Raw genomic sequence first — 139,062 nt, 5'->3', positions numbered from 1 at the left:
AGAAACTGAAAGCCTGTTAAATTAGTAAACCAAGTTAACACTGAGAAGTTCAGCAGCACAGAGAATTTAATCTAAAAGATACTTTTTTGTACTTTGCATGATTTACATTTTCCCATCTGTTTGTCTGTCTGCTCTGTTGCCGTCCTGTAGTTGTTTAAAGGTCAGATTGCATTTGCTCGACTGGTCAAAACCACTCTGCTCTCCTAAAAAAGGTTGACTTAGTTCCACTGAGGAGAGTGGAAAGCAGAATGGATTTTTTTTCTTCCAGGGTTATTTGAGAACAAATTGTTTTCCCTTATTCTGAATGTGTGAAGGGTTCTTGAATGTTGGGTGGTTTGTCTGGGCGTTAGTCCAAACTGCATCATTTCAGTCACACTCATGTCCAAGCCTGTCTTTTAGCAGGCGGATGTTTCTGCCTCCTTGTACTTTAGACTTTCTGCACTCGTTCTTTTTTTCATCGTCTAAGCACATTTCCCTTTCGGGGTCACGGGGCCGCTGGAGCCTATCCCTGCCACTCGTGGACAAAGGCAGGGGACATCCTGGACTGGTCACCAGTCTGTTATCGGGCCATAAATCACTCACCCACATTCACACCTAGGAACAATATAGAGTAACCAATTATAATCTATGAAGCATGTTTTTGGATGGTGGGAGGAAGCCGGAAAAAACACGCATACACGGGAAGGCCTTCTCGCTGTGAGGCAAGAGCGCTAACCACTGTGCAGCTGACTTTCTGTACTTCGAAAAAAATTTATTCTGAAGACAGAATTCATTTTTTTTCATTGCATCCAGATGAACTGATTATAGGCCAAAAAGTGCATGATTACACTGAGAAAGCTTTATTTACACCTTAAAGGACCTTCATACTAAAACATAGGAATTGCAGGGGAAAAAAACAATGCGTAGGTGGAGAAGTTGAACAAATGGCATTGAAGGTGGAGGTTTTAAAGGAAGGAGTGGGGATTTAGCCCTAACGTTGATGTCAGAGGTGTATGTGGTCACATGAATCCAAGCCGTTCATTTCCTCAGGCCTCTCTTGGTCCGCTTGGTTCTGGATATAAAAAAAAAAAAAAAATAGGTCAAAAACTCTTGCATATCTTGTTTGTTCACAAAAGTCATTGAGAAAGCAAAGCCTTCTACCACCAGTTTAAACCACAGCAGATCCACCAGGGTAGGAACACTGTTTTTTCCAGCCCACACCCCTGCTGCGAGCTTTCCCAACCACATGCATGACGGCCTTCAGGCTGCATTTTCAGAGCAGATTTTGCAGATTGGATTTATAGTTCAGAGGTCATTCTCACGTTTTCTGATGGTCGCTCACTCGATTCCTCAGCACGTTTATCTGTAAAAAAGAAAACAGATGTTAGTGAAGAACTTGGGTGACGTGTTTTGAACTATTGCGTGAGCTCACCTCATATTTCTGTCTGGCAAACTGGTACTGCAGTTCGAACTTCTCAGCTTCCAGCTGGTGCATCCACTCCCAAAGCTCCACGGCTTTCTCCCTGTAAAATAAAGACACACCACACTGTCAGGAAGATCTGGACATTGACTAGAACAATAAACACTAAAAACCCCATTCTGTTGTTGCCACTCTGTCGTGGAATGAGTGATGTCGGCCAAAATCAACCCTTGCGGAACTCTTCTGCTGATGCTCAAGAAGTCTGATTTCACACCTTCAACAGACACACATTACGTTATCTCTGAGAGATAGTCCCTTAACCTATCAAAGGCAGAATCCCCACACAAATGTTACTTAGTCTGTGTAGTTGTAACCAACGATCATCCTTGCTATCTTTATCCAGTTGTCTTACTTAATGTAGTTCTGGTTTTAGCTGCTGAGATGGTGGGATCACATTGGCCATCAGAATTCTCTGGTCTACAGAGAAGCTTTATTGGTCAATTTCATGACTAAATTTGCTCTTTAAAAAAAAAACAAAAAAAAAAAACAACGAGCCCAAATTACCAATCTTCCACCACCATGCAAACCAGCAACTTCAACTTTGTTACGTTGTTATTGCTTTTAGTTGTAGTTTTTTTAAAACGCTTTATCAATTAAAGCTTTTTAATGACAGACGCAAATGAAGATAATTGTTGGAAAATCCATTCTGTTTTCCTAAGTCTACTTAAACCTTTTGGAATTTATTTTTTTTAAATTTAGTTAAATGATATGAATTCTCTAATTTTATTGATGAGGTAGACCAAGCTGTGTGCACTCAAGCACATTCACAGATCCCTCTGTAAAGTTCTAAAACATTTATGTCATAAAATAGATCATCTTCCGGTGCAAAAAGTATTTTTGATCATTTGAAACTTACAGAGACAGTTTTACAGTGTTTGATCTTCTGAAGTCTGCCTGCAGTCTGTAACCAACACTTCAATGCAAGAACACTTGGGTTTTCTATCTAATTCCTCATACTTTCATTTGAATAACTTAATATTCTTGTATTTCTCATATATACAGAATGTTTACACAGGTTATACATTGGGCCTTGGTTTTTATCAACTGATATTGTATGTATTGTGTTTTGTATGTTGGGGCTTGTTTTGTTTTTGAGATCTAAAAGGACTACATTTTATTTCCTTTTTATTTTTATAATCCTTTTTTTAGTCTAAAAGAAATTTAATTTTCTGTCGTTGAGTATATTTTCATGATATTGTTTAACTCAAAGGACAGATGACAGTTTTTTGTGAAGGTTTTCTATATTTCTCCACTTACTTAAGTCTATCTTGACTCATTTTCTCGATGTCCAAAGACTTGCGTCTTTCATTTAGGATCTTCTTCTTCTTCTCTCTTTCCGTCTGCTTCTTCCCGCTCCTCTTCTCTGTCTGTTGAAGAAAAAGAAAATCTATGGCTTTGTTGTCATTGTTTTAAATTAGAATTAAAACATATATTGAAAATCAAATAAAGGACTCACCAACTTTTGCATATAGCCTCCAAAGTGAAGACTGGTCAAGGTTTTCTTCTTCTTTGCGTCATCCTCTGCTCTCTTCTTGGCCTCCTCCTCTTCCTTACGAGCTCTTTCGTCCTGGAGAAACGTAATGGCAGAGTTCAAAAGGACAAAAGAAGAACTGATGATTTGAGTTGCTGGAAGTTGACTTTACCTCAAGACGTTTTTGGCGCTCTTTATCTCGCTCACTGCGAATCCTTTGCTGCTCTGCCCTCTCAGAGCGACGCTTCTCCTAAATGACAGACCAGTCCACCAAACTGTTAGAAATCTGTGTTTCTGCTAAAAATGTGTTTTCTCAAAACTTACAATTCTATCTTTCAGATTGATGAGCTCTTCCTCCTCTTTCTTTCTGCTCTCAAAGTGAACTTCAATCAAAGTCTGAAGCTCCATCAGGTCTTTCTCCATTCTCTTACGATGGATGTCCTTCAAAAAATAATCACACAGGCAAATCACTATTTAGGCTTTATCCCAAATCTGGGTTAAAATAAATCATTTCCTATTAGCATCTGGCAATTTTAAGAGTTAAAGCACAAAAATGGGCCATCACTATTGCAACTCACATCAAAATCCACCCTTTCTCCATCTGGGATTTTGGGAGGGATCAGGTTTGGCATGACAAAGGGCCTAGAAATAAATGAATAGAAGTAAGAATTAATAGGTATAGTTATTTAAAAGCTATACCTATTGCATCTTCACGTGTGGTTTTAAATTTGAACGGATGTCATTGAAACATCTTTAAATTACAGCCTTAACCTTCAAAGTTTCCAACAAGGCATTGGTTGGATTTCTATATTTACTTTGAAATACAGTGAAGTAAAAATTAAATGAGCAATTTAATTTAAGTTTAAAAAATCAGTATACCACTTTATTTAAATGAAATACATATGTATATACATATATTATGATTGCATCTACTTCCTGATAGTTTATATTTTACAAACCTGTTTAAAGATGAAAAAATCCTCTAAAACCCAAAGTTTTATTGTCTTTTATTGTCATTGACATGTGGCATTTTTCTTCAAAGATTGCACTTAAGTGAGAAATCTGTGCGCTTAATGTATGTTCTTGTAAAGGTTTTTACTTACTTGAACTTTGGTTTGGCTCCATCCCCTGTTTAAGAGGGAAAAAAATATATAAAGATGAGTTAGAGTGGAGCAAATCCAACCAAACTCAAAAACAGACACTTCTGCACTAAACTACTCTAGACTGTAAATAGCCAAGCTAATGGAAGCATTCAGATTTTCTGTTTTGATAGTGCACAATGCTTAAATTGTGCATCTGCTGCCAAAAATGATGTACTGAGTACATCCCAGGTACAGGACCAGTAACGGAAACTGTCGTACCTTCCCCCTCCTCCGCCTCTCCCTCTTCATCTGAAACAAAGCAAAAAGCCAGTGAGAGTTAGTAACACACATTTCATTACGCAGCAGGATTATAGCAGAGAGTGGAAAGATCAGGACCCCCTGTCATGTTTTTGTCAGAGATGCATTCCTCCTTCATGCATCACTCGCCACAAATAGACTTAGAAAAAGTGTGGAGAGTTGGCCAGGAAGAGTTGATAAGAGGCACTCTGCCGCTGAGTCTTCTGTCTGGCGTACTCACCAGCATTGTGTCGTTTCTCCCCTAACTTGTTTGCAAGTTTGTCAATTATTTGATGGAAGCACAGCCCCAAATAGTTCTGTAACTGAAGCTTCGTAGCCTAAAAGACTCAGTCTTATCTGGTGGTTGAAAGTTAATGACTGATCTTCCCAACAATGTGTTTCAAACAGTTAAGGAGTTTTTTTTCTTTCTGAAAATGACCCCGGTCACTTTTACTTGAGCTGGAAACACGGCATTTCTGGGTGGCTGTGACATTTTAACCCTTGTGCTATCTTAGATGACCCCACCCTTGCATTGATCTGTTATTCCTACCATGACAAAGGTGGATAAAGGTGGAAAGATTTCATGTAATCCATGGACACCAGTGAAGATCACAAATCATTGAAGAAAAAAGGTTCAGAGCACTGTCTAGTGGGTCTAGATGACCCAACTCCCAATGTTAAAGTGCCTAGGATAGTACAAGGGTTATGGTTGTTGTTTTCTTTGTTATTGTGGTGGAGAGAGTAACTGCATTTCATTATAAAATATAATCAAAAAAATTCTGCAAGCATTAGTAAAGCTGCTCTGGACCTTTTTGTGTTTTCCCCTTCATTTTATGCTCAACCTACAACAGAAGAATGGATTCACCACTGTTCCAGCTGACCTGCAGAACCAGCTGGTTAAATCATTCTTATCAAAACTTTGCACGAGTAATGTTGCTGTTTCTAGACACTGACACTTACTAATGTCTGCTATGTATTAAGTGTCTGGAAACAGATGAATTCTGGGAACTTTGCTGGTTCAGCAGAGTTAAGGAGTGTGAAAGATGAGAGAAATGTTCTCAATGCGATAGAGTCACATGAGGACACGCCTCAACAGGGATTCTGACTAATTCATTTAATTGCTATATTTATTGTGACTACGGTAAGTAAACATGTCCGTGTGAACTCTTGGGATGTGCAGGCCCGTCGCATGCCGAGGTGAAAAGTTTGCTGTAGCCAGCAGATCATCCTCACATCTGTGTGTCACTATTCATTAAGGGTGGAATACATGAGTCACCACCATTTAGTTGTCAGCTGCAAGCCGACCTGCAGGGACAACACAAACAGGATCCCTGACATGTGCTCAGGCAATACAGCTTTGAAAAAAAAAGAATCACTCACCTGCTTCTTCTTCATTGGGCTCCTCAGCCTCTGTGGCAGCAGGCGTGTCTTCCTCCTGTGTAGTTTCTGCTGAAAGCAAGACATTTTCAACTGTGGGTCAAATGTGTTCATCTTTACAGTGATAATAGGCAACACTAAAAAGAAGAACAGCTTCCAAAAGATGTGGTCCTTTCTGCCATAATTCTTGGACATGATACCAGCTGGAACAGACATTTGGATGGAGATCAGATCAATACCAACAGCTTGTTTTAGAGTGAACCCTCCTCTGGTATTTCTAGCTGATAGCTCTCAAGAGGGGGGCTGGGTGCTTGTGATTATATGTAATCTGTGCGTGTTTCAGATGACAGCCTGAGTGGAGATGTTTAAACCATCCAGTAAAGCACGCACATTTGATTTTTTTTTTTAAATGCAGCTTTATTAAAGCATTTTAAGATTTTGGATCAGATCATTGGAAAGGCTCCAAAATTTCTGTGATATTTTATCACCAACAACCAAAAGATTCAGCCAGGTGTTTCCCAAACTACAACTGTTAAACTCTGTCATTTCCATAACTGAAAATAAAAAATACCTTCTCATAAATAAAAATTCAAACTTAAGAGCGGAGGCTCTGCTCTGTTGATTTACTATTGTAGTTAGCAAATGTACTTAGAATCAACAGCTTTCTGTAGGCTTTAAGCATGCATTCATTTACTTCCTCGAGGTCTTTTGGCCTCCTGACGTTTTAGAAGGAATATTTGGGGTATGAGGGTGGATACACAGAGTCCCAAAGCAGCTGGTCTGATAAGCATTCCTATTACATTACAGTTTTAACAAAACGCTAGCTGTCAGGTAGATTGCTTCCCACAAGGGCGTTTTGGTTTTGTGAAATGAGTTGGCCCATGACTCATTGTCTGGAAGATGCTCGGTTTTCCAAAAACCTGTGCCTCTTTGTCTCTCCTCACCTGTCTGGCAGCTGTTGTGAGATGGTTTAGCTGTTATGCTGTCTTTATTTAGATGTTTCAAGATTGATTTGTCCAGATTTTCTAGAAATTGTTTATTGTTCCAACTGATGAAATGCTGGAATGTAGAACCATTCCATTTCTTTAATACACCAACACATTTTATAAAGTTCATTAACATGCAGCTCTGGAGCCACATGTGCCTCTTTTACCCCTCCATTGTTGATCCATTAGTGTTTTTTTTATTTTGAAAACTAACTGTAAATTAAAAAGTAAAATAAACTAACTTAAACTCTTAAACTTTATTCAACTCATTCGCAGACAGTTGATTGACAGTGCGTACCACAAGCCAAACTAAAACACTTTGACAGTTTTTGAGCGCTGTGTACCACAAAAAATCCATTGGAGGTCTGTAAGCACAACCAGATAAAAGGTGCATCTGATTATGAAACAGATTTTCTATTTTTGAACCAATTCAAGGAATTGAAGTGCACCTTGTGGTTAAAAAGTTCAATGAAAACCTGAGCAGTACCTTCCTCTGGCTCTTGCTCCTCTTCTACCCCATGTTCTTCTGCAAGAAGAAGCACACTGGTGGTTTGTTCGGCCAAACGGAAACATTACCAAAAGTAATTTTTCAACAATAATGAACATTTTTTTTTTATCGATAATATCTTTAAAAAGTGTTTTGTACCTCCATCCACCTCTTCTTCCTCTTCTAAAACACACAAATAAGGGATTGACTAATGTAATCATGTAAGGAGTGATACAAGCTGTGGTTTCTCGACTAAATGGGTTACAACTGCGCTTGGAAGGATGCCACTGATTTTAATCACAAATCAAAGGACAAAAAGAAGAAGCGTACACGTTAAATTGGGAAATACACTCAGACTCAACATAAGATTAACCGCAATAGCAGCACATTGATGTCAGTGTGTTGTTTGCAATGAATGTACAATAAAATTTAACAGCCACATGCTGAGTAGACAACCAGATTAAACATACATTTCATTTTTTCATTCACACAGATGCAGCCTTTTCACATTCTTAATGATGTGTGTCAGGCTGCCATATTAAGCTCACTGGATCTTGCAAAGAAAACATCTGTCAATACAGCAGGGCCTTAGTTTAAACAGCAGATCGTTCACTGTGTGTGGAGACAATGGTGTGCACGGTGACTCATGAGCTCCTACCTTCCACCACCCTGTGAAAGACAAACACATTTGTAAATGACTGCTGTCACTCAAGACATGAATGCACAGCAACCTATCTTCTCTTTTATAGTAATGTACAGCTCATGCTATGGTAAAAAGTGAGCAAAACACTGTATTTATGTACAGTTTAGCTATGTGGACGTTGGCTGGAGACCTTTCTGTATTCTTAAGTAGAAATGGCAAACAAAAAAACTCACTCCTCGTATTCCTCCACCACTTCCTCGGCGTCCGACATGGCACGGCAGCGGTCAATCTGGACGTCAAAACAGACTGTGATTCCCGCCACTGGTCTTGTGAAGCATGAGCGCACAAGCTTTTATGGTCTTACCTGAAACCCTGATGGAGACGGGAAGAAGTGGACTAACTCTGAGTGCAGGAGCGTGAGGTGAGTGTCAGTGCGGGGAAAGGAAGCCGGTGCTTTGTGGGGGAGATTTGAGGACCTCCTTGTTTTATTAATAACCTTTTTAGATAGCAAGTACTCTCCATTATCAGCATTCCCAAAAAAGGCAGCCATGTTCAGTACTGTGGGGTTGTAGTGTCAAGAAGATCCAGATATAACCACGGTCGATCTTTAGACCATGACTCACACACACCTTTTGTCACTCTTGTTTGGCCCTGTGGCACTAACAAAAAGACCTCTCTTCTCTGAAATGATTACAAGGTCAAAGGTTTTTGTTTGGGTTTGGAGACGGAGCAGACAACAGTTTAGTAGCAAAACACTTTTATTCTTCAGAAAAGCAGATTTTGTACAAAAGTACAGATGAGAGAGTTTGCATTTCGGCAGATTAGAAAATGAGAACGTGCGATAATATCCTGAGACCTTTTACCAGCTGAAATTGTCTGGAAAGTAAAAGTCAAACCATTTTTCTCTAGTGTTTGGTAACCACTTTCATTTTCACTCGTTTAATAACCTGTTAGATAGCTTTCTGTTACACATTCAGCACGTAAAACAATTCAAACTGGAAAAAGATGAGCAAAAGTATACAATGAAGGCCCTCTAACTGTGAAAGATGCTTCCGTTAAAGCTGCACTCCACATATTTCCCTTTTGTGCTTTGGCAGAAAAAAACTAAGAAGGTCAGTCGTGTCATCCGTTAGGTGTCCATATCTCCACCTTTTCTGTAAATTTAGGAACACAAAGTGAAAAATTCTGCATTTAAGAAAAAAAATTGCAACTTTAAAGACTATGTGAGTGACTTACTTGTTGAGCATTGAAAACCTTCATTTGTAGGTTTTTCCGGGGCTGGTCTTTGGGACACCGTCCTCTCCTCTGTTCTCAAACAGGCTTCTCTTACTGCTGATGTCCACATGTCTCAAGTCCTACAGACAGAAGACGAAGACGATCTTTGAGGCTCTGCTCTGCAGTAAAAGTCTACTGATGTTTGTGTAGGTTTTACAAAAGAGTTTGAGTTGTAGAACGAAGACAACAAAATCTCTTCCCAGAAACTACTTCTGCTATCATATGAAAGGCTCTAGTAAAAGATAAGCATCTTTAATGCTGCAGTTTTTAGAAAATATTTCAGGGAAAGATTTACAAACCAAGGAACAAACCATGTTTTCAATGTAGACACACAGCTGAAAGTGTGCTGCTGCCCTCTACTGTCAGAATGTAAAGCTTACAGAAACTTTAAATACTTACAGGACTGAGTGAGGACCCAGATTGGTTGGTCTTAACAAAGCGATTAATCCGTTCTGACATTCCTGACGTGAAACTTTGAAACTCCTGTTAAAAAAAAAAGAAGAAACGTGAGGCATCAATGCTGTTGATATGGACTCAAGAGACAGTTGGATTTACTTTTCTGGAAGCTCCAGGACTGGTGACGCTCTGTGCCGGCTCGTCTTTTTCAAACAGGGTTCTCTTCCTTGAGACTTCTTCTAGCAGGAACAGAGTCCTCTGGGTCACATCTGGAGAGCGAGTCATCTCTGATTTCTGTTCAGATGCAGGAAGAAGTTGGGGAGAATCACACAAAATATTGTGGCTGTAGACCAAAGCAGCTTTTAAAACAAAATGAAAAGTACAGGAACTCTGAGTAAAAGACGGCCAAAAGGATCGGGACCTGAAATAGGCTAAAAGTCCCCTTTTTCTTTTTTTTTTTAAAATAAAGCCATCCTAAAGAAAAAAAAATCTATAGGATTTCTAATAACTGAATATATTAATATAAGAAAATCATAAATAAAAATCTAATGCTGAGTGAAAACGAAGGAGAGACTTAGATAATTCAAAGAAAAACACCCAAAACAAACTTGTGATTTTAACACAAGATCCAAGTGTGTCTATGTTTTTGTGAAATGGTTGATCTTTATCTTTAAACTAACCCGATGGCTACCATGCTTGGACTGACGCTCCTACCTGTGCAGCCTGAGCCAGCCGCTCCATCTTCTCCTTGATAGATCTGGAGGAAATCCTCTGCCTTGAACTGAAAGAACGAAGTACATGTAAACTATTCTGCAGCAGTAACTTTTACAAACCTTTCCTTTACCAAAACATTTTGGGGTCAAATTAAAAAGTTGTGAACAATAAATGACTCACTTTCTCTGAAAAGACGCTTTGTCCTCATTGTCGTTTTGCTCCTTGCAAGCAAAATGAAAGTTATAGATTTTGTAATTTGTATCTAAAAACAAACTTTCATTGAGTACAAAAGTTCAAATATGTAAAATTAAAAGCTCGTTGTGTTTTATTTATAGCAGTACATCAGCATATGCATAAAATAATAACCTTGAAATCTGCCTTGCTGGACTCAAACTTCTTGGAGACAATTCTGACGCTTGAGCTACAACAACAAAAGTACAAAAGTAAAAAAACAAGGTCAAAAGAACGGGGTCAACATTGCTCTTTTAAAAGATTCATCCTTACCTCCGCTGCAGAGGCGATTTCTCCTCTTCTTTTTTCCTCATCATCTGTAAAAAAAAAACAAAAAAAAAAGTTCACGTGAGACACTGCTGCTCTGCACACCCAGCTCTCCTCCTAGGATGAGTTTGAGCAAACAAAGCCGGCAGACATCAGTAAAAGCAGGTAAATAGCATTTCAGGTGTTGATGTAAGCTCCAAGCCTGATTGGCACATGCAAATTATCCCCAGCTGATAGCCTGACAGCTGATAAAAGATTAAATTCTGTTTTAACAGTCAAATAGCATTTAGCAGAGAGAGTGTGTGCATGCACACTGAGAAGTGCATGTGTGTGTGTGTGTGTTTACCCTAAAAGATAAAGTCCTGGAGCTCTGTCTGACGAAAGGAGGTTTAGCTGTCTGTTCTGAGTTTCCTTTGGAGGAAGGGTCATGTGGGCTGGTCTGAGATAGAATAAAGATCATTCTTTCGCTAAACTGGACCAGAATCTATTTGGATTTTTAACAATCTTTAATAAAAAAATGTTCAACTTTAGGAGAATGATGAAAATGCACTTCTGTTTTTTTTTTTTGCAAGCACAAAAAGCTGGACCATTTAGCCTTTCAACAGCAGAGGGCGCTGTTAAACTTTCTCGGTTTCTGAGCTGCAATATCAGCACTTAGCAAGCAAAACAAGAAGATGACATTTGAGTCAAACAACCTCCAGCGTGTGGCCATTCTGAACGGGGCTTTGGCTTTCTCGCAGTGAGGGACTCCAGTGATCCTGAAGCGACGATCGGCCTACTGGGGAGGAGGGATTTGTGGGAGTTGTCTGCCCGCTGGCAGAAGGAGATGAGTTGTCTAGTGAGATGGATACAGAACTGCAACAGGAGAAACACAAGTAAACTGTTAAGAATAAGACTGTCTGCATCAATGTAAAAAGAATCAAAACTGTTTTGGGCCCTGCTACCCTAAAAGTTCAGTTACAAACAGCTTTTTATGTCTTTGTCACACGCTGATAATAGAAGATTGTACTGAAATTGCAGAAGTCACGTCTAATTGTGTCCTTGTTGACTCTTTAAAGTATAAATAAGGTAAAACATCATGTCAAAGTCAAAGGTCATAGTCCCAAAACAATAAATTGATGCTGCAAATAAATTCAAAGAGAAAACCTGAGGTACTGTAGAAACGGTTTTAAAAATGCTTTTATTGCATTTAGTTAAAATGACCTTAAATGCAATGAGAATGTTGAATAACGTCATTATTTCCCCACTTTATATATTTTTTGCTTTACAGTTTATTCCTTTTTTGGAAATAAATATCCCATCACACTTCATTCTCCATTCATTGATGAATGAATAATAAATAAAAAACCCAAATGAGAAAAGTATTCATGTGAACCTGACAAACTTTCGAGATGAGCTTGATGCTGGTATGACATCAGGATCGGGGGGCCGGTGTGACACTCTGTTTTCATGCTAAAAAGATAAAACAGTGGATGAGTAGTGACATAACCACACAAAATGTAATCTTTTGTACTGAGACACACCTAGTATTACGAAACACGCTGAGGCTGTGTTCAGATATGGCTAACTAAAGCTTCCTTCATGTGTAATAACAGATAAAAGCTCAAATTATGACCCTGAGCACACATCTTATCGGAGGATTTGCATGCCCAGTCAATTTGCAGGAATATTTCTAGTCCAGTTATAAAGCAGAGGATTAAAAGGGTTTTTTGTTCCCTTAAAACTGTTTCTCAACACATGAGCTAGGATTTCCAAACAGTAGGAACAAATAATTAGGTCTAACTGCAAAACCGTTGACGTTGGTTTACAAATCAGTTCTAAATATTTGGTGAAACCGAGCAAAATCCAAATACAGAACTAGTGAAAGACAGTGGCTTGGTCTCAGCAGAAGCAGATCCTCAGACAGAAGCTGCTGTCAGAGCACAAACACGAAACACGATCTGAGCTGGCCGCTGCAGAATCCAGACAATGATTAACCAGACTCTCTCTGCGTGGGGGAACAGTTAACTGTGATTAACCACACAGCAGAGCGGCACTGTCGCCGTCACAAGGATTGGACAGAGTAAAAGGACTTGGATGCGGATGAAAGTTCGTCTCTATGAGCGGTGACGGCCTTTTCTGTCAGGAGGGAAAATAATTAAATGATTTAAGTTTTGTTTTATACACAGAAAAATATAATTTCTGTGGTTTCTTTGTCTGTACTTTTGATATAATTAGAAAAAAGGACTGTCCAGGTTAGAGGCTGCTCCATTAGCTCCGCCCATCTCTGAGCCAGAGAGATAACAGCCGGATCATTAAACGGGCTTTGTTAACAGTGCATGAGATTTTGCATAGGAATGTCCCCCAACAGCCATTATGTTTTCATTTTAAATGGGCTAAGATTTTGAGGAATGAATTGGTCCTACCATCTTTTTGGGGCGTTTTTTTTTCTTTCCTCTAAATGACAGCTCTATTTCCAGTTTACCTGTCTGCTTTCCACAGTGGTTTGAGCTTTGCTACTGGCAGTTTTCAAAGGTGGTTGTGGCTTGAACACACTGTCCTCCTCGTTCAGCTCCCCAAGAAGAGCCAGCCTGACATCCCCCTCGTCTCCTCCTCTTCCTCCTCTCCCGCTTCCCTCAGCATCGTCCTCCTCTTTCTGCTGTCGCAGTATCTCCACGTGACGCATCCTCCGCTTTTCATCGCGCACTCGCAACATCTCCACAAAGTCCAGCTGCATCTGTTGCACACTATAACAATCAACACAACATGAATGTAATCTCATGACACATACAAACGGACCATTTTCCATGCCTAAGAGAAAAGATTCAGTTTCCTAACTAGAACTTTTCTTTTTCCAGAGAAACAACACTGCCAAAACAGATTCTATGAAATCCATTCTGTTTGAAACTATTTGTCTCCCACAACTCAGTAAGGAATCCAAAAAGAGGAACAAAAATCTGCAGGAAGTTTCAGATTGACTGAAGTTTTATCTTTTCATCTGCGATGTGTGAAAGAACAACCTGCTGATGTCCTGCGACCCATTAGAGGAGTCCGTCCCAGACACACCGTCACTGGCAGAGGACTGGTTTCTGGGTTCAGGGCTGGAGTCAACATCTGGCTCAGCAGTGCTGCTGCTCTTCCCCCTCCGCCTCCTCTCCCGCTCTGCCTCCTCCTCATCCTCCATCGTCCACTGGCGTGCCAGGCTAAGAACAAAAATGTATACATATATATATAAATATATATTTATGAATCCTAAAAATCCACTAATATACTCATTATTTTGCTTTTCAGATCTGCAGTGAGATATTTTTTCTAAATTCTTATCTTGATGATTCTAATCAAACCAAAAGAGAAAATACACTTAAATAAAAAAACAAAACAAAAACAAAATAGTAAGTGTGAAAATAGGAACACAAAACGCGTCAGAAAATGATCACTTTTGTACAATTTCCACATTACTAGTAAATATTTATTTCCTTGGAAGACATCTTCAGCAGCAAAAACGAGCTTTCTAGTCTACACCTCTTGCTGAGAGCATTTCCATTTTTAGTCTTTTCCGTGGATCTCATCTTACCTGGATAAAGCCGACCAGTTCTTCCGGCTGATGGACATATTGGAAATCAAACGAGTTCGTCACCAATTCCTTCAAAGAAGCAGGTGAATTGAATGGCGGCGCACAGATGACAGACACAACGAGACTAAGCAGTCCACCTTTACCCTGCGCGACTCGCGGCGGCGTCACGTGACCTCCAAGGTGAGCTCCCCCACCTGACAGTGGAGGAGGGGGGGCGGAGCGCGCGGGGAGCCTTTCCTTATATGGTGGAAGCGCTGCTAATCCTCCAAGACAAATAAACGTTATTTATGGCTTATGAATGCTTTTCCTTTGCTCATTCCACTGCATGAAATAAAGATCTTTGTGTTTCTTACTTGAAAAATGCAAAGTTAATCGTTTAAAAACATATATTAATATCTTCAACTGAAGGAGTGCTTTTTAAACTGTTCAATCTTGTGATTTTCGCAGCAAGTCTTTGCTGAGTGAGTCAGTGTTTGCTCCATAAGACCACACCTTTCTCTGTAATTTACCGGACTCTGACCCAGGCAGGCACACAAACGCACCAGCACTGAACTTCATATAAAACACATGTAATATAGTTGGAGGAACTGATAACCGAGGTGTCACTGCTTCAAGTCTTCTCTGCACATGTGCAGACACCATCGGTGCTGTCCTCACAGTCAGAGCAGACTGCAGGTGCTGTTATCTTATATGCTATCTCCTAGAACTGCTTTGCATGTCGTTCTGTGGACAAAACCTAGACACACTGCTGCCGTATCACTCAGAAGTGCAGTGTTTAAATGTGTCCTTGTCACTCAGCTCATAATATTGTCATAGATTTTTTTAATGAGTACCAACAGAAATAATTATCTGCTACTGAGAAGAGCCACTTGTATCTTTCTACAGAAGCCTGTGAGTGTTTTGCAGACCCATAGCAGCTAAAGATCCTTGTGTGTTGTGCATGGGGTGAAATGTTCTCACAGACCCCTGATATAAATCCATTTTAACAGCAATGACTTGACAAGCAGCAAACTCTTGGCTCTTGAGTGAATCTGAAAGTATCAGAATGTGCAGATAGCAGATATGATATTTAAGCTCAAGCATTATCAAAGTGTTAGTGATAGCAGCTGGATGGCACTGTTGGCTGCGCGCAGGAGGCACATAGGAAACCAGGGTTCGTTTCTCAGGGGGGGTGATGAGCTTCATTCAGTGTGGATGTTTAGGCGAGACCCTTCACGCTACTGCCTATACCTCTGTGGCCACAAGGGGGCTCGCGTCTGGGTCCCCCTGTGCCGATCCCCAGCCTGGATAAAATACAAGGTTATGTCGGGAAGGGCATCCGGCGTAAAACTCTCTGCCAAACTAAATGCGACACCTGAAGGGATATGCTGAGAAGGTGAACAATAACATTATCAAAGTAGTAACTAGTGTAAACTTTTATTGTTTACTTTGTCATTTTTGTTTATAAAAAAAGGATAACCTTTTGTAGGATTCTGCATAAGTTTCAGTTCTTTAAAAGTGTCCCAGATTTCTCCACTACAGCTGAAGGGAGTTAAATCACAGAACACAAGGTGCACTTAGCCTGGAGAAGACACACCAGTTTCTCACAAAGACTTCAGAAATAAATGGGGCAAAAAAAAAAAACATTCAATGTTGTGGTCAATGAGCTCAACTTTCTACATTTCTGTTTTTGCTTAATTTCCTGGTAATTAGATGCTAATTGTAATTTATGACCCGAGTACGCACAAAGTGTGCGAAGGACCACCTTGAAATGCATTGAAGGAAAAACACCAAAAAAGGTACAGAAAGCCCTGAAAGCGAATGAAAAAGACACGAAGACACGAACTGAGCACAGGACCAAAATACACACACATAACAGCACACCATCTGTGGCTTGAAAATGGCCTATGTTGTTTTTGCATGTAAAGACTATTCTTTTATTTTCTTCCATTCTTCCTCCTTTGACCCGAGTGACCCCTTGAACATGCATGAAAACTCACCATAATTTCTAGACACATCTGGTGTGGTGAAAGGTGATTTATTTTAAAGTTTTTGACTCCACCCCTCCCCAACCAATGACATAATGCCGGCACCAAACACGTGCTTCTCATAATGTTCAAATAAAAAAAATGATTATGGGAGGCCTTACACCTTTTTTTTGGGATATGAAATATGAAACCCTGAAACCCTGTCAGACACACATGCAAACAGAAATTAAAGATTATTACGGCAATGCCCTTTGACAGGTTGCCTGCCATTTGGTGGGAAAATGCGAAAAAACTAAATTTTTGACAACAAAATGAAGAACCTAAATGTTGGGGGGTGGGTTGATAGATCTGGGGAGGGCACCTCTTTAAGAGCCATTCAACACAGCTAGCAGCTTTAATTTGGTATTAATTCCTCTGGTCCATATTTAAATTTTTGAATTTTTTCTTGTCATCTTGTTATAGTGTGATTATTTCAGTTTTCCTTCATCTTACTTGTTCCACTCTAGCCTTACATCTAAGTTTATTCTTTTCTTTTAGAAGCTTTGGGAGTCCTAGTTGTAATGTATGAGCTGTTTTATTCTCTGTGACCCTTGTGCTATCTTTAACATTGGGAGTTGGGTCATCTAGACCCACTAGACAGTGCGCTGAACCTTTTTTCTTCAATGATTTGTGATCTTCACTGGTGTCCATGGATTACATGAAATCTTTCCACCTTTATCCACCTTTGTCATGGTAGGAAGAACATGTCAATGTAAGGGTGGGGTCATCTAAGATAGCACAAGGGTTAAAAGAGAGGCATGATGTGCACTGCGTACCCCACAGACACACCAAGAGCACACAGAGAAGCTGCAACCCTCCTTTTTCCTGGGACACGACCCAGCTCATGACCATCTAAATATACTATAAGATTCTCAAACGCAATGTTTTTTTCCTGAAGACAAAAAAGGAACGTGATAAAAATTGCATATGTACAGACTATGGCATTTGCCTGTGTACAGCATTGATATGCAAAAGGTTTTGCATGGAGACCGATGAATTTCAGCTTCACTTGTAGCTATATTAAAACGGAAATTTAAGTTTATTTCTGTTTATTGAACTGAAATAACATTTTTTAGATACAGTTAAAAAGAAACACTCAAAATTGTAATTACTGGTATATATTCAATACACATTTTGATGGTTACATGTTAAACGTGTCTTTATCAGTTTTTGGCATTTCCTCATTGAATAATTATTGTTTATACTCAGAAAAACTAAGGTAAAGCTACAGGCAGGCTGTATTTTTCTCAAAGGGGTGAAGTACACCTTTCATATCCTTCCAGGAGCTGCAAACAGAAATTTGCTGGTGTTGCAGCGTTTTCATCTTCTAGCTTCACTGAGCTGAACCTTTAGCCGCATCAAACATCTTCTTCCTTCCCTCCATCCCTGACATGGCCTCCACATTCTTCCTCCAATCGCTGTCTTCCACAGGCCTCTTCTGCGGGGGAAGAAAGTGCACAATAGGTGTAGATGATTGAATTCAAGACAACCGTTACTGTTGAGCCTCTGAGGAAGTGCGGGCTCAGAACTGTCATTGTTTGGCCAAGCTTTTGAATCCACAGCTATCCAACTGGAATCCCCTGAGGGAACACTGTACTGCTGAGCTGGTTCAACTGGTTTCCTTGTAAGAAACTCGCACACGTCCACGCCAGAACTAGAGAAATCTGCACACGTGAACACACACACATATTGACCAGTAAAAAAAACAAAAAATCCAATCACAAAAGATGCTTCCTGTGTACAATCAGGACTTTGTACCACACCTCTAACACATTCAGCTTGACACTTAACTGGTGTAACCCTTAATAACCCAAACACACCTTTCACAGACAAACAGTGTCAGGTGTCCTAAGCTTTACTTGACACTGACATCATGAAGGCATTTGAACCTTTGCGCACACTGTTGCTTTGAGGAATATTTGTGTCATTCCCTGGCTGGAGAGACTAGTCCTCCCCTCCACTCACCTTCTCTGTGTCCTCTTTCTTTACAGATTTGAGGTTGGCCCGAAGGTCCATGGAGACTTTGTGTTTGGAGCCCAGCAACGATCGAAGGATGGCGTCAGCAGATACACGAACGCGTCGGAGATTTGGCCTCTTGAATTTACCCCTCAGGTCCAGAACCTTGATATTTAAGTCCTTAATCTGATCCAGAGATGGAAAAAGAGATTGGTACCAGCAGAGAAGCTGGATTATTGAAAGTAGTTCCAAAGTAGTCAAGATTACTATACAGGAAAATGCCAAATTTGGAAAAAAGGAGAGGAACTCACCTCGCGTGTATTGAGCATGACTTTCGCTTCAATGTCATATCTCTCCTCATCAACTACATCTATCTTTGCATGAAGTTCTCTACAGAGAGCCTGCAGAGATGCAACCGAATGAATAAACAATAGTTTCTCAATGTTTGATTGGAATCAGCTTCTGTAAAAATGGACACCAGAAAACCAGGTTCTCATTCTGTTTTGCCCACTTTTTTTGTTAAATTTGTTTCAAACATGTTAATAATTAGATGACACAAATGTATAGATAATAATAGCGATAACAACAACAAAAATAATAAAAGCAATGCAAAAGCTGTTTGAAAAGGAGCAGGCAGCCAACTGAAGCCTGCCCCTTAAAAAGCTACAATTTTACTCTCAGAAAATAACAATTATAGCTATAATTCACAAAAAGCTTTATCAACAATCCCGTCAATCAATTTACAATCATCAATATACAAAAATATTCACGAATGACTACTCATGCTTACTATTATAATCTATTTTAATATCCACATATTTTCTTTATACATTCTTGTATTGTGTCTGTACCATATGCTTGTAGCTATTTTTAAACTTTAGAATATTTTTACATTTTGTTTGCTCCAAACCCAAATTATTCGAAATTTTTCTTGCACACACATGCACACGCACACACACACACAAACAGAATTCCCTTCGTACCATTTGTCATTTTAATGTTCCTGTTCCTACCAGAGTATGTAAACTTTCTCCTACTATAAAAAATTTCTTGATTTTTTTTGTCAATATGTTTTTATTTGCTTTATATGATATTATTACAGTTTGCTATTTTACAAAATCCTCTGGCTTTAATATTTTTGACAGTTAATTAGCATGGTCTAACCTACTTTGTGATCATTTGAAAATACCGGGAGAGAATAAAACAAAAATGATAAGTCTGCACGGACAGTTACCTGCAGCTGAGCAAGGCTCAAGCCATTCATGTTCAGAGGAGGAGCTCTCTCTGCGAGGTACTTCTGTTTCTCCTCTTCTTTAACAATCATCTCCTGTTCCAACTCCTCTTTGGCTTTTGCAACCATCAAGCTCTGCTCAAACAAATCATTCCATCAGGTCGGAGCACATCAAGAACACATGCTTATGTGAGATAAAAGATGAAACGTTCAGCTGTTGGTGTTGAACCAGATGTTTTTGAAGCATCGTTATTTTTGTGTCTACTGCCTCCCTATGGCTAAGTACTTATACTGCATGGCGAAAAAAAAAGAAGAAAAATCGAATCTGAATGTGTTTGTTGTGGGCTCTTTAAATCAAAATATGGATTAAAATGTAGGTAAAATGAAAACACTGCACAGAAACAATCCCAAAGTCTGTTCATGTCATTAAGTGTTTCTGTAGAGTTAACTAAATTAACTACATTATACTACATGCATTATACTATTCATTTTCATATAAAGTAAAGAAAGCTCAAGCAAAATATGACGACTCAGGGTGCCCCCCCCTTTTTTTTTACCTTCAACATCAGCTTCCTTGACGCTGAGATCTTTGGCTTTCTCTGCAAACACAACACTGTCAGTGCAAACAGTTTGACAGCAAAGTGTACGTCATCAGACATGTGTTTGCAACAGAAGAAGGAAGTGACAAGACATACCTCTTGCCTGAAGTAAAACAGACGAGAGCAGCAGAAAAAGAAAAGAAAAAGAAAAAGGTCAAACTTGGTATGTTTTGAGTGAAAAGTGTGGGAAATGAGGGGGGAGATTGATTGATCTATATGAGGAAGGGGAAGCCAAATTACTCACACATGCTCAGGCATCCTGCTCATTAGATCTAGCTGGAAAAGAGACAGAAGAGATTAGAGCCACAGACAGTTTAACTGTTAACAATCTTTATCTGTAGAACAGATGGGTTGAACCGTCTGTCCACATTTTCATGGCTACAATAAAGACTAGTGGCTTTTTATTAATAGTAAGCATTTAACATGACTTGAAATAATTATTTTTCATAATTACTAAGGCTACAGCCTTTTTTTGTGTAATAGTGACTTAAAAATAAGTAGTTGTAGAGGTGCTGGTGAGTCTGCTGAGTAGATGAAAAGTGGAAAAAACATTTGAACATTTATAGAAATTTCAAAGGAAAACCAGAGACAATGAAAGAATATCTATACACCCAAAAACTTGCTTCATAGGTTAATTGGTTTCTGTAAATTGTTCATAGGTGTGAATCTGAGTGTGTGAGTGTGGCCCTGTGAAAGACCTGTCCAGGGTGTCCTCTGCCTTCACCCACCAGTGGGGGGGATAGGCTCCAGCATCCCGTGACCCCGAAAGGGACAAAATAGTTTAGAAAATAAATGAATGAATCTATACACCCAAATGTAGATGATCATCCCTTGTGCAATCCTAGGCACTTTAACATTGGGAGTTGGGTCAACTAGACCCACTAGACAGTGCTCTGAACCTTTTTACTTCAATCTTACGATCATGGGTCGTAAGATTGAAGTAAAAAGGTTCAGAGCACTGCAGGTTCGATTCCCGCCTTGCACGCCCATGTGTCGAAGTGTCCTTGGGCAAGACACTGAACCCCACCTTGCCTCTGGTGGGAGGCTGGCGCCAGTGTTCAGCAGCGGAGCCACCGCCAGTGTGTGAATGTGTGTGTGCATGGGTGAATGGGACTGTGACTGTAAAGCGCTTTGGGCCTTCGTAAGAAGGTAGAAAGCGCTATATAAGTATACGCCATTTACCATTTACATGAAATCTATCCACCTTTGTCATGGTAGGTATAACAGGTCAAAGTAAGGGTGGGGTCATCTAAGATAGCACAAGGGTTATACCTGTGCTCTCCTCGTTGACCTGGAGTCCATATTTGAGTCTAAACTCATTGATGGAACTATGTGTAGCTTTTTATATAACACCATGGGGAACCAAATTTTGTTTGTTTTACATAAAAAAGTACCAAGCTCCATAGGTTAAAGTCTTTTAATGTGTTTCTGATGATTCCTACAATCCCATGACCCCCATGAGATTTAGCAGGTTAAAAATTGGATGGATGGATGGATGGATGGAAGGAATGGATGATTCCTACCAAACATAAAATATCAGGAAAGCAGTTATCCATTAAAAAGTTCAATATAAGAAAAGCACGCCTAATTTCTTTTTCTCAGTTTGTCCTCTGTTAACCTTTCTCTCCCCGGTTTTATGGGAGTGAACTGCAGCAGCGACTCTACCTTGTCTCCAATTTTCCCTTTTTGCATTTTCCTATTTGCTTCAAAATTGTGGACAGGCTACTTTCAATGGATGAAGTTCAAAGTTGTAACACGTTGCTGCTGATAATTTGGAAAATTCCTGAAGGAAATCCATCCTTCATCTACCTCGTATCCCTTGTCTTTCTCATCAGGATTAACTCAGAGAGAGGAATTTAGAGTGGCCTGTCTCCCTAAATAGATATCTGATAGACAGCTGTGGAGGGTGATTGTACTCTGGGGTTTGTGGTCTAGATCAAGGATTTAGTACCAGTAATCCTTGGATGTCTGTGAGTCTCTGTGGTTTAGTAGAAAAAAACAGCTGTGTTTTGGAAATATAATTTTACTCTTAGACTTATGGAAGCTTATTTTGATTAAAACCTTGAACCCAATTGTTAATTTCTATAGGTCAAACAAGAGAAGTGTTTGATCTAAGAATTGCATTAAATCAGTCCAGACATAAGACAGAACTCAAATTCTAGATAGACTAAAGTAAAATATTATTTTGTCATATTTTCTTTCAATCAATGAACCTTGTTGCTTAATCCAGGTGCCCAAATTTAGAAATAAGATACAACTTGCCAGTGTCTATGTTATTCTAAACTGAATACTTTGATGTAAACCACAAGCATACCTATGCTGTATTGCAGATATGCAAATATAGATGTTGGAACAGTTCCCTTTTTTTGTTGCTTTTTTCTAAGTATGTAAAAGAGGCAGAAAAATATGTTTTCTTTGTTCTATTCTCTTTTATATCCCAGATATAAGAACCGTAAAATCTTTTATCATTGTTGTTTTATGGAAATGAAAATAAATAAACAAATAAATAAATAAATGCACTGTATATTTATGCACGACTCAGGGTTAAATATAAAGGTGTGCAATCGACAACCCCGTCTACAGTGAAGTGCACAACTCTAGGTCTTACTACACACACAAAACACACAAAGAGACAAAAATGTTTGGTTTGACTATTTTTATATAGATAGATAAGATAAAGAATATTTTTTTTATCCCAGCTTGGGAAATTGGTTTGTTGCAGCGACTGAATACAGGCTCATCTTAGGCTTCTCTTATTCTGTATTATCTTATATTATCTTATCTCATATATAACTGCGAATTCTCTGTTAACTTGACCAAAAAAACAAAAACAAATAAAAACTGATAAATGAATTAAAGAAACAAAAAAGTAAAAAAAAAAAAAATTCAATACTTCTAGATCTGCCACAGGCACAATAAAGTCACATCTGCTAAATGTTTATTTTTTTTTCTACAAGTAATTAAAGACACACTTATAACAAATGATAAAATCTAATAGTAGATCATTTTAGGACATCATAACCAAGACTGTAAAGTGCCCTTACCAGAGTCTGAATCCGGGGAAAGCCTTGATACCACTGCACCCAAAGGATGGGCTGATCAGAGATTAGAATGATTTGTTTCCCCTTATTTGAAAGCACCACCCATTGTCTGTCTCTCTCTGTCTTTTTTGGTTAATGTAAGCTAATATTAGTCAAGCCTATCTTCTATGCTCTGTAAACTCGCTGTCTCCATTTGTCTCTCACATGTGGCTGAGGCAGAGATCAAGCATTTGACCCAGAGCTTTAGGCTGGCACCATAACCTCGCTTGTTAGTGCTGATGGGAAACGTCGAAAAGTTCTTCACTTTTTCTTTTTAAAGGATGGTAAAACACAGCGTTAAATGTTTTTCAACTGAAAAAGCAGGAAAGATGCATAACAAGACATCAGATGTTTCAGTTTGATACAAACAATTTTTTTGATTGTTTCAGAAAAAAAGCTGTTGTGTGGGAAACCTCCAGTATGGCTCCACTTGCACCTTCAGGCAAGTGGAGCCATATTGAGTGACAAATCCTGTGGGTGCTGCCATTGTCCTTCCTGCTGTCAATCATAAATACAGGTTGATGAGCTGACCCCGGACAGGTGTGTTTCAGCTGGAAAGTTTCAACCGCAGTTCAGGAAATGGAAGACTTTTGTTTTGCTTGTCGTCCAGGAAAACAACAGTTTAGTCAAGTCAATCTGGCACCACGCACCTAAGATGTTTCAAGTCCCAGGATATGCTCCTCAAGTTCCAGACTTAGCTCCCCAAGTCCTGGAGACCTAGACCTAGCTTTTCACGTCCTAGACTTCGATCCTTAAGTTCTAGACTTGCTTTCTATACTGTCACCTTTTTGACTAAAGGTTTTCAAAGTTTTTAAAATTGAAAGAGTCACCTAAAAGATGTCCAGAACCATGGTTGCTGTGTTAGCTCTTCATTTTTTCTCAATTTAATGGATACTAGGCTAATTTTAAAAACCATTGAAGTACTGTAAGTACAAAACAACTTACTCTAACAGGAATCTTTATTTTAAATCAATTTGTAAGCAGAATAGATAGTGACCTGGTTTTGGAAATAATTATTTATGTGTGTATAATGTGCCTGGATTATTTAAAATGCATAATGTGAAAACTATGAAAGCTTGTTTGTGTTAAACCAAAATAAACATTTGACATTTTTCTTTTCAAGAATAGAAAGGAAGTCCTCTAGTGGTTACTAGCTGACATTGCATCTTGGTCTGGCAAAACATGTGTCTCGTTCATCAGCCTATTACAAATGTAAGTTTATTGTGACGTTTAACAGCAACGTCATCAGTGTTAGGATGCAAATACTGAATCCATCCTTTCACAGGAATTTAAACACACTCACACATATATATTTTTTTAAGTTTATCTATAGGTGGATTGTGTGTTTTTTTCTTTGCCTCCACCAATTCAGCAAACCGTCAATTAGTGTTCGTTCCTCCTCTCTTTACATTGTTTCGGTCTTGACTCATGCTGTGAGGCTCACAGTGGGTTTTCCACAGAAAGAAGCCCAGTTACAACACAACCAAGCCTTTATTCCTGGAGGGCACACATGTATCTTTTACACAGACCATAAAAAAAAAGCCTAAGTGGACAGAGCTCGCTCTCTCTTTCCTAATAGGAGTGGGCTGATGCCTGGGCTTTGCAGGATATTAAATTCTGGGAGTGCTCCTGTCTGTGATAATGAACCAGAAGATGTTTGTGAGCTCATGCCTCAGGCTCAGGGTGCTTCTATATTAGTCATGCACACAGAATGGGAAGTGTCCTGACTCAGGCAGGCTAACAATACCCACAATGCATTGGTGTGGCTCAGGGGGATCCACAGCAAAATTGGAAAATAATTATATGTCCCTAAAACGAATACCAAGAGGGTAAAGAGTTCACAAAGAATGTGCCGTAAACCTTTCAAGAAAACATTTTATTATTACTTAAAAACATCTTAACAATTCTAATACTGTACATAATTGAAGAAAAAAATATACAAAGCAGAAGAGTTTGAAACAAATACCTTATGTTTTAGATTAAAAATATTAGTCATCCAGTCTGTAACAACACTTTTTAAACAAAACACCACCTTTCCCTTAACTTAAAAGTATTTTGTAAGTTGAAGATACTTGTAAATACTAAGGCACACATTTAGATCAAATGTTTTCAAGTTGCATAGTTTCAGTTAAAAAAAATCAACACACTTGATAATGTTTTTGTTTTAGCAGGAATCTCTGATGATCTGATGATCTCAGTCACTCCTGACTGACAAATAAGAACACATCCAATTTCTGCTCTTCATATGATTGATCCTGAATGAAAATCTGAAAAAGTTGTGCAAAGTCCATTTTTAAAAGTGAACAGCTTTTTGACACATATCCCATGATGCTTTGCAATCCAGAAACCGACTCCTGCTGGGTCAGAGGACTTCTCCTAAGGAAAAAAAATAAAACAAAAACAAAAAAAGGGATGTTTATTTTACAAGAGTTATTGCGTATTTACAGGACTCCAACAGCTGATGACGGTTACCACAGCTACTAAGTTAATTTGGGCTCCTGGCTACAGCCGCCCTCTGAGCTATGGATTCCTGAAGGGTGAGCTCAGACCTCTGCCTCAGAAATTAGGCTCATTTCAGAAACATCAACAAACAAATATAACAATTTCAAATGATTTAAAGCTGTGTAGCAAAATGCAAAACATTAAAGATCCATTTGATTTTAGCACCCATATTGGCAAACACAAAGAAATCCATGAGTGCATAAAAATACTTTGCTGCCTGCTGAGGGCGAGTCAGGCAGATGTTATTCTGGAGGCTCGAATTGCATGATAATTATGTCCTCAAGTCACAGTGGTTTGTGTCCTAAGATGACTGAGAAGTAGGCATCAAGATGGCTTTGGCTCAAGACATCTAAACATTAAGTGGTGCTTTCAAATAACAGGCTTAACTGGTGTGATTCTTAAACATGTGCCACCCTACTCCCTGGAGGTAGAGTGTTATCATAGCATAAATATATTTGGAAATGGCCAGCACCATTCCACCCATAGAACACAAGGGGTTAAATCCGTTTTGGGGGGTTTGGAGACTTCTTTGGTGCCAGAACCTGAATGAAAAGGGCAACAATTTGAGATATTTGTGGGTGTGGCCTGGAGGCGATCAGCTGATTCTCTGCCCGAATCTCCCTACCCGTTTCCCAGTCTGAAGAGACGCATTCTTCTAAATAATAATAATAGTTATTAATATTATAGTGAACGTTAACAGCTGTTTTTACATTGAGGAAAACTCACCGCCAGATCAGAGCTCTTCATCCTCCCCGGTGCTGCCCAGATGTTCGGCGGACATGCGCCGGTTTCTTCCGGTCTGCACCGCCTGCAGGTTCTTAAAGCGCACCAGTGCCAACGCAATCTCTGCGTTCCATGCCGTGCCATCCTGTGGACAGCGAAAATCAATTTCCTTCCCCGAAGCCATGACCACGGTGAAGTACACCATCCCTCGCTTGTACTCCACACAGTCCACCGTGGTCATCAGCTCGAAGCGGAGCTCCTTGGCTTTGGGGCTCCATCCTGACTCCGGAGCGGGACCTCCTCCTCCTCCTCCTCCTCCGCCGCCTTTGCAGCTGTGCAGGCGCAGCCCTTCCTCCGTCAGGACGCAGCGCTTCTTCTTCCACAGCTGGAGAAGGCCGCTGCTGCGCTTCTCCAGCTGCCCGTCTCTCATCATCGCTTTGACAGAAACAGACATGTTCACCATGAGAACCAGACTCAGTCGGTCCGTGGAGCTTCTCCAGATGAGTCCATCAAACTGGGAAAATCTCCGTCTGGATAGCGCGTAGCGTTACAGCTGAGCAGGCATGAGTGATAATTACAACCTCGAACGTTTTTAGTTTAGACGCGGCGCTCTGCGGAGGGCGGTGGGTAAGCTGGTCTGGTCTGCCTGGATGTGTTTGGACATGCCCAGCTCCTCTGTGGACCTACTCACCATCAGCACCCCGCCTCCTCGCCGGTGACGGTAACGAGTCATCCGAGCAGTTCACGAAATTCCCAGCTCTGTCTGCGCGCGTGCTCGAGAGGGCTGACACGTGCTGCAGCACCTCACAGACAGAGAGCGTTAGCAAAACAGCCCCCGGGGCAGGCAGGCAGGCAGGCAGGCAGGCAGCTGCTGGAGCGGGGGCAGGCACTTATTTCCGGACGGAGCTTCCGTGTGTCGACATTAAACCCCACATTTTGGATCCACATTCACCTGAAGAGCGTTTCTGTTCGTCGTTTGAACGGAAACGTATTACTCCGCCTCAGCTGTTCTACATTATGATAGACAAAGCCTTTAGCTCCAAACAAGGTAGCGAAAGATAGAAAATTCATTTGAATTGTAATCAATCAACTAGTTTTAGGCTTCCAATAATTGTCGGTGTAACATTAATTTATTTACGTTTTTTTTTTGTTTGTTTAGTTGTTTTTGCACAGAAAGGCAAAGGTAATATAGTTTACATTAAGCAACGTCACCTGTTGAGGGAGAATAAAAGGTAGTTTTGAGGTAGTTTGACTCTTAAACCTTAAAACTTTTTAAGCATACCTAATGCACTTATCACAGCCAAAGTCTATTAGCTCCAAACAAGGTAGCTAAAGTTAAAAACATGTCATTTAAATCGTAATTAATGAACTATTTTTAGGTCAAATTGACCTAAACTTCCAATAATTGAGTGGGTGTAACATCTATTGATTGATTGCTTTCACAATAAAGGGGCATTTTCTGTTCAGGGAGAAGAAAAATGTACCCAAAAACTTTACAAACGTTAAGCATGACCACATTTTAGTATATAGATTTTTAATAGTTAGTTATATTCTGGCAGGTAAAGGTATTTCTCTCAGCAATTGCCACAGATTTACCTTCTATGACTCAAGTTTGGGATGCGTCACAATGCCGTGACAGGTATGGATACCATGTGCATGTGTCATCTCTAGAAACTTAAGATAGGCCTCTAACCTTTTACTTCCCTTATCTGTTACAGGTCTCCGAGTGTTCCTTTTTTTATTACATCAGTGACACAAACTCACTTTATTGTCTTCTTTATTTCTATTATGTCTGGGTGGATAACAAGAGGGAAAAATAATGACAATTGTCCTTCAGAGAGCAAGAATACACTGGCAGTTTAAAACAACAACACGTCTGATATTATTAGACATTTATACCAAATGCAAACTAAAACAATATTGAAATAGATAGATGTTGTTGGAGCTGACAGGGTGGTTTCTGTACTGAAATGCTCTTGTGTGCAAAGTTATGTAATGACAGACTGTCCTCTATAGCAGTGTTTTTCAACCTTTTCTGAGCCACGGCACACTTTAACCTTAAAAAAAATCCCGCGGCACACCAGCATCCAAAAATTAAAAAAAAAGGAGAAACTCATAGTCTGTATTGATCTACAGCCCCTCCGCAATCTCACATGCATTTTTGAGATAATTGTTGCAGAAAAAGCTGGAAACTGCAGCTGTTTTTTTTCTAAAAGATGCAATAAAAGATAAGTTAGAAGATTTAAAAACAGTTTGATGTGTGTTCGTTGGTTTCAAGACGTTTAACAACAGATCTCCGTATGCGCTGCAACTCTCACAACCCAATGCATCATGGGAGATGTAGTGCATAAAACGGCCGGAGATTGCTTTTCGGAGCTTCATTGTTTTGTTCTCTTGTTCCACGGTCTGATACCGGATTCTGTGGAAAGCTACACCGCTAAAGACGAGCTTTAGCTGCTATTTTTTTTAGAACTGAGCGACTTTACGAGCTAAATCGGAACAAGGAAGTGAAGACTTTAACCACTTCTGATTGGTCAGACTGATGACATGTGATTAAGCCTTCAAGAATGATTGGTGGAGACAGTTAAAGGGACGGGACGTTTCCAAAATACAGCCGAAGGTGCAGCTGAATCGCGGTACCTTATCAAAATGTCTTTAATAAAATAAAATAAAGGCAAAGAAAAAGTATTTTATGATCTTTTATATTCCTAACTCCTCAGTGTTTTATCAGGGCCTGTTTGGATGAACAGAGAGCTTAAATCATGGAGATGGAAAATGTTTTAATTAATGAGGGCAATTTCCCACGGCACACTTGACCATCTCTCACGGCACACCAGTGTGCCGCGGCACACTGGTTGAAAAACACTGCTCTATAGGATGAAGAGAGAAGTGCAGAGATCAGGAACCCTCCACTGAAGTCCTCATTGCGTATGTGCCAACGCCCCTGCTCCGAGTCCGTATCCAAATCCTTTTGGACCAAAGTTTTTTCCATAACACCCTGTTGGGATCAAAGGTAATATGAGCCTCAATATTCATGTTAGAATAGCTGCCTATCCCCAATAGATGGCACTGTTACATTATCTATCACTAACAGGTACCTTCCAAGTTGACAAAACCCAGTGTGCTCTTTTCCCCCCCACGTTTTGTGTTTCAGCTGTACTTCAATCCTGGAAAACTCAAGTACAAATTTCTTTTGGGCTTTTTAAGTTAATTTGACAATTTATCATTTGTTTTATCATTTTAAGAAACACAAATTTCCGGTGGCCAAAAAAATAAGGAAATAGAAAAACATAACGAAAAAGAAGCCACATTTTATGCCACAGGGTTAAAGCAAATTAAAACAAATTAACCTCATTATTTTCTTTTTTCAGTGTGTGATGTTTCAAATGGCATTTTTGTCTGCTCCTGACTCAGAATGATTTAAATGAAGAAATACTCAGAAATCCAATTTTAAGCTAAATTTTCTTTGTATATGTACTCCATTATCAGAAAAAAACAGGAACATATTAAAAACACCAAAAAGACAATTTTCATTGTATTGAATATTTTACAAGATAATATACTTTAAACACATTATAGATAACATTACCTGAAAACCATGGACATTTCAACCATCTATCATTCCATTTTTTTCACCCGCTGTATCACTTTTAGGGGCCCCAAGGTTACTGAAGCCTGGACAGGTTGCCAGTTTGTCGCAGAGAACACTATCACTCACACATGCACAACTAGGGATACTTTAATAACCAATCAACGTATGAATCATTTTTTTGGACTGTGGGAGGAAGCTGGAGCGCTTGGTGAAAACCTTCGTGCAGCCTTGAGTCTACCACTGTTTTGAAATAGTTTTCAAGATTTCTTTTTTAAACACGATTGACACTTAAAATGTGATCTACTTCATTTCCAGATGTTCATACCTCAAATACATTGAAGTAGAGTAGATGTAATTGTGGAGTCTTAATCCCAATCCTATTATTGAAAACTGAATGCAACATTGTAGTAAAAGACCCACCACACACCCGATACAAACAACTGTTATAGTGTAGTTACTCAGCAAAATACTTTCTGTCAGCAGTGAGGTGGTCCTGGAAATTCTTGCAGAATCTGTAAGACTCCTTTTTCTTTCCTGGTTGTGAAGGCTGAAGGTTTTACCTTTGCAATAGATTTCTCCGTCTTTGTCAGACAGCGTGGTTGACTCGAGGCTCTTCCCACACGTGGCACATGTGAAGCACCCAACCTTGTGCCATGACTGTCAGAACAAAAGCAATTTATTGATTATTTTAAACGCTGGTTTTGCTTCACGCAAACATGTGTGCAAACAAAGGGGGGTTTCCTTACACTACCAGCTCCGATCACTTTTTCAGCGGCATACACGGCCTTTCCACAGCGAGGACACTTATCTGACCCTCCAAACTTCTGAGCCAGCTTGGATGGGTTTGGGTTGTTGGTTGGACAATGAGGACCTGGGCTAATAAAGGCAAGTAGGACAAATGTGGATAAAAAGCATCCAAATAGATTTAAGAATGTGTGCAGTTGTGCAACTCACGTTTCAGGTGTAATACCCAGAGACTCTCCTTTGTCCATGCTGAGTGTCCCCGCCCCCTGACCGTAGCCATAACCTTTTGGCCCATACTTCTTGCCATAGCATGCCTTACAAAAGATTTCCTCCATATGAACTGCAACAGTTGTGCTGTCCAAGCTCTTCCTACAAACCACTAACACAAAAGACACACACAAGTGCTTATGAGTGTTTTGCATTTTTGTGTACATGTCAGTGAGTGCATTCAGGAGTTCAGATAAGCTTCTATTTGCTTCCTTTTATGGCTCAGTTCTCCCAAAGGAGCATGTTCTCATCTAAATTCCATCACAAGAATGTTTGATTACAAAATCACAGCAAAACACGTTTTTCCCTCACAACTCCCTGAACTTACCCTCCCTTTTAAACTGTAGCACACATATGTCACAAGTTACAACATCTTTCAGTACTAGATGTAATCAATATTTGAAAAATGTCCATCATATACTGCAATGCAGTCTCTTCTGCTCAGAAAAAAAACATTTTAATGGACCTCATAGGTGGAAAGTTGGAACTAAGGATATTAATTATGATAATAGAGCTTTGCATTGAGGTGCCACAAATGAACCCAATTTCTTTTGACAGAATATCAAACAAAATTTCTTGACTTGAAAAATTGTCATACACTGAAACATCAGCTATCTATTGCAATTGACCAACTCAATGAAAAGCAGTTACACTTATTCTGCAAATGCATCATAAATGACGGAAAAAAGAAATAGTTGTCTAAAGGTTACATTTAGCTAAATTGTCTCTAATTTCAAGTCAAGGCACCTTTATTTGTATAGCACATATTATATACAGTTCAAAGTGCTTTTCAGAAAAGCATTAAAAAGACATTTAAAGGAAATATTAAAGGGGTGAACATTAAAATAAAGATGTAAAGAACGTTAAAAGGGTTGGGGTTAAATATGACTGAATGTAAAGTAACTTTAAAGTCAGTACAGAATAAAAACTAATCAAATGCAGCTGTGAACAGGTAGGCCTTTAACCTGGATTTGAATAAACTGAGTGCTTAAGCTGATCTAAAGCTTTGCTTGAAGTGTGTTAAAGACATGTGGAGCATAGAAACGTAACGCAGCTTCTTCATGTTAGGTTTTGACTCTAGAAATTGACAAAAGACCCGATCCAGATGTGTGTATTTCGTTGCTAAACCATTTAAAGCTTTATAAACCAGCGACATAACTTTAAAGTCTGTCCTCTGGGAGATAGACAGCCAGTGTAAAGACCACAGAATGAAACATATAGATCTTTTTACTGTTAAAGTTAAGGTTTGTGTTTTCCTGTCCAGGTTTAAGCTAGCCATTTTTGTCCCTGTACTATAACACTTCCGATTTGTTCAGACTGGGCAGTATTTTGACATTTTTTAATGAGGAAATGTGTATATAAGGACAGTTTAGTATGTGACTGATGATATGTGTCAAAACAGTTATGGTTTCCACAATGGTTATCACAGGAAGCAGCAAACCGTTCACTCACTGCACAGGAAACAGGACCTGTGGAAGCTCCGCCCATCACAGAGAACCTCCTCTGCAAAGTAAACCGTCTTGGAGCAGCGGCCACACTTGTTTCCTCCTCCTAATGGCATCCTAGAATAACCAAAGGAGGAAATTCGTAAACACCAATGTTGTAATTATCTTCATAACTAGGTTTTTTTCATTTTTATTACTGAGGAGATCTATCCTCACTCTGTAGTGAATAAGTACTGAGAAAATCAAATTAAATGTCATTTTCTGTAATTACTATTTTAAGTTTATTTTCAGATAATGATTCCAACTGCAGAACCATTGAAACTGTTTTGTTTTTTTTTGCTACTGGAAATTTGTTGTTTTGCCAGTAATTATAGTGTTTCCAGGACTATAATTTTACTCGCAAAAATTTTCCTTTTAAGGGTGCTGCAGAAACACGACTCGCAGAGGAAATTGTTGAGGGAGTGAATGTTGTCGCTCCTGCTGGGTTTTGTGCACCACTTCCCGAACGACCCTCCTTATCCATTCCTGTGAATTTACTTCCACATTCCTGCCTGTGTAAACCCTCCCATCTTGTGGCACATACCCTCCTACCACGCTGCTGGTCTCTTTTCAAGTTTTATGCTTTTTTTTTTTTTTGTTTAAACCCATTCTGGCAGAAGGAGTTGCTGCATCTGCAAGCAAAGTAATGAGTTATTTCAGGTTCTGATATGTTTGGAAAATCACTTCCACTTAAAATGTTTGCTTCTGCTTGTGTGTTTTAAAAGCCACTGTGAAAGAAGAAGTGTTCACTACTGGAACAAACATCACAGAAGTACCCATTTGCTCCATCAGTGGGTTAGAACCAACAAAGGTTCCTGTAATGTAGTTTTTTATATGAGCAGCATTTAAAACCTAAATAAAAAACAATGTAATCCCTCTATAAAGGAAAATAAAGCTGCATCTGTTTTTGCTTTACATTCTCCACATTCCCACTCTTTGGTTCCAGTTGCAGCCTGTTACTTTTTGATATTAAAACCGCTTGGTCTGCTTTGCCTTTTAGGCCAAACCAAACACATGCAAAAGGGTCAAGCAGAAACAATTACAGGATGTAAAACCTGAAAGGCTGAAAATTGTCATGGCTGCTAAAAATCATTGGAGTAACAGTAAAATCAGTCTTGTTTACATTTAGGGGTTTATTTCATATAATCATTACTGATGTGAGTAAGTGCAGAACTATTTAGCACATTTGCTTCTAGTGGGCATTGAAAAGTAGTTCATGCAACTCTGCAACCTAAGAAAGAGAAGACCTCAGGAGAGCTGAGGTTGCAAAACTTGATTTTTTAAGTGTTTTGCTAGACATATAATTAGTTTGAAGAAGGAGAAGCTTGAACTGAGAGCTGGCAATCCATCCACAGAGGGGAAAATGTGTGTAGGTGAATAAACTGTGCCTTCCGCCTTATTCACACCCAGAATCCTGTTGTGTTAGTTTTAATGTAGATCTGCATGTTGAGACATGTGTGACTACCGAGGTTAGTAATGGAGTGTTGTGTAAAACACTGAAAGTAAGACGTTCCGTGTAAAAAAGGTCAGGAAGTTTTCAGCTCAGAATGAGGATTTGTGCTGCAGCAGGCAAAAACAAAACCACGTGCCTGAATTCATCGTTAATACATAAACAAACAAATTCTTACCCGCAGCTTGTAGATATTGTCAGTAGAAAAGGACAAAGTGATGTGAAACTTTCCGGCTTCCGCAGTCCTCTTGCAGCACTGAGGTGTGTTCAGGAAACCAAAAAAGAGAATTCAAAGTGAAAATATGACTACTTTAAGTGAGGCTCCAAAGACTTTACACAGCTTGTTCTAGCAGGAAAATGTTGAAGCAGAATGTGAGTTTGTGCCTCTGGTCTTGTGTGCTTCTCTCAAAGGGAGGAGCCAGTTTCTGCTAAACTATTGAAATGGACTACATACCCAACAAGTTCTGCCCTGAAGTGAGACCGACAGATGGAGGGTGGGGTTCAGGACTGGATGGGTGGGGAACTTGAATTCAGTATTGGATGGTCGCAGCGACATGTGATACTGGTTAATGGTTAAAGGCAGAAAAGTTAAAGAGTCGTTTTTCAAGTTTGTGGACTTTAAAACGTGTCTTCAGTAATAAGTCTGGTTAAACTGTAAAATGCATTTAGATGAGGAGGGTTAGGTATTGTTGAAATGTCCATTAATGTATATTGGAATTAGATTATCTTTTTTCCTTTGGGATTAACACTTAACTTTTTTATTGGTATTATGAACATTATACATGCTGCATACCTGCATATTTGCTTTAAGTGTTACAAACAGGTTTATTACATCAAAACTATTTGTTTAAAACTATATGAATAAACACATCAATAAAAACAGTACCTGTACATTTTAAGCAGGTTTGCTAACCTTGTATTTTTTAAGGTTTTCTTGTTGTTCTTTAGAGGTTAACCCACAGGCTCATGTGGATGGATTACACGAACAACTTTGAAGACTTTCAGTCGGGGTTTAGACCCCACCACAGCACGGGAACTGCACTAGTTAGAGTCTCTAATGACTTGTTATTAGCCTCAGAAAAGGGGCTACTTTCCATTCTGGTCCTTTTAGACCTCAGTGCAGCCTTTGACACTATCGACCACAGTATTTTACTCCATAGACTAGAGCAGGACATAGGGATCAGGGGATCTGCTCTCCAATGGTTTAAATCCTATCTGTCCGATAGGTATCAGTTCATTAATGTAAATGGACATTCCTCTCAGTGCACTCGAGTTAACTATGGAGTCCCACAGGGCTCAGTCTTAGGACCCATCCTGTTTACGCTTTATATGCTACCCCTAGGAAACATAATCAGGAAACACAGCATTAATTTTCATTGTTATGCCGACGACACGCAGTTGTATTTATTCATGAAACCTGACCAGAATGACGATATAGAGAAACTGAATGCCTGCATCAGAGACATCAAGACCTTGATGACAATTAATTACCTCCTCTTGAACCCAGAAAAAACTGAGGTCATTATACTTGGTCCTAAAAACCTCAGAGATGCTCTGTCTTCTCAGATAGTCTCCCTGGATGGCATAAGTATAACCCCAATTCCACAGTTAGAAACCTTGGGGTTTTATTTGACCAGGACTCATCATTTAAGGCTCACATATCTCAGGCGTGTAGAACTGACTTTTTTTACCTGCGGAATATTGCTAAGATCAGAAATATACTTTCTAAGAGTGATGCTGAAAAACTCATCCATGCATTTGTTACGTCGAGGCTGGATTACTGTAACTCTTTGTTAGCAGCGTGTCCTAAGAGTTCCTTAAGAAGTCTCCAGCTTGTTCAAAACGCAGCTGCTAGATTGTTAGCAGGAATTAGCAGAAGAGATCACATCACTCCTGTGTTAGTTTCGCTCCATTGGCTCCCAGTTGATTCTAGAATCAAGTTCAAGATCCTCCTGTTAACCTATAAGGCCTTACATGGAATGGCCCCGTCCTATATTAAGGACCTCATAGTCTCTTACCATCCATTGAGAACACTTCGCTCGCAAAATGCAGGACTGCTTGTGGTTCCTAGAATTAGTAAAAGTACGGTTGGAGGTAGAGCGTTTAGCCACCAAACCCCTGTCTTATGGAATAAGCTCCCAGCTCATGTAAGAGAGGCCGACTCAGTTTCTACATTCAAAGTTAGACTGAAAACATTCCTCTTTGGACAGGCTTATTGTCAGACTATTTAGTATTCAGAGATTATTTAACTTAATGTTAATGTGTTTGAATTAAACTTAATAACAATAACTATTTGTTTTAAAAGGCTGCTAGAAGTTGAAGCTGGGGTCACTATGGTGCTCTGGGGTTCTGTGCTCTTTTCTCATCTACTTCTACCCTTCCTCTCCTCTATTTTTGATCATTATTCATCATTTAGTTCTCCATGCCTCTGTTTGGTGCAGTGCGATTCATGTATTGTCCCTCTTTCCCTCTCCCCTCCTGGGGAGTGGGAGTGCTTCCAGACTCCAGTTGGCTCATCCGTGCTCCTGTTCCTGACCGTTCTCTCCCTGCCCTCCCCCCTCTGGCCCCTCCACTCCGTCCTACAAGCCCACACTGAAAACTTTCACAACAGTTCAGATCACCACTTTCACCAAAGACTGCCATCACTAACTCATCCACTTACTGTTCTCAGCACTGTGGTCACTTTAAACTGCCACTTTAACCATCTCATTGCTCTCTGCACTGTTTAGACTACTGTTATTCTTCTTATTATTGCTGTCTTTTTATCTATTTTTTAAGTCGTTTATTTATTTATTTTTTATATGATGCTTGCACTGTGGGGTGAGAGGAAAGCAATTTCATCTGTGCTGTATGTCTTTATGGATGCAGTACATTTGACAATAAAGCCGACTTTGACTTTGACTTTGACTTTGCCTCGCCTTTGCTCCTGCTCCTACACCTGGCTGTGGTTCCTGTCTCAGGCGCGACTCGCGCCCCTGACTGTCCCCCCAACCACGGCTGGATGAAGCTCGTCTGCTGGACTTTATATATGTAGTTGTCGAGTTAGATGTGTTAATTCTTCTTTAAGAGTTCTGGTAAATCGCCTGTCCGTCCTGGGGGAGGATCCCTCCTTCATGTGGGCACCCCTGAGGTTTCTTAGTTTTTTCCGGAATCCGTTTTTTTAGGAGTTTTTCCTTACCGCGAAGGGGGGTTTAAGGGCAGGGATGCCAGTATAGCTTAGTCAGTTTGTAAGTTCATTTTAGTATTTTTCTATTGAACTCTTTGTATTCGTGATCCTTTTGAGTTCATCTTTTACTTCGAAGCCCATCGAGACGACTGTTGTTGTGATTTTGGGCTATACAAATAAAATTGAATTGAATTGAATTGAACTGAACAACAGTCAAAAACCCAAAATGTATCAGAAGGCACCAGTTTCCTATCAGGTAATAGTTTAACAATAAACATCACTGCTCTAGAGGAAATCTGCATGGAGGAAGTGGCCAAAATACCACTGCAGTTTGTGAAAACCTTGTGAAGACTTACAGTAATGCTTAAATGCCAACACAGGATATATGACAAAGAATGGAGTTGAACTTTTGTTATTGACCAAATACCTATTTTCCACCATCATTTATAAATAAATCTGTTAAAAATAAGACAATGATTTTCTGATTTTTCTTCTCATTTTGTTTTTCATAGTTGAGGTATACCTATGATGAAAATTACAGGCTTCTCTCATCTTTTTAGGTGGGAGAACTTGCACAATGGGTGGCTAACTAAATACTTTTTTTGCGCCCCTGTATGTCCTAAAAGATGACACAGGTTTTTTTATATTTTGGCTAAAAACTGCAAAAACATAATTAAAAGACCACCGGGAATGCTTTATAAATAGATCAAAAGATGATCGGAGTGGGACTTTAAAATGTTCAACTGGAAGTTGGCTGTTTTCATTCCTCCACTTACACCATAAGATGCAGTTTCAGCTTCATTTCAAGGTAAGAGCAAAGCATGAAGTGGCATTTAAGTACCAGCTATTACAGTTCTATCAGATCCATAAAGTGAATGAAGCGATGGCCTAAATAAGCCTCTGCTTTTGAATTACAGAAAATAAAGGGGAAAGGATGATCTAAAACTGATATCTGTCTCCACTAACTGGCCATTATTGGTATTGAACACCGATACTGTTGGAGGCACAACTTTCCTGATTTGATGCAGATGATAACATAAAGAAATGTCTCAAATTTTCTTTATGAAAATCTTTGTTGTTTATTTAAAAACCTTAAAGAAAGAAAAAGTAGAAAAATTTGAAAAAATCTGGCAAATTGTTAGTTTTGGTCATGATTGCTGTGTATTTATTTCTTATTAGGCCAAAGAATATGTTTTTTTCACTATGGATCATTTCACTCAATGTATACTGATATTTGCAAACTGTAACAAATCAGGGAGCCTGCCATCTACTTGCAATGAGTTTTTCAAGCACTCTTTCCCTTCAACTGTGTGTCACTAAAGACCAATGAAGTAAATTTAGGAGAGCCTTTTTCACTGAATACTCGATGCCATGAAGCTGTGTTTGTCCTGCCAGCTGTCTGTTTGCTTCTTTTGTTGTGCTACAGGATTAAAAAAAGATTTTCTACCACAGCCAAATAGACTTCAATGAGCTAAACATTTTGATAAAAGATGTAGTGACAGTGACTTAAAATAATTCCCTTGAAGAAACTGTGTGAAATGGTCATTAACAAGTGTGTTCAGTCCCTGTGAGAGTCACTTTGACATTACAGCAAACAAGATTTAGATTGTTTTAGCCATTCGTTTGCTATCGGTGGCATTTGGAGCCAGCATGCTGGACAGACGGGGATGATGGATGACGCCAATTTTTTCCCTTCATTTTCTCAGCCGGTTGAGACGAAGATGTCATGAATAGCAAATTTCAGTCATTTAGTATGCAGAGAATAAGATAGCTGCATAAATCTAAATGCTGATTATACAGAGCATGTATTTTGTGTTGAAAATTCATGTTAGAATTGTTTACTGTAGCATAGAAGCTGTGAATGGCGGTTGCCTCAGTTGGAAGGAATCTCTTAAAAGAAAAGTCATTGTGACATATTTTAATTTATTAGACTGAAATTGTTACTTCTTTACTTTGAAATGAAGGTTTTTACTTTAAGTTTTCTATTTTTTGTTTTGAGAACTTATTTTCTAAATAGAGTTCTCTTAAAATGAGACACAAATTACTTTAAATTAGCTGTAAAAAAATTGTAAATCAACTCTATTAAAAAACAGTTTTCAGAGAACTACTAATAATAGTCGACTAAATCTCACATTTGCAGGATTTTCACTAAAACAGCAAATATATTAATGAAAACTGAGTTTTTCTACAAAACAAACAAATAAAAGGAAAACCCAGAGCAGTGTCGCCAGGGCTAATGAACATTAAAAGTCATCAGCACTCTAATTTGTAGTTAAAAAGTTACTAATTCCCACTGATATTGATGTTAATACTCTGAAGCTGCATAAAGTGGAGTTCAATTCCACCATATCTTTTTGAAAACATACAACTTGGTGTGAGTTAAAACAAATGCCAGGATAACGTGTAACACAGCTTCAGCCCGCTATATAAACAACAATTCTGTTTCTATTCCAACAAATCTGCCTCAATGCAAAGAGCAAATAAAGATTTATTCAACTCAGAGGTGAAGGTTTTTCATTTCTCTGATTTGATTTACGTTGAGCATTTCTGGAATGCAGTTGACAAAACTTGAAAGTTATATTTTATTGTTGTTTTGCATTAATGCTTAACTTCCTAAATACACTAACTGAGTTGAAACAAAGGTCTAGAAAACACAAAAAATCTTTCAGAGGATGTAAAATTCCCATAGATGCAAAACAAGAAGCAATGAGAAACCGCTGGTTGTTGTCCACTTGTTTTTGCAAGCATGAATGAAATTTTGTCTTGAGGCTAAATTTAGTTTAGTTTTTTGTTTTTATCTTAAGGCAACAACGTTGGTCAATCATTTTACTACAATAGTGGTGGTTTGACAATCATTTTACAGCAAGAAGCATTCTGGTTCAACCTATGGAAAGATCATTTTTAATAGATCCTTCTTAAGTTTTTGTTGATTTTCTCAACATTAAGCAATTTTCTCTTTTATATATAAATATTTTAAGTAGGAGTGTAGGAGTCAGTATGTGTGGTTGATGGTGTGACGTAAATCCTTTTGAGAGAATAACGGCTTGTACAATCTCACCTCTCTAATTGATTTAAAGGATTCTGGCTTCCTACTGACTGAACACACCTGATCCAGTTAAGGAGCAGCAAGTAGGGCAGGTATGGGTGGTAGATCTCAAGGATCATCGTTGGACACCACCGATTTAAAAGACACATTTAAGTCTCAACAGCCAGAGAGCAGGGCGAGATGAAAAACTACCATAACAATAGTTAGTACTGTACCATCAGTTATAGTTCTAGCGATCAGAGAATCTGAATCCCGGTGACTGGAGTATTGTAGAATCAAAGCCTGCCTGTCACACAAAAATAGTAAGCGCAAATAACCTGATTTATGACTCATTTGTTTTGTGGTTTCATACTAATGTAACCGCATTGATTTTTCCTTCTGTTTTCCAGACAGTCAACATGTTGGATCCCACCCCCCCCACCAGACAATCTTCCATATGCCCCTCAGTGTGACAGTGAGACAAGTGTTCCATTGTCAAAAGCAGCGTCTGTCAGGGGGAGGGACGTGCCTTGGGTAACATGTGAAGACCAGTTATGATATTAACCCCCCTGCCCTCAGCACACCCTCTATGCTGACGCTTGTACACTGCTTCCCCCTAATCCTCTTTTGCAAGTCACTTCCCGTTTTCATGAGACTCTGAGACAAAGCAACAGATCATGTGAGTGTTTTTTTATTGTTTATGCTGCATTTAGACTTCTGTGAGGACTTCACTTTTTTTAAACCTGTGGATAAAATCTGAGAAGTTGCCTTAACGTTAGAATATGATCAGTGGAATGATTGTGTTGAACTTGATGAACAACAGTCTGTCTGCATGGCCAAGAGTGCAGGAAGGGAAAAGTACACCATGTAATCTTAAGAGTTGCTGTTAAATGTGAGCTACAACCAGTGTTTTTAAAGCAAAAACCTGTTAGTTACTATAGGACAGGCAGTATATGAATGTTTTTCTATCACGTATTTTTGCTGCAGGGATTTTCTGAGACGTTTATGTCTTTGGTGCAGACTTGAAGAGCAGGTCAGTGCCTGATCGATGCATGTGATCAGTCAAAGAGCTCTTAGGATGGAGTTTACTGCAATACCAAGTCAACAAGGAGCCAATGGATCCTGATCATGATGAAACTCACACGCACCGTTATGGTTCTCAGAAATCACAGCTGCTGAGTGGGCATTCTGACAGAAAAGATCATTACGGGGTATTTATGTCTTCTTCTGTGATGTATCAGATATGCTGCTTTTCCTTGTCTATCGGTGTGGCAGCCAGCTCAGCAGAAATATGAGAGGAGATGCAACAGAGACACTAAAGTGACATGGCAAAATAGAGTAAAAGAGTAAAAAAAGAACAAAAATGTTGGATCTTGTCACTTGTTCTAATGGAGTCTCATTTTTTTGTGCATTTAGTCGTTTACGAGGGCAATTTAAGGAAGCTCCGCTCAAGGTTACGTCTGGGATGGATACTGTTTCCCTCCAGTTTGTCTGGCGAGAGAAGATGTCAGCAGAGCTCTCCTCCCCCTGTTTCAAGCCCCCGCCCTCTTCAAAATCTCCCTTATTTCTCATTCTGTCTCCTACTTTCATTAGAGGAGTAGGACAGGTCAGAGGAGTGATGGATGTGTGGGCTGTTCGTCTTATTCAGCTTTAGACATACGCAGACAACAGATGCACGTGCTTGCGTGAGTGTGCATTTGTAATCATCGTTACATTTCTTTCTTTTTTTTCATTCTTCAGGCTGCCAATTAGTGGGTTTAGGGAATTTAGAGCTACATCTGCTTTAATTACTGTGTGTTACTCACACTATTGGGCACACACACACACACACAAACAAAACACTCTCATTTAACTAATGGATGAGCCTTTCTTTGGCAGCTGGGCTTATATTTCTGCAGCAGGGAGAGGACAGAGCCCAGCCAACAGGTCCATTACTCAGAAATAGATAGAGGCTGCAACAAATTGGATGAAAAAAGCAGTCAGAGAGGAGGAGTTACAGCTGCAGGCGTACTGCGGCAGCAGCAGAGCGGCATGACGTGATGGAGGGATGAGATGACGGACACAGACACACAAGTGCACATGCATGCAGGCAAGCCTTCGCAAAAGTAGCGGCATTCAGCAGCATACAGAAAGCAGAACAGCCCACTTTGTTCTTTCGACACTGATGCATGGAGAGGGTGAGCAAACTCTTGTCTTAAAAAAAAACCCCATCTCTGTTCCTTGATGGTAATTTTAGTGTATCCAGGTTTGCTTTAAATACTGGAGCATTTAAAAAAAAAGAATGTTTTTGTTTGAATTGGGGCATTTCAGGGTGAGAGTGGAGTCATAAGATGTGAAGAGTATGACAAAGAAACCTTATGGGACCAAAGCAGGTGCTCTGGGGTATTTTATAACCTTGGGGTGACACGGGTCTGAGTCAGCATCACAGAAGCTGGATGACTCATTCAGGAGGGAAAGCTTAACTACTGTGTTCCACCAGTTACACCAGCTTAGGAAGTTGGAGGACGTGGAAAAGCTTAATGGAAGTTTGTTGGTTACTATTTCTGTTTACTTTGTGGGCAGTAAACCACCATCTTGGATTGTTTAAGGACTCTGCATTCAACAGATCTTTCCCCAGAGATGAATGAACTGGAAATGGTCAAAAACTGACACAAATGAGTTACTTCTTCTTCCCGTTGAAGAAACTTTTAAACTTTTGTTTGTTTTATCGCTGTTTATCAGAGCTGAGTGTTAAATCAAACTTCTAACAATTAGGAAAAACAAACTTGAGTTGACTGCTGCTTCATTAGGTTAAACATTAGTGGTGGTAGGATATTGTGGGTGACTGAACAGCTTTCTGTTGAATGTCTAAAATGTATTTCTATTTGTGTCGGGTGACGGTTAACGGCTTAAAGATGAAAACATTGATTTCTCCCACAAAAGTGACTTTGAAAATGAGTCACCTCTGTGTGCGTGCTTCTGATTGGCTTGGTTTGTCATTCCTGTTGGTCACAGCTTCCTGTCTTGGTGAATGTGGAGGCTTGTGAGCCAATGGAAGGGCAGCGGTGAGGATGCAACTGTGATCCAGGAAAAAACAGCCCATTGTTCCTGAGACGTCGGAGAAGTGTGATCTCCCTCCTGCCGGCTCTGCCTGCTTGCTCCAACAGCATACCCAGGAACTGTGCAGCCCATTGACAAGTAAGCTCCTCATATGAGGCTCACACATTTCATCATGAGTGGTTTAGGAGCTTGGGATGTTTTTATTTATAGTGTGTGGTTCTTTTTTTCTTGAGAAGCTGCATTTCTTGGAATCATTATGACACAGTTTAGTACTTTGTCTCCTGCTGCTCTCACTACTGTGTATTATCATTTGCTTCATTTGCTGCTTAGTTAAACCCATTCATAGTAAGCGTCCGTGTGGGTGTATATGTGAGCCCAGACAAGCACCCAGCTAATGTCCTTCAGTCCACAGAGTTGTGCGATCCCACCTCATCTATTGATTTGGTGTTGAGGCAGAGGGTGAGCTCATGCGTTTGTATGGGGGCATAACCTGTCTCTTTAGTCAAACACACAGTGATACAGTATAGTTAAGAGTGTCATGACACAGATAAGGGAAATCCGCCGTCACTAGGTTCACAGTTAAATGCTTGCTCCAATGCTGATCTTTAAAAAAATTTAAATGCACGGTTCTTCTGTCTTCTGTGTAAAATGTGAAACAAGTTTTAGGTCAACTAGTCCAGGTCAACTAGTAGTTATTTAGGTTAAAACTGAAGAAAGAGGACAGAATAAAGTCAGGAAAGAAGCAGGATATCTTGACATTGCAGTTTCAATAATCTTCCAGCAGATGTCAGCACTAACAAAGCAAAGTGACAGATGAAAGCAGTCTCAACAAGTCATGCACAAAATTAGCAATGGATTACCTTTTTCACCCATGTTACTAGTTAGGCAAAACTTCCATATCAGGGCTATTATTGTAATCAAAACTTGAGCTGAAAAAGGCAGAGCTCAAATGTAAATTTATTTTCAGACACATTATTAGAAATTTCAGAGACTTCTCTGCTAGAAAACAATTAAAACTAAATATTCATAACAATAGACAACAAACTATAGTCTACATGGCCATTAAGGAAACCAGCATTTCTGTTCATTGCTTAAAACTGTTTATGAAGCTAGCATTAAAAACAATAGTTCACTTGTATTTACATATTTTTAAAACATATGTGTATAAAGATAAATAAAAAGTCAGACATGTTATCAAATGTATTTATAGGTTAATAGATTAACCTATAAATGAGCAAAAATTATAATTGTAAATATTAAAACTACTTGAATTATAATGAAGTTCATGTTTTGGAATGACCAAAACTTTAATACTAATTGATTAAAAACATCCATCACACACGTTTTAAGCTGTGAGGAAACCAAACAGCCTCCTCAAATCAGCTGAAGTTCATTTATAAGGTGCCTTCAAATGACCAGAGTCAAACAAGGCGCCATGTTCTTCCTAAAAACAGGGTTCAGGTTACCGGCCTCTGAAATGTTTTCTTTAACCAGTGTGTACGTTGCAAAAAAGAAAATTCTACAAAGAAAAACGGATTTAAGTGTTAATGACTGCTTAGCAGAATGACCCATCATGATCCTTCAAAGAATCGTATTCTGTGTGTGGCTTAACAACCACTGTGAAAGAATCCCAGCTAAAATTGGCTCAGCAATTTTTGACAATTTTTTTTTTGGCTCTCAATGCTGCTTTTTCTCTCATATTTTCTATATATTAACTCATATTCCCCTTCTCGAGGTGCTCTTAATTTGGCTGCTGTTGTACCAGTGTGACCCCAGAATATTCCCCAGAGACAAACCAATTTCCATACAGATTGAGACAGAGCCAGACTGCACCTGTGCTCCTAAAAACCTTTTCATCCATTAGACTCAAGAAATTTTCCCTAGAATTTGGAGGCCGAAAACCCAAGACTAAGACAGATTGGGAAAAACATGATTTAAAGGGATGAAGATTATTTTCAAATGTGAAATAGATGGAAGGCAAAAAATAAATGTCACTTTTTATGATCTGCATGCCAAAGATACCTGTGGGAGCACCGCTCGCAAACACGGGTCTTTACATTTTAAATCAGTAAATGATTTCACTTTGAGTCTTTTAGTCCCTGCTGTCAGCCTGATGCCAAAGTGAATTTTTCTCAGACTGCAGGAGGTTAGTGTGTTTGTGGAGTTCTCATGGTGTTAAAATAATGTGACTTTAGTGAATTATTATGTTACATTTCTATCAAGAGGAAAACAGACTTGTATCTGTTCATCTGTAAGGAACATTTTTGTTACTGTGTGTGTATACTGTAGTGTTATGATTTTGAAAGTTTTGTTGTGAATTTATCCTAAATGAAAAGTTGAAAACATATGTATATTTAATTGAAGTGGTGGCTTGTCCTGCTTTCACTTGAACTCTAACTGTTTTCAGCACTAAAACAACTAATGCAACAAAAGATTGTCTAATTTGTCACACACGTTTTGTGATTAAATGTTTATTTCTGCTAAATAACCCAGTACTACAGCCTATTGCAAGCTCAAAACTGAACAGTCTGCAATGACAATTTTAGTCAATTATGCTTCAGTTAACTGCTTTCTGTGGCCACTGCCAGTTTTTTAAGTGAATTATGTAAGACAATCACACTCAAGTGCTCTTTTCTTGGATGTTTTAGCTTGTATTTACTGTTGTTTATTCGTATGTTTAATGTGGTTAGAAAGGAAAAGCATTTGATTAGTGTTTTTGGGCTTGTGAAACTGCAAATTTGGCAAACTATCATAAACTTGACAGAATCAACTAAACGTGAACATAAAAAGAGAAAATGAAAAAATCTTGAACCAAAAAGGTGGCCTAACTCAAAAAAACTGGAAACCATGAATTTTGGCAAACTTTGGACTATTTACTTAAACAGGAAACAGCTACAGATGATTATCAAATGAAACCAGGTGAGGCTGTCAAATACTGCTGATTAATACACATAACATTGGGGGGTACATCAATAAGATACATGTATATCTGACTTTTAGACCCTTTCTAAACAACTACCCTCGCAGGACATGATATGTAATAAACCATGTCAACTCTTCTTTATTGTGTCATGTGACACAATACATACCCCCAGTTTTTTTTTTTTTTTTTTTTTTTTTTTTTTTTTTTTTTTAACTTGTCCTGTCCAACAGCTAGGCAGACAGATGAGAGCTGAGGGCCTCTTGGGTTGGACATATTTTACTTTAACAAGAGGGGTTATTAATCTTCAGACAAACCAAAGGTATGTCTGAATAAACCCCTTTTGTAATTGAGGCCAAACTTTATTAATTTCAAACATGTCTGAAAATCTTTGGTGTTGGACCGGACGGAAAAGGAAAGAGGGGAAGAAGAAAGAGGGACGTTAGAGAGAGGGGGGGTAGGGGGTGATAATAGGAGGGGAAGGGGGATAAGACCATGAAGCAGCATAAAGCAACAAGTTTACTGGTTGTTAATCATTATGGTAAGGTTCAAATGTAAAAAAAAAACAAAAAAAAAAAGGGCGGAGCCTGTCCACACACACACTCAAATGTTATAAACACACCTGTTAGTTGCAAAAATGTCCACCTGTCAACATGTACACAAAACAGATAGTGTTCACACGCATACTTATGCCTTAAAACCAACTAGTGTGAAATATTTCAGTCATTCAGTCTGTTGAGCTGACACCTGTGCTCAGGTGAGTGTTTATGTTCTTCTAAAATGGATGGTGGAACGTGAAAAGAAGGAGGGAGAGTGCCCAGCCATCCCCACCCCAAGACCCCCACCGCACCAGCAGCGGCAGCCGGATTCCCCCCAACACCACACGGGAACCGGCAGGGAACAACCGCCGCCCGGGCGACCAAGCCCGCCACCCAGGCCAGGGCCAGCAGGGCCGCCGCAAGGCCCCCAGAGCCAGAGAGCAGGGAGGCACGGAGGGAAAGAGGGCGCCGCCCCAGCCCAACCAGGAGAGCAGCCCCCCCGCCGCACCGGGAGAACCCAACGCAGGGCCCCACCGGAGAAGGACGCCCACAGCCCCAGACGAGCACCCCACCACCACCCAGGAGTTCCGGGCATCCCCCCGCCCCAACCCTAGGTACGGGCCAGGACCCCCCAAGGGAGACCCACTCCGCACTCCAGGCAGCCATCCGCCCGGCCAACGGTTGGTCCAGGGAGGAGCGAGGCAGGGGCCCGCCGCCCCCGCCCAGGAGGGGGGAACCCCGGGGAAAAAAGAGGGCCCACAAGGGGTGTTGTAAATATGGCCCGACCAGGCTCGGCCACAGTTGGAAATTTGGCGGGGCCCAGCACTCAGGAGCAAGGACCAGAACCCACCCCCCAGGGACACGAACACCCCCGGCTCAGATGTAATGTGAACCCCCCCACCGCGCGGAGAGAGCACCGCCGGGCCCAGGAAGCCAGCACCCCGGGGACACAGCCGCCGTTGCAAAGGGGCCCGTACCCCCCACCAGGGAAGAGGCAGGGGACAGATGGTCCTAGGTCCCACCTTCCTTGCAAAATGTGTGTGCGTGTATGTGTGTTTGAGAGAGTGTGTGTGTGCATGTGTGTGTGTTTATGTTGGGATGTATATATTGAGGGGGGAGGGGTGTGTGTACTAAGGGGGGTGCGGTTAAAATTGGCGGGTAGGGCACTAAGGGGACGTCTCCTGATTACTCACAGTGACGTCCCCTCACCCTCCCCACCAAGGGGCCCTAAATGTCTTACATACCCCCAGTTTAAGTGAAGACATATTAATCTGAATAGTCTAATATGTATTCACTTAAACTTTCCCCGTTCTTTCCCTCATTTCCTTCAAACACACAACCTAACAAATTTTCGAGGAAAGCTGAACAACTCAGTCCAATGTCATCCTTCCTCTTGAAATCTGTACTTGACTGGCCACTGAGGTATTAAAAGGGAAATGAGAATCCCCAGAAGGCTTTAGCAGTGTTTTGCTTAAAATAAAATCATAAAATGATAATGAAAGAAGCGAGTGTTAAAGAACATCAAAGGAAACTGAATGTACAGATCCACGAAAACCTTTTTTCACATCAGAGGTCAGCTGTATGAAAACTTTTTAGTAATATTTTCAATATATATGGTAAAAAAAAAATAGGTTTATTAATTTAACTTTGAGTGTTTGTTGTTTCTTTTTTGGTGAGTTGATCTGCCTGCAGCCACATTTGAGTTCTCAAGTGCCTTAAAATTCCTAGGGGTTTGCTGTGCATCAACTTCTAGCTCTACACATTAGAAATCTCTGTGGTAGGGAGAGGAAATTCTTGTTTGGTTTCTAAAATGAATCTCTAGTTGAACTTTAACTTTGTTTAATTGATCTTTTAATGAGTTACTAACGTTTTCTGAGAGGGCTCTAATGACTAATGATGCATATGGCTCTGAAATAACAGCACTAACCTTTATTGTCTTTGTGTTTGTTGATGTAGGTCAGAATGAACGGGGTGGTCCACGTCAAGACAGTTCCCTGCAAGCCTTCCTCATCAGGGATCCCCCTCCCCAACAGCCTTCTGCCCTCATCTCCAAAATCAGACCCCCGTCACAGGACATGTAACCTGCCTAAACCCTCAACACACACCCCGAGACACACACCCACACATACACCTTCACAGTCCCCTCTACTCTGTCCCCGAAACTCCAGAAACTCGGGGCTCTCATCCAGGCCCCACCCAAGAAGCTCTGCTCAGAAAAGTCAGCTCTTCCAGAGAAAAGGAGCTCTCCCTGTTTCTCAAGTTTCACGCTCTGCCTACAGCAGCCCCCTGACCCACCGTAGAGTACCACCACACTCCAAAGACACACTGGATCTGGGGAACCCAATGCCAGCTTATGTCCCATCAGAGTTTCTTCATGATGGCAATTGCAACACAAGTGATTTGATCAATAAGAACCAAACCCTGGGGGCCAACATGTTGCCTTTACCACTACACTTGAAGCGAGAAAACAACTTTATTCCCCCAGTCCAGGAAATGAAGGTGAAACACGCTCAAGCAAAACATCTGCCTTGGTCCTCCACGGCGAACAACGGAAACATTCAGTCCTCTGTGTCTAAGCCGAGACAAGCGATCAGAGGTTGCAGCGACTCCAGCAGCCAATCAGATGAGGAGATGGAGTCTCCTGAGGACTGCAGTCCACTCTCTCTTCCTGATCCACTCATTATGTGCACCGTGCCACTCACGTCCAGTGTTCATTCACCGGATCACAACCTACAAAGAGAGGAGGCGGAGGCGCAAGGGGCCAGAGTCAACATGGCCACCGTTGCTCCTTTCAGCTTTAGGTAACTTTTGTTGGGATCATTTTTGCTTTTAACATTTTTTCAAGATCTTTATTTGCATGTGCAGAAAAAAGGCTTCTGCCTTCGAAACTAAGAACAAGAAGCCTTCTCAGCTTCATTTCCAGTTTTGTATCGCTCCAAGACCCTTTTTTGCGCCACACATTTCAAGTTTTCTGGAGCAGAACTGAGTGTTCATCAGCCCCGGCAGCCTTGGGGCTGACTCAGTGGCCTGTGCTACAGTTTCCTCTCAAATAAAGCTGCAGGACAAAACCCAAATCTTTTATTACTAAATCTGACTTTTCAGGTTTGTATTGTTTCCTCTAGTGTTTGGTATGGTTAGAACTTAAGAGAAAAAAAAAACAACAAAAAAGAACAAAGCAGTGAGAAAATAGGAAAAAACTTCACAAGTGCTTCAAAAATATCAAATAGAATTTGTTTTTATAAGAATGCATAGGTGTAGAGAACTACTCCTTCCTCTTTTATTCATTTTTGGGAAGTGAATTCTAGTCTAATTAAACAATATGCAAGAAATTAAAGTATGCTCTAATGGTTCTACTATGACTGTTTTAACAGGCTGCATATTCAGGAGAGGGACTTCTCACTGGAGGAACTTAGTGACTGCTCATCTGGATCCATAGAAGTCTGCTGTGATGACCTCACACAAGGTTAGAAACATTCATTTTGGCTAAATGAACACAAGATCAGTTTTCTTTGATCTCTGTTCTGTTACATCCAAAAAACTTAGTAAAGCAACTACCGCTCGTGTTTTCATGTTGCCAACATTCAGACTACCGGTAAACTTTTAATAAATGTGCAAATGACTTTAAATGGCGCCTGGATTTGTCTGAAGTTATGTAATGTGGTAGTGGGGCATTTTTTGCTGTTTGTGGGCTCTGCTGAATGTATAGGTGGTTTGAAAAAAACCCACATTGACTCTGAAAGTAAAGGGGAAAATTGCAGTTGCGATTTGGATCAGGAATAACATGACATAGCCCACTTTTTTCTGCCAGGATGTATTAAATGCATATAAATATCAGATTTTCTCTTGGTTTTGTCAGGAAGGGTGAATCCATCCACCACCCTAATGATCATTTTGACTTTTCTTTTGACCTAAAAAACTCTATTGACCAATATCACACTGTGTGTCTCTTCTTCTTTGGCTTTCAATAATATTCTCAGCACTCCCAGCTACGGTCATGAACTGTCGTAGCGAGTTAAAGCCTCGGGATTTGAATTTGTTTTTTGGCATTTGACTCCATCTGAGGCTTACTGAATAATTCTGTTTGATGTGCCTTTGATTTTACAGTGGGAGACTGGATGCTTAAAATGTGCTGTCTAAAGTTTGCTGAAATATATTTAATGTAATAGAAATACATAATTTAGTCGTTTAGTCAAATGGAGCTTTAATATAATAAGATTAGTGCAAAAATTGCGCAATTACTTTTTAACCTTTTTATTATTTTTTTTATCAAATACATCAATGCCCAATAAATGAGAAAATGAAAAGTCCAATTTTTTTTAACATTTTGACAAACTTATGAGAACACATTAGAATGATCTAACAGCTTTTGCTATTAGAGTCCCTAATGGAGACGTATTCATTTTATTGCTCCGGATGTTTTAGAATCTGCTTTCCAAAAGAATTAAAGAAATTAAGCAAGTTAATATTTTTCTGTTTTCTGTTTAATCACAGATTTTGTCGATCTGAAAATAAAAATAAAAACTAAGGATAACAAAGTAACACAAAATAAAAACTCTTTTGGCAAATTTCTTCACTGAAAATGTATCCTTTTTATGATTAACTGTATAAATAAATAAAAACATTAATTATGGTTAAAACAATAAAATATATATTTAAAAGTAAACAATGTTGATTTGACTTTAAAGTGTGGCCTTCTGTCATTCCAATCTATTTAAAATTGGCAATAGGATTTAAAATTCAGCCTATTGACCTTTTAAAAAGTTTTTTTGAGGTTTTAAGCAGCCGGCAAATGAGGAACGAGTGGTGGACCAGCTCTTGTCTTTAAAGGCCTGTGGTGTCTTGGGGCTATCCTTGTGGTCTTGCAAGAAACAGAACTGCAGTGTCTTAAACTTCTCTGAAGCTGTTCTTTTATGGAGGGTGGGCTGACACAGTAATCACAGTAATTTAGGGAAAAGAGGAAATCATTTTGAGGGCAAAGTTTGTCAGGAAGGAGAAAGACACAAAACAAACAAAAATGAATGCAGGATGTCATTTCAGCTCTGATCAGATTTTTTTCAGAGTATATTTTCTGAACCTAAAACCTTAATGAAGATCTCAACCTTTAACGTAATTGTGGCACCATGTGGTCTTTCTATTAGAGCCCAGACCCCCTGACCTTGCTGCTCTCCAGAGAGATGAATTTGATCATGTTTGTGTCTGAGAATAAATGTGTGTGTGTGCTCATGTATGGATGTGTGGAAGCACACAGATGGTGTTTGACAGATAAATGTGATGTATCATTTTTCATCTCCCAGCTAGAGTACAGCTTAAGTTTCCCTGTGGGTGCTCTCAGAGTCCATCAGCTTTCTCTGGCACACAAACAGACATGTGAGTTGGCTCTATGCAGACACCTACACGCTTTATGGAGATTATGATTTTTTATAAAATTTCTGTCTTGGTGAAAACACCAGGGAGCATCCCAAAAATACACAATATTCAGAGAAAAAATTCACTGTATTTACATTTATCTGAGATTTTAGGGAATTCTGCATGATACTAATGTCTCGTGCTGACTTTAAGATCATCCGCCAACATTTTCACTTTCTTGTTTAGTAATTAAGGCACACAGTCGGCTTGAAGTTTCAAAATGTCATTCGTGCCATCCCTTAAATACATCTGTGTGGAAAGCATTTGGATATCCCAGACTGCATCTGCTCTTAGACAGTGTGTAATCTTCTTTGGCCAATCTAATCTGGAAAGACATATGCCAAAGTTGGCATTGGACAGTGATGAGTGGTTTAGTAGCTTTAGAAGATCAGACATAAGAATTGATAAGATTATGCTCATCATCAGGATGGAGGCCTTATGATGAGACTGTTTGCAGCTTAGTGTCGGGGTCTTCTTTGTATTTGACCCCATCTTTGACCTCAGCTTGGATCAAGCGCAGAATGTAAAAGACAGTATCACTGAAAGAAAGCATATTGTTCCCCTGATGACCAAATAAAGTCTTAAAAAGTCATAAAGATAAAGAACATTTTAGTCTTTTGAATGTAACCATGATCTGGTTTTACTTTTTTTGTACTGTAGGTGTAAATTCAACGGAAAAATTGTTGTAACGGTAATGGCTAATTTAATTTTCAATGTTTTAAAAGCCTCATTTTTTTCACAGTTTATATGACTAAACATTAAATTCATTTATTACGAAACAAAAGTGCTTTTGATATACATATAGAGAGGTACAACATCAAAAAGTGAGGAGGATAACACAAATATATTTAAACATATGAAATAAATCTTTACAGAAAATCACGCAGGAATGTTGGTTTTTCCATCTTTCAGCAATGCAGTCAGACAGAACAGTCACCTTCTCATATCTCCTCTATTCTTTCCTCCCATGTCTTTCCCTCAGGGACTTTTCCTTGTGATATAGGAAGCGCATTGTAATGCACATCTGCGTTTCAGAGCAGGAGATGGAAGAAAGAACTTAGAGTGAATTCAAGGAATGGGTGAATGGTTGCACACTCATGATATCTCTTGACCTATGTGGTGACTCCCATCCTGGGAAGCTCAGCAAAGTCATTCAAGTGTGTCACTTCTCTGAAGAATAAATAAAACCAAAACATGTCTGTTAACTTAATGACCTGTGAACGAGTAAAAGCTCATGCAGAGTGTAGGCATGTAATGTAGAACGTTTGAACCTTAAGACGAACATATCTTTTATGTCAACAAAAGCCCCAAAACAAACATTTTGTACTTAGTGATAAAGCACTGATGCTTGCTGAGCTGTAACTAAGCAACCTGAGCAAAGCATTGTGGGATACTCCCAGGAGATCTAAAGCACTGGGGCGTCAGTGACGAAGCATCCACAAATACCCCTTAAAATTACACACACACACAATACAAATTTATTTTTTCACAGACTTTTTGTGTTTGCAGCTGATGTTTTCCCTTGGTTCAGCTGCAGCGTGACTCATGTGTGTGTCCTTCACACAATTGTGTTTTCGCTAAATAATATTTACGTCTTTTGTGATACATTTTCACCAATGTCGGTAAGAGCTGAAGAGCTGCAATGTTCAGGATACTTACTCACGATGTGTCATTAGCATTCAGTGGAAGAAGTGAATGAGGTGTCCATTTTTAACTCAAGAAAGAGTGCCACATGCTGTGTTCATCATCTAGTGCTGTTTGTGTAAACAGGACATTAATCAGTGAGTCACAGTGTTTCTAAGCTGTAACTGTGTGTGACTGTAAGCATTTGTGTGTCATACTTGGTACTTTTCATTGTGTCCCAGCGTCCCCATGTGTGAGCACATTAGCGGAGATCAGCAAATGTAGCAAGAGTACGGAAGCAGTATGACAGGATATCCTCTCCCTTGTCTTGCAAACTTCCTTCGCTCCTTTTGGCATACATATAGAGGTCCTTCCTCCCCCAACCTCTTCCTCTTGTGCTCAGTCTTTGCATCACTAGTTTTCTAAGATATAAAATGTATTTATTTTCTTGAATTTTTCTGTTCTTTATTTTCTTCTTTCCCTGGCATTATCTTAAAGACCTCATCCAATGAAAACTCCGTTTTTGGTCATTTGTACATGTTCTTATGGGACGATGGATGACATAGAAAAAGAAATTCAAGAATAAAACTGTATGTCTGAGTATTTTTATTATTCAAATCATTGTGAATCTGGAGCAGACAAAAAATTCCATTTGAAAAAGCTTGTCGTTGTTTCTTCAAATCAACAATCCGCAGGCCACACGCCCCCTCCCAAACACTCCCAATTTCAATGCATCCACTTGTTGACTATGAGATCCATGTACGTCTTTGTTTACCTCATCTGAGCCAGCATCTGGCTCAAAACTGTACAGCTTAATAGCTCCAATTTTACTCACCATTTTTCCTGCACCGGTGATGATTTGGTTGTAAGCTAGTGGGAGAGAGTGTAGACAGCTGGATGATGGGAAATGGGGAAGGCTTACTCCATGTCAATGGTCCTGCCCACAAATCAGAGGTAAACTTCTAATAAACTACTGCTGCTCTGCAGAAAATATGTCGTAGAAAACGACACAGGTTTTCTATTTAGTCCAAAAACGGCATAATCATCATTCCAAGTCCACTTGGAACACTTTTGCAATAGATCAAAAGATGACTGGTATGGGACTTCAAGAGACTATCTTTACCGACTCAGGCTTTCCGTTCTTCTGCTATGTGACAAACCTAATTTTTTCCTCGCTTCTTTAACCAATCCTCTTTTCACTTTTTCTTCATCTCTTAATCAACTTTTTATTTTCTACTCACGCAGGAAAATGCAAAAACAAAAGGAAGAGGCAGTGGGTGACGACAGGGAGTGGGTGAAAGTGAGAGCACATGCCATCTGTGAAGTCGAATGGAAGCCATTCCTGTTAGTTGAAGACGCCACAATACATTTTGTTCCACCAAATTCTGAAGCACTTCACTTTTTCCTCTCAGTATTTTTCCTTCTTTAAGACCTTGTATAACTTAGTAAACATGCATATAATGAGGTGCAGTGTCTCCAAGTGTGTCCTGTTTCACATGACTGCCTTGAGTGCCTGCATGGACACAGTGGGGAATCTGTTCTGCACTGTGTAGGGATGCTAGGGCAAATATGCTCATGCAAAGTATGACACATTCACTTTCTGCCCATGTGTCTGCCACTGTGTCTCACCTTGTGTTCAAACTGCCCTGTCATCTCAGTTCACCACTCACCTCTAACCATCGTTTACTTACCTTTGCTCAAAAGTGCTTTTATGTGTTTATTGAACGGTTGTCTTTCCATTGGAGACATTTTTGCAGTGCTTCAGCCATAACATTAAAAACACATCCTCAAATTGCTCAGGAACACACTAAATCCATAGAGGCTCATCTGGTGCCTAATACTGAAGACTAGTACTCATCACATTGAGGAACTGCCCACTTTTTAGATGTCAAGCCCAATTGCTCAGGTTAGTTTTAGAGTCTGCACAGGCAGACCACTTTACCTGTATATGTGTGTGTGTTTGCAAAGACTAAGTAGAAGATGGAGAGAATGTACAGCGTGTTTACATCAGCCATATATTAAAGTGATTTGACTGTGGAGCCGGGCAGATGAGTGCTGGGATAAACAAGTGACTGTGCGCTGCTAAAGCACACTCTTACTTGAGTGCATGTGTGTGTTTTCAAGAGTGATTATGTGTGTCTTTGCCCAATTGCATCTGTGTACCACACAGGCTCTGCCTTGTACTTACTTGAGTGTGGTCTTTAACTTTTGACAAACCGTAATTCACCATCAGGGAGGTATCAGAGCTGACTTACAGCATGTCTTAAACTTAAATTATACCCTTCATGCCCCCACCGGCCTTCTTCGAGCTCCCTCAGACCCGATACCTGTCGCTGCTGCTCCAGCTTGAGCACGGCAAAAACACTTTTACGTTTGTCCTTTATTACAACCAGTAGCTTCTTATTAATGACTGCTCCCCCTGCACAACCAAACAACCCCTCGGCTCCTTTTACAAACACATCCATTCATGACCAAACTTGTGTTTGGTTAGGAGCAAGCTTATGTTCTTATTTTTAGTCACAATTTTTTGACTCATGGCAGTCAGTTTTGGCTGTTTTCAATGATTATCTGTCTAATTCTTGGAGGAATGTGTGCAAACAGGTCAGCACTTGTTTACACTTTGGTTTACAAACCCAATTTATGCAAATTTAAAAAAAAACAGAACGCCACTTTGAACGCTTCTCTTACGTCTTGAAGGCATGATAACATCACAGCTGCAGGAGCTGAAAACAAGAAAAGTAGAGTACTCAAAATGGTAATACATCTAAACCGTGGTCGCTCCATTAGCCACATGACCAGAACACAGGAAGCCTTAGAATTTAAAGAGATGGCAAACAAACTCACTGTCCTTATGGGATATTACATTATCTTATAGAACAACCCAAATGTTTCTTTTTTAATTGTTATTAAATATTTTATTGTACATATTTCAAAGCGTAACTGTTCATTAGTAGCAGTTGAAAGTTATTTGACATGCCAATTAATTGCAAAAGGTAAGTAAAACTCTTTAAAACTTCTGTTTGTGTCTGAAAGGAACAGTTTATCAGAGTGGTGTGAAACAAAGATAAGTGGACTGAGTAAGAAGAAAATAATTTTCTGTGTTGGCCCAGAATGCACAGAACCATAAAATGACGTAGCTGGGCGCTGACCATGTCCCCTCGACTGGAGCACTGGCTTCTCTGGCCCTGTCTCATCAATGTGACACACTCACCGAGCAAGCACACACTCATACACAAGCGGGGAAGAGAGACAATAAAATAGACACTTGGGTTTACACTTGTACACAAGTGTCCCTATTTCACATCGCTGGGGTATTGGGATTGTTGTATTAGGGATGTGCTGAGAATGCAATGAATCCATAACATAAAAGATTAATGGCCTGTGCATTTGTATTAACTAGACAGGGAGGGTGAGGTGTACTAGAAAGAAGGGAGGGATGGAAATTAGAAGAGATAAAATGAGGCAGGTGGGTGTTGCCTAGTGACCATTTACCATGTTTTTGGTCAGTATTGCAGAAACTTGTAAGGCTTGTTTGATTATTTAAAGACCCACTACAACATAAATTGTGTTTTTGATGATGCAAAAATGTTCTTGTAGCATTTATCTCATGATGGAGGACATAGCTAAAAAAATTAAGATTAAAACTGTGTTCCTGAGTATTTCTTTATTCTAACCATGTGTGTTCAGGATGAATCATGAACACATACAAAAAAAAAAACAGTATGAAAAAGCTTGTAGGTGTTAACTAAAATCTACAATCCGCAGCTCACAAGCTCCCTACTCGGGAGTCGGCATCTGGCTCAAAACTGTACGGCTTAATAGCTCCAGTATTGCTCGCCATTTTTGCTGCACCGGTAATGTTAGCTTTGGTTGTAAGCTAGTGGAAGAGAATGTATCCAGATGGATGATGGGAAATGGGGGAAGGCTCACTCCATGTCAATGGTCCCATCCACAACTCAGAGGTAAATTTCTAATAAACTACTGCTGCTCTGCAGAAACTAGGTCCTAGAAAACAATTTTTTTAACTTAATTTTAAAAAACAGCATAATAATAATTAAAAGTCCACTGATTCTTTTACAATAGATCAAAAGATGATTGAAATGGGACTTTAAATTTCAGACCAGTCATATTTTGGGTTTTTGAACACAAGAAATACTCAATTTTAAATAAACAATTGGAAAACACAAGTAGCAATTACCAATTACTAAGTAAATAAAAATAATTATACATATTTTTTTTTAGTAATTGTCACTCATTTAAAGTTTTCTCGCTTTATTTGTTTTTACTAACAGAAGAAAATGAATTGGATTTATGTTCACAGTAACTGCGCTGGAATCAGATTTTAAACCTGATTTCCAAATGTTCTTCTTAAAGAAAAGCAAGGAAAGAATTTTCATGAGATCCGGGTGTTGTATCATCAAACACTTATGTTTGCGCATGCAGCACAACACAGCATCTGCAGCACAGTAGATGATGAGGCGGTGAATCAGCCAGTGGGAGGAAAGGCAGAGTGAGGGACAACAAGAACGAAGGAGGGAAGGAAGGAAGGAAATAGGAAGAAGAATTAAAAGGGAGGGTGACTGGGGGAAGAGTGAGTGAGGCATTGCTTGTCAGAGAGACAGAGGGAGGAGAGAACGAGGGGCGGGCGGGGGGGGGGGGGTGTTGCTGCTGCTGCTGCGACTGTTTCTCTTGTCAGTCGGCTCCTGCTCGCCAAGCGATCAGGAGGCAGTGCAGAGTGGGAGAGAAGCAGAGAGGGACGCCAGGGAAGAGAGCGGTCAGTTGTTCATCCACAAAAGCTCTGGGAGCGGAGGACTCGGTGTGAGAGCGTGGATTTAGGTGCTGGACACAGAACTCCACATCCATGGATTATCAGCAGTGAGTAGGGCTGTCACTTCATCAGTTCATCTATAGCAGAGGCGTGAACCCTCAGTCTCACTCTGCGGGGAGTCAGTCTCAGTCATGACCCAGAAGGATGGGATGAGCCGCAACCAGCCAGCCTTTGTGTCTTCACGCCTTCCATTGTCCTCTTTTTTTCTCTGTTTTTTCAGCTTACTTGTTGGTGTCTGACTCTGCCACTGATGCTGTTGCTTTGGTCTCTGCAGGAGGGATGCTGGAGGCTAATGTAGCTAACGTTAGCATGACGGCTAAACCCAGAGAGTTGAACCTCAGGTCTGCAGTTGGATCCTGCCAGGATTCTTCAGCTCCGGCCATGGCTTTCAGGAAGCCACAAACAAAGCCTTCCGCTTTGCCTCAGGGGCCTTCGCGTTCTTCTGGGCCAGAGCTCAAAGTGTACCGACCCTCCTCTGGGTCCATCCCCGTTCCAAACCCCAATGTGTCTGGGCTCCGCAAACAGCGCTCACTCGGCAACTTGTGTGTGCTCACTGATGCCGAGAAGAAGCTGCACTTGTACCAATCTCCTCGGTGGAATGATGATACCAGCCGGCCTGGTACCGGGATCAACAAAGCAGGCCAGAGCAGAACAGGTCAAGCGGGTGGTGGGAGACAGCCACTGTCTCGGACACTCTCGAAGTCTGAACAATCTTTGTTTCACGGAAAGCCAAAGTCCTACTGTACCCCCGTGATGCCTACAAGTGTGGGCAAGCCGAGTCGAATCCCAGCACCTGGCAAACCACGAGGGCCCTACGCTGAGGTCAAACCCATCAGTAAGGCTGGTGAAGGTGGACAGAGCTCAGACACAGATGCTTCTGACCTCCCCTCCAAAGCAAACACTAATGGACCAGGGAGTACGGAAACTATTGGCACAAAAAACAGAGACAAGGGGAGACCTGGATCTCTGTTATCAGAGGAAAAGAAAGAGAAGAAAGGAACAGAGGCAGAAGATGAAAAAGGCTTTCTAAAGGTGGATCCAGAATTGGTTGTGACAGTTCTGGGAGACTTAGAACAGCTGCTCTTCAGCCAAATGCTGGGTGAGTTTGTATTATAATTTTACCCTCTTCTCCACACCCAAACCCTCCCGTTTCTGCTCAGGCTCCAACATCAACATTGAATTTTAAATGAAGTCAGTCTCTGTGCAGCAGACCTTAACATCAGTGCTTGTGTTCTTTTTTTACATTCTATTCACACCCTTCTTTACACACAGTACGCACACCGTGTGTTGATTGTACTGTAGGAGCGATCTGGAGTACAGGCTAAAGTCAGCATTTCTAGAAAGCTGACATTGTTGTGTTTTTGTTCATTAGCCAGCACTGTAGTTTTGTGTCCCAGTGAGTTACATTCATGTCACCTAAATAAATAATAAGTCCCTCTTCTTCTGCTTTGTTTACATCGCAGAATCCATCATGTTTCTTACTTCCATTAAAAGCATATTTTCAGATAGTAACTACAAACATGCAGAGCTGAGTCAAACCTCCATTTTCTGCATGTCCGCTGGCCCATGCGAAAGTCAGCCACTCGTTAATAAAGGTCGTGTGAGTGCGCCTGGTGGGGAGTGTGTTTTCATTCGGTAAATAAAGGGGCTGCACATGGACCCAGCCTCCGATCACAGTGTGCCACATATTTAGCCTCACGCCACTCCTTCCTCACCCTTTCCCTCCGCCTTCCCCGCCATTGCCATTGATCTCCGGGCTACTGACAGATGGTCACTATCCTCCACACCACACCCCCGTGGCCTCCCCCTGTTACCGGGGGCAACGTGTTTGAGGAGACCGGAGAATCTGAGAGGTACTGCCCTGTCGTGCAGGAAAAGATTCTATGATGCATTGAAAGTTTAGCAGCTTCAAAACAATAACGTCACACTGCTTCTGAAGTGATGACTAGCTTTATGACCAATAGACCAAATTAGGGTTTTAATTCACAGCCATTACACACAGTCACAGTCATCCATTACACACTATGAGACTCGATGTTAGTGAGCAATCTCTTTGAGTAGGAGCAGATACTGTGTAGGACACAGAGTGCATGGTGCAGCTGGTCATTAAGTTTAGTTTGATGGAGGAAATCGTTTTCAGATGTATTGATCTTCCTCTGCTTTCTGGATTTCCTCTCTCTTAGGCTACCCCAATTTGGAGCACTGACAACTACGCAATAATTATCTCTGTGTTTATGTTGTACCTGCTGTTTAGTGTGTAAATGGTGTATGTTTGTTATTGCTCCATGTTGTTATCTTGCTGCGTCAGGAAGGCAGGTAGGCTGAACAAAAGAGGAACAAAACAAAGAAAAAGAGACCAACCTAAAGTTATTAAAGTAAATTATTAGAGAAAGACTGTGAGACTTCAGGATTTAAATAAATGTAATTTGTCTACCTCATAGTCAATATCTTTGGTTTCACTTCTGAACCTAATTGTTGAAACAAATTAACTTTTATTAATATTTTAATTTATTGAGATGCATGTGTGTCTTGACAGCAGGTCCCAATGAGCCTTGTTTTATTCATTTAGAGAGAATAATCAGATTGGTGTGCTTGTTGCTCATGATATATTTGGATTTTCATCATAATTGGTGTCTATTATATATTTAAATGAATAAGCTTCAAATGCTTCACTGGATTAAGACAAGAGGGGTCAATAGTAATTTATGTATTATTCTAAAAGTTTCAGGGAAAACTGACATTTAAAAAAGAAATGATTGATAAAGTAAAAATAAAATGATGAGAAAAAGTCACCAAGAGACTGGAAGTATTAAAATAGTATATTTTAGATATTAATTTGATTTTAAGCAGTAATAATACAAGTGTTTCAAATGTGTCTCTGCACAAATTCTGCTGGAAAAGGACAGCTAATGCAGTTTTGTCATTCTGACCACAAGCAAAGGGAAAAGCCTTTCTTCTAACTGCCTGCCTGGCATTCTAAGTGACCAAAGGGAGCTGTGGTTTGTTATAGTCCACCGCAGCCTGCCAGAGGTGTGTCACACAAACCACAGCATATGTGGAGGACAGTTGCTTGTGTGCACAGACTTATGCAAATGTGCATGTGTGTGTTTTAGGAGAGGTTAATTGTAATTTAGCCTGTACCTTGCAATTGTGGAGTCATCCTTTATCGGACCCACTTCTCCATTTCCGATGAGACATTCGGCTAATTGGGTTGTGGTGCGTGCGCTCTGTCACAGGAAGATAGATTATGGATCCTCAGTGGGTTATTTCCAGTCATCCACACATCTGCTGCCATACATATTTCCATTCTCTGCTTCTTAAAAGTGTGATTAAACCTGCAATAAATGCAGTTTTAAAAATCCGGTTGCCATGGAAGCTGCCTGTCAGTTTGTTTTTTAGCTGGAAGGAGTAAACGTGTGACGGCGTAGCGTATGTGTCATATTGGGTGACATCTGGGAACGGGCACTGTGGCACTGTCCTTTCAAGATTAGCCTACAGCGATAGACACAAATAACAGAGAATGCCACTGAGAATGTAAAACCCATCATCTGTGCGCTTTCAAAAGATAATCCCTTTCCCACACACAATGAATGATGTAAAACAACAACAATCCACAATATTTAAAGGTTAGGATTAAAGTCTGTAGTATATGTGCCTTTGTAATTGGATGAACATGTTTAACAACTAGGTGATGTGAGGCTTTTGGTTTATTAGATTACCTCCTTTAAAATAAATGAATTTTGCAATAAGTGGTTTGCAGCGAGATGGATGGGATTGCTCGTGGTATTTGCCAATGCTATTGTACGTCCCCCACAGCAAATGCTGCAGGCACACGCTTAGGTACTGAACTTCAGATGTTCTTCCTCCATGACCCCTCCTGGTCCACTGCAGCTCCTATAATGAGGTGTTTGTTTGATGGGGTGACCCCCCTCAAGCAGTGGCCTCTCCCAGCAGGAGACAGGGACAGTTTAGACTGAATCCTTGCTACGAAACCAAGTAAGTATCCGGATTACGCTTCACATGAAGATAATGAGAAGATGCCCCCCCCTCCACTAATCACAGATCTATCACCGTGGAAAAGACCAGCCAAAGGGGATGCCGTGAATTATAGATTAAAGCAATCAGGACATCTGCTTGGTTAAAGATTTGGGGATGCAGACCAGAAGATTTGAAATGTTGGGTGGTCTTGGTTTTGGCTTAGCTGATAGTCACATGTACTGTAAGTCAGTAAGAGAACTAAAGTGTCTCGGTGACACATGAATGCTCATTACAGCAGCATGGATTATCTTTAGTTGGATGTTGTGTGTGTGTAGGGTTGTTCATAGCTCCTTTTGTATCTGCACCAGCTGTCTGTCCAATTGCAAACCTTAACTAACAAAGCCTGGAAAAGAAGACACGGGCAAATACATAAACATGCAGGACTGTTCAAAGGAACTCAGCAGCCATGCAGGAAGTAACGTCAAAGAGTTGCAGCTTCCTCGATCCATGACATGCTTACACAAGCGCATTAAATGTGTGCCACATTCAGTCACCTAGACACTCTAAATCCAAACTCTGGGGTGTCTTTCATCCTTCTTTATTGTTAGCACAGTTTTCAGTCTCTAATGTAATGTGGGGTGTAGTCAGAGTGGCTGCTTCCGCCACAGGCTTTGGTAAATGAAGGATTCAGGGCAGTCGTCCTACTATGAAGGAGCAAGTGACACAGCAAATAAACACAAGCCCCCCAAAGGATAGCGAGGAAGAACTCGACCCTCTAGATCTTTCTCTCCTCTTTTCCATCTCTTTTCTTCTCCCATCTAACTCTGATGTGAGTTGACAGGAAGCAGCGTTCTGTCACCAGTTACACAGAACAGAGGATATCTCTGGGATGACAGAGGACAAGAGAACAGCTTTTGTTTCTGAACAGAAATGTTAGAGACAACAAGGCCCAATGTATGGATGCATGCATGAACAAGCTGCGTTTTTTCCACCATTATTTGTTTGTGTTGTAGTTCACGGCGCTTTGTGGTCATCCTCTAAAGACTTAATGCAGGAGCCATTACATTAGTGTAGTCTGCTTCCTGCTGTACTCCTTCTAAATCATATTAGCACTAAGTCTGTTTTTGCCTCATCAGCTCTCACACAACATATCCATAGTTTATCACTAAATAAAAAGCCAGGAATTGAATTTTAATAAACTTTTTCACAATTTACCCAGACAATAAATCTTAGCTCTGACTCTACAAAATGCTGCTTAGTGTGTTGCTTGAAAAAAATCGAGCACATAAAAACTTACCGTTTTTTTCCAGAAGAGGATTAGGGCTATGGAGGAAGAAAAAAAAAGGCATTGAAAATTCTGACTTCAATCTCAGAGTTCTGATTTATTGTCAGAATTTTCTATGTCCTTTTTTACTTTCTTTCTTACTCCATAGCCCTAATCTTCTTCCGTACAGGCATCCCTGAGTTTGCAAGCTAACTGTTTGGTTTTCTTGCATTTCAACAGCATTTTTTTGCAATGCCACCACTAACAAGCTAATATTTTACTTTTTGTCTGCCATATCTGTAATTTGTGACTTCCTCCTCAGGAAATCATGAATAGAAAGGTAAAAAGTTTTTATGGAGAAAGATAAGTATCTAGTACATTTGGCCTGTTTTAATGTATATCCCATGAGCAGTCTACTTAAGTCAACTTAGTGTAAGTGATGCATATAACAATATTGCGTAAAGCCTGATTTATACTCCATAGCGATTGGCTACCACATTAATCGTATTGCGTCCCTCCTGCAATCGCACGGTCCTGTCAGGTAGGGAGGGCTGGTGAGCATGAAGAACCCAAAATGCAGAGATGGGAGGCACACAGTTCCAGGGCAAGGGGTTTTATTAACCTAACAAAAAGCGCTGCAGAGCAGGGAAACAAAACTAAACTTACTGTGGCCTAAACAAGAAAACATGGCAGAAGACAATCATGGAAGAGACTGTATGGACCAGCACAAGAGGAAGGCAGAGATAAGACTTATATACAGACGGGGCTGACAAGACACAGGTGACAAGGATCAGGAGCGATTGGAACTAGGGAAGTAAAACTTAAATTAAAACAGGAAACAGAACTCAAACATGACAGAAACAAAAAAGGAAGCAAAAGCCAATACAAAGAAACCCAAACCACGAGAGGTCCAGTTCATACAAGCCGACTTATAGCCTCCTGGATCACCACTTCTTCTAGACAGTTTCATCTTCTCCCTGGCACAAACGTCCCTCTGATTTTTCAAATCACTGACTGTCTTTTCTTCCAACATTTGTCCGCTCTCTCTGTGTCTCTGTGATCCCGCATGGAAGTACAGTGATACAGTGTTTCCTAACTTCTTCAATTGGGTTTTCATCATGCAGTTTTAAAAACACAATTTTTTGGATTACGTTTGCTCCATGGCGTATTCTAACTGTTTAAAAATAAGTACAGATTAAATAGTGCGAAACAGACACGATTGTACTATAGGCGCAAAATCCTAATCGTGGATGATGTCATCACCTTGTGTCCTTTTGCAGGGATTGGGACGATGCCCTTTTGATGGCTTTGCACCTGAGTGATAACAAATAGCTGTGAAGTACAAACAGATCATAAGCCTTCTGATGATTTTGAGATTACATCAAAATACTTCATTTTGGGGGTCATTTAATCACAGCCACATTTATGTGTGTAAAAAAGAATGTTACCAGTTCGGTTTAACTGTCCACATTATGCTCTGAATCAGTGTTTTCCTGAACTTTCTCAATACCTCACATTTAACAACATTAACACTAAATGCAAACTAAGACGTTTGAGTGGAACTGCTGAAGATTTAAGTGTATTGTAAAATGAAGGTGCTACCCAGTTCACATTTTTCACGTTCTATTATGCCAATCTGAGACAAAGATACACACAACCATCTAACAAACTTGATGATGGTTTTTCTTCCACTTGATCGTAATTTTACAGGGCTATTTTTATACTGTGTATAATGATGATCACTTGTATGCTTGTGATTGTGCCTTCTTCAGTGTTGGTTTAGCATTAGCATTAGTCAAATTCAGCTTTGGAGGAACAACTTTTTTTCTACTAAAGATAAAAAAAAAAGTAAAACAAATGCTAAGTAATATGGAAGTTAATATTTTCTGTGAGTCATTTGCTGGGGATACAAAGCACCTCTTTCTAGAAATTATTTCATTACAAAATTTCTTATTCAGGCTAAATTGTTTAGTAATATTACTATTTTACCACATCATTGCCAATTTTTTTCTCTTTTGAAATTTGGTTGCATTTATCTGTAATAAATTTTACGTCTTAAAGCTTAAATAACATACATTTTGTAGTGTTCTTATTTAGAAAAAATAGTAATTAGATAAAGAAAAAAAAATTATTTTCACATTACACTTCCAGCACTTCTGTTTTTTTCTTTTTAAAATCTCCTCTAGAAAAGCTTGGCACAAACTTTTAAGCTCACATGCTTAAAAGTTTCATTAGAAAAGCAAAAAGTTAGGTTTTTCTTTAGCTTTACACTGATGAAGTCTTGACCCTCTTCTATGGGAAAGTAAACTTCTCCAAAGTCACTCAAAGCCTCTTTATCTTATCCCCTATAAGCGGATCGCACTGTGACTTTTAAGCAGATAGAACTGCAGTTAAGGAGATACTGCTTGTGGGTTATGTGTGCATGTTTGTGTTTGGGTCAATATCCAGGAAGCCATGAGCCTTTCTTGAAAGTTACTTACAGAAAAGATGAGACATAGTAAATCACGTATTTGTTATATTTTGAAGCCCTGACTTTTTCACATGTTTTTAGTAATTCATTGTGTTGATAAACTAATGCACACTGATTAGTAGATCATTCTGTTATACCATCATGAAGCAACAGATTTAAATTTGGTTTACACAGATGCAACTGTGCACTCGGATGTGCTCATTATCCATTCATATCACATCCTAGATAACATCTTCAAGGGCTCTAATATCCTGTTTCGACATCCCAGTGAAGTGGATGAACTTAAGTGTGTTTGTGTGCATTCATGTTTGGGTGCTGCTGTCTCCTCTTTGTCCAGATGTGCAGGAATGGTTGCATGCTCTTATTCTTCCTGTTTTTCTGCAGGATGACTGAGGTCAGTTAAAGGCTGTTCTGCTTAGCTAAGTGGAGACAAACTACAGGCGAAAATAAAAGAGAGAAAGCAGTAACCCACTCAAGTGATCCTATCAAAAAAAAACTTTTTTTTTTAACAACTTAGGTACACAAAAAGGCTGCCATCTGTTCTAAGCGTCATGTTTTTTTTTCTATAAATTTAATAAGAAAAACAATCTGATATGTTTGACAAGTATCTCTTCTCCATGGTCTGCCTCTTATTTGAAATTCTGCAAAAAATAATCAGTATATATCATGATGTAAAATGTAGTACCGGTGAGGTTCAGCCACAGCTAACTATGGAATACCAAGGCTTCTCCAGAGACAGTTGTGGTGACACTAACAAATGTACAGACATGGCAGGAAAAGACGATTTCTTGAGGGATATAGAAGGAAATAACAGAAAAAGAAGCAATTACTCAAACCTGCACTAATTTTCTACAAAAGTGACCATGTCCCGAGTGAGGACACACTTGTGCAAGAAAACTGTAATGATTCTGCACAAGTATATCCAAAAGCACGTGTACATAGAGTGGCTGCTCTCGTAAGGACAGAGCCATTAGGAGATCTTCCGGGAGTTTGCCTCTAATGGGAAGGAAAGTCAAATGAGCCCAGAGGAAACTGACTGGGCAGTTATTATTTCCCATTTATTATCACGCTTATTTTCATCAGCTAGTCAAAAATGGAAGATTTTTTATTTTATCTGTCAAGATGCATGAGTGAATTATCCCAGAAACCCTTTTAAAAAATGAAGCGTACACATTTCAACAACCAGGTCAAGTTTCTAAATGCAAAATGTAAATTCAGCTTTTATAATAATAATCTATCTATCTATATACCCAGGCTGTGTCCCACCAAAGTGGTGTAGCCTAGACAGGGCACCCATTCTTACCGCCCTCCTTCTCTTCCCCAAACCCTCCTCCTTCAGTGTGTGCGTGTGTGCGCGCGTGTGTGTATGTGACTGGTCTAAGGCCTGGTCTAAGCCACACCACACTGCACCAGGGTCAGCTGGTCATCATTTTTATTATTATTATTATGGAGAATCTCTATACCATGAGTTAAAACAAGGTCCAGGGTGTGCTTGTGACAGAAAGTGGGTTCATTTACATTTTGTGTGAAACCAACATTATCTGTTAAAGTTGCAATTCCTAGACAGTCACTTTGGGTCATCATCATGAACATTGAAATTTTTTTTGCACTGCTAATGTTAGATTGGGGACGTGAGGGGCTGTAAGATAGTGGAAGATTATGTATACAGATCACTCAGTTATGGATGATGGTAAGTGGGGGCGGGGTTGCTCCATGCCAAAAGTGCTGCCCACAACTCTGAGATAAATTTCTGATATACTGCCGTTCTGCAGAAACGTTGTCCTAGAAAATGGGAGTTTTTGGGCTAAAAAACAGTCATAATTAAAAGACCAGAGAGAATGCTTTTACAATAGATACAAGTTTTTGTACAATAACCGGTGTGAAGCACGTTGAGAAGACTGTGTTGTGGTATGGGGCTAAATAAGTAAAATTAAATTGATTTGAATTGAATTAAAAGAGGATCACTGTGGGTTTTCAATTGCTGAATTTCATTATTCAGTAAATTTTAGTTTTCAGTCATATTATGGTGTTACCTAACAACTAATAAAGCTTTTTCCCAACTTCAGGAGTTTAGTGTGCCTGGACTTTAAAAATATGTAATTATTTGGCATTATGAGAATTTTTGCTGCCCTTTCAAAACTCAGGAAGTACTTTTAATGGGCTTGTGACCTTACCACATACAAGAAGATTGACAGGCAATGCTTTTTATGTCCATTAGACGGTTACTTTAAGTGAAGTGGCTATCTAGATTTTCGCATCAGGTCATATTTAAAATCTCAAAGCAAATCTTATTACATTTCCTCCCTCACATTTTCAGCTTTTTAAAATTCCTTCAGTCACACAGTGACTGATTTTTGTGTGTGTGTTTTTCTCTGAGTACAGTGCGATCAGGAGGCAGATACACCCTAGAAGGAGTACCTGCGAGCACTTACAACTCCCTCACTCCAGCATACTGACCGGGCCTGAGTGGGCCATTAAGAAAGGCACCTTCCTCAGCTTCATGTACCTTTTAGAGCTAGAGTGTTCTCATGTGTGCACCAGAAAGGGTCAGGTGGAGGTACTGTAAGAGTGCACAAGAAAAAACACTTACATCCATGCAGACATAGTCAGTTCCAGTTAAATCAGCGTAATTCTTCAGCACCCCGGGGAAGCTGGGACCTGACAGGGATATTTGCATCCCTAATGCCCTCACCGCAGGCGCAGCCTCCTCCCCCCCCCAAAAAAAAAGCCAGCTGGGACCAACAGGGCCAAGGCAGAGACGGGACAGGAAGTCTTTACCAGACGTGCACTCACACCTACACACACTTACACACAATAACACAGACCGTAGCAAATCAATTTGACGCCATTGTTAAACACAGCTCCCATTTGGGGTAATTAAAACCATTGCAAGTGTTAATCAAACCCCTTGAGTATGTTTGAGATGTTTTTCATTTGCCTGTAAGGCCTTTGTTTCTGCCATTTTTCTTACATCTGCATCACCAAGAATAAATATTACAATAAAGTGGAGCTTGATATTAAACAAAGTGTATCAGCACCTCTCAGATAAATGCCCCCCACTGAGCATAGAAGAGCTATTCTTGTACATTTCTTTTTACTGTCAGACGTTTGCTTTGTGTGGATGTGCTGTATGTACTGTACGTGATGGCCTACAGGATTTGCTCCAGAAGGGTTTTGTCATCTCGTTTCTCCCAAAACTTGCCTAATTAGATGTATTCTTGGAACTTCTGTTTAGTTTTAGAGTTTGGGATTAGCCTATGTATGTGTGCTTTATCAAAAGGAGATTGACTGTGCATTTATGAATGCAACTGTTGTTGAGAGTGACAATTTGGCAGTTCATAGAATGCCCTTCTCACTCATGAGGATGACCTCTTCTTCTTCCCATTAGCCATCTGGCCTTCTGCAGAAAAGGCTTAGCGGTTAACCAGTGTTTGTGCGCAAAATCAGTGAGGTCCTGTTGAGCTTTTATCACCAGGATGTGGAAATAATTAATCTGTAAGGAAATGTGCAACCAAACTGCACACTTTAGACTATTCTGTGAAAATACACTTTACTAACCCTTTATTCCTGTTTAATTCCAGGGATGAAAAAAAATCCCTCATATTTTTGCAGTTAATTAGTTGCTAAATTAGGGTTATCTTGGAGCAGAAGGGGTTTGATGCATATTTGCATCAATAGGCATCAAGGGCTAAGAATCAATGTCATAGTTGCAAGCGGAAACTGTGAGTATTGTTATCAGTGCAGTTAGACAGCTGTGCTTGAATCTTCATGGGTCAACCTAGACAGATTGCAACTTCTTTAAAAAAAAAAAAGGTGGCACAGATGCCAATGTGCCCCCCTCCCTTCTTTTTTTGGGTGGTTTTAAAGAAAAGCAGCTTTCGGTTTATTTTGCCACTAAACAATTAAGGGGCAAGGGGCACAGTGCAAGGAAGGGGCAGTGTGGCTGACGGGCTCTGATCAGAGTGAAAGTGGAAGCAAAAGATGGATTTTTTTTTTAGATGTCTGATGTCATCTGAAAAACAATTCATGCCCATTTTTGAATGACTGTTATGTCATGTTTATGATCTTCTTTCCCTGTTATAATGTTACCTTGCTGATTTTATTAGTGGGTTGAATAATTAAATGTGACATCGGCTTTTGTTATGGCCTACAGTAGAGACCTACCTGATGACGACCAAGCAATATTTTGTAATTGTCTTTCAACATAGTTGAAATTAAATAGTTTGATGTGTGATTTTGCATCCCTACAGATCCAGAGTCCCAGAGGAAAAGGACTGTGCAAAATGTTCTGGATCTTCGACAGAACCTTGAGGAAACCATGACCAGCCTCAGAGGAGTCCAGCTAAACCACAGGTCAACCACACACACAAACACTCACTTGTAACAGTAATGTATGTCTAAAAGCACAAAAACAGAGCAAAAAACATGATCCGATGAAAGTTGGTGGGTCAGCATGTTTTTATGTTGACAATGCAAAAGTGTGTTAGCTGTGATGGTTAACCGCCTATGATACTGAGAGCTCAGATCAGTATCAGTATCTGTTAATCTGTTGGTGTCCACCTGCTTCTTTAGCTTCTTTGCATTAGATACAGAATGGAGGAGGATTATCTGAAAGCGGATCTCAAAGCTCTGATCAGCACTCACAGCTCTTGCATTCAAGCACAGCAAGAAAAGTAATGATGCTCCTAGTAACTGCACATAAGCACCTGTGTGTTTGTGTCCTTCTCCTTCCTTCCTCTGCTTCCTGGTTTTGTCTGCGTTTGATGTCCTCAGGTTTTGTCCTTCAGAGGTTCTCTGCTGTTTGTTCGTCAATGTCCTTCCCCTTCTCTTTATTCAATGTCTCTCCCCCAGAGGGAAAAATCCAAGCGAAGTGCAGATCAGCAGATGGTTCCCCGCTGGAATCCATTTCCTTTGCATTAATAGTTTTATCAAACTCTAATAACCTTGAGTGACTTAAGATAGATTTAGCCTTCAGAGCTTTTGGCCGGCCTGTTGAAGGTTTGTGTGCAAACAGGATGTCACATATCCTGTGTGAAGAAAAAAAGAAACCTCAAAGCAAACTTGTATGAATAAAGCAAAACCCAACTCCAATGAAAATGGTAATTTTGGTGTTTTTAAAATGTTCTGGTAGCAGTTTCTCATAGTGGGGGACACATAAAAAAGAATATCAAGCTAAAAACTGCATTTCTAAGTATTTCTTTGTTCAAATTGTTGTGAATCAAGAGCAAATAAACAAATGCTGTTTCAGAAAGCTTGTAGTTGCTCCTCTCTATTCCGATATATCTACCTGTAAATTAATAGATCCATCTGCATCTTCATTGTCCTCATGCGCTCAAAACTGATAGACAGCTTATAAATTGATCGATATTTTTGTTGTACTCACAAGGTTGTCAGGAAGCAGGGGTGGGCTTACTCCACACCGATGGTCGCATCCCAATTTAGAGGCGAATTATTTCTACGGAACTACTGCTGCTCTGCAGAAACTATGTCCTAGAAAACAACACAACAACATTTGAGCAATAATGGCCATAATCATAATTAAAAGACCACTGGAAATGCTTTAAAAATCAATCAAAAGATGATTAGAGTGCGACTTAAAGTGATTTTTTTTTGTTAGAAAACACTGTTCATTTTACAGTCATTTCAGTCATTTCAATTCAGTTAATTCACAACCCTTTGTGGTGGTGATTTATGTGACTACTGTTTCTGGCAGATGCGCGTTTGAACGCTGCAGGCAGACGTATCTCTTGTCACACAGTTTGACAGCTCATAGCTTTAAATGCTAATTCCCTTCGTTTTTAGTCCAGGCACAAAGTACTGCTTTGTTCTGACGCATCGGATGTCTATGAAGTGAGAGACTATGATGTTTTGTGGACGCATGCAAATGTTAAAAAATGATAGTTTTATGCCGTCTGAAGCTCTGTGCTTAGCAACATGCAGGCCTTGTCTCATTCTGTGCAGAAATCCACATCGGCATGGTAGATGAATGTATTTTTAATCCCAAATAATCCTCGAGATGTTTAAAAATCGCTTGATAGTTTTTCTATGTGAAGGTTTCAGAGAAGAAGAGGATGGAGAAAATTCTGAGCTTTTTTGTGATGTGGGAAACGTAAAGTGCAAATATTTACTTCCACCTTTTTTAAAAGGCGTGACTTGCTGTGAATATTAAATCTCATCATCAACCAACAAACCCTGCTTGCTCTTCTGCAGCTGTGTGGAGGGGAGCATGTGCTACGACAGCGATGAAGCTGCTGCCTTCTCCGTATCCAGCCTTTCAAACCGCTCCTCTCCACTGTCATGGCGCCACGGTCAAGCCAGTCCCCGTCTGCAGGCAGGTGACGCTCCCTCCACAGGTAACACACCGTCAGACGTCCCCCTCCGGATCAGCCACTCCTCGCGGATCCACTTAATCGAAGCTCTGGAGGACTCTGATCCATCACTGCTAAAGGGAGATTACCTCAACGACAGCCATTTTGGAGGAAAGACCCCAAAGGAGGACGATGAAGATGACGATGATATTGATGATCTGGAAAATGGGTGAGTTTTTTTTATCCACAGATGTGCTTCAACCTTAAAGGTCCAGAGTTTAACCCCTTAATGCCCACTGAGAAATGCAACTATGCTTCAAACCACTTCTGCTCTAAAATGACCTTAACTTAGCATCTACTTGATAGCAAAAACATAAGTAGATTAATTTTTTTCATGGCTAGAAATAAATCCAGGCATCACGAGATTGAAGCTATCTGTTTTAATGTCAATCAGAGACAGAACTGATAGTAATTATTGCAGTGGTTGTTGGTGAGGGTTGTCACCTGTCAAGAGTTCAAACCCCTTACAGTCAGGCCTGTAGCTGTCAGCAAACCAGCACACCAAAACTCTAAGCAGCCAGGCTGTAATGCATCTGCCTGACCCTGTCAACAGTAGCAGCTGATTTAGCGTTAGTCAGGAAGATGCCCTCTGGCAGACAGCTGTTGTCACTTTAAAGCCCTCCTTAAATAAATCATTCCATTGTTCACTTGCATCTCCCTTAGCTTTGCCAGGAGCCCTGAATGTGGAACGCTGGCTCCACCGAAACTTCCTAGCATGCTCAGAATGCAGATGTGTTTGAAAGCAGGGAAACTAGTCCGTATTCAAGACCAAACGGCAGAGTGGGTTTGCTTTTCAGCACTGGATTTCTCTTAGTGTTTAAGTTTGAGGCAAGAGAGCAAAACACAATCAACTTTAGAAATGATCGTCACCTTTTTGCACAGTTGCAACCAAGGAGACTTCTTTTTTGAAATGATGTTTCTATGGCAGCAAACTTTTCCAAAAACATGGTTTAATCTTCACCTTTTGTCTGCTCTGTGAAACACCAAAGAAGAAAACATGCCAGTCGTGCTTTTGTGTGACTAATTGATGGCAATGTCATGATGACCTGAGGAGACTGTCTGAGTGAGCATGAGCTGAGTCACAGGGATCAGTCATGAGATTGAATAGCAGGGTGACGGTTGTTCATGTTCCTGACTTTGTGACTGTGTGAGTCCAAATGACAGGAACATTTACACTGCATCAAAGAAAACAAAAACTTTCAGTTAGTTGAAAATAACGAACGATACATTCCTTTGGGGGTTTTGGTTTTTGATGTGGAAGCTCCACAAAATGCTTTTGATGTGGAAGCCCCACAAGTTTGAACCTGGCAGGATTTGACCATCATTCACCACAATAAACAACAATCTTGAATCTCAACAATGTGCCATGGATCTGCAAAGAGCTTCCAAACAAACTAAAACAAGTACTGCTCTGATCATTACTGGGCATCTCACTGGTAACCACAAAAATGCACCGCAAGTGACCAGAAAATTAACCACAGCTAAGTTTCTGTAGCCTTACTTTGCTTTTTGGTTGAAATCCATATGGCTCTGATCAGGTTTTTCTGATGCTTTCTGCAGATTAAACACAAATCCAGACTTGTTTTTTGAACAATGAAAAAAAGGGTTAAATTAAGTTAATGAACTCTTTTATGAGTCATTGAATAAAGTAAAACTTCTTATCTGCATCTACACAAAATTACTTTGTTCTTCAAAACAGTCAGTACTTAGTTGTTTCCCAGAAAATGTGATTGTGAGCACAAAATAATAATAACGGTGCTGCAAGCCTGAACTGATTGGCTACATAGTATGTACAGTTGAAATCAGAAGTTTACATACACCACATAAAGGCACACATGCTTTTTTTCTAAAAAAAATATAATGAAAAAATAGCAGGATCTCATTTTTCTAACATTTAGCAAATAGAAATAATTTTGTTTAATTAAATTAACCTAAACCAGGTTAAGTATTTCATGTCTGATAGTGAGAAAAAAAAGAATATATGTGTTTTTATGTGGTGAATGTAAACTTATGGTTTTAACTGTACATACTATGTAGCCAACCAGTAACCATAAGTAAATAATGTAAACCTGAATGTGAGCACATTTCTTACATTCAGTACAACACCACAAAAATATGTAGATGGGGTCAATTTAAAACACCATTATCAACATTTTAACATTTAAAATCTAATTTATCATTAATTTGTTTCAAAGCTATGTAGTTAGTTTATTTTAAACCTGATACAGATACCTCAGAATCTGTTTAATTGGTAATTTTACTCTCTTCCTAAATGAGTTTGTGTCCAGCCTTTGTCACATCACTGCTGTTCGTAACCACTGGAGGGCAGTCTAGTGCTGGTATTACTCTGCTCTGCTCCCTCCACACTGTGAACTTGAAATACCTCTTTGCTGAGTTTTGCTTTCCTTATCTCATAATTTAACACATTTAATAAATTATGCATACAGACACTACCACAGAGTCATGTGGAGGTCACTTTTCCACCATATTTCACCCTTGCATCTGCAATTGAAAAGATTCGCCTTGAATGCAGCGTGAATCCCAGCTGTGAGCAATCGGTGGTGTCAGTAATGTATTTTCTCTTTATCACTCGGTTCCGTTAAACAAAAACATGTGGAGGGGAAAACGCTGCGACTGAGAATGGGTTGGTCCAAAAACAAAAGTAAAATAGGTTCTTTAGTCATTGTGACTCACTTGATTTGGGCCATGACTCACACTCAAACGCAGACTTTATAGCATGACTACTCCATGACCAGGCAGCACACAGACCCCATGTCCTCTCTGAGAGTCATGATCTCCTGTCAGCTATCAGTTTGCCCTGTTTTTCCAGCAGGGGCCTCTGCTGTTCTGATGGGTTTCACCTTCATCTGGAACCAGAGTCCTCCCTGTTCTCAAATGAACATGTGTGCACACACATCATTTCACCAGGAAATAGCAAGAGAGGCGAGCATTAGGAGTTTGTTCCCCTCAGAGTGGGTGTGTGTACTTAAAGAATATTAGGGTGTGGCCCCAATTGGGTTTAAAAGGTGAACTTTTAGGAAGACTATGCTGAAAAACTGTTTTAAAAGTCCCATTTAATTTAATTTCTATCATATAGAATTCAAATAAATCTTTATCTTTAGGTTTATTAATACGTCAATACATTTTTTTTCATAAATTGACTGGCAGATTTCCTGTAGGCTTACATTACCATGAAACAATATTCCAGATGCTATCATGGTGTAGGTGTATCAGTCACACACGTGCTGCATCTAATGACATTTTAAAGGCCTGTTCACACCGGGACGAATTTCGCCGGCGATTTTCGCCGACGTTTAACGCCTCGTGACTAAACAAAGGGCACCAACGAGAGTGTGCACACCGACGCGAAAAAACGCCAGGCGTTAAAGCGTCAAAAAAAAAAACGCCTCGGGTTCGTTTTTTTTTTTCGACGCGTCGCGTCGAAATCTACTCGACGAATGAGAATGGCGCTTTTGCTCACGTGTCTGGAGCTTCTGAAGTTACAGTAAAACACAACTTGGGGGCGCTCAAACACAAAACTGCCTTGCTGAGCACACATACCAGCGAAGAAGATAGACGCCAAGTAGCGTCTACACAGCCGCGAAGCAATAATGACGGACATTCTAAAATATCCCCGAACCAAACACCAGTTGGAGCTACTGGTGCTTGAAATATTCATGTTTTCTTTGTATGATTCTGACAAGCGCGTAAATACTTACTCTCTTCTTCTGAGTGAAAAGCGACTTTAAGAAGCGTAAAGCTGCGCAGCGCCACCTTGTGTACAGGAGTATTTCTGTTTTACATTAAGCGCCATCTAATGTCAGGGAAGGAAATTGCATGTTCACTCCACTCATCGTCAGCGAAAATCGCCTGGGTGTGAACACAAAAGACGTGGCGAAAAACGCTGGCGAATAACGCCTGGCGAATATTCGTCCCGGTGTGTACGGGCCTTAAGTCTTGAACTTTAACGGGAAACTATGGAGTTTAACTTTATGTAGACAACACATTCCTCTTGTCACTTGCAAGTGACTGCAAAATAATACAGAGGTGCACAATATATAGAATCCTTTGATGTTTGCATTAAACTAATTATCAAACCGTTGAGTTCCAGCATCTGGGATTATTGGACATCTTCTGTAGCACAAAGGCTGTGACTCGTTTTAAGTCTTTGTTGATATTTCAAGATCCAGATCAGGAGATCTCAATAGAAGGCCGAAACACGCAAAACGTATGGAGCTATTCTCTCACCACTGAAATAAAAAAAATGTTCAATTTCATAGTAGTTACCTTTAAACTGGAGGTGGAAATGCCAACATTTTGCTTCCAAATTCTTTCATAGATTTCAAAGTTACAATTCCATTTGACTGCAGCTCTGCTAACGACGTTCACAATGTTGTCGCACACACAGATTTAGTAAGATAAGAACTCACAGTCCTGTGGTAAAATAAAGCTTTTGGGATGTCAACAATGCTACATTTTTATGGAAGAGGCTGGGACATGCTTGTGAGATCATAAGGCCCACTAAAAAGCTTTGTTACATTTATTTGTATTTTGCCTAACTAATGTTTTTAGCAATATTTTGGGCACAAATACAGGATCACTACTTCTCCTGTCTTTAGCGTGCCGCAGGAAGAGACATTTCTCTCCCAGTTTTTTTTTTGATGCGCTCTCCTGTAATGTTGATACATCTAAATGTTTTGCACTTGTCTCACGCTTTGGTCTCAGTTAGTAAAAACCCCTTAAGCATTTATAAAAAGCTAAATTTCTTCTGCCACAGCATTCGAAATCATACTCCACCCAAAATGACTCTTTTGTAATGTTGTCACATGCTATGAATAGACACAAACGAAGTCCAGTGTGTAAAGAAATGAGAACAATAAGTTACTGTGAATGTCTTTCAGAACTGATTGTATCTCCTCGTTTATTTTTAAAAAGAAAGGGGGGGGGGGGGAATACAACCTGACGAGTAAGAAAATTGAAATCCAGAAGATGATTAAATTCCATGTATGGTGCTGACAGACAGTATTGTGTTGTTGTTGTTTGAGTGGTTACTCAGCACACACATACGTCAACAATTGCAGAAGTGTGTTGTTCATTTTCTGCCTCGCTTGGTGCAGACGCTTTATCTTCTGCATGGAAGAGCACCAGTCCTAAGCCAACACCCCCCCACACACACACACACGCCCCCAATAAACAGAGTCACCATGGTTACGCCATGAGGCCATGCTGGTTCATTGCATTAGGGCCTGCACTACGACAACATGCATTGTGGAGCAGGACAAACACACACTTTCAGAGTGTGCTGGTTTAGGTGTTTTGGTTTAGGTGTCATGTGATTTCAAGAAAAACAGAAGTGAGCTCCTTGAATGTGTCAGCTCTGCACTGTTGGGAAGTAAAAAAGAGATGAGTGTGTTTGAGAAATAATGTGTTTTTAAAGACGTGGCATAAAAAAAATGTTAGATTTCAGCTGTTACTTCAGTTCGGGTTCATCCTTAGAGGGGACCCTTGTTTGATGGTTCATAGCTTCATGATCAAAGCGCTTCAGTTTTGGGGGAGCTCATTGCATGTTGTCTTTAAACACACTTTTGCATTGTAAATGCATCATAATGGGAATTCATAAAAACATTTATTTGATTTACAACACACAATAATGTTGGAACCATTTGGCTGAAATTAGATTGTTTATTATATTTCATGCATGCATTCGCCTGTCATTCTATGGTTATGCGGCTGTTCTGGGCCTCTATTGGTTAGATGCATTTAGGAAAGCTACCGTGTCTTTTATTGGCCTTTTCTTTTTGGATTTAGAACTTGGGAAGCACGGCAGCACATTAATCTTAGTCTGTGTTATTGTCGTATTACTATCGTATTTAGGACGTGTTCATGCCTTTGAAAAGTACTTTTTGTGGTTTGTTCTTTGTACTTTTTACTGTTCAAGAAAGTGCAAGAAAATAAATTACATAAAAGGAACAACAATGACCTTTTTTTATGAACCACGCCTCGAGACAGTTCCCGCTCCCCAAGATACCTGATTGTAACTGCAACAGCAGTTACTGGTAATAAACAGGTGATAAAAAAAAACCTAAACTTTTGTTTATGTATGTATTTAATTGATATTTATATTCTGACCCCATCTGCTGGCCAAAATGAAAGGTGTCACAAAGGGTTGATCTTTAAAAAGGTATCAACATTCATATTGCAGAAGCTCATAATAATTCAAAAGTACAAAAATTCATTCATGAAATATTCATTTTACTTATAAAGTGCCAGTTCAAAATCAAGATTGTCTCAGGCGAAAAGGCCAAAAACATTCATTTAAGCCAAGGATGCAACAACTCACTTTCCCCACGATTCCAGTCAAACCCTAATGTTTGGGTCACGGTTTTGTTTTGCTTCGATATATGATTTGGGTATTATAAAACAACCACAAAAACTAGAAAGTTTGAAAAAATCATTTTTTTTTCATTTGTCAATACGCAAGTCAAAAACTAGTAAAACCCTTCAGTTGGATTATACTAAGCCTGTTGTCATGTAATAAAACAATAAATAATGCTTCTTAAATTTACCACAACACGTGTTTGACACTTTCAATGTAAACATACCGGTGGGCAGTCGGATTCAACGATTCACTTTTCCCATGATTCAGTTCAATGGTGTAAACATAGTTTGTTTTTAACCAGACTTGTGGCAAACCCCTAATTAAATAATAATTATTTGTGTCAGTTTTAATTCCTTTTTAAACACTGATTGAATCATTAAAATCTAATTTAGTCCAGATAATTCTTCAATGAGGGCAAATGTTCTGACTGTTTCTACAATTTATTAATCTGACCAAGAGATTATATTAGAATTTTCCAATTCTATTCCTAGTACTGAGCAAGCAACCGGTGACGGTGTAAAGTAAAAAACCCTCTTTTAATAGGGAACTAGACTTAATATTTTCCAAATGCTGACTTAAGTTTAAACCAGAGTGACTGTGGCCACCACACAGTGTACTAATCACTAACAGTTAAAGCTTTGCAAACAAGATATCATGACTGTATAACAGTGTATTGACACAGAAGTCTAAAGAATTTAATAAATTTAGAATTAATATTTTATTTTATGAATTTTTTTGTTTAAAAACCATTTGAACATGTTCCAGTTTAAAAGCATGGTATTCATTTGGGATCTCACTGTGGCCAGCATGTAGCTCAGTTACAGAAAGAGTTGATTATATTCTGCTTGTATTAACAGTTTTATTTTGAATTATTTTGAGTCTGATTTAAAAGAAGATCAGGAATATTTGCCGGGAACATTTGTTAAAACATTATTTCAAAGCAAAGCATTGGATTGAACGTCCGAATAGAGTGTTTAAATGCTACCACCCTGTCCTCAGGTGTCCCAGGTGATACTGTAACATGTTTTAACATGATTTGACCTGCTGGGATGCTGATTTAATGATCACATCATGGTTGTTTGTTAAATTTCTGCTACTGTGGTTAGGCAACAGTGGAGGATTTTCAAATGAATCCCAATGTAAATCATATTTGTCACTGTTACAGTGTATAGAAAAAATGAATGAAAGCCTAGAATTGATTTAGACCTTTGCCGCTTTTCTCTGTAACACAGCTAAAGCAAACAAGAGTGTGATAAATTATTAATACCAAAAAAAGGAAAGAAAAAAATAGAGCCTCGTAATCTATTCAAATGCCAAAATAATGAGTATTTTGAAATCATTTCAGTCCAGAATGATGAGAAATCTATTTTTGAGATGTTTGCGAGTAAATTCAGGCAGTCGAGGATGGAAATGTCTGGTTGTTCCCTCCTGTCTGGGCCTCTTGGTGCAGTCCTCCTTTAGCTCTGTCTGCGCATTGTGGCGTGTAATCGATTACTTTTCCTGTCACTGCAGAGGCAACTTGCCTGAATGGAGGACAGCATTGTCTTTGTTTCAGCACGCGCAGGTCAAACAGTAGAGGGGAACACCCATGGAGAACACACACGCAGACACACAAAAACATCTTCAAGTGAAGGAAAAGCCATTATCACATGAGTGTAGGAGCTGAGTCATGTTGAGGCCTTTATTTTACTAAGTGCTGTGTCTTGCAAAGGGAGCAAAGGGGTTTTCAGTTTAATTTCGAGGTAACAAAGCGTGAAAGACGCACTTAATAGTACCTGCTATTCAGAGCACTTGTAGTTAACATGCAGCTGTTGAATTTGCTTTTTTTAGGATTACATGATCTGGCATCAGCAGTGACAGCAGGAGCTGATGAAAAATGTCATTATTCCGCCTTATATAAGTGCAGCTAACACGGCTGTCAACGAGTAGCACATCAGGTGGATTTTTGTCTGGAAAACGTCCTCCTTTTCACTGACAACAATATTTGTATCCCCTTTTATTGGCTCCACTGAAGCTGGTTGGGCCACTGGGTTTCATTATCAACTTTCTTAAGACATTGAATTGTGCTTCCTTGTTTACACAAGGACCAAACAAATACAGCACCAACTGTCAAAGGAAAGAAGAGACTTTTATAGCTTGGAGTTCATCTGCTATGAAATTCACCTCTAAACAGACTGTTAGCTGCTGCTTTTTCATCCAGCTGTGTTTTTCTTTTCTAATTTCGCTCAAACACACATTCTTTTGCACTTCAACACAGTGGTGCTGATGTCCAAGCTCCCTGTTATCCTTTTTTTTGTAAGAAATCTTAACTTAATACTCTCCTAGTGTTTTTAGTTTGACTAAATGCCATTTTCTATTGTGAAATATGCTGTTGAGTAACATGCACATGTTCTGGATGGGAGTTTGGGATTTACTCGTTCCTCCCCTTTGGCCTATTTTCTCACACTTTTGAGATGGAAATAAAAAAAATCAAGATGTTGAAGAACGGCATAGCAAAAAGTGTCCTTCTCGAACTTGTGCCTCTGTCCTTTTTGCATTTGCGTAACAAGGGCCGCCCTGAACAGAGCGACCACCACCACCCAGGACTGCAAATTCCTTCAGGGACACAAGGGCAAAAGCCCTCCTAATCCTCTGCTTCCTCATATGACAGAGTTTAAAAAGCATAAGAAAAATTGGGGACTTCTGCTAGAGCAAGAGGTGTTTTTTATGTTTTCTTATAGGGTGGGGTGTTATCATTTAAACACAATAGGTGAAAGCAATATGCGAGGTGTGACTGTGTGTGTGTGAGCAGTTCAGACTTCTGAATCTACAGAGGCTACCATGTCACAGTCACAAAAATATTCCTTACTGGAAAGAGATGAATCATGATCTTCCTGGAGGTACTTCAAAATAATTTTAGTCATAAAGCTGTATTTTAATTTCAGAAAATTGGATAAAGAGCAGAGAGATAAAAAAAAAAACTGGTGGTAATAACGATATAAAAGGAAGCACATGTCTAAATGAGAAAAAATCTGACAAGAAATATGTTTTTGGGTTCTAAAAGCAATTGTTTTTGTTATATTTCGAAATACAAATTATTAATTGTTTTAAAGATTATTTGGATGGAGAGTTTTCAATAGGAAAAATGCAACTTTTTTAATCTTTAAGATTGATTTGAGCCAAACTGCATTATTCGGTGGCAAAGTATTACAGTGTGACTATTTGATACATGACTTGAAGGTTAGACCTATTTTCCGTATTTACCGTTGCGTGTACTTAAATATTTGCAAAACTGCTGAAGAGTTTGGCAGTCTTTTATGTCTTCATTTATTCTTTTTAGTGGTGTCTAGTGGTGTGAATAAGCTGAGACAGATCAGGGTCAGCTGTTGGTTGGCAGCTGAAAGAGATCTTAGATTTGTGGGTTTCTTTTGGTTCTGTTGGGTTGATTTTTCTTTTACTTTAGATTGATGTCACTATCTTTAACAGGAAATTGATTTTTTTCATCTTACACACACTTTTTTGTATCTCTGTCACTTGTATCTCCTGTACTTTTATTCAATTTGAACAATTTTTTGGAAGAGTTTCCTAAACATGTTTGCTTTGATTTAATAAACCCTTTGGCCGGTTTGGTGTAAATCTGACTGATTCCTCCATTGGGAACATCTTTGCCTTTTAAAGTGCAGTTATTTTCTTGTTTTAGTTCTGTGAGCAACACAAAAACACAAGAAGAAAATGGAAAAAAACTGGTATTCCACCAAATGTGGATGACATTCTAAAAACATGCCTAAACAACACCATGGTCCCTTCCTTGTTGTCAGTAAATTATTAGGTTCATTCCCTGGAGGATTGTTTCCCACAGTAAAACTCAACTCCCTCACACTTGCATGCACATGCACACACATTTCTGCAAACACTCTTGTTCGTTCATACCTGAACATTCTTTAAGTGACATGCTAAGTACATCTGTTGGGGGTAAATGAAACTGCACGGTTCAGTGGTATTTTTTCAAAACTTTGGTTTGACAGTGATTGAAAACTACGCTTTGCACCAACACACACACACACACACACACAGGTCTGCAATATTCACACTAAAGCCAGCCCTTCGAAGTCAAAAGAGGGGTGTGATGGGGTTTGTTATGCGCATAAGAATCTGTGCTGCTTTCCTCCTGGTGACTCCCACTGTGTTATTCTCTGAAGCTGTTTTGACATTAGTCACACACACTTTTCTTTCTGCCCCCTGCCTTCATCCTCCCTTCCTGTTCTCCCTATTACACCATCTCTTAATCTCATCCTTTCAAGTATGTACCAATTCTCTCACAAGTGAACAGATTCTCATTAGGAGACACAGGGTGAACTGGCAGCAGAAATCTCTTGAGCTATGTTGGATTTCCTCACAATGTTGGCTGCTTTATTTTCTTTTTTTTTTTTTTTTTTTGTCTGGCTTCACTGGAAGATGTTTGAAGCTGAGTCTCTGTAAAGCTACAATGCTGTAAGTGGACTAAACCTTGAGTGTCCCCACCAAGGAGAAGGGAGGCTGTCAATTAACTTTAAGAGGACCTCTTCAGGCTCTTCTGGAAGGATGGGGGGGCCACACTGAAGGAGTTAAAAGAGGCCCTGCAAGCAAAAGTTCAAAGACTTACAATCATCCTCAGTTCCTGCAGTGTATAACCAAAAAATAAATAAAAACACATCCAAACGTACATGTTTGGATTAAACTTTAAGATTGTAGCTGCAATACATCTTTCATTCTAAAACATATCAACTGTTGTGATTTTTTTTTGAGAATTTATATTATTCAGACAAAGTTCTGACACACAAAGAAATCTGCTCATTGTAACTTGTTAATTGTGGTCACCAACATCCCTCTAAAGTCAGCAACATTTACCGAGGTTGTGTAGATAATGATAACTTCTTTTATGTTGAGGCTGTTCAGAGCTGTTTGGGTTCATACTTACCAAAAAATTGAGGTATGGCATAATTCCCGTGTACTTTAAGACAGACTCAAACCTTTTTTATGAACAAAACTGTGAAGCATTATAAGTTTTTGTTCTTTATTTACATATTTATTAAATTACATAAGAGACCGAGCAGAATAAAACCATATTACTCAGAATGATAAACCCTTTCTGCCACCCTCGTAAGTTCTTTCAAAAAGGTTTAAAAAAAAACATTACTTAAGTCCTGTCCCATCTTTCCACGCCCGCTTTTTGCCATAGTTTTTATTTTTTTATTTTAAACTGAGAAAAGCGAAGTACTTCAATGTGTATGTACCTCTCACACAAAGAGGTAGTAGGAAGTAGAATCCTGAGGTAAAATAAAACCAACAAATATCTACCATGTCTACCACCATATTTTAAACCATTAACTTCCTTTGTGTGTGCACTCTCATGTATAAGTATAAAAAAACAGCCGTAGTCTTTGGGAAACCCAAAGTTTGATTACAAAGGGAATGTTTTGACCTGTACGTTTCTGACGTGTTCCCAAGATGTCGATGCAGTCAGTTGTTCAAAGAAAAATCTCTTTCAATTATTTCTCCATCTTATTGGAGGCATCAGTGACTTAAAACATTTTAAAAAGTCACTGTAGGTTTTATAAGCCCTGTTAATAGCAAGTATCTTAGCAGGAAAATGCAGTTGCAAAGCACAGCCATTGTGCAATTTTCAAACCTGTGGACACGTTGATGATCCCAAACCAGTTTGGTGCAGTACAGCCCACTCTCTTTGTTAAGAGAGAAAAAAAACAACAAACTGCAAATAAGTACTCAGAAGGGTCGATTTCATGTTGCATGCCTTGCTGGTAAGTCTTTGACAAAAGCGAATCCATGTCCCTTAAATTGTATAAGCATTTGCCAAAGAATGTTGCTGAGGTTGTTTAAACTAGACGCAGTATTTAAAAGGGATCTTTTCAGCAAACACTCTGCTGCCAGAAACTTGTCAGACCACGATTGCATGTGTGGGCAAGTATTCTGACTGGGAACAGGAAGAGTGTAGTGTGTTGCCGTGTGAAGGTCTAAAGCTGACAGTGAGATAAATGCCAAGTTGATGAAATAACCGTTGACAAAAAAAGTTAAATATGTGTATAATTCATTATTTGTTTATCTTGAACGTGCTTTCCAAGCAGCTCATCTGAATGTCTGTGTGTGTTCCTGGTCTGATAAGGAGGATGAGCTTTCCCAGGTTTCCCTCCTCTTTCATCAGTGGGGGAGTGACAGGTTCCCAGGGTCATATAGTGACCCTGCCTGTATACTGTCATTACACAGTTACATCACAGCCTAATTATACTGCAGCACCTCACACACATGGGCACTGAAAACAAGCTTTCGGCCCAAGTGAAAGAAGAGCAGCCGTGAGGTGAGAGGCTTTCTTTGATGAGCACCAGCACATAAACATGGAGGGAGATGGGGGGCAAGTCTGGACATGAGTCAGAGCTGCCCCGACACCAAGAACGCAGTCCAGCTAGCCTTTCCAGAAACTTCAATGAAACTCGACATTAAAAAAAAGCACTGAGTTCACTGATTGGAGCTGGATTGCAAATGTGTGTGTGTGTGTACACAGAAACTGTTTCTGTTTCTTCTTCATTAGTAACACCAGGCAACAGTGAGGGCAGCCGTTCCCCACACCTGCAGTTCGGCATGCCAAGATGCCCATCAAACCCCAAAAAGACACGCATACACACACCCCAGCTCTGTGTGCCCACCTGGGTCTGCATAGCACGACTGAGCAGTAGAATCTGGTCTTTGTGCTCTCCCCATTAAAGAGTGTTAATTATTTCTTTCTCTGTCCCTGTGGTGGTGGTTCTCCAGCTAGTCTCTTATTTCTTTCTCTTGTCCTGACTGAAAAGACAGTGTTAATTATATCCACCCTGGCACTTAATTTACTTATTGAACAGACCCAGAAGACAGACGAATCCATTCACAGAGGTCCAGCCAGTATAAAGTGTTTTCACACCACTGGGTGCCTGTCAGGGGGCAGCGCTCACGGGGGTTGGATACATGATACCCTTTCTACTCCTCTGCAAGTCTCCAGTTGCCAATAAACACTTTTACAATAGAAACACTGGAGTCATTTACAGCCCTGCTTTATTAAATCTTGATTGAAGACTTTGTGTCACTGGTGTTTGGGTGTGAGCCAACGCTTTTTTATGCAGACAGTTGGTGACTGTTGAAAATTATTTGTGATAAACCAAGTATGCAGGGTGTTAGATACCTGTAGTTTCCTATTCCCTCTCAACATAAAGACTACATTGTTCACTTTTTTATGTGATAATTAAATTATATAATCACAGTAGGAGAAGCAGAGTTAGCAAAGAGTTTTAAGTAACTGTGATACTCTCTTCAACCCATAACGTGTTTTAAAAGAGGTCATATTGGTACTTGTGGTTTTTTCACTGTTTTCTGTTGTTGTACAAACACCTTGACGATGTATCTTAGGGCTATCCATTGACATTCAAATTGATTGACAACCTCTCTAACCACTGTGCCAAACCACTTAAATTGTTTGACAGCTGTTTTTATGTAATCAAAAGCCATGATTTATTATGAAATGTTTATTTATTTTGAAGCTAAGCCAACAGGACTGGTTAATGAAAACATGTTGGTTCATGTTGGTTTCAATGCACAAATGGGATTTTTTTTTTTCCCAGATGAAGATGATGAAGCTGATGAAGATGGTGTCAAGATAAATTCGCTTTATACACAAAAACAAATGCATGGTAAACAAAGTATTAAAAATTAGGGGTTTGATCTAATAAACCCAAAAAAGGAAAGGTTTTTTTATTAATATGCAAAGCTAAAAAAATCTTTGAAAGATAAGACTTTATTGATCTTTTTTTTTGAAGATTCCAGCAAGGAATATTAGTTTTGTCATTGATTAGTAGAAAAAAAACTTGCATTCAAGTCCCACTCCAATCCTCTTTTGATCTATTTTCAGAGCATTCCCAGTAGCCTTTTAATTATTAGTATGTTGTTTTTAGCCTAAATCAAAAACTTATTATTTAGGACATAGTTTCTGTAGACCAGCAGGAGTTTATTAGAAATTCGTATCTAAATTGTTCACTGTTGGTGCGGAGTGAGCCTGCGTTGACTTCCCATCAACCCTTTGTTTGCCCTCTCTACCGCTAGCTTACAGCCCATCATACCCCCAACCTCTCAATATGGGTGCAACAAAAATGGTGAGCAACATTGGAGCTATCCAGCGACAGTTTTGAGCCAGATGTCAGCTCAGACGAGGAAAACAAAGGCGTACATGGATCTATGTGTCTGTCAGTGGATGCATGAAAATGATTTCCCTTTATGTGCTCCAACAGTAGCAATTCTACAAGAACATGGTAAAACACGATTTTCGTGAGAGTGGCTCTTTAAATTCGAACCACGAATGACAGTTTTGTAATAGTAAGCAGAAAAAATAACATGCAATAAAAAGTCGGATCATCAAAGTTTCTTCTCCACTGCAATATAACAGGCTTTAGTACAGACTGCAGAGTGAGTGGATGGAGTCAGTGGGCTGTGTCTGGAGCTCGGATTAAGAGTGTGAACATGTCTTTGATGTGTCGCTTTCGGGGAATTTGATGAACTGGTGCTTATCCTGAACGCGAGCCCAAAACCTCTGTGCGCTTATTTTGCAGCCGGCGCAGCTGCTCGCGATCAGTGAAAATGGGCCGAATGGAGAGGAATGTGGGGTGTTGCCTTTCTATCAGTGCCTCCCTCTCTTGATCGCCTCGGATGGAAGCGCGCGTGTGGAAAGAGAGAGCGCGCGTCTGAGTGGAAGCACTGCGGGACTGGGTCAGTCAGTCAGTCAGTCAGTCAGTCAGGGACCGCAGCTGACTCTCACAGGCGCAGGACGGATTCAGTCTTTTAGTTGCTTCAGAGAAGACACTGGCGGGATATGCCGAACGGGAACAAAGCTGCGTAAAAGGCTGTGCGGTTGTCAAAATGAGTGGTCGAGTCCTGAATGGCAAAATGCTGCAGCTGCCGGCTCCGCAGCGCACGGGGAGGACGCTGCACTTTCTGTCAAGGTAAACGGATAGGAATGAGCCTGCGTGTTACCCAGGAAGCCGGATGAGAGGATAATTAACACATCGGTGCCATTGTTTTGGATGGGGAAACGCAAGGGTGGTGGGACCGCGTTGGTTGTGGTGCAGGGGCTTGAGCGTAGTATCGTGCGTAAAAACGAGCTGCATGTCTCATTCATAAAACTCCAACGGCTGCACGGCGGCGCAACCGGTTTTATTGTGACTGGCATGCTTCCTTAGATGTTTTGCTGGATTTTAAGTCATTTTTGATGTTTCTTTTTGAATTTTTCTTTATTAGATTATCTGTTTAGCAAATCCACAATAGAATAGAAACTGGAAGCCAAACGCGCATTTTATTGTTCAGAGCGTGGCCTCTGTCTCTGTCTCTAGTAAAACGGTTGTAGTCAGGCGGGTGGAGGAAGTAGAAACCGCATAACCGGTATATGAAAATGCTGGAGTGGCTGTTTCTGGCTATCTGCTGAAAACAAAAACTGCCCATTGTTTGAGAGCAATGACAACTGGTTGCTCGTGTTCGGCGACTCCCTCACTCCCTCCTCCAGCAGCAGGTATTTGAGTGGGTGGTGGAAGTGGGTGTGTGTTGTATTGATCCACTGCAGGACCGAACCGCATTCTTCCGAACGGCTGACCTACATTCCCAGCCTCCTCTCCATACATTCGCTGTGATTGGGTAAAAAATAGAAGAAAGCGCCTTTTAAATCTTTTTGATGCCCACGCCGTTCCTCAACACTCTGGTGTGTGGGCTGATATAGGACAGTAGGTGTGAGGAATATGTGGATGTGACTGAAGGTTGGTAATGGGCAGATGGAGATTCTCTTCATTGATTGACTGCGTGTTAATAGTTTTTGGGGGTTGACTTTCGTTTTTTGGTCTACTGACCTCAGCAGCTCCCATTGACCCCTTATGTAAACCCATTAAAGCCAAGTGGCTCAATACCAGAGTTTGAGTTGAATGCACACACACAACTGACATAAATGCCTTCATCAATTAATTTGTCAGCTCTGCAGCTAATTTAAGTGGGGTTTTTTTACACATAAAATGACATTTTAAAGACTCACTTCAAGGAAAATAGGGTTTTTGGTGTTTTTAACATGTACTTGAGGTGTTTTTTATATGATGGCGGAAATCTTTAAATAAAAGTAATCTTAAAATAGAATTTCGGAAATGTTAAATTGGGGTTGCAAGCTAGCGAGAGAGTGTTTAAACAGATGGGAGATGGAAAATACTGTTTCACTTACAATTCAGAGGTGAAATTCTAAAACTGTTCTAAAAACTGACAGTTTTTAAAATTTTATTTGGGCTAAAAATGACAATCATAAGTAAAATCCCTCTGGAAATGCTTTTATAATAGATCAAATGAGGATAGGAGTGAGACTTTAAACTTTTTAAATCAAGCTGAAGCCAGGGTTGTTGATAGATTTTCTACTTCAATGTATGTAAGTATGTATGTCTGGATGTGCATGGAGACAATTAGAGCTCTAACATGCATCAATAACTCATGATACCAAGCCAATACAGAGACTCATTCCACCATACACATCATGCTCCAGCATAAGCATGGCTGTTTGTGTGTTGGCTTGTGGTTTCATTAAAAAGAAGATTCAAACAGCTTACTCAGCGTGACCCGCCTCAATCCGGAGCCGCCCCCCCCCGTGTTCACAACTTTGTCCAAGACAAGCAAGAGATTTGCAAATGAGTGACATCACTCTTTAATGCGCATTACGCATTTAATCCTCCTGGTTTTGGTTTAATCAAGCAAAAAAAGATTATCAGATTGATGTTTTGTCACCGGTAATTGTTAATCTGCTGGTTAAACTGTAGCTTTGATTGGTGAAGGACCATCTATGCCTTGAAATACTGGTTATGGTAGAATAAATGTTGTGTCTTTAGATCATCAAGAGATCCCCTGGTTTGGAGGGAATGAAGCAGAAAATGCTGTTGGCAAACCCTTAAAATCTTTTATCAAGTTAAATATTCACCGTTTCTGTTTTCTTATTCCTGCAGCAACACTGGTATACCAGCTTTATTCTCACTGCTGCAAGCCCCTGATATCAACAATTAATACATTTCCTCTAACAAGTAGTGCAATTTTCATTTGCCGGACCTTTTCTGAAGCTGTAAACTTTTCAGTAAAACATTCGTGTGTTGCTACTTTTCTTTATATCCTCATACAACAACAGATTTAACATTCTCTTTGGCAGACAAATGTTATCTACACAAGCTCACACACTTCTTCGTTTCACATTTGCTAACAAAAAGTCTAATTTTTAAGATTTGCATGAACCATAAAAAATGAAGGCAAAGTCATTTCACATGACAGTAGAATTGATGTTTTGTGATGAGGTGGATACATTTACTTTTCCTGTCTCTAAAGTCATTAGAGAGACCTGTGAGTGAAATAACAGATGCTTGTAACCTCTACTTGTAAGACATAAACTTTTTTTTTATTAGGCGCACAGGATTCAGTGTTCACAAACCGAGCTCGTATTTTCACAAAGTGGTCCCTCGTGTCATTTAGAGTGTTACCTTGCACATCAAAGCCAGAGGAAGGAACCGCGGTCAAACAGCAGTGCTCTTCAGGAGGCAGCAGGGAAGGGCAGAAAAGCTTTTTGGCTAAATACTTTAAAGGCTATGGTCAATTCTAACTTCTGCATGTCTTTGTTAACCCATAGAAATGTATTTTTTCTCATTTGTGTTAAAGAAAAAAAACTGACAGCTGTGGAGTATTTTTTTATATATATAATGGAATTTCTGCACTTGTGCACTGGCATGCTTATGTGCCACTCCATATGTTGGGACGTTAAGGAGTGGAAGCCCAGAATATACTTGAAGGAATGTGAAATGAGTATTTACAGTTGCCTGATGCCAGGGAATGTGTCCCAAACTTTAAACTGTAAGAATTTCAAGAGGCCCTACTAGAGTTGATGTGACAGCAGGTGATGGTCTCTACCACATGCAGTCATACCAAACCCCACCTTCCATTCTTGGAATTGATTTTTTTTTAATTTGCTGTTCTGATTTGTACTCAAATGTGTGCATTATGATGTTAATGCTTTTGTGTCAATCCTTTTAGAAGCATGAAAGTATTGATACAACTTTGTCAGGTGTTTGGTAGTGTTTAGCTTGCGCTTGTCCCAAATTTAGTTAGAATAAGAACCAAAACTGAGGAAGGAAGAAATGGTGGCCACCAACAACTCACATGGTGGAATTTAGCCTTCAGCACTATTGAAAAAAGTTTATTTGTTTAGAGAGAGAGGACTCTGGCCCATTATTTATTTTTACAGGTTGGTACCCCTTTAATGTACTGTTCTTTATGACCTGAGCACAGGCTCACATCTTCAAAACAGCTCTTCCTATTATGTGTTATGTCAGGGTTGTACACAAAATATTTCTCAGGAAAAACCTGTGTATTTTTACAAGCTCCCCACCGTCACCAACCATGCTTTTTTTGTCATGACTGACAAAATAAGGTGTCACTGGCCTCAGCAAGTCTCGCACAGGATTTTAAATGGCTATTTTCACAAAAAGCTCACATTGCAGCTCCTTACTTCCTGTTGACTTTGAATGTGTTAAAAGCAGAATTGCTGTGATGCCTCTTTTTTTTTTTTTAGAAGCCTTTAACTGAAAACAAGAAGTAAACTTTTTCTCACCAAAACACATCTCAGTATATCAGATTTTGGGCAGCTTCAAGATAGTCAATCAAACCTCTGTAAATAAATAAATCGCATGGTAGATAACTTCTTTGTAGTTAGAAGGAAATTTGAATTGTGTGTTATTGTAATGAAGCATTTCCCAGTGCTGAGCATTGACTCATAGTGCTTAGTGACAAAACTTGGATATCAGTTGTTCACGGGATGACCATATCGTGGTTTACCACCTTTTAGTTCATGCCACATCCATGCACTCAACTCGCATTATCCTTCATGTTTTTATGTATTAAAGAGACAAGGTGAATGTCAGTGATGTTTTGGTTTTCAATTGTAATCTCCATTATGAAATAAGTAAAATGGAACAGAATTGGGGGGAAAATGCACCTGATTTTATGATAGATGGTTGTTTTAGTTTTGATCTGTATTTCTTTGTAAATGTTGCTCCAGGCTAAATTCAAAATGGCATTTGTCCCTTGAAACACTTTATAGACAGGATTTCCTCTTTAAAGCCATCTTTTTTCACAGCTGCTTCAAGTTAAAAGCAACCCGGAAGAGACTAGGTTCGTGACGTTTTACCCTTCTCGTCTTTTCATACCTCCCCTAACCTTCTTTTCCCTTTTCTCACTGGTCTTTCTCTTTCAAACCAAAACATCCCCCTGTGCGCTGTTCATTCTAACAGCCGTTAAGTCAGCTGACATCTCTGGAGGGAGGGCAGAGGAAATTCTACCCCAGGATCTCGCCCCTATCCTGGGCCTCTGCATGCTGGGGTTCCCCTTGTGAGCTCCTCCTTGGCTCTTTGCAGTTGTGTTGAGGCTGAGAAGCTCTCTGCACTGAACCCCACTCTGCACTACTTAGGAGGGGGATTGAAAAGGTCCTTCCAGCTTGTCCCGGGAGGGCTGTCCTTCTGTTTTTGTAACAAAGAGACCAATGTTGGACTTGGAAGGTCACTGTGGTGACTTCCTAATATAATGAAGTCTACCTCCCAATTAACAGTGCTCCTTACAGGGAGATGAGTAATAAAATGATTCACCTTCATCCAGGTGTTACTGTACGCCTTTTAAAATCAAATCAAAAGAATTCAGTGGCTTGAAGATTTGCTTGTTTGGGATTTTGTTTTGTCTTGGGGAATTTACCCTTCAACTGTAACCTCAATTGAGATGACTGAGATGGAAGCACACAGAAAACCTAAAGGAAAAAGGATTTTCAAGAATGCCTCTCTGTTGGCTCCTTTATGGGGTTTCCAGTATGAGAAGATCAAGATGACCCACTAGATGTCATCATGATCAACTTTAAAAACAATCTTTTTCAAGAGTGTCTGCCTCCAGCAGTCCTTATTTAGAGCTTGTGGCTTTCTGATGTTTTGAATGTCCTGGTAAACATCAAACGCAGTGAAGTTTAGATGTGAAGAGCAGACTGTGGACTGTTTATTCTGCAGAGGGGACTAAGAAAGAAAATGGAAAGACATATTTACTGTTTATCAAGATTTTTACCATTCATTTTTGTTGTTTTTAGCATGTCTACAGAGATTCAACTTCGCCACAAAAGAAAAAGAGGGAATAAATTCCTAAATAGGAAATCTAAACTCAGTTTTCCATGAAGCATTTACAGAATGTGTCCCGTTTGCAGGAAAATCTGAGAGAATATAAAGTGTGATGCCTCAGATGCTTGTAGGTTTTGCCTCCTCAGCCTGGAAGGCCATTACTGTCAGCTTTCTGTCTGTCAGTTGTCTTAGAGAGGTTTCCCTTTACACTAGCCATTTAAGGATGCAGCCTCACTTATTTTCCACACTCTGTTCCACACATGCAGAACATTTCTTTGTGAGCCTCTGGCCTGGCCTAATCCTGGTGGCAGATGGAATTAACAGTAATTTTGAGCTCATTAACTCTAGCCATGTCTGTAATCCCCTGTAATGCGCAAACAGTGTCGCCTGTGTATCCGTGTGTGTGTGTCCAGAAACTGTCCAAGCTGCTTTTACATTGTTCCACTGCACATCATGGAAACAGGACAAAGCCAAAATAATAAATAACGCCCAAGAGGAAATGATCATTTTTTTTGTGGCTAAACAGAAAAAAAAAACTAAATTTGAATGAATGTTGTCAGTCATTTGCAGTAATTGCTTCACAATGTAACTTAACAGAGAGGGACTATGGTGGAACATAAATTAAAAGCCACTGATTAAGTCTTAATGATTATTCATGAGCAAAACTTGTGCACGGTTTTAAGAAATATTTAAAATATATTCTATCAGAAAAGCATGGAAAATACTTTTCATAAGATGACATGACTCAGAGTATTAGATATATAGTTAATAAAATGCATAACTTTATGAACACAGTAGACAAACGGGTACTGGATACTATTGCGTGCCTGCAGTGGACATGTATTTACACCATTTATGTCTGCATAAACTCTTTAAAAAGTCCCTCTTGAAAAGGAGAACACCCTTAAATGGTGCTTCAGTAACATTTAATCCTCTACAGATTTCAGGATTTGAAGAAGTCCTGTGACCTTCAGTATTCCATAGGTTCAGTGGAAGTTTACACCGCTTTGACTGGGAAGCAGAAGATTATTACAATTATAATCCAGCTGGGTGTTTGACAGATCTGCGTGTGGACATGGTTGTGTATCTCTGTTCCTGGTGGTAAGCTGATGAAGTGGTTCAGTAGCCCATATTGTTTGCCATCTGTGAACATTAACAATATCAGCACACATCCCCGCCCCCTTTTTTGCTCGTCTCAGGTGGCTGCTCAGGCCAATAATGAAGAAGGCTGCCTTACACAGCCACAACAAGTAGCTTTATTTATCTGTCTGTCTGATAATAGGTGGGGCTACAGTTTAGTCATTTTGTTTCTTGTGTTTGCACACGGGTGTTACAGAGAGTATTTGTTAGAGTGTCTACATCATATTTTGCTTCTAAAAATGTTAAAGCAGGTGGTTCTTGGAGATGGTTTCTGTTCAGTTTTTTGCTTTCCTGGTTGCATGTGTTGAACCACATTTCAACCGAATTAAAAAAAAGAGATGCTATTGTACAAGTGGCTTCATCTTGCCGGATGTGGCCTTTTTGATGCTACCGCATTTGCTCAATTTCTGAGGCCAGGTCTCCTGCTGGGATCCTCTGTTTCTGCAGTCTGTCATCGATCACAGCCTCACATGTAAAGTGCTAATGAAATGCAATGACTTTAGATACCTTATGGTGTTTGTCCTTGTAGCGACTGTCCACTACCAGCCTCTGCCCTTCTTTCCATTTCCCTAGAAAAAAGAGCAAACGGGAGCTTTCTGGTTTAATCCTTTTTTTATTCTGCCATGTGACTCTGTGGATTTTAATAGAAGTGGAAAGTTCCTGTCCAGTGCAGGGCAGCTAAAAAACACTTTCCATGCATTGACACAAGCTGGACAGTCTGTCCAAATATTAACCCTGTAAAGAGGTGGACCAACCCCTAACATCTGAATTCTATCTATAGAAAATGCAGCAATCAGCTTTCATGCAGTTTGATCAGTGTTTATTTGGATTGTTAGCTTATATATTAACACAGTTGTTTCCAGGTCACACAAAAGTCTAATCCAAGTCCAACACACCACAGCCAAAGATGTCCTGTCCCTGCTGCAGCGTGTCTACCGTCTAGATCCTCTGCATTTCACTTTGCTCTTTTTTTCATGGTTTTACACTTAAAAGGTCAAATAGAGAAGGCAAATATTAGAAGCTCTTGTTTTGAGAAAATACAAGAAAAACATTTGCACTTAGGGAAATTGGCTCAACAGAACAACCACCAAAACCTCTTACTTAAAATATTATACAAATATTTAACAACTCTATTGAGAACATTTGAAATATGATTTTTTTCCTGGAAAACAAGAAAAAAAATCAAATTTGTTCACAAAGCGGTGAACATTTTTTATTTTTATTTATTTTTTCACCCAGACACACTCACATTCACAAGCAGTGCAGTCAGCTGCATATTTACCTTTTGCTCCTTGTTATATCTGACATTCGATCTGGTTTCTGTCTTCTGATGCTTGTAGTTCCTGTTTTCACTTGTTGACACCAAGCAGAGTGGAGATGCTGTTTGCTGATTTTGAAAGTATTAAACAAAGATAGTGCTGACATGTATTTGCAGCAAAGCTGCAGGAACATGTCTTTGAATACAAGATTAACTCTAATAGAGAAATGGTTCAACTGTATGGAATGATGGCTAACAATAAACTTAGCTGAGTTTCTGTTGATTTTGTAAAACAGAAATATGTCTGAAAAACTGATCAGCTTTTATTTTGGAAAGATGTTCCCTACGTAGGTAATTTATGACGAGTCATGGAGCTAAAATCTTGGTTTTAAAAGGTTGAAGTCACCATCTGTAATTCTGTAATTATATGGTTGTCAGCTCTAACAAAAAAAGAAAAAGAAACTTAATGTTGATTAATTTAAGCTTTGCTAGGTAGGGCTCGGTGTCACTGCCAAAATACTGAATCATTTTAATTTCACTTGATCATCATGTTTTAGTTGTACTGTTTCTTTTTTCTTTTTTTCAATTAAAATGTACTTCTTAACTAATATTTTTTGCTTCAAAGAAGGTCTAACTTTACTTAAAAATGTATATTTAGTTCTTAAATCAAAAACTAACAATAGGCATTTTATTTTGCCTGAAAATGTAAGTAAATTTGACTTATGATCTTAGTTATTTATGTGGATTTTCAAAGCAAAGATCCTTTTTGATATCAATCGAGACTGTTTTTTTTTTTAACTCAGTGCCCTTAGCCTTGGCTGGCGTGTTTTTTGGTAGATTGAATTATATTGGGTGTCTGTTCTAGTTTTGGATTTCTTAATCTGACACTTTTTAACAATACAGCAGCATGGTAAACAGTCACTTCTAATTCTCTCTTTTGTTTTGTCTTCTTTTTTTTTTCTTTTACAAAATCTGTACAGTCTAGATGGGGAGGACCTTCACTTCTGTCTCACAATAGTACTGACATCAATCCCCCGAGGCAATAATGTGACCCACACATTCACCCAAGTGGAAGGCCTACCGTGGCCCCCCACCCCCTTATAGCAATGTATATGACCTCATTAAAGGAGCGTTGCCCTCTTAAGTCCTTTACAGTACATTACAACATCCGTCTTCTACCCTGTTGACCCTAATAGTAGAAAATCTCACCCCCGCCCCCATGACTTCTTTACTCTAGCCTGTGTTGTGCAAACAAGCATCCTGAATCCTGTAAATCTCTTGTTGTTTCGTGGATGTTTCTGGTCTGTAACATTCAATGTCTTATCATTTACATATGTACTCTGCTGATTTTAAAGTAAAAACTCCTTATTAAAGAATATTTACAGCATGCATAAGAAACGCACAGAGGGAAGGAAAATAAGTAGATCAAAGGGAAAAGGAAAACTGACATTTTGAAACACATATAGTCTTTAAATGACACACACCTTTTGTAACAGTTTTAAAGGATCTGTTTTTAGTGCAAATTAAATAAAAGTCCTCCTAACATTGCAATCTATTGACAATAGAATAGGAATATTGGTGCCTGCTAGAGGAAATGCTTTACTATATGTCTTCATTAAGAATAACCTTTCAAAGAAGCAGCCACAGATGATTTATGTCAGACGTGATCCATAAACCGTTTCTCAGAGGAAAAAGGAAATGGCTTAGCAGATTTGTGTGGAGCAGGCACATTTCATAGTCCTGACACAGTGCTTCATGCAGAGGTGGGCTCACACATCACTGTGGGCTCCTCAATGCCAATTTTTTTGGAGGGATGGATGAGATTATGCCCTGAGTGGTTTAAATTTCATTCTGCAGAGTCAAAATTGTGGGTTTTGGAGCAGACTTTTCTCTGAAAGTCTGAATATTTCATTGAGAAACAAACAGGAACCATGTAGATAGCAAATGAGCTAAAAGAGCTTTGGAATGTGCACTGCAAAATCAGAAGCTTAAAAAAAGCTTTAAGCAAAATGTCTTATTTTGTCTTATCAAGAACATTTTTTGATAGCAAAATAACCTTAGTTTAAAAAAAAACGTGTGACCAGAATATTTTTTCTTAAAATAAGAATCCTTAGTACCGGTAAGTTAATAGTTCTTACCCCATTGACAAATTTGTATGCTTATTTAAATAAAATTTGCCAAAGGGGTAAGGACTTTGGACAGAAATCAAATTTACAAAATAAAATATTTTATGCCTAATTTACAAGTTTTAAATTTATGAAATAGTCTCAATAGCACACGATTCATGTAGAATCTGTGCATAATGTTTTAAATGAGCTAGTATTGATCAAAAGGTTAAACTGTATAACATTTAACACTTTGCACAAGTTGCAAAATGTAGATGCATTGTTCTCCAGCTAGTATTCTATGCAGGTAACTTTAAGCCTTTTACTTCATTTTATCTAAATGAATATTATTTTAAATTTGTCTGCTCTCTAATATTTGCTGGGTTCAGTCTAAGCATGTTCTCAATTGTTTTGACAAAAAATGTGAATGTACCGTGTGTCTTTACGAGGTGATAAATTCTCGACTTTTGCTCTTTTTTTTGTTTAACTTCAGCTGGGATGAGAGCAGTTCCATCAGTAGTGGGTTGAGTGACGGTTCAGACAACCTGAGCTCTGAGGAGTTCAACACAAGTCCAACTCTCAACTCCCTTCCAACCACTCCCATTGGCTCCCGCAGAAGCTCAACTATTGTGGTAAGTTACAGACACAAAAACAGGGAATACAGATACCACAGTATTTAATTTCTACACAAAATCCTACATACAGGTGTCTAATAATGATGAGCTAACTTTTTAGTCGGCTACTTTCAATATACATTTCTTTTCAAAGTTAAAGTTTTTTTTTTAAAGTTTTTTTTTAAGTGACATATAAGGCTGCAAAAGAACAAATAATCCAAACTCACATAACACTTGTAGCAGTTTCATGTGCTTGCTTCGGCGTCTACTGATTAAGTTTGGGGATTTTGTGAATCCATAAAGTGATTGTTGCCATTTGTTCCAGTGGCAATAGTGAGAACAAAAAAAAACCCCAGATGATTTCAACCTAGTTACGATTTATTAGTTGCAATTGTTTTGACTCACTCAAATTATTGTCCCAGGTAATTATATTTGATCTTACAATAAATAATGAATGGTGTGCATGTTTATGCATAATTACTGAGGTCTCAAAATTTTCAGATAATAAGATTAGAGGACTTTAGTCTTTGTAGCCTAAATTCTTTTTGTCTTCTCCACTTGAACATTTTTAAGATCCATCTGCACTGCTTTGATCTAAATTGTATGAGTGTGTAGGCAAGTGCTTGTTGTCTAAGAGTGCCTAATTTAGGTCACACCTCTGCTGTGGGATGTATGGAACTAATGTGGTAGGTTTTAAATGGAGAGACTGCGCTAGACACAGAAAGAGAAATGGTGTAACCATGGCAACTGAAGCACAGGGATGCTGAGAGAAGGGGTCTTTGTCTCTCCACATTTACTGAAGTAGAGGTTCAGCTGAGCCATCTGTGCACACATGCACAAATACACACACCCACGCACACACCCTCAAACACACACACACACGCACACACACACACACCCACACACACACACACAGGGCCATCTGCAGTCCTGCACCCCAGCTAGTGAGCCGGAAGAACCGTGTTGCCTCCCACCAAACCCATTTGCTGAAGTCATAGCAACCATTACACCCTGTGGCACAATTACCATAGCAACCTAGCATCACACCAGTGTATCCCACATACTGTTGTACACAAGGCTCCACGTTCTCACAAAAGCTTTTGTCTTGTCTCCGCATCATTCTGTAGCTTCCTTTTTTCTTTTGTTTTTCATTTTGTTTTGAGAATCAAAACAGATATGTGTGGATTTTAAGGTGCCTCGTAGGGATATTGTGGTCAATGGACAAAAGCTTTGCTGGACACAGGTTTTTAAAATAACACATGGAAAACTCAACTTCATGCCATGTAAACATGCCAGTGGGATCTATTGGATTAAGTAAAAAAAAAGGAATTGCATCTACAGACACACTCAAAAAATACACACGCAAATCTGTCGGCCACAAACAGAAGGAATCTTCCATATTAGTTTTGATAGATCTTCTTAGAACTAATTATGTTTTGTCTGTTTGAATGTACAAAGATTATGCATTGATCTAAAGTGCATCTTTGCAAAAATAAACAAAAGTTATGAATAAAAAAAGCTTCTATAGGCTATTGTAAATTTGTGTTCAAAGGCTGGAATTTCTATTTATAGTTTTCCAAATGAGAAGGTTGAAGTATTACCATCATCCCTAACCTGTGAAACCAAGTGAGCTGCTACTGGCATTTTCTGATGGCCGTATTCTCTTAATGTTGCTGGTTTATAGCAATTTGTCCCTTTGTTTTTCAACTTTTGTTTACTTTTGGAACTCATATCAACAACAGTGTTGTTAAAATTTTGTTAAAATTGCTATCAGTAAGCTAGAGCAGTGAAAATTGGGAGCAAAGGCCTTTCTCTGTAACAGAAGAAAAATATTTATGCTAGTCAGAGACAGAAATTAGGACTTAAATGGCACTAGCAGTTATTTGAGCTTATGGTTTTTGCTCATTTGTTTGTCTTTAGATTGGAGGACGTTGCTGTCAGAGAAAACTTTTGTTCTTGGTATTCTCCTATGTTTGATAACTACATAAAAATTAACAATTAACATTCTTAAAATAATGTCAGAACTACACATATTTCAACCAAAATGCCTACTAGAAACATCTAAATGCAGTTTAATTTTCTCCAGTTTTACACATTTGTTTGTGTAAGTTCTTTTGCAGGTTTTGCATAAATGTGTGTTTTCTTTCTGCAGATGCGCACAGATGCAGAGAAGAGATCATTAGTCGAAAGTGGTCTGTCCTGGGACTCTTATGAAAATAAGTCTGGCTCTAAGAGCGAAACCAGCGGCTCCTATGACACAAGAAGTCTGAAGTCTGAATCTGGCAGTACGTGGAAGAAAACCAGGCCCCAAGGGGACAAGCTGGAAGGAGGGAAAGGTGAACTGAAGAGACCCCAGACAGTGGGTCTTGGGTTGAAGAAAGGAAGAAACCCACCCGTAGGAGTCACGTCACCGATTACCCATACGTCTCAAACTGGGCTCAAAGTGGCTGGTTAGTTCCAAAATACACACAAAAACATCCACAGACACCAAGATGTTTACTATTTCTCTGCACTGAAGCTACTGAAGGTGGTTCGATACTCTAAAGAGATGGACACACTTTACCCCTAATGTTCCCTTTATTCTGGCTGTGTCACAAAGTTTCACACAAACTCTTTCTTTCTTAGTCAAGCACATTCATCCACAGCTGCAGCCCACACTCTAAGCCTTAGAAAGCAGTGCCATGTATCAAATGCCCATCGCCACCCACACACCCTTCCTGCAAGCCACACACAGGCAGCCCATCTCTGTTTTCTCTCCCTGTGGCAGTACCTTTGTTTTCATTTAAAATCATTTATAGAAGCCTTTAAACGCTGTACATTTAACCTATAATATGCTAGCATGTGTACAAGACTGTCAAAGGTTGGGCCAGCCTTGAAGAATGTCATCCGTCACAGTGCACACACTATCTTACACACACTCACAGCACAATGACGAGGGTTGTGCAGCTGCCTTTTAAGCACACCATCTGTGTGCTGTTTACACAAGCACACACTCACACACAACCATAGACACAAAAAAATATAAGTGAAGTTGTGTGCCAGTCCAGATAGGCAGGATCTGTTTAAACAGTGACTGTTCTGTGGGACTGTCCCGTGTTTGCATTGCCAGCTGTTAAAATGACAGATATGCCAAGCAAGTGTGTGGAAGCCGCTTGTGATCTGTGTGCCAGGTTGTAATTGTTATTAATGGCAGCAGTGTGAATCCGCCATCATGCCTACATAATCTACCACCTAGTCTGCGACCGCATTTAATCAGAAATCGGAGTAAAGTGAAAACAGCTTGAGTTTTTGTTTTTGTGCACTGCCGTGGGGCGGCTCATGAATTTTGACACAAGACGCCAAAGCTTTTTCGCAAGATTTATGGCTCAACTTTAAATTGATCCAGCAACCAATGCAGACCCTCCGTATGGACCACACCAGAGGGTGATGTGCATCACTCTATAATTGTAACCACTCATGGGGGTCGACTCAAACCACAAACCACAGCAACTGTTTTACTGAGTTGCACTGGATCTGTGTATTTCTTGCTTCTTTTCTACATTCAAGTCTTCCCCATTCAGTACAGATCATAAGAAAACCAACTTTCGTCTTCTTAGAGCAAGCAAAGAAATATTTTGTTAAAATCTCTTTCCGATCATCTTTTGATCTGTTGTAAAAGCATTTCTAGTGGTGTTTTAATTATGATACTGCCATTTTCAGGCAAAAAAAAATGTCATTTTCTAGGACATAGTTTCTGTAGAGCGGCAGAAGTTCATTAGAAATTTGCTTCAGAGTTGTGGGTGGAACTGTTGGCATGGAGTAATTTGTTTAGTTCTGACTCTGGGAATCAACAGGAGGCCGGTCCCTGAGGTCCTCAGAGTACGAGATGGTTCATATGGCACTAACATGTCAGAGATGTACTTTGGTACGCGGCCATGGAGAGACTTGTACACAAGCAGAGCTGCTTTGAAGTCTATTCTTTGAGGTACAGGGAGCCAGTGCAGAGAGAGTTTGCACATACACATTTAGCCTTTGTTAATTTAACCATGTGTTTTTGAATGTAAAATTTTCCCATTATGAGCTTTAGTTGAACCTGAAACGCTAAATTGATCAAATGTTAAATAGTGTATACTTACATGGTACTTTACTACAGAAAGCCCTTTACAGTCACGCTCACACACATTCACACATTGACCTGCTTCCGAACACTGGCGCCAATCTGTAACCACCAGGAGCAATGTGGGATTCAGTGTCTTCCTCAAGGACGCTTCGACACATGGGCGGGCAAGGCGGGAACCGAACCTGCATTCTTCCACTACAGTTTCACAGTTCCACCTCTGCAACGCATAAAATCCACTTAAAGGCCAGCAAAAAAAAAAAATCCCCAAATTTAGATTTTCTTAGTTATGATCTCATAAAAGTTTGTAAATCTTTAGAACCACAGTTATTTAAATTCTGATTTGTCTTATTTTTCTTGCTGTGAACTTGCTTCTGTTTCCTGTTGAACAGCTGAGCTCATTACTGCCGCTGAGGAACTGGGAATCTTTGTTTAGAAAGCAGTAATGAGGTTTGATGTTTTTGTATGTTTTCCTTAATGTCGGCGCTGGAGAACTGCAGATGTTTGTCATTATGTCAGAACGAAGCTGCAGACTGAGATTAGATATGAGTTTCATCTCTGTCCACAAAAGCCACATGTGGACGCAATCAACACTTTCACAGATCATTTTTACCAAACGCTCAGGCACAAGGAAAAACGCAGATACTGTAACTTAATAGCAAAATACGTACCCTGCTTTTTGATGGTGAAAGAGGAAAGCATTGGTGTTATTTTTTTTTTTTTCTATTCTTGGGGAACTGAAAGGTGCGAGAGCTAAAAATGTTTTTCTTTAGATGTAATACACTTTAAATTCTTCTTTAATGTTCAAATTGATCTCCTCTTTACCATGTTAGCTTTTAACAGAAGGCTAACGTGGAAGAGAAAAGTTGAATAATGGTTAAAAAGGAAAAGCTCCATCCAGTAACTTATTTGACCTCCATGAATGTTGGATTTGCTATGACTCTTTTTGAAGTCATTGTTCTTCCATATGTTCTGCTAAGCTTTAAACTAACCATAAAGTGTCAGTGATCAGCCCCTATTTACGTCAAAACTGTTTCATGTGTCCAGTTCCATCTGTCAGTTGCATCGGCAAGAGTCTTTAACACACTTGGAATAGATTACTTTGTGATTACACACTAAATTGAGTTTATGACTTTATGTGTAAGCCCAGTTTTTACGTTTACAGAAGAAGCGGGTATAATCTGTTGTCACTATCACATTCCTGCAGGATCCAGTCATTGAAAAATGCGTGTGCTTTAGGGCAATTGTGCAAGTCTCCCTAAAGGTGTTTGTGTGTGTCTCTTTGTGGATTCTAAAATAGTCATAAGTGACTCCAGATGTCCCCGGCACACTGGTAGGTCTCATTCAGCAGCTTTCACTCTGTTAATGCTCTCTAATATAAATCTAACTTAAGTCTAATTTGACACAAATGAGAGGAGCGAGTAGTGTTGGCTTGAGTTGGAAATTCTCAAACTAGAACACATACGCCCAACTATTCACTATTCTCATAACTAATTAACTTACACGTTGAATAAAGGTTCAGAGGGGAGTTAAATCACCAAATTCTACCAGGCCATTCCACTGACGGCCTGGGTCCTCTTACTCTTTAAGAGTGAAGAAATTCTGATAGACTGTTTTGTGTCCACAAAAAAAAGCCTCTCAACACAAACACCACTTTTCCAGGCACGGTCATCCCAGCCCCGAAAGCTGAAACTTTGCTGGAAAAAAATGTCTCGCTCATCAGCATGGAAAAGGGGAGTAACTGCATGATAACATTGTGTGACTGAGGCTGAGTCTTTTCTATCAAGCATTAGTCTAGCCAGACTGTACTTGTTTTTAGCAGCTGTAAGTCAGACAGACTTTGTAGGTGTTTAGATTAGATGTTGTGTCATAGTTTGGGTGGATTAGTCTCTGTTTTCATCAAACACATGAAGTACTTCCATTACTGCCCAAACTTACCACAAGTGTTTTCTACTGCAGGTACCGTCAAGTCAGATGGGAAGCCCATGGATAAATCTCGTTTATCAGTGAAGGCTTCAGGACTTCAACGTTCCTCCTCTGACGCTGGTAAAGAACAACGGAACAGCACTGGAGCTAGTGAGCACCGGAAACCTCCCACCGGACTAGCCAAGTCCTCCAATGGTGGAAACTTTGGCTTCAAGAGGCCCACTTCAGCTACCAGCAATGGCACAAACAACGTCACCGTGCCCACCATTACAAGCACAAGTGTCAGCTCCATACCCATTGGCTCAGCAAGTGCTGGGAAGACCCCTAAAACATCTGGCATCCCCATTAAACCAAGTGTAGGAAGTGCAGGACGTAAGACGAGTTTAGATGTTTCAAACACCGATCACACTGGGTTTCTGTCTCCAAGTGCTAGAACTTCTCTCCAATACCGCTCTCTTCCTCGGCCGGCAAAGACGAGCACCCTGACACTGACTCGGCCAAGCTCAGCTCGGCCAATCAGCACCATGGACACAAGCTCTGGCCTCATCAAACCTTCCACAGTAACACAGCAGGGCTCGAGGCTCAAGGAGCCTGCCTCAGGGCTTCCCTCTGGAACAGGGTTTAGTAAGGCAGTGGGGCGTGGCATCTCGAGTCCTAGTCCTGTTAATCAGACAGATAGAGAGAAGGAGAAAGAAAGAGCCAAAGCTAAAGCAGCTGTATCTGACTCGGAGTGTGGAAGTGGGTCTCTGAAGGGAGGTCCTGCTCAAACCCCATCAGAGAACAGTGTGAAGCTGAGCCTGAGACCTCCTGGCAGCAAGGGGATGGACGTGTCCTCACCCAGCACACACAGGTATGGAAATACATGCCCTACTTTCTACAAACACTAGCAAATTACTGCATAGCTGCTTCCTTGCACTGAGTAAATAAATCATGCATTATCTTTGTGTTATTTCAGAGTATCTGGGGTGCGCAGCTTAGTGAAGCCTCCATCCATAGCCCAGCTTGACAAGTTGAACTCTAACAACCTGGAGTCCGAGGTACAAGACGCTCTGCCTCCGAAGATCCCTCCCTACTCCAAACTTCAAGACCTCTCAAACTCAGCAGTCAGCTCTTGCCTGACCCCCAGCCCCGCCCCTTTACTTAACGTGAACTCCTCAGCCTGCTTCTCCAGCAAAAGTATAGGTCTAGGGCCAAGGCAGGCCACTTCTCTTGGGGTTGAAGAAAATGAAGAGAGAACCTCTCCACTTCTCTACCCTCGAATGTCTGGGCTGCATCGAAGTATGGAGTCTCTGCCTCTCCAGATGAGTCTGGCCCCACAGTCCCAGGAGAGAGATAAGGATAGAGGTAGGGACAATTTGGTGAGAGGTTACACCAGCTTTGAGTCCAGAGACAAAGCTTTACAGGAAGACAGAGACCCTGCTTCAAGCTGGAGCTGTGAAGGCAAAGTTTCATCGACCGTCATAGACAGGTCAGTTCAGTTCTCCTGACACATCAATCTAAATCACACTTGTATTGCTCAGTGACCCAAATGGAGCTTAAGTACACATCCAAAACAGCCGAGTAGCGCTCTCTTCTGGTTAGCCGAGGAACTGAATTATTTTTTTGCTCCACAAAATCAGGCAATACTTGTGTCACTTGCTTTGTTATACCTCATTATCCCTGCATTTTATGATAAAAGTCCAGACCAATAACATTTGTTTTAAAAAATTAAGTATTCAAGAAAAATAAAAATATTTAGGATTGTAGAGTAGTTTATTTTAGGTTTAGTAACGCCAAAGAACATTTTAATTAAAAAGTGCTTTTAAAATGTTTTTTTAAATCAAGGAAAAGCATGGCTTTCTTCAAAATCTGAACCACATCCCGATGGGTTAAAGCTAATGTTACTCAGAGCCGCTTTTTATAGGTCTGTACCAGCCTGAAGTCATAATTACCGGCTGACACCAGCGTTAGTGTGCATCTTTGTGCCTGCGGCATGTTCATGAGACTTAAATGAGTGCCTGCAGTTGTGCTTAACTAATGCCCTTGTTTCTTTTCCACAGTTCACAAAGGGACAGGAATACACTGCCAAAGAAGGGATTAAGGTATGTGGGTGTTCAGATAAAGCTACATTTTAAAAGAGGCCCACTTTGAAGCTTCTATGTTTAAGTCGACACTAAGGAAGGCAGTCAACAGAAGGAAAAGTAGGAATTTCTAGTTTTTCCCCACTGATTCTGTTAGGTTTGCCACAATAGACAGGAAATCGATGCTACGGATACTTCTCTGATTCAATTTTTTTGTTCACTTGAGATGGTTGAAAGAAACTTGTAAAAGCACTATTTTAGTTTAAGTCAGATGTAAAAAAATATTTAAAAAAAAACAGAGCACAGCGTATCGGCTTCTCTGAGACAAAAATAGATGCAACTGTGGCACAACTTTTGCTTAAATCATGTGTAGATGACACGTGGTTTTTTTTTGTGAATTTGACACTGATCACCAAACTGTTTCTGTCCCTTACCCATCAAAAATGTTTGAAATTGTTTTCCATTTGCAACCTGTTTATATTTTCAGACCAGTTAAGTAAGACTGGTAAACACTTACCTTTAATATTAATAATGCTGACTCAGTCCCCTCTGTCTGCAGTTTCAACGGCTCCTCCCTGGCTGAGGAGGAAGGGAAGGAGAAAGGAGAAAGGAGGCACTCCCATACTGTTCTCAGTATGACCGACTCACTTACTCTTCCATTACTGTCTTCCCCCACCTCCCTACCCCGCACCTCAAAGATCAGTATGGGTGTGTATCTGTGCATTCAAACAGCGAAGGATGCTCCCTATAAAGGCACTCACAACACACCATCCTTTTTCAGTTGTTTTATATATTTTGGCTGATGGCTCTCTGCTGCCCTCACAGTGTCCAGCCCTGTTGGTGGACCTCCCAGGATGACTCGGTCCAACAGTATTCCAGCACCCGACCCCACCGTGGAACTTTATGGTGCGTCACCGCTGGGCAGCTCACTGTCGCTGAGTGAACGTCCACGCAGCATGGGTATGGTTCGCTCTGGATCCTTCAGGGATAGGGAACCCAATGATGACGGTATATCTCCAGATATTAGCACTGGCGTTGTGCTCTGTGAAGTTCTGTCCCGTCTGTTCTAAAGAGATACTTATTCATTCTCATCCAACACAGACAAATCCTTAAGGAAAAATCATCAAAGATATTTAGACTTAAGCTGTTTCTTAAGTCTAAATATCTACGTCTAAATCTTAGATTATTTTGTGACAGTCTGCAAAAATGAACCCAGAGGGTCCTTATCTGTTTTCCACCTGTGTTTAAATGGCTGCCATCTGGACCTGTGTTGGTTAAAATCATTGACTGTATAAGAAAACTGGACTGAGTGACCCACTTCCCCTCACATTCCAAATGGGAAGCAAATGCTGGCTCCAAGAAGCCAACATCCTCTTGCTAATCCTATTTTTTTGTTTTTCATACATTTCATTTGTACTTTTTGTGTGTGTGTGCTACTCTTTCTGTGTTGAGCTGCCTACTGGCGACAAATGGAATTCTTTATTAAATATGTGATTTTTCCTTCCCAGTTCATGGATCCGTGCTCTCCTTGGCATCCAATGCGTCAAGTTACTCCTCGGTGAGTGTGGACAGCATGCAGATTCAGGTAGATACAATAACAATCGGCGGATCCGTGTGGTGCGTTTGTGAATTTGTGTACCGGTATACAGTGGTTCCTTCCTTGTGTTTTGCTCAGATCTTTTAATACTATCTCAGACAACCTATTGGTCTCATATCTTTTTTTCATCTCTCTTTTCCTATTCTTTCTTCATCTAATACCTTGACTTTTTTCCCCTTTTTCTTTCTAAGGCCGAGGAAAGGATTCAGGGAGAGGTAAGAATTGTCCATTCTGTGGCCCTATTTCTCTTTTTTTTCATCTGCTTTTTTCCATTCATCCATCACACTCATCTCTGTTGTCTGTCATAGAAAACGTCTGTGATTCATTTCATGAGCACCATTTATTTATATACCAGACATTTTCAACTGTGACCATTTTTTTATATTTTATGATGCAGCACTTTGGTTGTGTCTTACAGCAAATCCGAAAGTTGAGGAGAGAGTTGGAATCGTCGCAGGACAAGGTGTCGAGCCTGACCAGCCAGCTGACAGCAAATGTGTGTATCATTAGCGCTCACAAAATGATAACTGCTCTTTTCCTTTAACTGTCAGTATCTGCAAGAACATTTTGAAGAAAAAAAACGAGATCCCCAAAACTCGATGAATTTGCTTTGTTCTTTACAGCCCTTTATCGTCAACAGAAGGGTGTGAAGTTTGTAGATGACTAGCTAAAACTTAATGATGCTTCAGATTCTGCTTAGGGGCGTTTTACCACTTTATCTAAAGCCACAAAATGCTGCATTTCCCCTTTGAGGCAAATGACCATATAAGGTGTGGATTTTCCCCTTAACTTGACTCTGTGATTCATTTGACCAATACCTTCAGGTGAAAGTAAATAATACTCATGGTGGAAGCAGTACTTTATGAACAATCCATGGGTGCTTTTTTTTATTGATTTTTATTTTATTCTGTTTGTAGTATTTGGACCCAGAATAATAATGTTTTAAAGAAGTGTATGTCATGGCCTGCTGCAAAAACGTTCTTGCAATGCATGAGAGCCACTTCTTTCACTCATAGCAACAACCTCTTCCTTTAGAATGAACAGACGCTTGACGATTTGAAGTTCCTCAAGCGAGATGTCAGTCACAGATCATTTGTACAGAGTCTCGGCCACATTTTTGTTCCAGCTGGGCAAGCCTAAGCGTCTCCCCAAAGCCACCTGTAGCTATGCTGCTCACACACTTGTTTGTTCTATATGTCTCCTGTCAGTTTTATTATTGTGGTTTTATACATTTACCACAATTAACTAATTTTACTTAAAGGGTCTATACCATGTTATTCTTAAGCCTTTTATAGTAAACAATATGCATGCAGATGATAATATATTACCTTTGGCATACAAATGAAATATATTTTTTTGATGAAATATTAGTTATTGTCCTGAGTTCTTTTCCAACCCATAAGACTCAATCTCTTTTATCAATTTCAAACAATCCATCAAATTGTATTTATCTAGCACTCAAAAACAATGAAAAGCTGACCTAGATCCTTGCTACATGAACAAATAAACTAAAAATCATGAGCACAGAACACACTTTTATGATGTAAACATAAAAACTAAAAGCTAAACAAGAACAATTTAAAACAAATATATGAAAAGGATTGTTGAACTGGTTAACCTTGTTGTTTTCTTTTAGCATTTTTATATATTTATGTCTCTATGTATGAGTCTTTAGAATCAGATGTGTTTGTGTTTATGAAATTGAATGATCACTAAAAAGTTCGGTTGCAGAAAAGGATATTGGAGGATGTACTGAATTTTGTTTCTTTTTTTTATGACAGGCAAACCTCGTAGCTGCCTTTGAGCAAAGTTTGGCGCTGATGACAAGTCGACTGCAGAGTCTGTCAATGAGTCACGAACAGAAGGTGCGATCACAAGCTCACACTTAAACACAAATATATAAATCCCGCTTCCAGCTGCATTCCAACATCATGCCCGACCTAAGTGCAGCCAGCTGAGAGCCAACATAGCATAGCATGTGGTAACTTTGATCACAGCCTGCGGCAGGAGCTGATTGTATGTTAGAGGCCCAGAGAGCAGAATTATGAGGTGAGTTGGTATGAAAGGAGGACAGAAAAACTATCCAGTGTTAGTCACAGGATTTGCACTTGTACTCAAGGCAACATTCCTACAATGTTCTGTCTTTTTTGTTGTCATAGAACTGATGAGGGCCTCAGGCAGAATTTAGTGTGTGTATGATGGAGTGGTAGCACATGTGAGGAGTCTTTCTAAGTCCTTTATGCTTTGCTGCTCCCTCTGAAAGCCCTGTCTAGGCCGCTCCAGAAAAGCCTTTGTTGTGAGTGCCAGCGCACTGACCTGTAGCCTGAAGCAGACTTTAACTTTGAGGAGGTGAAACAGGGGGGCTCCATTTAAAGAAAAGTGAAATTGACTTTAGCAGATGAACAGCATCATAGAGTGACTCTGTTGTTTTGTACTCGTTGTCCTTTTGCTGACTTTTGAGGAGCAGTAGAATCCAGAAAGCACTTGAGCTCATTAAGTTGACTAAAGAATCAAGTAACAGGGTGGTTTTCTTTTACTATTTTGATCAACTAGACAAATCAATTAAATAGTCCAATATTTTCTTATGTACCACACTGCTAAACTGTTTGTCTTTTTTATTTTTTTCAACAAAATTCTGAATGTCTGACTCACTGTGGGAGTTTCTCCTCTGGCTGCCCTCTGCACACACAGTGACACTGAAGATGGGTCAGAACACCATGGAGCATGTGATGTCTGATCAAACAAACAGACAACATGCCTCTCTGTCAGCTCCTAATGGCTGCCCAGAATCTAATCAAATTCACCGAAACTTGCCTTCAGTGAATGCAGATTTTATCCTCTTTGAGCTCTGTAACCTTCTCAGAAATCTCATGTGCACGCTGTTCCATGAAGGTAGAAATCATGGCCTCTTAAGACAGTCAGAGCAGAGGCATAACATAACATATATGTATGTGTAAATATATATATATATATAAATAATCTATGATCCCCTATGTTCTATACAGATGATTTTAAATATATAATATATGTTTAAGTCATGAATACCAATTACTGGATTAGGGTTAGCAACCTGCTGTTTTTGCAGCAGGCTTATTTCTTCTCTTTTATTTTTGCCTCGACTGCAGAAAATACCTTTTTTTAGTCGTGCTGCTGATTGTAGTGATGCTCCTCTGACTCGTAAAATGATGCTGAAAGTGCTGCTGCATTGGCTGCTTTTTACAAATACAAAGTGTTCACGCAGGATTCCGAGTTGATGGAATTGCGTGAGACCATCGAGGCCATGAAAGCCAAGAACGAGGAAGCCCAGGCTGTCATTCATGGCGCCCTAAACAATCCAGAAAACATGAAAGGTCTGAACAATATCCACATATCACATTTTTCTTTCTATTTTCAAGCATCAGTTACCGACATCTAGTTTATAATCCTCTAGATCTGCGGATTCGACGACAGAACTCATGTGAGAGCATATCGAGCTTAAACAGCCTGACGAGTATGTCAAGTGTGGGAAGCTTAAAGGATCAAGATGCCAAGAAGAAGAAAAAGAAGAGCTGGGTAAGTGCAAATGGACTTTTGAAGTAATGCTTTGTCCTCACTGCCTGGTGTTTGTTTGCTTATTATCTGCCATGAAAATAGCAAAGCAGCACGGATACGCTGTGACCGGTCTTTCCCTCCTCTTTGTTGTTATTTTACTGTTTCAGGTCTTTGAGGTGAGCGCCGTCACTGTGCAGCTTCTTTCATTTTCTGTTACATGACATAATTATCATCCAGTACCGCTCCACATCCCTCCATCTCTGCTGATTGACCTCTTACTGCACTGATTGGCTGTCAGTTCTCATGCCTCATATGGCTGTTTTTGAGTTTCAGTGGCAAACAGCAGACATGGCTTTCCACAAATCAAAGATTTACGGCTTATTTTCTCTTTATATGTTATGTTTACCTGTTCTATAACCTGCATGGATGTTAACAGTTACAGGTACAACAGTTGGTTCTACATGAAATGACTGGAAATTTAAAGGAATAGTTGATCATTTTGATAAAATTGTTCAAATTTTACACAGGGGATTGTAATTATTTGTAGCTATTGTACCACTGTGATCCCACCTTCCTTTATGCATTTGAGACATTTCATTTTGGTTTCCAGTTTTAGTCAATACTCAAATACAATAAAAAAGAAAAATATTGTTTTTCCATTTTTCAAAAATGAAAAGTGATCAAAGGGAAATTTGATTATAAGATGAAACACAAATTTCTTGTTTTTTTTTAGGAAATGACTTAAATGTGTTCAAAACTCCTCAACACTTTAACATTGCAAATAGGATTATAAGTGCAAATATGTTTTAAATAAGAATAAAACATTTTATCATGCAATCATTTAAATGACATCTGGAATCCATCCAACAGGAAGTACAGATTTCTATCAAGATAAATATACATGCACATTCTTACTTATTGTAAAGAGTTTGAAAAAAGAAGTACCAAATAAAACAGGGACAAAGAATACAGTAAGATAGCATAAGGAAACACAGATCAAAAATGATTTCCCAATGATTCCCTTTGCAGAAAGTAAAATGTTATGAGTGCTGAAAACAAAATGAAGAACTATTCCTTTATTACCAAGCATGTGTTAACCTTTCTAACTTTGATTTCAACCTATACGTTGCATGGTGGTTTGAAAATGAGCATTTTATAGAATTCTTTTCTGTTTTTAATAGCTGAGGAGCTCCTTTAACAAGGCTTTCAGCATTAAGAAAGGCTCCAAAACCTACTCAGACATTGAGGAAATCACCACGCCGGACTCTTCAGCTCCCAACTCCCCAAAGATGACTCACGAAGTAGTTGAAGCAGATGAAAATGCAGCTTCATCCCTTAAAACATCAGGCTCCACTACCTCCTCAGTGTAAGTACACTGACAGGAGGAAAGAATGTTAAATGAATTCTGTCAGTGTTTATATGTAAGGATTCCACTTGGTCTTTCCAGAATCATGGAAACAGCAGATGAGGGGGACAGCGGAGACAACGCAATGTCAGAGCTACGCTCAGAGCTCCTGGAGAAAGAACGGAAACTCACAGATATCCGACTTGAGGCCTTAAGCTCCGCACATCAGCTGGAGCAGCTCCGGGAAGCCATGAACAACATGCAGGTTTGTTTTCTTGTGTTTGGTGTTCACCTTTAATTTGTTTGTTCTGTCAGGACAACTTTAGTCAAAGCTTCAATCTGCTTGAACTTTAGTCAACCGTGGAGAATCTCAAGGCAGAAAACGATAACTTGAAAACAGGAAGTCAGCTCCAGCTGCCCGGCTCTGGTCCCACCTCTTCCACCTCCCAACCTTCAGGCCTGGCCTCTCTGCTGGGGCCCTCAACAAGGCAGATGATGAGCATGTCGCTCACCAAATCCTTCAGTTTAAGTTTGAATGATTGTAAAGATCCAGGTGAGGACTAAAGCAACCTTCTTTCACGTTTCGATCACCCAGCTCTGCATTTTGTAACCATTCATTGCCTTCTGCCATCCATTAGATGGTTCTTTAGCAGATTTGCCAAGTCCGACTTCTCAGCAGGGTGGAGGGCAGAGGGCAAAAGTTCTGGTCTGTGTTGGAGATCAAATAGAGGTACGTGCCCATGAATGCTGAAATAAAAAAATATAAAATCATAAGGATTTTATGTTTATGTTAAGAGCAAATATTTGTCCTGGTAGGACAAGACTCGGCAGCTGCAGTTCTACCTGGGCTCGGTTCCGATCAGTTCCCGGACTGACTGGGCCTCTCTTGACTCCCTTATCTCAAGAACCTTCAAAGTACATCTAATCTTACCTTTTTTTTGCACAATCTAACTTTTGTCTGATTCAGTAACTCAAGTTCTGCTTTTTTTTATTTTTTTAGGATTATTTGAACCAAGTGGACCCTACAGCAAGTCTTGGTTTGACTGCTGACTCATTGCACATGTACCAGCTGGCCCATGGAGAGCACAGAGTGATAGGAGAGGAAAAACCCCAGACTACACCTTATCAGTGCCTCGGTCATACTCCCACTCAAATTCTAGTCACTTTAAAAGGTTAGTAGCACACAAACAAACCCCAGACGATGCTCAGTCTCTCACTTCTTTAAAACCTAAGCTAATATGAAGGACAACATCTGCTGAAATGCACATGATTATATAAATATGCTAATAAATGCTGAAAAAATAAACAAATCTGTTAATAAAACCAGGAATTAGTGCTTCCAATATTTTATTTTTTGGTTTTTGGGCCTTTAAAGAGTGTTGTGGAGGTTGCTGACAGTCAAAATTGCAATTAATAAAGATCAAATACCCAAGCCCGGTTGCTTTGAGAGGGTTGCGTCAGGAAGGGCATCCGGCGTAAAACATTGCCAAGTAAACCATGCGACTTGTTCGCTGTGGCGACCCCTGATGGGAAAAGCCGAAAGAGAAACAACAACAACCCAAACTAATGTTATGAGTAAAAACAGAAATTATGTGCTATGCACATGGCATTAACTTGAATTCTGGTAGCTTTCCTTTGACATTTAGTTTAGTTTATCTAAACAGAGATTGTGGATGAAAAAATGATGATGATCAAAGTTTTTGAATTAGCCTGAAAAAATGTTGAAATTAAAAAAACGAAGTACGGTAAATGTATTTATAATTTAAGTTGTGTTTGGGTTTTTTTTCCGCATTGGAATTGTGGGTAAAAAGTCATGGTGACTAAAATTACATTCCAAATTATTGTGCAAAGGATATGCTTCTATTTTTTTGTAAATAATGCAAGTGACAGCCAGCATAATGTTCCACACCCTTACTGTTAAAGTATGTAGGAAATGTTGCCAAGCAAACTTTTCAATGATAACTGTATTAAAAAAAAAAGAAAATGCCATCATTACATATTTTCAAAAAGATGTTCTTTAATTTCATTTCTTACTCTAAATTCCGTATACATTACCTTTCTCTCCATGTCTCGTCATTGTGTCCGGTGTTGTTCAGGTCTCAGAGAAAACTGTGTCGACTCTCTGGTGTTTGAGACCCTGATTCCCAAGCCCATGATGCTGCACTACGTCACCCTGCTGATGAAGCACAGGCGCCTAGTTCTGTCTGGACCCAGCGGGACTGGAAAGACATATCTGGCCCAGCATCTGGCCCACTACCTCCTGCAGCGGAGTCGGACGGACTCATCTGAGCCAAGCGGGCTGCGTCACAGCAGTACTGTCACATTCAACATGCATCGGCAGTCGCAGAAGGTAATCCACATGATTGGTGTTTTAGAGAAACTTACGATCCTCCTGTTATCCTCCAAAATGAATATTTGACTTTTGTTCATGTAGGAGTTGCAGTCGTACCTGTCAAATCTGGCAAACCAGGTCGACAGAGAGAGTGGAGCAGAGCTACCGTTGGTTGTGATCATAGATGACATAAGTGATCCAGCCACCATCACTGAGCTTGTTAACGGAGCTCTCACCTGCAAGTATCACAAATGGTGAGTCTTTGACTGTTTTCTCTCACCCAGGACTTATGCTAACATTTTTTTACGTGAATGCTAAATAGAGATTGCTCTTCCTCAGTCCTTATATCATCGGCACAACCAACCAGCCTATGAAGATGACCTCAAACCACGGACTGCACCTCAGCTTCCGGTGAGCATCAGACTTGCTGTCTCGTGTTGCTCTCCCACTGAGCTCACTCATAATTAAGCACTGAAATGTTTCTTGGAACAGGATGGTGATGTTCTCCAACAATGTGGAACCTGCAAACGGATTCCTTCTAAGATACCTGCACAGAAAAGCTGTAGAGGCCTACCAGAACGAGGAGATGAATTCAGCACAATGCCGTGCTCTCCTTCATGTTCTGGACTGGATCCCTCAGCTCTGGTACCACTTGCACGCTTTTCTGGAGAAGCACAGCACATCAGACTTCCTCATAGGTAAGAGGCAGAGAAAACGGTGGCGGCTGAATGGATGATGGTCAGTGGATGAACAAACATGTCCCCTCCCACAGGCCCCTGCTTCTTCCTGTCGTGTCCTGTTTCAGTGGCAGAGTTCAGGCAGTGGTTCATCGACCTCTGGAACCACTCCATCATACCATACCTACAGGAGGGAGCTAAAGACGGCATCAAGGTGAGCACTGAAGACCTCCAGTGTATGACAGCAGAATAAAAATAGGAAGCTCTTGAAACGAATCTCTGTCCTCTTAGGTCCGCGGTCATAAGGCGGCGTGGGAAGATCCCGTGGAGTGGGTGAGAGGGACCCTCCCCTGGCCCAATGCACAACAGGACCAGTCCAAGCTCTTTCACCTACCTCCCCCCACCACCGGTCCAATTAGTGAAGAAAAGAAGCCTCCTAAAGATACACCTCCACCCAGCACACTGGAATCAGACCCACTGGTAAATGTGATGGATTTGCAGACGCAGCATTTTTATTAATCCAATCCAATCCACTTTGTTTCTAGAGCACATTTCTCAAACAAACAGTTTCCAAAGGGCTGTACATAGACTAAAATTAGATAAAAATCTGGGGGCTCCATATTGAAAAAGTTTGATTCTAATTGTGAATTGGTTTTCATATTACTTTCTAAAGAAAAAAGTACACATCTATATATATTAACACAAGTTAACATTTTTTATTTTCAAAAAAGAAGCCATGTGTTTGTATAGACATTATGGGAATACTGATGGTTTTTTTTTTTAAATTGGAAAACTGTCCAGCTTTTCTGGTGGTATTTTTCCATTACTTTCAATGCAGCAAAAAATCTTTTTTCAACCTACAAAGTAAGCACTAATGCTAAAAGTCTCTGATTGGCTCCTAAATCCATTAACGCCTTAAACTGTCTAGCCTTTGAGCTGCTTTGCTGGAACCTACACGTTTTACGCATTGTTTTGAAACAAAAAATAAGACAGAAACGTGCAGAAACTTTTTTTTTAGTGTCTATAAAGTGTGTGACTTTCAGCATTATGAGTGTTTTGTACACATTCACCCCTTTAATATTTTAAATTTAACAAAAGTTTCCTCATAGATTTCGCGTTTGCAGTGTTGAAGCTAACTCTTGACGACAAAACATGATGGTTGAGAGTGACTCACTTCCTGTCTCCTCCTGCTCCACAGATGGCCATGTTGCTGAAGCTGCAAGAGTCGGCCAACTACATCGAGTCTCCGGAGAGAGAAAGCAGTCTGGATCCCACTCTGCAAGCTGCTCTCTGAAATGACATCCCATCAATCTTAGAAACCACAGACTCTAAAGAGTCGCAGACACGAGCACTGTCCCAGTGAGAATTAAAAAAAACTTGGCGATGAGCTCCTCAAAGTGCTCAGTGAGCACTTTGAACGTTAAATGGAAAGATGGTGATGTGGGGTTGACTTGTGCTACTGTCACCACAAAGGAAAGAAGCTGCTTTCATAGGAGGCTTTGTTGATCCCATTAGGGAAAATCAAGACTCCCTCCTTCCTCCAGATGGGCTGTTTTTGAATCAAAAGGTGCATGGTAACCCAGGTGATATGATGCAAAGTATTCTATACAATCCTGCTGCTCATGACCTGTTTGATCCCTAATATTCATCTTCCACAACTCTCACATAGACTGGTGCTCACAGTTTTTCTTTGAAGGCTCATTTTTAATTTCAGAGATTAACTCGCCTGAGTCTGACCCCCCCCCCACCCCACCCCATCCCCCCACAGACAGAGCTATTATCTAGAATGCACTTTATTTTCTACTCTTAATAATTGGGTTTCAGAGGGCTGTGTTAGTGAGCATTGAAAAGGGGAATGTCAGTGAAACCAGAATGTGCAGTTCAAGGGTGAATCCTGTAGGTGGCAGTATCCTCACACATCTGCCTCAGTGCTCCCCTGGGTTTTGAAGGTGCTTCATAGAAAATCACCCACATCCAACAACCACAGATGTGAACACAGCCTTGAATGTTTTTCTCTGTTCTGCTCAGACATGTTGTTTTTCAAAAAAAAACAAAAAAAATAAAATAAAAAAATATTGGGATGTAGCGTATGAGGAACGTGCATGGATCGATAAAAGCAAAAAAATGTCCACATCACTCGTTTACTGATCTAATGAGTAAAGGACAGATTAGATTTTAAAAACCCAACAAAGAAACACCACAACTAATCAATGTTAGCTTCTTTATGTGACCTTGCATACAGGGTATTCTGTGTTTAGATCACTTCAAAACACACAAACTTGTCATAAAAAAAGATGCAGCTTTGAAAGTCTTATTTTTAATATATTTTTGTTTTGTACTGAGTCATTGCCATCTAACTCATGCAGGAACACTTGATACACCACATGATGTGAGACTCTCTGGCACCAAGGCTTACGGTGTAAAATATTGTCCTTTTTCCTTTCTATCATGTGATAATGGTACCTTTATTACATCTGAGAAATGTACATTCTGATCCGTTTTTAGGCATAATTGAGATCCAGAGGCTTCCTTCTTCCCGTTATCGGTTCACACTAAAGAATTGTGAGAAAATTCGTAGACTGCAGCAATTTTTTTCTCACATTTTGACTGTTATTGAGGTAAAACTGCTGATAGCAGAGATTGGTGCCCTTTGACCTTGAAGTACCTTAGACTGCCATATTCTATCCCGATGTCCCTCTACGTTCCTTTGGGCGCTGAGAAGTAGAGTCAAGATGCCTAAGTCTCCCTGTGCCTGAAACTGTTTGGCCTGTCACTGCTCAAGTTTACCTTTGGAGGACTCCATTTAGAGGAACTGGACTTTCTCTTACCCTCTCCAATACCACTTTGACATCTTGATGCCCATACTTGTGTGTGTAGATTGGGGTGTTGGACCTTTAACAGGTGTATAAGCTGTTACTAAAGAAGTGTCAGATACCTTTGCAGTGAAAGTGAATGTGTGGCACGTCTGGGTCTCTAGTGTGCATTGCATCATTTTTGAAGTGTAAACTATTTGACATCATTGAGAACGTGCCTGGGACTGACAAGCAGAACTGGAGCAGGTTTTAGACTCTAATCACTGTCATATATCAAAAAGTTTCATAGGACCTACCACGCTCAAACCTTACCACGAGAAAGATTTTTTTTTAAAAACAGTTCCTCTTCTAATTGTTTTTACAAGCATACCAATGTTGTTTTCTTATGCAAATATTTGTAAAGTTTTCTTTCTCTTTTGTACATGACATTACTATTGTAAACAGTGTAAATAGTCACTGCATCTGCGACAACAATCACAAAAAGTAGATCTAACAAGGCTGGCCCCTGTATGCAGAAAATGGGCTTCCCTTTTGGTTTTACTGTCTTCCTCCAACTGGAAGAAGCATTTGGCTTAAAAGTTGGCTAAAACTGGTTGTACAGCATGTCTCTATATCCACATCAATTCCCCTATGTGTGACATAAAGCTGTGGACATAATAAAATCATGCCATTCTTTGCACGTGTGTGATTTGTTTACAATTTATTATCCACTAGATGGCACTCTATATTGTTTCTTGCAATGAGTCAGATAGTCAGTCTTTTTGTTTTTTTCTGCAAACAAGATCTTATTTTGAAGGGGAAAATGTTTCAAATAACATTTTTATGCTCTTGGGGATATTCCTATCCTTTGGAAGTGTATTTTTTAATAATTAAAAACCAAATGTATATGTAAATTCCCCGTTAAAAGCGTTTGTGAATTAAAATGATTGAATTATAACACATTTAATGAATAGCAGAAGTTAGTTTTAGGATAACCCCATTTAAGATTTCACCCCATTTCCGGTCACGAGGACTCCTCACTTCCTCGTGTTTCTTGACTGCAGCTGTTTCCGTGATTAGCGTGCTCTTACCGGTGTTCTCTTTGTGGAACTAAAGAAATATTCTCAAAAATGCAATTTCCAATACTTATCGTTTGAACGATTAATCTTCGCTCATTCGTCTCCTGTAGGTTGCAGTGATGAACACGAGGAAACTTTAAAGCTTGAATCAAATGCGTCGAGGTTCTCAACACATCTTTAAAATCCTTCTCCACGACGCCATCTAGTGGTTAATGTTGGGAACGACACTGCTGTAAACAGGCGTTTGTACGAAAGTAAGGTATTTTGCTGACTTGACTCTTCATTGGCTTTGAGGAAATGACATTTATATATTCTAAAAAATGTATCTCAAAATTACTTTCTCAATGTGGGCTACTTCATACAATGCCTTTACATTGTAAACCTTCTCACTCGGAAAACTACAGACGTGTCCATATTTTTGGTTAAGTTTTCTTTTTTTCTAAATCTTACCTTGATATTTCTTATCAATTTGGTTTGATGTTACACACATCACTTGTTATTTGTTGCAAGTTTTTGTCCAAACCTTTTTTGTCTTTTGCTATTAGACCTTTTGTACTAAAATTATCCTTATTTTGTTTAGAGTAGGATTTTTTTTCCCCCCCCAAACTTTTCTTCCTCATGCTTTCTGCTCACAGCCATAACTTTTTCTCTAACGGATTTTTATTTATTTTTTTTGCGGATTTTTTTGAAAAAAAAAAAAAAGATTTAGAATCAACAGAAAAACTCCATCTTTGACCTTCACACACTTAAATGTGACATCTTTAAAATCTGAATTAATCTTTTTTTTTTCCTCTCTCTCTCTCTGTCTACCAATTGTTTGATGATAGAGTTCTCTTTAGTCTGTTACATTTACAAATAAAGACCCTATTTTTGCAGAAAAAAATGTTGGAATTTACTGCTGTTTTAGTTCGGTATTATTTTCTATCACAAATCAAATGTTTGTTCCATTTTGCAGATCATTCATGTTTATGTGTTAATTTATTTCTTTGTCTGTCCCACACATACACTGGTAAACCAAACAAGTTGTATATTTGGGCATCATCTGTCCACCAGACCTCATCAAACTTTCTGGGAGTCTGAAATGGGACATAAGATTAGAAGATGACCGAGGCATGGAGGGGCAGGCCATGAGGTGGGCGGAGCTGCCTTCATCTATATATGTTACTCAGAGCCCTCTGGGTCCTGATACAGTCTGTCAGCAAGATGCCAGGCAAACCTGCTCCCATCAAGAAATCAGCAGCCAAGAAAGCTGCAGAGAAGGCATCTGAGCCGGCTCCGGAGCCCGAGCCCACCCCCGTAGAGCCTCCACCAGCTGAGGCTCCATCTTCTGAGACCACAGCTGAAGCCGCTCCAGTGGCTGAGGAGGAAACACCTCCAGCTGCCCCAGCAGAGGAAACCCCTGCGGATCAGGAAAGTGCTCCAGGTATTGAAAAGATGACTGAGAAAATCTTTTTTTTTTTTCAAGTGTAAAGGTAACAAAATTAGACTCATGTAGACGGCAGATCATTTTAATGCAGAAACATTTTAAGAGACATATAAGTCTGTCATAATGACTCTGACAGAGGAATCTTAAAACATTAAGATTCACAAAAGCATCCTTAAAACAGAGAAACAACCAACTTATTTTTATATTTTATTAAACAAAACAAATTAAAGGGCTCCAATTTTTGCTTTTGTTTTTATTTTATGAAGCTGCACAGAAGTTAAACCATGACTCTTGACTTATTACTAAAACCAAACGAGGCATCTCAATATAAATACAAAACTGAAACCCCAAACTGTTGATCTGCTTCATGGTTTAATGCAGGATAGAAATCAAAGTTCAAACAGAACAGATAACATTGTTAAACCGCAGCTTTTTAGAAAACAGCTGTGGGCCTAATTTTACCCCTTTGGGTAAAGGTCAGAAAGCAAAGGCAGCTGGGGGAGGACGGCTTTTTAAAGATAATTAAAAGTTCACATGTTCGTTCAGAAGGAAGTCTGTGTCCAAACTGGAATGAGAGAGATGGGAATAAAACCTCTAGGTGTCTGAGTCCAAGTCAAACTGTGGATAGTCGTGTGAGGACTTTCATTTACTGATTCTTTTCAAATGACTTTGAGGGGCATCTGTTGACGGAAGTACCTTTTTCTTCTTAGTCATGTAAACATACTGATCCCCTGACTGTGGATCAAATGGGAATCTGCCAAAAATTATGTCCTCCTGTTGGCTCAAAGAAATCTAGAGTTGTGATCCACATACAGGGGCTTCAGTCCTAAAAGCATGTCTGCTGCTACTGCCATGCTGGTTGGACTGCTTTTTCATGAACATTTACATTTAAAGCTCAAACCTTAAAAAGAAGAAGACGCCAAACGTATGTTTGCTTGATTTTCTGCTGTTGTGTTTTGCTGCATTAATGCTGGTTATCTTAAAATGAAGCTGGCTGATCACCTGCATGGTTAAGGTCACTAACTAGCCTCTGTGATGGCGTTTTAATGCTAGCTACAGCTCCTGCCTTTGAAGACAGCGCGGTCACTCCAGCAACAGAAGCTCCAGCAGACGGTAACCACAGATCACTGCACGCAAATGATACTTTCACCGTCTTTCATAGAAGTTGAAAGTTCCTTAAAAAAATAATCCATAATGTCTGTGTAAAAAGTCTCCCTCCTGTTCACATCAGCTGCTCCAGCTGTGGTCGAGGAGCCACCCAAGGCCCCCACACCTCCACCTCCTGCAGGTAGCACCACCATCTCTTTTTTTTTTTTTTTTTGCTTGGGTGGATTTAGTTAGTATCCATGTGAGACATTTTTTTTCTTGGTCTGAAAATGCTTAAAAGAACAGATTTGATTTAAAAAAAAATGATTTTCTCTTTTTTGCTTCATTATACACTTCTTTTGATTTTTAACGTCTTATTGGTTCAACCATGGAGTATACATCCATCTTGAGTTTTAGCTCTGCATGGACTACTGGAGTAAACAATTATTTGCTTGTGCTTGGATTATCTACTGATAATTCTTCTTTGTTATCTCTTCATCTGTAAAAGTCCCCACCAGTGCCCCTCTGGATGTCTCCGTGCATGATGTCAATGACTCCAGCCTCACCATTAAGTGGCAAGCACCCGAGACTATTGGAGACTCTGGCCTGAATGGTTACACTGTGGAATACTGCAAAGATGGAAGTAAGTGAAAGAGGAAAAAAGAGAGACACGGCAGCACCTGTCCTTTGAGCGTCCAGAGGGTTAAAGACCCATAGCAGGGCACAAGCCGTGTAAGGCGTTCACCAGATCACTGGCTGTCGCCGTTTGCCCTGACACCACTTTTAGAAGTGTTCATCTGCTCGAATGACAGAATGCCTTCTAGGATTTCATCACAGTGATCCTTAGTGTTCCTCTTATGGTCAGGTTGTTTGTAAACTAGTGTCAGCAGGTGATAAACCATGTACCCCATCAAGAAATATAGTTTAGTTATTGAAAGGCGTGAGCTATACCTGTTATCAAAAGGATACATTTGCCTCACACCAACATGGATCTTTGGTTGCTTCACAGCAACAGACTGGGTTGTGGCAAACGAGGAGCTGACCCAAGCTGACCACTTCTGCATCAAGAACCTGACAATTGGAGACCTGCTTCATGTTCGCGTGGTGGCCGTAAACCCTGGTGGCCGCAGTGAGCCTGGGACGCTTCCACAGGCCGTCCCCATTCGAGAGGTTATCGGTGAGCAGCAGCCGATCCAGCTCTCTCCACACCATGAACCCATGAAATTAATGATAGAGGAGCCACTTTTTACGTTTGATGCAGTGTCCTACATGTTATTTCTTTCACTGGAAAATGCAACTTCTGCGGTGTCTGTCAGGAGCCTTCTGTTAGCTGTGACTTATGACCTATCCTCAAAATACTCTTGGGGCAAGATCAACGGTGGGGGCGGTTCAAATGCCAGCCTCGGATGGAGTTTACAGATGTGTTCATGTAAATCCTGTTGGTGCTGACAAGTGCTTTCATTGGCTGTAAGTCAATCTTTCAGTTAGATGTCTTCAGATGTGACTGCACATTTCAGTACAGACTGGCCTTTTATTGTTGATCCAGGTGTTTTGATGAAGCATTTTTTCTTTTAGAACATCAAAAGCGGCTGACGTTACACTCTAATCCCTTGACCTTAAACATTTATGCTACGTTTACACAAGGCACGTGTCACCCATTCAAGAATGCACTATATACGGATTCTTGCACTAGCTTTAAGCTTATGGTGGTCACACAGGACTGTCGCTATCCAATACTAGCACATGTACTCAGAGTTGGAAGAGACTTGGTGCGAACTGTCAAAGTGGTGCAAATCTGGTGAATCTTGCTCCAGGCTTTTTCTTTCACAGCTCTATTCCGATGTATGAAAGACTTGGTGTCGTAAAATTCCAGCTGGGCACAAGCCGCAATTATTAATTCCATCCTCCATGATCAATCTTTAAATAGTTGGCACTTCCGTGAATTAAAAAGGGTGCTATCCATACATCTCTAAATCCAAGTCCTTGATTGGTCAGAGTTCAACTGGTTTAACTTTCAACCTGTGTTTAAGGCCATGCATTTTGTACGTAGGCCCGTAAACGATCTTTAAAACATGCGAAGCTACGCGAGAACGTGAGAGTTTTAAACGTGAAAGCCCAAAACGTGCTTTTTAGCACCTTTACATAGGCTTTCCAATGGAAGTGGCCGCCTGATTGCACGTTGCTGAGGCCAGTGTGAATGTGGCACTAAGCCTTAAACTCCAGCTGACCCCAAAACTCATAGTTTCTTATTTAAGTGTTGACTCAGAAAAAAACAAGTTATTTTTAAGGATTACTTGTTATTTATTACTAAAGGTTTGTCATAAACCCTTAAAACCTTTATCGCTGCGCAAAATCCAAAGAAAGGACAAGCACCATCAAATTAAAGAAACGTTTTAGCAACATTTAAAAAAAAAAGTATTTCTATATTAATCCAGCCTTATTTGGTAAAATTATTAATTAAGAAAATAAACGACTAAGTGACTAAATTTGTTTTTTTATGCATATTTAAGTGTTGGTTTTTATTATTTGTATTTTAGCTTTTCTGCTTTAAAGTAAAAAAAAAAAAAAAAAACTATTTTAAGAAATAAAACAAATTTTGTTTGTACCAAAAAGACGATGAGTATATAGGGGGTCAGCTAATACGGGGGCTCACTCTCACATCCTGTCAGACACCCAGCTCAATGTCTGCCTGCTTGGTTTGAACTGCTGTGAGCAAACAGGTGAGAAACACGGTCAAGACAACAGACCTGCTGGTCAACTGAGGGAAGTGAAACATTAGCCTAATTGGTGGATTCTAGTTGGCTTGTTGTGGGTGAATTTAGCTGTGTGTTGCTTTTGCTAAAGACGCTATGTCCTACACGTACTGGAAAAAAACCCTCGCTCCGCTCAAAGAAACTTTATCCAGAGACAAAGACAGCTTACGCACTGGTAGCAGTAGCACTTTTGCTGCCTGCTGAATGTTGTGGTTGCAGCAGCATGTCCAAGCATTGCTGGCGGGTTTGTTGATTAGCAGGGATTAGTGTTTGAGCCAAATCTGGAGGCTGACCTGATCTTCCTGGGAAATGATGGCTCCACGGGCCGGATCCCAGCTTGACCAGCAATGATACTGTGACAAATGGATGGACAGGGGTGATAACACATGCAGCAGAAAACAAAGAAAGTAAGAGTAGTGTGATTGGCGGATGAGCAGCAAGTTGATGGGGTGTGAGTTATGAGGACATATTGGATGGATGAGGGAAACAGCAGCAAGTCGGGTTTTATATATCTTTTAAGCCTTCGAGGCTTTTGGAACATTTGCTGCTGGTGCAAAAACATGCAAGGGATGCTGCACCTGATACGTGGCACTCAGCGTGAGTGAAACCCTCTAACGTGGTGACTGTGGGGATGCTGCTGAAAGTTCCATTTGTGCTGCAATTTCATCCACATCTTTTTAATCGCAGCGGCGCATACCAGGCCTTGTTTGAGCTGACTCTAAACGGGAAAATGGACCTCACTGCTCAGATGGATGACATCTTCACTCTGGAGGGGCTCCTCTAAGACTTATGTCATCAGAGATATTTTTAGGAACTGCTGGATGTTGGGTTTACTTCTTTTGCCTTTGCCTGCCCAGATACTGTACTTTTATTCATACAAAATATTTGTCCCTCTGAAACTCAGCACCAATTGTCCCAACTGAACTTTCAATTACATTGCAAAATACGTTTCGCTAGCATTTATGCTCCACAATCTATAATAACAGCCCAAATGTGAAAAGATGCTAGCAGGTCATGAGGGTCTCCAGGTGGGCACCTCTCAACAACTTCTGTTCCATCACGTTAGACCCGACACAACACAGAGAAGGCTTGTTTGTTTGTTCCAGCATCTCCTCCCACCAAACCTTGATTTGTCCACACCTATACCCTCAGCTCTATAAGACAAGACAAGTCACTGATTCTTCAAGATAGAGATGAGAAAAGTAAAGGAGAGACATTCCCATGGAGAGAAGTCAGGATAGACTACCCTCCTCCCCAGCCGGTTCATGCTCATTGGCAATGCCAGCTTCACCAAGAACAAATGAAGAAATGAAATATAAAAGTAGCAGGACACTTTAGCACACTAGTTAAGATATTAACAAAAAGCAAGTCAGCTTAAAAATCTTTTATTTCATATGCAACTAACAGCTTGACATTTATCCTTTCCCCCCAAAACTATTGAAAACCAAGTAAAGATAATGTCCCAATCCAATTCAAGTCACGTTCCATAGCTTTTATACTGATCTGACACAGACTCACACAGCATCCGTCCTATTTTTCCTCTAGAACTCACTCCAGCCAGCAGCAGTGTCAGCCAGTTTGACTTTGCCACAAACTCCTACTGCTAACCTCCAAAGGGGGTCTCCGGCTCTCGGTCTGTGTTCCTCTGCTTCTGCAGCTAGACATGCTAACACCACATCCTGACAGAATCTGCTGAAGTACAGCTTTTTTTTAACACAATACACATAATGGATCTTCAGCTGTTCATCTACTCAAATTCTTGGGAGATGGAAGAACATCTTACATTTCTCCTGGCAAAATTTTCATTCTACCAGCCGCCAATCTCCCATCCACTGACTTTGTGTCATCCGACAAATGTGGTTTTGCACATCTTGTTGCCTCTTTTTGCTTTTCAATTTTATCTACAACCAGCTTTCTTTTGTCAGCTGCAGATTCTGTGCATCGTGACTGCTCTAGGAGTTTAAACCAAAGTCACCATGTCCTTGCTGCACCTGTCCAACAGCATCTCTATGTCAAAGAGCTGCCTGAACCCTGAGCCCTAACTCCTTTGGCTTCCTCTTCCAGAAACTTTAGGAGCTTTATAAACTGGAACAAGCTGTACAGATGGTGGATTCCAGAGTCTACTGTGTCTGTTAGCATTGTACATTGGTCTTTCTTGAAAAAAAAGATTTAATCTCAAGGGACACCCTGGTAAATTAAAAGTTAAATAAATACAACTTACTACATAGGACTTATTTATTTTTAAGGACACCTTTATTGCTTTCACTGCCATGCTGCCATTCGATGTTAAACTGAAATCAAGTGTTTTGTTTGCCATCAGCAGGAAAGGCGTGGCAAATTATTCCGGATGTGAACTCTAATACTCAGCTCTGCTCAACCTCCCACATATTTTTGTTCTTTACAAATGTGACTCCATTTAACAGACTTTCTAACTATGTAAAACTTAATGCCAACAGACATTTTTGTAATGACAAAATGGTTTACCGAACTGAAATTTTCTTACTTTTTGTGGGATCTCTAGATACAAAAACGAGACATTGCAAAATCCAGACATCCACCTGAGCTTGAATTTGTTGTCATGAATTTGTTCATAAGGAAAGTTACCCTAAATCACAGTATTGAGATTTCTGTGCTACACAATAATATGATAAACTGCCAATACACAAAATGAACTCCTTCGTAAAGGTGGATTTTTAAGTTGCTTTTTTCTTTGTCTATGTTTTTTAGCTTCCTTCTTTTAAACAAATAAAAGCGGCCACTAAAGAGCTTTGTTGTCATTTTTGTAATGGTGCTTCTGCCTTTAAATGTTTTCCAAAAGTCCACTTTTCAGAACACCTAGATACGTTTTTATGTCCTAACTCAAAAATAAGTATATCAACATATAAACAGTCAACAAGATGTAGCATTTATTGCGTCTTGCGTGTTTCATCATTTCTGTCTTGAACTGTATTTGTGCCGTGTTTTAGCATCTGGTCCTTTCAGACATTTTGAAAACACGTTTGACTCTATTTTTGCAGACCGCCCAAAGATCCGCCTGCCTCGAGCTCTTAGATCCCGCTATGTGAAGAAGGTCGGCGAGCAGATCAACCTTGTCATCCCATTTATTGTAAGCTGTCACACATGCAACTCCAAATTTGAGGTTGATAGGTTGAAGTTGAAATTGAGAAAAGTTTGACATTTAAATGTATATCTGTCTGAATCTATGAGAAAAAAATCCAAATATGAGGTTTTACATAGCCAAAAAACACACGCTGACAGCATTTTTTTATTCATTTTTATCCCGTTTTGACTTTTCTTTCATCAGGGAAAGCCCAAGCCTGTGGTTTCCTGGTTGAAGGATGGTCAGCCTTTGGACACAAAAAGAGTGAACATCAGGAACAGTGACCGTGACAGCATCCTGTTCATTCGCGGCGCTCAGAGGGAGGACTCTGGGGTTTATGAGATGTCTTTGAAAGTGGATAGCTTTGAGGACAAAGCTCCCATCACCCTGCAGATCGTCGGTGACTAAAATGCTGATGTCTTTTATTGCGGATCGCATACAACAATATGGCACGGATACATACACAAAACTGAGTTGCATGACATTTTTGCTACCATTTTTCACCTTCAGACCTCTGACTTAAACAGAGATGCTTGCTCACTTTGAAGGTTTAAACTTTTGAAATATGAAGTAAAGTTTTAATAATGTTAATTTCAGGCTTCTGTCCTGTTTTGTTGAGCATGGCAGTTAGGGTTTAAATGTTTTTTAACACTCGCCACATGAGCATGTGCTGATCGGAACAGCTGACTCACAGAAAAAAAAACTCATGCATGGATTTTCTTTGTGCACTCCAGTTTCCTCCACAACCCGACAAGTAAGAATTTTATTTCATTTTATTTCTAAATCAACTGTATTTGTTTTTGTGATCTTGCAAAATTGCATTGCTGGTCTTCATTTTTTTGTGTGTGGATCTTATAATGGACTGGCATCCTATCTGCTTCACACCTCTTAACTTAATGGTGGTGGGGTGGGGGTGGTGTAAAGACTAGGTGTGTGATGCTAACAGAGAAATGTGTTTTCAGACCTGCCTGGCCCTCCAACCAGTGTGAAACTGGTGGACTCCTGGGGCTTCAACGCTGCTTTGGAGTGGACTCCTCCCAAGGACAACGGCAACACAGACATCACTGGATATACTGTTCAGAAAGCCGACAGGAAGACTGGGGTATGTCCTGTTTGTCCATAAAATTCATAGAACAAGCAGCCATCACAGTCAAAGTACTGCAAGTCTTTGAAAATGACTGAAATGGAATTTATGCTGAAATAAAATGCATAACATCTTGTAGACGCTCTTTTATCAGCAGCGAGCAGAAAACCCAGTAATAGTTCTGTAGATTATATTATATTATTAAATAGTGTTTGATTCATATGACACTATTTTAATTGACATTTCATTAAGATCTACATAAAATAAAGTCAATTTGATTGAAAACACTGATTTCACTGCATTTCTGCAGGTCTGAAATCTGGACCCTGACTTGATCTCTGTGACAACTGTCCTCATTTCCACTCTTTTTGTGTTTTCATGAGAAAACCCATTTCAGATTTGTTGCTGTTGTTTGGATTGCTCGGATGCATTAATTTTGGCCTTCTTATAGGTGCTCACACTTTTCTAAAAAAATCCGTTTTTTTGATAGTTCCTGTGTTTGATTCATGCTAAACTGTGAAAATAAATCAACTGAGATTTGTTTTCTCTCCCAATATTCCTACGATCTCTTGAGATGCAACTTGAAACACATGGAACATTTGTTAAAGCTTGAGACTTTACAAAAAAATAGAAGTATTTTTTTATTACTCTGTAAAAAAACTGAACAGCACAGCATCATCTGCAGATTATGCACCAGAGTGAGTGCATCATTTGTTGTGTCACCACCTCCAGGATTGGTTCACTGTGCTGGAACACTACCACAGGCTAACCGCCACCATCACGGACCTCGTCATGGGCAACTCGTACTGCTTCAGAGTTTTTGCTGAGAACCAAGTGGGCATCAGTGAGCAGAGCGCTGTCACCAAAGAGGTTGCTACAATTCAGAAAACAGGTGACCTTACTCCAACGCACAGTGTGCTGTTAAACTCTTTGATCAGATAGTTTAGATACATAAGAGTACAAATGACAGAAGTGCTGCGTACATTAATGAGCTGAAGATGGCAGTTGAGGGTCTGAAGTGATAACTTTAGGAGAGAAAATGACCCTGGCACTGCTTTAAACAAACGTAAGTGGGTAGCTTACTTGGCTGGTATTCAGAAACTGCTGAGAGAAATTTTAAGAGGCTGTGAAAGCATTATGACTGTTGGCAGAGTAGTGTTGCTTCGTGTGTCTGTGTGTGTGTGGTGGAGGGAATCACGTCAACCTTTGCCTCCTACCCTTTTAGAAATGTCATTGGTGGCTTGGCTCAGAGCCTGTGTTTGTCACTACTGTTAGATTTAAAGACCCACTTTGGCATTTTTCTGATGATGGAGGACATGTATTAAGAAAGTTGTGCTCAAAATTACATTTCTGAGTATTTATTTATTTCTCTTTATAATTCATGAGTTAAAAAGAAAAGACAGTTAAAAAGAACGATGTTTTTCGTGACATAGAAGCTACAATGGGCTGGCCACAAGCTCCACCCCATTCTGATGCATCCATGTCTTCGTTCTCCTGGTCTGAGCTGGATAGCTCCAATATTGCTCGCCATTTTAGTTGTCCAAGGAATGTTAGGTTTCGGTTGTGAGGGCCTGTGAGCTAGCAGGAGAGCGTATGTTAAACAGATGTATGCCAGGAATTGGGGGTGGGCTTACTCCATACCACAACTCGGAGATAAATTGCTGATGAATTACTGCCGCTCTGCTCAAACTATGTCCTAGAAAACGAAAGTTTTATCATTTGCGCTAAAACAGCATAATCGTGATTAAAACCACTGGGAACACTTTAAAATAGATCAAAAGATACTTTGCTGAAACAAGGCGTGTCCACAGACTCTATACAAATCCATCACAAAGCACTGCTTTGCTCTATAAACCACCATTCTGTTGAGCTTGCAGACACTTAAGTTAGCCCTTTTGTTGTGTGCGATAACAGGAATCCACTACAAACCTCCTGAGTACCAGGAACGCGACTTCTCTGAGGCTCCCAAGTTCACCACCCCTCTTCTGGACCGAGCTGCCACCGTGGGATATACCACCAAGCTGCTGTGCTCTGTTCGGGGAAGCCCAAAGGTCAGTGAGGGGGTGTCTTTAGCACTGCATTACTATTTCAAACAGTCACCTAGAATGTTTTAAATATAAATATATATGCATTTCTTTAAGTTTAACTTGAATTTTGTTTGAGCTGGATGAAATGAAGACAGATATTTCCAATAAAAATCACAGCTGAGGAGATCCAGCAGAGATGATAGGCAGGGCTTACGCTGGTATTTCCTTAAGTAGTTTCAGCATGTCTCACACTCTTTTTGGCAGCTGCTCCTATGGTTAAACTTATCTATACAGTTGTTCATCTAACTCAGGCAGATTGCATGACAGAGGAGGAGAGAAACATGGCTGTTACTTCCCTCTTTTTAAAGGCAGTAAAACTGAAATGGATATTGTTTGACTTATTGAAGAAAGAATAACAAATATTAAATAGAAATATATTATAGAAATAATGTATGGATGAATAGAGGAATTATAACTCCTAGGAAAATTATTGTGTGATTTATTTAGATTTTATTGCTCTCCTAGGAATTTGTTTGCCACATCAAATGGAGCAAGTAGTGTATGTATACTCCGTAAATAACTCTTTTGGTACTACCATGTTTAAACAAGTCTTTCTTAATTGTCCCAGAGGATAACAGCAGCTGTGTCAAAGCATATCCAGTGACCGTCTGAAGGGTGAAGGACCGTGAATATCACTTTCATTTTGGAGAAGCACATACTTCCCATCAAACTCCTGTCACTGATAAATCCCAGCTTACGACTATAAGTCATGAACTTTCAAATGTGGTCTTTCACTTTTCTCTTTTTTTAATACTTTCCCTTAATGTTAAATACCCCAAAATGGAAGACTTAACCGTATTTGACATTGACTTCAAAGTTTGAGGAAAATGTTGGAGACAGACATGTTCCAGGCTTTGATAAGCTGTCTTTTTTGCTGCTGATAAAGTGCTGTTGAAGGCAAGGCAGCAAACTGCTTTAGGAGCTGAGGAAGAACAAAAAAAAAGTCAGTGATAAGACACTGAGCTTGATCCACTGCTATGTCCACATGGAGATGGTGCTATGTCAAAGAAGGTCCTATTTTTGTCTCCCAAACAGACTGTTTGTCATGATTAGTGGTAAAACATATGGGCAGGATGGAGATGGTGTTTGCTCAGCCAATTATCTGTTATTTAAATAAGAAAAAGTGAACTTCTTCAAAGATTCTGCTTTTTGTTGCCTTTTTAAATCGAGTTCAAAGTCAGAGATAGTTAAGGGGAAATTGAGTAGTAAATTTGGAAAAGAAAGGAGTAGTAAATCATCTGGAGCAATGTTCAAGGACCTAATTTCAACTCTAATGTCCACAGAGGAGCCACACTTAGAAATAAACCTTTAAAATATATAATAAAACTAAGTTTTGTAAAATGTTGATCTTTAGTTTAAGGTTGGCATTTCATACAATTGTTGTCCTGGTAATTTTAAAACAATCTAAAAATGTTTTACTCATTCAAAAAGTAAAACAAAGGAAGTTATATTTGCTGACTGAACAATAATGAAGTTGTTTTTGTGTCCTCTGTTGCTTTCAGCCAAAGATTGAGTGGTTGAAGAATCAGATGGTCATCGGTGATGACCCTAAGTTTCGTCAAATATCCAACCAGGGCATCTGCTCCCTGGAGATCAGGAAGCCATGCAGCTTCGATGGTGGTGTGTACACCTGCCGAGCAAAGAACGAGCAGGGAGAGGCCACTGTTTCCTGCAAACTAGAAGTCAAACGTATGTTTTTTTTTTCTACTTCACATTTTATTTAAGTGTTTGTAGCTTTGTATTTTTGATTATATATGCAAAATTAATTTTACACTGATTTCCAAAGACTGACTGAACAAATAAATGTCTATTTTCCCCCAACAGAAGTTGTTATTCCAGAAGTTAATAAAGAAAAGGGCAAATAAATCAATGTTGGAATTTCCAGAGGTAAGAAACACATCAACTTAAACAAAAAGTTATCACTTCCCTAATGAATTAGTTTGATTTAAACAAACTACGGCTACAACTCATTACAGAAAAAATCTAGTTTTATGAAGGGACAACTAAACAATAAAAAATCATGCAAAATCTGAATGTTAACTGGGATTGTACTCTTAGAAGAAACTACATTTGTGTAAAAACATTTCAGGTAAAATTAACATATTTCGGGTAAAATTTACAAACATCTTATCAGTCAAGTCATTTTTGGAGTTTTTCATTTTCACCTCATCTGAGGTTTCATTATTTTACAAATGTCCGCATTACTGTGTGTGCTCCTTGAATGGGAAATCACTGGTCTAAAACAAATAATTTATAATGTAATTGAAGGAGAAAGGAGATCAGAAGCTGGTTTTTAGAGCTTAGTGGGAACTCCCCGTGCCTTTATAATTCCAGGACAATGGTTCTTGTGAATAGAGAAGTTATGAACAGAGAAGTCATTTAGATATCCTACTCTGATAGCAAACCTAAATGTTTGAAAAAAAAACAAGAAGCTACCTTAATTTTTTTGAAGTCTCAGCAAAATTATACACTTTTTATGTTAATAACTTTTATTATTACAAGCTACAGATTTACAGGTGTACTGTAGTTTCTATACAAACTCTTAAATGCATGAACTGATATCATGGAGACTGTACTTAGCCATGGTTTAAATACCTGCCCAGCCTCTGCGCTCTTCCTGTTTCTCCTGTCAGCATTTCTCTTCCATGCACTTCACACAAATCTGGTTTTTAGACGTGTTAATGTGGTAACGATTTTTGAATAAGACATCAAAATACCACATTTCACGTTTTGGTTTTTCCGTGAGTCTGATTTTACTCACATAACCAGGCAATCACAGTGACGGATCACTTTCTAAACACTTTAGCAGTGTGGCCTTTCAGTTACTTCTGGGAGACTCTTAGTGTCATTGCAACTGTTAACAAGAGAGACATCATTAAAGCCTTTCAAATATCTGATGAAAAGGCATCAAAAGGACAAACGAAGAAAGCACGCCTAAGGAGAATAGACATGCAGTAACTGAACTGCTACAGTCTTAGTTGAAATGGTTTTCTTTGAATACCAGTTCAAATGTGGGAAATTATGATTTCACCTAAAAACAATTATTTGGTTTCTTTTGTATGTTTTAAAAAGAGTGTTTTTTCCACTTCACAGAATTAAATTAGCTGTTGCTAAATCTTATAACTAAGGGTGTATTCAGACTGGACACATTTTGTTCTCCTATAGTGAACCAGAGTTCGTTTCCCCCAATAATCCACAACAAATATCTGACCAATTTTCAATGAGTTAGCATACTCTCTTTACATCATGTAATGCCCGGCTACGGTGGCTGTTTTGGTCCAGCTGTTCTGCTCTGAGCACGGAGCGTATTCAGACTGAGGACACAGAGCAAACCGGAGCCATTGGAATCAAACTGAGACCATCTAGAAAGATGGGTCCTAGAGCAGTTCCTGGTCCCGGACCAGGGTTCACTTGGGTGTGTTCAGACTGAAAATTTGTTCAGTCAGAGCGGAACAACTGGACCAAAATGGCCACCATAGGATTATAGGATGTAAACAGAATAGGAACCATAAGTTGTAGACAAACATAAAGCACTGGTGAGACACAACTCAGTGAAATTTGGTTGGATAAATGGAGGCTGATTAAAACAACTTTTAACATGATACACATTGATTCTTATTATTTTCCCCACAATCTATGCGACATAAGCCAGGGGTGTCAGAATCCAGGACTCGATGGCCAGTGTCCAACACTTTTTCCAACCAACGTGCCATTGAATCTCCTTATTGACTGAACACACCAGATCCAAGTAAACAGCATCAGGATTTCTGCATAAGGCAGGATTTCTGGAAACCAGCAGCAGGCTGGCCCCCGAGGCCTGGAGTTTGACATCCCTGTCATAAACACTTGTCAGCATATCTTCTTGGTGGTCGTCTCCTCACTAACAATCTTGCAGCATGCCTTTCCTGTACCAAAGTAACAAGTCAAAGATGTTCAAATTTGATCAGCAAAATCTCAAGTTTGAACTACTGTATTCTGACAAGGATTGCAAAGCGCAGGACTTCCATTATTCTTGCTGCTGTTACTTTGCCCCACCCTCCTAATTCCTAGCCAGTGACTGTATAAATCTTTAGCTACGTTGTTTTGTTTGCCAGCTTTGGTTTGATACTGAAATGTCCAGTTGAAAGGCAGTCTAAATAAAGACTAACCGCAAGGTTCAAGACTCTGTTCAGACCAATGGACTTTTCCAATCTGAATGCACCCTAAAGAAATCGCAATTTGGTCTCCTGGAATCGGATGCAAAAAAGGGAGGTGAATGGTGTTAACTGGATGGCCTTGAAGTGTCTAATGTGAATTGCAAAGGTGAATTTAACAGCATTTGACAACATTGTTGGTTAAGTATGACTAAGGTCACATGCCTTCTCTAACAAGAATTTAAATGACCAGAGAGCACATCACACCTGTGCTGAAAGCTGTCTTGATGTGATCACTTATCACAAAGCAAGCTTTCCTGTCAAATGCCCTCTAATATGACACAATACTGCTATCAAGTTACGGGTTTCAGTCCTGTAACGCTGTCAGTCATGGGATGGGGGAAAGATGAGAAGTTTAGGCAGGTAGCCCCTGTGGGTAGGGAAGGGGGATGTTGTCAGCACAACCTTCTAGTGCCCCTAAAAATGACACCAGATAATCTGACACACTGCCAAACTCTTCACATTACCATGAGCAGACAGGCTAAGTGAAGCAAAGTGAGAAGAATGGAGAATGGGCTAAGAGGGCAGAAACTGAGTCACGTAATCTCCAGTGGAAAGTACGCAGGAGATCTCACATATGTGCAAACACATGAGACTTCAAAAAATGTATTTCTATGGCCAAGTCATCATGTCTTCCCTGTTTAAAATTGACAAATGTAAATTTTTTACTCGAGCATTCATTTTTTGTATGTCTGAAAATAATTGGTAACCAATTATTTTCAGACATGACTGTCAAAGAAAAGGGTATAGTAAATAGTTCACAAGCTAGCACGCGATGGTTGTCGGTAAAATTGCTTACTAGTCAGAGATGAGACTTGCTGTGCTTTTTAAGTACAAAGCACAGATAAGGCTGAGGATTTGTGAGCTATAATTTACCCTGCCTCTTCGGTTTGGAAATATTTCACTGCTACTCCTTTTACACATCACCATGAAGTTATTTTTGTTTTTCTTTGGTGTAAAGTAAATGTAGAACAGTGATAAATCATAGTACAGTTATCTGTCGCACTGCGACTGCAAAACATATGGAGCTATATAGTATATGTTGCAACCACTGATAGAACCTACAATGTTTATAGGCATGAAGCTATTAAGTAAAAAAAAACACACAAACACATATTGCTCCAAGTTAAAAAAAATAAACTGCATCCACTGCTGCAAATTCTGCATCAAGTAGCAGATGCTTTTAACTAAAGTAGTAATTTTTATTCAATTTCTTTTTTCTACCAGTGCATTTAAAGAACCACCACAAGTCTGAATCGTATGCTTTAAGGTGAGTTTGCATATTGGGTGTGCTTCTGTCTTTGGGTTTTCAATTTATGCTCAAAAACATAGCACACTTAAAAAATAATAATAACAATAATATTTGTAGATTGGCCAATAAAGGTTTGAAATAATTTAAAAAGCAAAATATAACTATCCTTATTCATAAATTCAATCTTTTTTCACAGTGCGCACAAATATGGGAGAAGATGCTTCGACTGGCTGTGCAGAAGAGTGTACATAATGAAGAAAGGGACAGCATAACCCAACAAAATACTCATCTATTTCTCCATCCAAAGATTCTTAGAAACAGTTTATGCTTTGTGAGAAGTTAGACACATACATGTGTGACTGTAAGAAGAAGAAGAGTGGTTTATGTTTCATTTCACAATTCATACTGGATGTAGCCCAAGTCCAGAGCTTCAGCAGCAGCTCAGGTGACATAAGCATCTCAGATGACGGAAATGGTTAATTTTTTTGAGTGGACTGAATTGGTGGACGACCACATGTTAAAGTTAAAATCCCACTCCCATCATCTTTTGATCAATTCTAAGAACGTTCCCAGTGGTCTTTTAAATATTAAAATGCTGCGTTTAGGCACATTTTTATGACATTTTCTAGGACATAGTTTCTTCAGAGCGACAGGAGTTTATTAGAAATTCACCTCTAAGTTGCAGGTGGAACTGTTGGTGCCTAGTAAACCTGCCTCTACTTCCCGTCATCCATCTGTTTACACTCTCTCCTGCTAGCTTACAGCCCCTCACAACCCTAAGCAAAAGCTTACATTAGCGGTGCAACAAAAATGGCGAGCGATATTAAAGGTATCTGAAGCTAAAGCTTTGAGCCAGATACCAGCTCAGATGAGGAAAACAAAGACATTCATGGATCTATGGATGCATCAGAATAAAGCGGAGCAGGGAGATTATGGCCTGGCGATTGTAAATTCTACGTCACACCTAAGATTTTTGGCATCTGCTCTTAATTCTTAATAATTTGAATAAAGAAATACCCAGAAATCCAACTTTAAGCTAAATCTTTTCTATATATGTCCACCATTATCAGAAAAATGTCACAAGAACATTTAAAAAACACCAAAAACAACTATAAACTTAAGGAAGACAATGTTTTTTTACGTCTTTAGATGAAATGTAAGAGAATGGAAGAAAGATAACGAATGTAGTTTTCAGTCAGATCTAGGTCACATATTGCTATTTAGATCTTCTGTGTTCAGCATGCACATCCATACACTGATTTGCTTTCAGTCACACTGAAGTTCTAACATGATGGGAAGTTTTGAAGTGAAATGTCAGAGAAGCAGCCAGAACATCATGTTTGAGGCCACAAGACAGCAACATCATCACAAGGTGTCTTCTCACGGAGTACGAAGCTGCATTTACTCTTCCACTATTTTCATTATGTACAAACAAAACCAAGTCCTGCCCATCCCACCTGAATGATACGCTATGCCGGTTGAAACCTTTGATCTACTGCTAAATTTAGCACCTTTATTTTCAGTTTCTATTTGCTTTTTATTGTAGTATAAATAAATATGCACTTCAAAATAAAACCCAAAACAACATACAAGGTGATTCTTTGTGATTTATTTGTTTTCTCATCTTTACGATTTTTGGTTGTTCAGATTATTTTCCATAAATATTCTAAAAGTGTTATTTTTTCTTATTATGTGAATCTCTGAAGATCTTTATTTTAAACTAACACAATTTGATCATCTGAACTTGTGTTGTTCAGACTGAAGATCCAACATTGACCTTCATTACCAAAACTGCTGTCAGAAGTCAGAGCTCTGTCTCCCCCTCTGGTCACCGGTGGGAACAGTCTCCAGAGCTCTGAATGTACTTCATCTCCCAGCAACCCCACAGGTTCTGAATGCCACACACCTGACTTTCATTTGCAATCACCCACAGTACACTTAAGCACTGCACTGAGCCTCACTCAGTGAAAAGTTTTTGTTTTTTTTGTGGTACTCTGTCTCTATTACCGAGTGGCATAGCTGGATATGATCGTCTGATTTCTTGACTGTGTTTTGTCTCTGACTCTGTTTGGCTGCTGGCTGCCCCAAATCTGGCCTGGAACCAGACTACTCTGGTTTCCTTTCTGATGCTCCCCTCCCCATTAGTGACCCATGGCTGCCTGACCCTGATTTAGCTTTGTGAAGTTTTAGCAGTGCTAATAAAACCTGCTGCAATTGCAACCAGCTGTCTGCCCGTTTTGTGACAGAATACTTAGCCCAACATGGATCCAGCAGCAGGAGTATCTAGCACAAAGAACCCTCAGAGGTTTTCTACTTTGTTGCTAGAGCACGGCCGCCAGCTCCAACGTCTAATCTCCGTGACCGAAGCCATCATGTCGCGCCTGCAAATCAACCCACAAAATCAACCTGCTGAAATTGGAACCTGCCGTCTGCCCATTCTGTGACAACTGCTTT

General features: G+C 39.8%; 7 protein-coding genes across 25 annotated transcripts; 2 read left to right on the top strand and 5 right to left on the bottom strand.

Moving 5' to 3' along the window:
- Positions 1-816: 816 nt before the first annotated feature.
- On the bottom strand, positions 817-8,367 carry LOC105354378 (troponin T, cardiac muscle-like). 4 transcript variants are annotated; one of them, XM_023956631.1, is made up of 16 exons: positions 8,167-8,367; positions 8,036-8,091; positions 7,818-7,828; positions 7,319-7,342; positions 7,160-7,198; positions 5,690-5,758; positions 4,292-4,321; positions 4,034-4,058; positions 3,509-3,572; positions 3,255-3,371; positions 3,103-3,180; positions 2,916-3,026; positions 2,717-2,826; positions 1,412-1,502; positions 1,302-1,342; positions 817-1,051 (listed from the first exon to the last, which is right to left on the bottom strand). In XM_023956631.1, the coding sequence occupies exons 1-16, from the start codon at positions 8,350-8,352 to the stop codon at positions 1,018-1,020; spliced, it is 1,086 nt and encodes a 361-aa protein (XP_023812399.1). In that variant the 5' UTR covers positions 8,353-8,367; the 3' UTR covers positions 817-1,017. The 4 variants fall into 4 exon arrangements, with proteins under 4 accessions (XP_023812399.1, XP_023812400.1, XP_023812401.1 ...); XM_023956632.1 differs by having other exon boundaries at positions 5,690-5,755; XM_023956633.1 differs by lacking the exon at positions 7,319-7,342.
- A 175-nt stretch (positions 8,368-8,542) lies between these two features.
- Positions 8,543-14,384, bottom strand: lad1 (ladinin 1). Of its 2 annotated transcripts, XM_023956620.1 has the most exons (14): positions 14,239-14,383; positions 13,685-13,867; positions 13,150-13,411; positions 12,061-12,137; positions 11,381-11,540; positions 11,032-11,124; positions 10,692-10,735; positions 10,554-10,608; positions 10,368-10,408; positions 10,188-10,254; positions 9,633-9,767; positions 9,477-9,560; positions 9,039-9,157; positions 8,543-8,956 (listed from the first exon to the last, which is right to left on the bottom strand). In XM_023956620.1, exons 1-13 carry the CDS (start codon positions 14,274-14,276, stop codon positions 9,059-9,061), a joined length of 1,338 nt encoding a protein of 445 aa, XP_023812388.1. In that variant the 5' UTR covers positions 14,277-14,383; the 3' UTR covers positions 8,543-8,956; positions 9,039-9,058. The 2 variants fall into 2 exon arrangements, with proteins under 2 accessions (XP_023812388.1, XP_023812389.1); XM_023956621.1 differs by lacking the exon at positions 11,032-11,124 and having other exon boundaries at positions 14,239-14,384.
- Positions 14,385-17,276: 2,892 nt separating this feature from the next.
- Positions 17,277-23,469, bottom strand: LOC101156408 (troponin I, slow skeletal muscle-like). Its single transcript, XM_023956641.1, has 8 exons — positions 23,075-23,469; positions 20,275-20,306; positions 20,127-20,133; positions 19,989-20,030; positions 19,435-19,566; positions 18,512-18,601; positions 18,210-18,386; positions 17,277-17,682 (listed from the first exon to the last, which is right to left on the bottom strand). The coding sequence occupies exons 2-8, from the start codon at positions 20,295-20,297 to the stop codon at positions 17,578-17,580; spliced, it is 576 nt and encodes a 191-aa protein (XP_023812409.1). The 5' UTR covers positions 20,298-20,306; positions 23,075-23,469; the 3' UTR covers positions 17,277-17,577.
- Positions 23,470-24,967: 1,498 nt separating this feature from the next.
- Positions 24,968-27,345, bottom strand: LOC111947657 (pleckstrin homology-like domain family A member 3). Its single transcript, XM_023956642.1, has 2 exons — positions 26,339-27,345; positions 24,968-25,486 (listed from the first exon to the last, which is right to left on the bottom strand). The coding sequence occupies exon 1, from the start codon at positions 26,796-26,798 to the stop codon at positions 26,346-26,348; it is 453 nt and encodes a 150-aa protein (XP_023812410.1). The 5' UTR covers positions 26,799-27,345; the 3' UTR covers positions 24,968-25,486; positions 26,339-26,345.
- A 750-nt stretch (positions 27,346-28,095) lies between these two features.
- LOC101156168 (cysteine and glycine-rich protein 2) lies at positions 28,096-34,318 on the bottom strand. The gene is made up of 7 exons (XM_023956639.1): positions 34,051-34,318; positions 32,391-32,500; positions 30,882-31,050; positions 30,674-30,803; positions 30,488-30,584; positions 29,212-29,333; positions 28,096-28,351 (listed from the first exon to the last, which is right to left on the bottom strand). Exons 2-6 carry the CDS (start codon positions 32,497-32,499, stop codon positions 29,257-29,259), a joined length of 582 nt encoding a protein of 193 aa, XP_023812407.1. The 5' UTR covers position 32,500; positions 34,051-34,318; the 3' UTR covers positions 28,096-28,351; positions 29,212-29,256.
- Positions 34,319-40,677: 6,359 nt separating this feature from the next.
- On the top strand, positions 40,678-119,248 carry LOC101155431 (neuron navigator 1). Of its 14 annotated transcripts, none has more exons than XM_011477135.3 (34): positions 40,678-40,742; positions 43,058-43,240; positions 48,518-49,362; positions 49,933-50,024; positions 58,693-59,517; positions 70,381-70,483; positions 72,341-72,667; positions 98,072-98,210; positions 100,345-100,642; positions 104,248-105,064; positions 105,170-105,682; positions 106,254-106,295; positions 106,834-106,982; positions 107,100-107,282; positions 107,783-107,859; positions 108,063-108,086; positions 108,290-108,367; positions 109,653-109,736; positions 111,113-111,221; positions 111,302-111,423; positions 111,570-111,578; positions 112,584-112,768; positions 112,850-113,012; positions 113,102-113,300; positions 113,386-113,477; positions 113,564-113,662; positions 113,748-113,919; positions 114,844-115,097; positions 115,182-115,333; positions 115,419-115,490; positions 115,572-115,777; positions 115,852-115,970; positions 116,048-116,236; positions 116,955-119,248. In XM_011477135.3, the coding sequence occupies exons 3-34, from the start codon at positions 48,524-48,526 to the stop codon at positions 117,048-117,050; spliced, it is 6,828 nt and encodes a 2,275-aa protein (XP_011475437.1). In that variant the 5' UTR covers positions 40,678-40,742; positions 43,058-43,240; positions 48,518-48,523; the 3' UTR covers positions 117,051-119,248. The 14 variants fall into 14 exon arrangements, with proteins under 14 accessions (XP_011475437.1, XP_023812378.1, XP_023812377.1 ...); XM_023956610.1 differs by lacking the exon at positions 40,678-40,742 and adding an exon at positions 42,092-42,240 and having other exon boundaries at positions 106,834-106,907; XM_023956609.1 differs by lacking the exon at positions 40,678-40,742 and adding an exon at positions 42,092-42,240 and having other exon boundaries at positions 107,100-107,234; positions 107,783-107,832.
- A 1,543-nt stretch (positions 119,249-120,791) lies between these two features.
- On the top strand, positions 120,792-138,826 carry LOC101155928 (myosin-binding protein H). 2 transcript variants are annotated; one of them, XM_020704693.2, is made up of 14 exons: positions 120,792-121,050; positions 122,107-122,166; positions 122,285-122,341; positions 122,648-122,782; positions 123,149-123,316; positions 127,910-127,998; positions 128,197-128,392; positions 128,955-129,094; positions 129,809-129,968; positions 130,991-131,127; positions 132,666-132,852; positions 132,988-133,050; positions 136,584-136,626; positions 136,805-138,826. In XM_020704693.2, exons 1-12 carry the CDS (start codon positions 120,831-120,833, stop codon positions 133,026-133,028), a joined length of 1,590 nt encoding a protein of 529 aa, XP_020560352.1. In that variant the 5' UTR covers positions 120,792-120,830; the 3' UTR covers positions 133,029-133,050; positions 136,584-136,626; positions 136,805-138,826. The 2 variants fall into 2 exon arrangements, with proteins under 2 accessions (XP_020560352.1, XP_020560353.1); XM_020704694.2 differs by lacking the exon at positions 122,107-122,166 and having other exon boundaries at positions 120,793-121,050.
- The last annotated feature ends 236 nt before the right edge of the window (positions 138,827-139,062 follow it).

This window comes from Oryzias latipes, chromosome 7 (assembly GCF_002234675.1).
Source record: "Oryzias latipes chromosome 7, ASM223467v1".
NCBI classification, from domain to species: Eukaryota; Metazoa; Chordata; class Actinopteri; order Beloniformes; family Adrianichthyidae; genus Oryzias; species Oryzias latipes.
Note: the sequence above shows the minus strand (reverse complement) of the source record. Positions and strands in the feature narration are given on the sequence as shown.

Coding starts and splice junctions, on each gene's coding strand:
- LOC105354378 (XM_023956631.1), bottom strand. CDS start 8,352: ATGGCTGCCTTTTTTGGGAATGCTGATAATGGAGAGTACTTGCTATCT. Junction 4,059..4,291: donor AGAGGCGGAGGAGGGGGAAG/GTACGACAGTTT, acceptor CCTCTTAAACAG/GGGATGGAGCCAAACCAAAG. Junction 3,027..3,102: donor AGCGCCAAAAACGTCTTGAG/GTAAAGTCAACT, acceptor ACGTTTCTCCAG/GACGAAAGAGCTCGTAAGGA.
- lad1 (XM_023956620.1), bottom strand. CDS start 14,276: ATGTCCATCAGCCGGAAGAACTGGTCGGCTTTATCCAG. Junction 10,736..11,031: donor CCAGGACTTTATCTTTTAGG/GTAAACACACAC, acceptor TTTTTTTTACAG/ATGATGAGGAAAAAAGAAGA. Junction 9,768..10,187: donor GGCTGGCTCAGGCTGCACAG/GTAGGAGCGTCA, acceptor GCATCTGAACAG/AAATCAGAGATGACTCGCTC.
- LOC101156408 (XM_023956641.1), bottom strand. CDS start 20,297: ATGAGCAGGATGCCTGAGCATGT. Junction 19,567..19,988: donor CAAGGAAGCTGATGTTGAAG/GTAAAAAAAAAG, acceptor TTGTTTGAGCAG/AGCTTGATGGTTGCAAAAGC. Junction 17,683..18,209: donor AGAAAGAGGACACAGAGAAG/GTGAGTGGAGGG, acceptor CTTCCCCCGCAG/AAGAGGCCTGTGGAAGACAG.
- LOC111947657 (XM_023956642.1), bottom strand. CDS start 26,798: ATGGTGAACATGTCTGTTTCTGTCAAAGCGATGATGAGAGACGGGCAG.
- LOC101156168 (XM_023956639.1), bottom strand. CDS start 32,499: ATGCCATTAGGAGGAGGAAACAAGTGTGGCCGCTGCTCCAAGACGGTT. Junction 30,585..30,673: donor AAGTGATCGGAGCTGGTAGT/GTAAGGAAACCC, acceptor TTGTTCTGACAG/TCATGGCACAAGGTTGGGTG. Junction 29,334..30,487: donor CGGAGAAATCTATTGCAAAG/GTAAAACCTTCA, acceptor TGATCCCAACAG/GGTGTTATGGAAAAAACTTT.
- LOC101155431 (XM_011477135.3), top strand. CDS start 48,524: ATGAACGGGGTGGTCCACGTCAAGACAGTTCCCTGCAAGCCTTCCTCA. Junction 111,222..111,301: donor CAATCCAGAAAACATGAAAG/GTCTGAACAATA, acceptor ATAATCCTCTAG/ATCTGCGGATTCGACGACAG. Junction 113,663..113,747: donor TTATCTCAAGAACCTTCAAA/GTACATCTAATC, acceptor TTATTTTTTTAG/GATTATTTGAACCAAGTGGA.
- LOC101155928 (XM_020704693.2), top strand. CDS start 120,831: ATGCCAGGCAAACCTGCTCCCATCAAGAAATCAGCAGCCAAGAAAGCT. Junction 121,051..122,106: donor GGATCAGGAAAGTGCTCCAG/GTATTGAAAAGA, acceptor TTTTAATGCTAG/CTACAGCTCCTGCCTTTGAA. Junction 129,095..129,808: donor AAGCCGACAGGAAGACTGGG/GTATGTCCTGTT, acceptor CACCACCTCCAG/GATTGGTTCACTGTGCTGGA.